We start from the raw sequence: 142,171 nt of genomic DNA on the forward strand, positions 1-142,171 counted from the left end.
GAATTTCCTCGACGTCAGATGTGGGGTCCTTCATGGGCGGCCAGCCACCTCAGCCACCCAATGGGGAACGCCGTCCGAAATCAGGGCTGACATGGTACCACGTAAGCACAGTCTTCAGTGTCAGAGTCTACGAGTCCTTTGGATCCTGCGGTCGCCAATTCATGTGCGCCTTACATAGTAGGGCCCACGGAGCCCCTGGCCAATCGGACATCTTGGAGGGCGGTGTCGGTGCGCCCACCTCTGCGCCTGATCTCATCTTTTAGCGGGTACGGCATTTAGTTTTTCTCTGGACGGTGCTGATCCACATAAGTGACATCACCGACCGTCGGCTCAAAGCCGCGGAGAGAGTGGTAGCCGTCGGATCGTGTAATGAAGTGAGAGAAAAGAATATTAGTGGAATAAAGAATAATATGGCTTATTATATCTGGATCAACCTTATAGAGTGGGGCTGGCTCACTGGGGCGGCATTAGCTTGGTGAATTGTGACGTGACATTAGTTCTTCTTGTGTTTAGTTGGACTAGGACAAATATGTGGGGACAGTGACCGTGGTTTGACCACCTTATTGAACAATGTCTAGGGTGTTCATTTTTTCGGGGGATTCTGGTAACAGGCAAAATATTGGCTTTTATGGTTAAACCTACTTCACTTTAGCTTAAGCAATAAAAAAGAATAGTCAGCATCTACCACTACAATCATTAACTTTACATTTCAACCGCCATAACCATCACTATTGCTAATACAATTGTCACCGCTATAACCACAAATGTTATTACTATCACCATCGTTGTCGTTATCATTAGCATAATTGTCACCACCGCCATCAGCATCACTGTCATCGCAACCACAATCACCACAACCACCGCCACACTCCACTATTGGCGCCATGACTATACCTTTATAATTGTTGCTGCCATCATGATTATCATGGCTGAACTCACTGCTCTTGCCACTGCTAGTGCCTCCGTCATTGCCACCACCTACGACTGAACCACCAATGTTACACTACTACCATCTTCACCACAACCATCGTCGCCACCACTAACATTACTCCAGTCGCCACCTTTTCCACTGTCACCATTGCTACCTCTGCACCAAAACCACCATACCCTATTATTAGCACCACCATTGGCGCTGCCACCAATGTTGTTGCCACTACGATCATTACTATGTCCATTTTATATCACTTTTACACTCAAATTTACCAAAAACTTTCACTTTGCTTTTCATACTCACAACATTTTTAAAAGTATAGTATATCAAATATTCAACTGTTTTATATTACAACTGATTATTCTTAATGTACATCAGAAACAATTTTTTACAAAAGCACAATAATCTCAAACTGGCCCTAACCATTCTGATACAATAAAATATAATATACAACAATTTATAATATGCAACCACTCTTTTAACTCTTAAAGTGACGGGTTCACCCTTTTCTTTTTAGATATGGAATGAAAACTACCTAAACAATATGCATAGAAAGCCTTACTTCCTACTGTTTCAGCCGACCTTCAAGCACCGGACAGATTATGAATTCTTTAATTTCATTAAAATATTTCAAAGCATTTTAAATCAAGATGTATAACGCAATGCTGCATGCCATGAGCAGAACCGCAAATTTCTTTCTGAATGAAGTGATCAAATTGAAAAATAATACCATTTATTTTTCTTGTATATAAAGATTATTTTCGTTGAAAAAATACAGCCAAGTTGCAGTCTCTTTTGCTTATCCAAGGGGGCGGCAATCGAAAGCAATAATATGCTTTTATTTGGTCGGTTTTGATGGAGATTGTTGTCTTGTAATTTTATGCTATTTTTCTCATAAATCTTTATTATGGCTTCGTTTAAAAATGTTTTTAAAAGATTGGAAACATTTTTTGTGAAAATATTTTTGGAATTAATTTTACTAAAAAAGGCAAGTGAATTCTATAAATGCACTTGAAGTGTAACATCTCACATCGACCAACGGAGAGGGGTTGATGTGTCTTATATGCACATGCCCACCTTCCTATAACACAAGGCCTTTTGGGGACTCATTGACTTTGGATTCCATTGGAACTCCGAACTTAAGCAAGTTCGTGCGAGGTCATTCCCAGGATGGATGACCCACTAGGAAATTCTCGTGTGAGTTCTCATACCGTGAGGGTGTGGTCGGGCCCAAAGCGGACAATATTATGGTACGGTAAAGCTGGTCTGGGATGTAACATGAAGTGCTTCCTGAAATAAGTACATAACTAATGTTTCCTTTAGAAAGCACTTTAAGTATTTTTGGAACCCAAAATTATTCTCTAAAAGCGGTTTCATCTCATTTTAAAATCATTTCTAAACGAACTTATTATATGAATACAAAGTTAGGTATACTCTTTGAATTTTGATCATTTTCATTTGACACAATTATTCTAGCTATTTGGACGGCGTATATGGTCCTAAATACCGATCATCTAGCTGGATGATGCGCCAACTTGGCACGCCAAGACTAAAAAATCCACGTAAGCATGGTACTCTTTCGGTCTACAGTCCAAAACTTGTGTTGGGACAATCAGATCACGGTATTCACAAGTTACGTTTCGTAAAATTTGTTTTCATTTGTTGGTGGAGAAAAGATGGAAAAGACACGAGGACAAACAAAGAACGTTGGATGAAAAGTGGTGGGAGGAACGTAAAAGAAATATGTGTAAACTTTCTTCGAATTCACTCATGACTTTAGTAAGATGATAAGTAATAAAATATTTATCAAAAGGGAGAGATATATAATGGAGGGTAACAAATGATATCATTGAATAATTTGGTCCTAATAGCACCAACCTTTCTAAACATAATTAGAGATGTGTTCGGAGACTCTCTCGAAAATATGATTATCTGTAAAATCTTTGTCACCTCATATTTTCAGGAGAATGTTATATAATCTTGGCTTAAGAACTGATGTTAAACTGTGAGCCGACAAATTTTTTTATAAAAAATGACATTTTTGAGAGAACCTCTTTGACATTTTCTCATATAAATTAACAACAAAATTAATATATTCCAATCGGATGTTGAGAATCAAGGAGATGTTTCCTGGGACACCTAAGCCGTGGGGCCCCTCCACGCTTGCCAACGTGGACCTTCATTTTATATTGTCTTGTAAATCCTCAGAGGATTTGGATCCTTGCCGGATCCCTTCGGGGATTCTAGGGATCAATACACATTGATTATTGATAAAAAAGCGTGCGGCCATAATTTTTTTATTTTTTATATTTTAAATGCAAAATGAGGTTATTTTATTTTTAAAAATATAAAAAACATTTAATTAGAGCCGTACGATTTTTTATCAACGGTTCACGTGCGTTAATCCCTAGGATCCCCATGAAAGGGATCCGGCAAGGATCCAGATCCATCCTCAGATGAGTGTTTAAGTTTAAATATCATAATCACGGTCGTTATCGTGGAGAGAATATTGTCCTTGGACTCATTAGAAAAGCAGCCAACCAGAAGCACTTGCTCCAAAATTGCTTTTTCATATTTTCTTTACACTAATTAGTTCAGTTTAAGGCGGTTTGAAAATTTACCCCTATACGTAGGAAAATTTTTAATTGTGACGGAAATACAGATGATACACTAGTGTTTTTATGTAAATAGTGAAAATTTTTAATTTTCAAGTTGTTAACCTTTTAACACACATATCCAACCATTTACATAATAATGATCACACTGAAAAATCTCTCCCATACGTAATCTTCCACATTGATGTCTGCAACTGTTTCTTCAAAAAATTGAAAGGTTAAATCTGCGCTTAAACCCCCACAGTGATCAGGCATTGCAAGACCTTTTCTGTTCATTGGACGTATCGGTCTAGCGGCGTTCAATTTTACTTTGTTAAAATAAGTTGCGAGTTTAAAATTTAAATATCATGAATGACACATAATGTAACTTAAAATGGAAATTCAAATAATTTTGGGATCAATAATCAACGGTAGTAATTATACTGAGTAAGATATCAGAGTAAGTTCACATATGAAATTCAAATGTTATACATACTTCAAGTCACTCGATATGCGTTTTTCACACATTTAACTCTCCATACAGAAAAGAGCTTCTAACAATGTCGAACCTCAACTTCCTCCAGTAACACAAACTATAAAAGTTCAATTCCTACAAAAGATTTTCTGCAAAGACAAATTGTAGTACGCAGATTGGGGAGCTGTAAAGGTGTAAACCCACATTATATATAGTGGTCAGACAAAAAGGAAACTGTCAAAAAGTCAAGCTGCTTCCGACTGTAGGTGGATTAAACATCATAATCAATATTAATAACCTAAACCACCACAAGGTGGCCTAGTGGTTGAGGTGAATTCTAGGTTAGTATTCTAGATAGCTTGCCTTATGTTGGATTTCTGACATTGATGAATCATACGACTGTGGCAAAAAAAATGCTAAAATGTCTCTGTGAGTCTTTTCGACCCCCAAAAAAAGTAAACTACCGTGACTTCGCAACTAGCTGGTCATTTTTACAATAAAAAATAAAAAATAAAAAATCTTAATAACCTAAGAATTATTGATCCTAATTGAATTTCCCCAGCTTCTATAAAGCTGCATTAGTGTTACTTACATGGCCATGTGGGAGATCAATCAATCAGTAGGACCATTGCCATAGTGGCCAACTCAGACCAATACAACACATTCATAATATATGAAGAAAAAAGTTGCAATTTTGTCACTTCTTTGGCTGCTTTTTCCAATATAACAATCAAGTGATTAGTACAGATATCTAATGATCAAACTTTCAACTTTAAATCCCACATCGACAGATTCAACTTTAAGCTGCAGACTTTTAAGCTTGCTTTTGAAGTACTCAGATTTTGTAAGTTTTGATCAGAACAAGGTTTCTTCATGCGACTCAGAATCCAGAATCTGAACACTGATGGCAACGGAAGCTGAGGTTCCGGAATCAGTATCCGCCACGGTACGGTTTCTTCATCACTCTCAATCAAATTGCTTACTGTTCTTTTTCTTCTTGTAAAATTATGATCGATCTTTGTACGTATGTAGGATATAACCTTATCTTATAAGATGGTTTTTAGTAGTTTAATCACGTAATCGAAAGATTGATCCGCTGTAATCTACGGTATTAAGTAAATAATAACTAGGCAAGATCATGTGTTACTAGTTTCAGCAGTTTGTTTTTTGAGCAAGAAATCCAGATAGCAACGTAGATACGAGAAAAATTCAACGTAAACTAGTATGGTCATGCTTAAAGCTTGTTTGGATTGATAATTAAAGATCAAACCGTATCGAATCTTAGAAATAGCTTATAAACTCGGATTTTCTCGTAGTATGTTTGATTTCATAGTATTAAATTCAGGATGGCCTGATGTAATGAAAGAAAAGAAACAGACAACTATGCTAAGTGAAGATATTTGTTCTGAAAGAACGCTCCGTTAATGTGTTGTGGAAGAATGAACTCTGAACGGTACATTCTGCGCGACGAAAAATAAAGAAAAAAAACATTGGTGTGTGTATAAAGAACAGAGAAATGAGGGGATTCTAGTTTCGAATTCCATGCTTAGATTGCTATTGTTCGTTGTACGACAGTTAAAATCTCTCCTTTCGCTGAGCAATGAATGATCTCTTGCAACAGCTTCTTCGTAAAATAAACACGAAAAGTATAGGAGTAATGAAAATTTTGAAGCTTTGCATGCAGTGTGACTATGTTTCTTTTGTTTTGCCTCCTACTCCTAGTTATGAAAATTTGAAAAATGTAATGTTTCCTTTGTAATGCAGACGGAAGGGGAAGGCGGACATCTGACAACGGGGAAGTTTGACATAACTGTCAACCAATTTTCCCCAGTACAATTGAAAAAATCGGAAGGCGAGGAGGATCAACGTCCTGAACCGGTGAAATGCTTTGTAGAGGGTGAAATTACGCACGTTGAAAGCAAGAACGGAATCTCAGAGTGCGGAAATCCTTTAGAAACACTCTTAGATTCAAAGGTTGACAAACAAGAGGAAGATGCTTGGAGAAAAGGTGGGGCACTGGATATAGGAGAGGCTTCAGTGGTGGTGGAGGAAGATAGTGAAGGATGTTCTGCTGTAGAGCACAGCAAAACGAGTTCAACAGATCACGAAGGAGAAAGCGAGACCAACTTATATGAGAACATTCAGCCTGTCATCTATGAGGTTGCTAGAACGAAGTTAAATTCTGAGGAGGACAAAGCAGCAACTTTGAGAGAAAGTTCAAAAACAATCACCACTGCTGAAGATGAGAGACAAGTTGTAGAACAAAGCTGCAAGGAAGAGGGGAAGGTAGAGGAAGCAAATACTAGTTATGACACCATTGGAGATGAAACTCCCGATGAACAGGTTAATAATATACTTGCTTGAACCCTTTTCATTTGAACTAGAAAGTGTGGAAATTTTTTGAGTTTCTTGGTTGCATAATTCAATTGAAAATATATCTCAAAACCTTTTTATCAAAAGACTCAGTTCGTGTTCTATTGATGTTGCAGAATCTCCCAGTGGCAAGTATCTTGATGCGAATTGTTACGGAGTCAGAGATTGCTGAAGTAGGTGAGAGCACCATATCGGAGCCAAATGAAATTGTTGAAACATCTGAAGAAGTTCTTAATGTTTCAACGGTGAAAGGTGACGAAGGTGATCAGGGAGATGGCACCAACGTAACTAAGGATGACAAAGATGTAGATACATTTAGCGCCAAAGTGGCTGAAGATGATGAGTATACTAGTGCAGTCACGATTAAAGAAACGAGCGCAAAAGTAACACCAAATGATGATGAAAGTTCACCACAGACATTGCAGAAATGTGATTCAGGAGAGGAGCTTCAACATTCGCGGGATGTGTTGCCTGAGGAAACTAAGACAGAAACATCCCGGGAAAATGCAGAAGAGAGTACCTGCAAAAAAGAGGAAACAACAATTCAGCACACGCAAGAATCCTTGGACGAAGAAAAGAAAGAAGCGACTGAAAACACAAGTAATTTAGAAGATGACAATGCAAGGGAGGAGGTAAGATTGGAATTAACGCTTTTCATGAGTTTTTATTTCTGGTTTATGATCTGCCATCTCAGTTTATGATGGTTTCGTCGCTAATGTAGGTGCTTGAGACTTCCGGTACAAAACAAGAAACTGGAGAACACTTTGTTGGGGAAATTCATACGGAATCCACTCAAGATTTCGTTGATAAAGAAACAAATGAAGAAACCTCCACAGAGTCTCAGGTTTACTTGAACACAAACATAAACCCTACCAAAAGTGCTATCCTATTTCTTCGTCTCCAAGTATATGACCTTTCGTTTTTTCTTTTTTTCAATTTTAGGCATGTGTTGAGGCAGCCGATTTGAGTACATATACAGAGGAAAAGAACTTAGAGGAACAAGCCATTCTGGAACTCTCTTCTCCGTTGGCAGTAGAAGAAACAGCTAAGGAAATCCCAAAGGAAGAAGAAACCGGTGTCTTGATTCTAAAAGAAGAGGTTAGCATGATATCAGAATTTTCGATTTTCACATTATAGTCTGTTGTATTACATATTCCAATCAAGAATTGGTAACCCCTGCAGAATAAGGAAGAAGATGCAGAATGTAACGAGCCCGCTGAGGTAGCGAGTTTGACACATGAAACACAATCTGAAACCACAGAGGACACAACAGAGCCAAATAAGGGACTCAGTGCTCCAATTTCAGAAGAAAGCAACAAAACATTTGTTGAAAATATTTCCACCCTCGCTGAGGTATCTGAGACGGAGACAGAGAAAAATATTCAGGAGAAAGATGGCCTGGCGGTTGGCAATTCTGACTCTGCATCGGGTGAAGTGAGTCATGTAACAGGTTTGAAGGAAGCTGAAACAGAAAAGGAGGAGCAGAAAGAAAACATCGATACTGCTCCAGAAGAGAAGGGTCAAGCAACCATCTTAAAAGATGAAACGGCCTTGGAAGTTGAAGATATTGGTGTACAAGCAGAGGAAAATTGTGAATCAAAAGAGAATTTGGAGGAGCATATTCCAACAGCAGCAGATGAGGGTGAAGCATTCTCGAAGGAAGCCGATGTGCAAGCAGAGAAAAATGAAAAATCCTTCGACGTGGAAGATACCAATGTGCAAGCAGAGAAAAATGTCGAATCAAATGAGAACTTGGAGGAGAATATTCCAAGAGCAGCAGATGAAGGTGAAACATTTTCGAAGGAAGCTGAAGCAGAAAGCAAGGATGAGATTAAAAATGACGATATTGCTCATCCAGATATTGATGGAGACGGAGATGAAATCGATAGTTCTGAAGAGAACTTGGATAAGCAGATTCCAGCAGGGGAATGTGAAACAAGCTTGAAAGCAGCCGAAGCAGAATATAAGGAGCAGGACCTTCATGCTGATATTGCTCCTGAAGAGAAGGGTCTAGCAACCATCTTAACGGATGAAACACCCAAGGACTGTGTCGAATCAAAAGAGAAAGTGGAGGAGCAGATTACAACAGCAGATGAAGGCGAAAAAAGTACTTATATTTCTCCTGAAGATAGTGAAGTACAAGAAGATGAAAATTTTATTACACTAGAGAATTTGGAGAAGCCGATTCGAACAACATCAGGTGAACGAGAAACAGGCTTGGGAGAAGCTGAAGCAGAAATTAAGGAGCAGGTCAAAAGTATTGATATTGTTCCTGAAGAGATGGCAACCATCTCAACAACTGAGACACCCTTGGACGTTGAAGATATCGGTGTACAAGCAGAGGAAACTCTCAAATCAAAAGAGAACGTGGAGGAGCATATTCCAACAGCAGCAGATGAAGGTGAAAAATTCTTGAAGGAAGCCGAAGCAGAAAACAAGGAGCAGATTGACGAGGAAACTTTGAATTCACAAGAATCCTCAGACAAAGAAAAAGAAGAAGTGACTGAAATTACAAACACAAAAGATGACACTGAAAGGGAGGAGGTAAGATCGGAATAAACTTTTTTATGAGTTTTTCTCTCTGGCTTATCATCTGTTTAGTTATTGACCGATATGCAGGATTCATAACGTATCACTGATAGATATGAATATGCGAAAATACGATGGTTTATTTTAATATGGTACAAACGATTTCTAAAATCTATTTTCTCCTTATATATTATGACGGTTTCATCTCTAATGTAGGTGCTTGAGACTACCAGCACGGAGCAAGAAACTGGAGAACATGTGGTACACGAAATTCATAGAGTCCCAGAACCTCCTCGAGATTCCATTGATAAAGAAACAAATGAAGACAACTCCGCGGAATATCAGGTTTACCTGGACACAAACATAAAGCCTACAAGTGCTGTCCTTTTTCTTCGTCTCCCAGTACATAACCTATGTTTTTTTTCCCTTCCAATGTTAGGCATGTACTGAGGTAGCTGATGTGAGTACAAGTGCAGAGGAAAAGAACTTAGAGGAACATGCCATTCGGGAACTCTCTTCTCCACTGGTAGTAGAAGAAGCAACTAAAGAAATCCCGGAAGTTGAAAGGCAGGACAAAAACATTGATACTGCACCTGAAGAAAAGGGTCAAGCAACCATCTCAGCAGATGAAATGGCCTCGGAAGTTGAGGATATTGATGTACAATTAAAGGAGAATCTTGAGTCAGAAGAGAACTTGGAGGAACAATTTCTGATAGCAGCAGATGAAGGTGAAATAATCTCCAAAGATGCCAAAGCAGAAAACCAGGAGCAGATAAAAAATGTTGAAGAGGTTAGCATGATATAAGAATTTTCGATTTTTTCATTATAGTCTATTGCATTACATATTCCAATCAAGAATTGATATCCCCTGCAGAAAAAGGAAGAAGATACAGAATGTAACGAGCCTTCTGAGGTAGCGAGTATGACACATGAAACACGATCTGAAACCACAGAGGACATAACAGAGCCAAATAAGGACCTCAATGCTCCAATTTCAGGAGAAAGCAACAAAACATTTGTTGAAAATATTTCCACTCTCGCTGAGGTATCTGAGACGGAGACTGAGAAAAATGGCCTGGCTGTCAGCAATTCTGACTCTGCGTCGGGTGAAGTGAGTCATGTAACAGGTTTGAAGGAAGCTGAAACAGAAAAGGAGGAGCAGAAAGAAAACATGGATACTGCTCCGGAAGAGAAGGGTCAAGCAACCATCGTAAAAGATGAAATGGCCTCGGAAGTTGAAGATATTGGTGTACAAGCAGAGGAAAATTGTGAATCAAAAGAGAAGTTGGAGGAGCATATTCCAACAGCAGCAGACAAGGTTGAAACATTCTCAAAGGAAGCCGAGGCAGAAAATGAGGAGCAGATAAACAATGGTGATGTTGCTGCTGAAGAGAAGGTTTCGGAAACCATCTTAACAAATGAAAGAACCTTCGACGTGGAAGATACCAATGTGCAAGCAGAGAAAAATGTCGAATCAAATGAGAACTTGGAGGAGACTATTCCAACAGCAGCGGATGAAGGCGAAACATCCCTGCAGGAAGCTGAAGCAGAAGGCAAGGATGAGATTAAAAGTACTGATATTGCTCATGCAGATACTGATGGACATGGAGATGAAATTGATAATTCTGAAGAGAACTTGGATAAGCAGATCCCAGCAGGCGAACGTGAAATAAGCTTGAAAGCAGCCGAAGCAGAATATAAGGAGCAGGTCAAACATGCTGATATTGTTCCTGAAGAGGAGGGTCTAGCAACCGTCTTAACAGACGAAACACCCTTAGATGTCGAGGATATTGAGGTAAAAACTGACTGTGTCGAATCAAAAGAGAATGTGGAGGAGCAGATTCCAACAACAGTAGATGAAGGCGGAAAAAGTACTTATATTTCTCCTGAAGATATTGAAGTACAAGCAGATGAAAATTTTATTACACTAGAGAATTTGGAGAAGCCAATTCTAACAACATCAGGTGAACGAGAAACAGGCTTGGGAGAAGCTGAAGCAGAAATTAAGGAGCAGGTCAAAAGTATTGATATTGTTCCTGAAGAGATGGCAACCATCTCAACAGCTGAGACACCCTCGGATGTTGAAGTTATCGGTGTACAAGCAGAGGAAAGCCTCAAATCAAAAGAGAACGTGGAGGAGCAGATTCCAACAGCAGCAGATGAAGATGAAAGATTCTTGAAGGAATCCAAAGCAGAAAACAAGGAGCTGATCGACGAGGAAAATTTGAATTCACAAGAACAAGTGACTGAAATTACAAACACAATAGAAGATGACACTGAAAGGGAGGAGGTAAGATCGGAATAAATTTTTTTATGAGTTTTTCTCTCTGGCTTACCATCTGACAAGTAGTCTCCCTACACGGTTTTGTTATTGATTAAGATGCAAGATTCATAACGTATCACAGATGCATATGAACATGCGAAGAAACTATGTTTTATTTTAAAATGGTAAGAACGATTTCTAAAATCTATTTTCTCCTTATATATTATGATGGTTTCATCTCTAATGTAGGTGCTTGAGACTACCAGTACGGAGCAAGAAACTGGAGAACATGTGGTACACGAAATTCATACTGTCCCAGAACCCCCTCGAGACTCCATTGATAAAGAAACAAATGAAGACAACTCCGCGGAATATCAGGTTTACCTGGACACAAACATAAGGCCTACAAAAGTGTGATCCTTTTTCTTCGTCTCCCAGTACATAACCTTTGTTTTTTTTTTCCCTTCCAATGTTAGGCATGTACTGAGGCAGCTGATTTGAGTACAAGTGCAGAGGAAAAGAACTTAGAGGAACATGCCATTCGGGAACTCTCTTCTCCACTGGTAGTAGAAGAAGCAACTAAAGAAATCCCGAAAGAAGAAGAAACCTACGCCACGCTTCTAGAAGAAGAGGTAATCTAGCATTCAATATCAAATTTTTAGATTAAAATACACTATAGTATTATCTTGCAAATTGAAATTTACAACTCATATCGACAACAGGAAAAGGAAGGGCATGCAACATGTAACAAGCCCAATGAGGAATATGAGGCAGAGATTGAGATTAATATTCAGGAGAAAGATGGCAACACAGTTAGCAATTCTGAATCTCTGTCTGGAGAACTGAGTCATGTAACAGCCTTGAAGGAATGTGAAACAGAGATCGAAAGGCAGGACAGGAACATTGATACTGCTCCTGAAGAGAAGGGTCAAGCAACCATCTCAGCAGATGAAACAGCCTCGGAAGTTGAGGATATTGATGTACAATTAAAGGAGAACCTTGAGTCGGAAGAGAACTTGGAGGAACAATTTCCAACAGCAGCAGATGAAGGTGAAATAATCTTGAAAGAAGCTGAAGCAAAAAACCAGGAGCAGATAAAAAATGTTGAAATTGCTCATGAAGATGTTGATGCACAAGCGGAGAAAACTGTCAACTCAGAAGAGAACATAGATAAGCAGATTCTGCCAATAGCACATGAAGGTGAAACAAGCTTGAAAGAAACCGCTGTCTTGATTCTAAAAGAAGAGGTTAGCATGATATCAGAATTTTCGATTTTTACATTATAGTCCATTGTATTACATATTCCAATCAAGAATTGATATCCCCCTGCAGAAAAAGGAAGAAGATACAGAATGTAATGAGCCTGCTGAGGTAGCGAGTATGACACATGAAACACGATCTGAAACCACAGAGGACATAACAGAGCCAAATAAGGACGTCAATGCTCCAATTTCAGGAGAAAGCAACAAAACATTTGTTGAAAATATTTCCACACTCGCTGAGGTATCTGAGACGGGGACTGAGAAAAATGTTCAGGAGAAAAATGGCCCGGCTGTCAGCAATTCTGACTCTGCGTCAGGTGAAGTGAGTCATGTAACAGGTTTGAAGGAAGCTGAAACAGAAAAGGAGGAGCAGAAAGAAAACATTGATACTGCTCCGGAAGAGAAGGTTCAAGCAACCGTCTTAAAAGATGAAATGGCCTCGGAAGTTGAAGATATTGGTGTACAAGCAGAGGAAAATTGTGAATCAAAAGAGAAGTTGGAGGAGCATATTCCAACAGCAGCAGACAAGGTTGAAACATTCTCAAAGGAAGCCGAGGCAGAAAATGAGGAGCAGATAAACAATGGTGATGTTGCTGCTGAAGAGAAGGTTTTGGAAACCATCTTAACAAATGAAAGAACCTTCGACGTGGAAGATACCAATGTGGAAGCAGAGAAAAATGTCGAATCAAATGAGAACTTGGAGGAGACTATTCCAACAGCAGCGGATGAAGGCGAAACATCCCTGCAGGAAGCTGAAGCAGAAAGCAAGGATGAGATTAAAAGTACTGAAGCAGAAAGCAAGGATGAGATTAAAAGTGCTGATATTGTTCCTGAGGAGAAGGGTCTAGCAACCGTCTTAACAGATGAAACACCCTTAGATGTCGAGGATATTGAGGTAAAAACTGAGGACTGTGTTGAATCAAAAGAGAATGTGGAGGAGCAGATTCCAACAACAGCAGATGAAGGCGAAAAAAGTACTTATATTTCTCCTGAAGATATTGAAGTACAAGCAGATGAATTTATTACACTAGAGAATTTGGAGAAGCCGATTCTAACATCAGGTGAACGAGAAACAGGCTTGGGAGAAGCTGAAGCAGAAATTAAGGAGCAGGTCAAAAGTATTGATATTGTTCCTGAAGAGATGGCAACCATCTCAACAGCTGAGACACCCTCGGATGTTGAAGTTATCGGTGTACAAGCAGAGGAAAGCCTCAAATCAAAAGAGAACATGGAGGAGCAGATTCCAACAGCACCAGATGAAGGTGGAAAATTCTTGAAGGAATCCAAAGCAGAAAACAAGGAGCTGATCGACGAGGAAAATTTGAATTCACAAGAATCTTCAGACAAAGGAAAACAAGAAGTGACTGAAACTACTAACACACTAGAAGATGACACAGCAAGGGAGGAGGTAAGATTGGAATAAACCTTTTCATGAATTTTTCTTTCGGTCTTATCATCCGACAAGTAGTTTCCTTAACGCGGTTTAGTTATTGACCGAAATGCAGGATTCATAACGTATCACTGATAGATATGAACATGCGAAAAAACAAAGTTTTATTTAAAATGGCACAAACGATTTGTAAAATCTATTCTCTCCTACATATTACGACGGTTTCATCTTTAATGTAGGTGCTTGAGACTACCTGCACGGAACAAGAAACTGGAGAACATGTGGTACACGAAATTCATACTGTCGTGGAAACCCCTCGAGATTCCTTTGATAAAGAAACAAATGAAGAGAACTCCGCGGGATATCAGGTTTACCTGGACACAAACATAAAGCCTACAAAAGAGTTATCCTTTTTCTTCGTCTCCCAGTGCATAACCTTTGTGTTTTTTTCCTTCCAATGTTAGGCATGTACTGATGCAGCTGATTTGAGTACAACTGCAGAGGAAAAGAACTTAGAGGAACATGACATTCAGGAACTCTCTCCGCTGGTGGTAGAAGAAGAAACTAATGAAATCCCGAAGGAAGAAGAAACCTACGCCACGCTTCTAGAAGAAGAGGTAATCTAGCATAGGATATCAAAATTTTAGATTATTACATTATAGTATTATCTTGCAAATTCAAATTTACAGTTCATATCCACAACAGAAAAAGGAAGGGCATGCAACATGTAACGAGCCGACTGAGAAATATGAGGCAGAGATTGAGAAAAATATTCAGGAGAAAGATGGCAACACAGTTAGCAATTCTGAATCTCTGTCTGGAGAACTGAGTCATGTAACAGCCTCGCATGAATCTGAAACAGAGATTGAAAGGCAGGACAAAAATATTGATACTGCTGCTGAAGAGAAGGGTCAAGCAACCATCTTGAAAGAAAACATTGATACTGCTCCGGAAGAGAAGGGTCAAGCAACCATCTTGAAAGGTAAAGCGGCCTCGGAAGTTGAAGATATTGGTGTACAAGCAGAGGAAAAATGTGAATCAAAAGAGAATTTGGAGGAGCATATTCCAACAGCAGCAGACAAGGTTGAAACATTCTCGAAGGAAGCTGAGGCAGAAAATGAGGAGCAGATAAACAATAGTGATGTTGCTGCTGAAGAGAAGGTTCTGGAAACCATCTTAACAAATGAAAAATCCTTCGACGTGGAAGATACCAATGTGCAAGCAGAGAAAAATGTCGAATCAAATGAGGACTTGGAGGAGAATGTTCCAACAGCAGCAGATGAAGGTGAAACATTCCCGAAGGAAGCTGAAGCAGAAAGCAAGGATGATATTAAAAATGCTGATATTCCTCATGCAGATATTGATGGACACGGAGATGAAATCGATAGTTCTGAAGAGAACTTGGATAAGCAGATTCCAGCAGGGGAATGTGAAACAAGCTTGAAAGCAGCCGAAGCAGAATATAAGGAGCAGGTCATACATGCTGATATTGCTCCTGAAGAGAAGGGTCTAGCAACCATCTTAACAGATGAAACACCCTTAGACGTCGAGGATATTGAGGTAAAAACTAAGGACTGTGCTGAATCAAAAGAGAATGTGGAGGAGCAGATTCCAACAACAGCAAATGAAGGTGAAAAAAGTACTTATATTTCTCATGAACATATTGAAGTACAAGCAGATGAAAATTTTATTACACTAGAGAATTTGGAGAACCCGATTCCAACAACATCAGGTGAACGAGAAACAGGCTTGGGAGAAGCTGAAGCAGAAATTAAGGAGCAGGTCAAAAGTATTGATATTGTTCCTGAAGAGATGGCAACCATCTCAACAACTGAGACACCCTTGGATGTTGAAGATATCGGTGTACAAGCAGAGGAAACTCTCAAATCAAAAGAGAACGTGGAGGAGCATATTCCAACAGCAGCAGATGAAGGTGAAAAAGTCTTGAAGGAAGCCGAAGCAGAAAACAAGGAGCAGATTGATGAGGAAACTTTGAATTCACAAGAATCCTCAGACAAAGAAAAAGAAGAAGTGACTGAAATTACAAACACAAAAGATGACACTGAAAGGGAGGAGGTAAGATTGGAATAAATTTTTTTATCAGTTTTTCTTTCTGGCTTATCATCTGGCTAGTAGTCTCACTATACGGTTTAGTTATTGACCCAAATGCAGGATTCATAGCGTCTCTCTGATAGCTATGAATATGCGAAAATAAGATGGTTTATTTGAATATGGTACAAACGATTTCTAAAATCTATTTTCTCCTTATATATTATGACTGTTTCATCTCTAATGTAGGTGCTTGAGACTACCAGTACGGAGCAAGAAACTGGAGAACATGTGGTACACGACATTCATACTGTCCCAGAACCCCCTCGAGATTCCATTGATAAAGAAACAAATGAAGACAACTCCGCGGAATATCAGGTTTACCTGGACACAAACATAAAGCCTACAAGTGCTATCCTTTTTCTTCGTCTCCCAGTACATAACCTATGTTTTTTTTCCCTTCTAATGTTAGGAATGTACTGAGGCAGCTGATTTGAGTACAAGTGCAGAGGAAAAGAACTTAGAGGAACATGCCATTCAGGAACTCTCTTCTCCGCTGGTAGTAGAAGAAGCAACTAACGAAATCCCAATGGAAGAAGAAACCTACACTACACTTCTAGAAGAAGAGGTAATCTAGCATTCGATATCAAATTTTAGATTAAAATACACCATAGTATTATCTTGCAAATTGAAATTTACAACTCATATTGACAACAGGAAAAGGAAGCGCATGCAACATGTAACGAGCCCAATGAGGAATATGAGGCAGAGATTGAGAAAAATATTCAGGAGAAAGATGGCAACACAGTTGGCAATTCTGAATCTCTGTCCGGAGAACTGAGTCATGTAACAGCTTTGAAGGAATCTGAAACAGAGATCGAAAAGCAGGACAAAAACATTGATACTGCTCCTGAAGAGAAGGGTCAAGCAACCATCTCAGCAGATGAAACGGCCTCGGAAGTTGAAGATATTGATGTACAATTAAAGGAGAATCTTGAGTCAGAAGAGAACTTGGAGGAACAATTTCCTATAGCAGCAGTTGAAGGTGAAATAATGTCGAAAGAAGCCGAAGCAGAAAACAAGGAGCAGATAAAAAATGTTGATATTGCTCATGAAGATGTTGATGCACAAGCAGAGAAAACTGTCAATTCAGAAGAGAACATAGATTATCAGATTCAGCCAATAGCACATGCAGGTGAAACAAGCTTGAAAGAAGCCGAAGCAGAAGATAAGGAACAGGTCACATATGCTGATATTGCTCCTGAAGAGAAGGGTCTAGCAACCATCTTAACAGATGAGACACCCTTGGAAGCAGAAGATATTGGTGTAAAAGCAGAGGAAAGTTTCGAATCAAAAGAGAAGTCTGAGGAGAAAAATCCAATCGCAGCTGATGAAGATGAAACATTCTTGAAGGAAGCCGAAGCAGATAACAAGGAGCAGATAAAATATAGTGATATTACTCCTGAAGACAAGGGTCTAGCAACCATCTTAACAGATGAAAAGGCTTTGAACATTGAAGATATTGGTTTACAAGCGGATGAAACTTTCAACACGAGCAAGAACTTGGAGAGTAAGATTCCATCAACAGCAGATGAACATGAAACAAGCTTGAAAGAAGCCGAAGCAATAAATACGGAGCAGTTCAAATATACTGATATTGTTCCTGAAGAGAAGGGTCTTGCAAACATTGTAATGGATGAAACATCTTTGGACGTGGAAGATATTGATGTAAAATCTGATGAAGTTTCCAAATCAAAAGAGAATGTGGAAGAGAAGATTCCAAGTGCATCACATGAGCGTGGAACATTCTTGAATGAAGCTGAAGCAGAAAGCAAGGAGCATATATACAATACCGATATTTCTCCTGAAGAGAAGAGTCTAGCAACCATCTCAACAGATGAGGCAACGTTGGACGTGGAAGATATTGGTGTACAAGCAGAGGGAAGTTTTGAATCAAAAGAGGACTTCAAGGAGAAAATCCCAACGGAGGATGAAATGTTCTTGAAGGAAGCCGAAGCAGAAACCAAGGAGCATATAAAATGCAGTGATATTGCCCCGGAAGAGAAGGGTCTAGAAAACATCTTAACAGATGAAACATCCTTGGACGCCAAAGATATTGAGGTACAAGCAGAGGAAAGTTTTGAATCAAATGAGAACCTGAAGGAGCAGATTCCAACAGCAGAAGGGGAAGGTGAAACACGTTTGAGGGAAGCCGAAGCAAAATCCGATGAACAGGTCAAAAATGATATTGCTTCTGAAGAGAAGGTTCTGGAAACCATCTCAAAAGATGAAACGGCCTTGGACATTGATGATGCTTATGTGCAACTGCAAGCAGAGGAAAATTCCAACACAAAAGAGTTCTCGGACGAGGAGAATCCAACAGCAGCAGCTGAAGGTGAAGAGAAGATAGCACATGGAAATGTAGTTTTGAATGACACCCCTGGAGTGCAAATTCTTGAAGAAGCAGAACCGAAAGTGGGAGTCGAAGAGGAGAGTTGCAAATCAGAAGCTCAACCTGAAAAGACTAGCACGATAGTTGAAGAGGTACGCAATATAAAATATGAATGAATGTATGCCTGTGACACAAACACACCGAATTATAGACAAACAGTCAATAACATATTTTCTCCATCTCTCCTTATTCTTTACGAAACTTCAATGTTTGCAGGTCTTTGATGAGTCAAAGATCACAGGCAGAGATTTCAACACAGAAGAAATTGTAGAAGGCAATGTCGCATGTTTTACACAAGAATCAATTGGAGAGGATACAGTTAACAAATCCCAAGAAATCGAAACTGAGAATAAAAATTTAAAGGAAGAGGGAAGCTGTATAGAGAGCTTAAAAGAAGGCAATGGTGATGATCTCTCACCGGAGCACATTCCAGAAGATGAAAGTGAAACGTTCAAAGATGACGAAAAGGATGCGGTGAAGTCCGGAGGAGAGGTCAGCTTATAAGGCACACTTTGTCTCTACGGGAATTCTCATTTTTTAATCTGTATGTCTATATGTATAATAAGGTTGTATTTTGTGCAGATTCTTAAAAGGTCACAAGCTGACGGAGTGGATGAGAGCATCACATGTGAGACTGAAAGGTCTGAAGAGATTGTTACTTCACCGGTGACATGTGAAGAAGGCGAGCAAGGAGAAAGTAGCAGTCCAGTTTCGAAGGAGGAGGGTAGCAATGAGGACACATTTTCTACCAAAGTGGCTGAAGTGGGCAATGGCGATAATGGTGCAGTCATGGTTATAGAAACAAGTGCAGGCGTAAATGGTGAAGAAGGTTTACCACAGGCCGTGCAGGAATATGAACCAGTCGAGGGGCATGAAAAGTTGCTCGACCTGATGCCTGAAGAAAGTAAGACAGAATCATCGAGCGAAAATGCTGAAGTAGTTACCTGCACAAAAGAGGAAATAAAAATTCAGAACATACAAGAATCCTTGGATGAAGAAAAGAAAGAAGAAGAGACAACACCCGTGAATGATACGAAGGAAAATGAAACTGAAGTAGAGGAGGTAAGATTAGCATAAACAATTTATGACATGTTATGTTTTGGAACTTATATCACGGTTTATAATCCTTTCATCTCTGATATAGGTGTTTGAGATTGCAAGTACGGAACAAGAAACGGGAGAACATGCAAGCCGGGAAATTCATCCAGATGCGGACAACACTCAAGAGTTCAATGATAAAGAAACAACTGAAGAAAATTTGAACGAATATCAGGTTTACTTGAACACAAAAAACAAGTGTACTGAATTACATGATCCATATATTTGGTCTTCTTCACTTACGAAACACTTTTTTTTTTACCATTTAGGTGTCATCTGAGGCAGCTGATTCGAGTACAGATATCGTTGGAAAGAACACAGATGAACAGGCCAGTCGAGAACTCTCTTCTTCGCTGATAGGAGAAGACACAAGTATTGAAAGCTCAAAGCAAGAAGAAAACTATGTTTTGAGTCTGAAAGAAGAGGTCAGCTTGCATACAATATAGAAATCAGTTCATTAGATTGTTCGATTATATCATAACTTTACAATTGTCGATTTACACATTTATACTAGGAAAACGAAGCGAATGTGGAATGTAAAGAGCCGGTTGAGGTAGCAAATACGGCACACGAAACAAAATTTGAAACGTTAGAGGACAGTATAGAGCCAAAGGAGGATCTGTATGCTCCTACTTCAGAGGAAGAAACCCACACAGACTTGAAGGGAGCCGAAGCAGAAACCAAAGAGCAGGTCAAAGATATTGAAATTGATCATGAAGAGAAGGGTCTAGCAACCATCTTAACAGATGGAGCCGCCTTGGAAAATGTTGACTCAGAAGAGTTTTCAGAGAACCAGATTCAAACAGTAGCAGATGAAGGCGAATACAACACTGAGCTGTCGGGAGATAAGGCCGCGGAGGAAAGCTTTCAAGTGCAAAGCCTTGAGGAAGCAGAACCAAAATTGAGAGTTGAAGATGAGAGTCGTGAATCAGAAGACCATCCCGAGAATAACAGCATGATAGTTGAAGAGGTATGCAAAATACAATATGATGACCATAATCATTGATCCATGCACAATCATATAGAAACGCTAATTTCGTATTTTCTAACTCGTCCTTTTCTTTGTGAAGCCTCAACTGCCAGAACAGGTCCTGGATAAGCCAAAGAGCACTGGCCGAGATTTCAGTGAAGGACAAACCACAGAAGGCAATGCTGCAATTTGTACACCAGAAAGAATTCAAGAAGAAACTGCTAAGAACTCTCAAGACAGTGACAAAGAGACAGAAAACTTAATGGAAGAGGGAAGTAGTATCGAGAGCGTGAAAGCATGCAATACTGATGACCCGTCACAAGAGTTTATCCTGGAAGATGGAAGCAAAAAGTTCGGTGATAACAAACAGGATACAGTGAAGTTCAAAGGAGAGGTCAGCTTATAAAGCTTACTTTGTCTCTAGGGAAATTATTGTTTGTCAATTTTGAATATAAACTTATTTTTTTGTACAGATACTTAAAGAGACAGAGATTGCTGGAGTAGGTGAGAGCACCACATATGAAACAAATCAGATCGCTGAATCATCTGAAGAAATTTCTGGTGCTGCACCAGTGAAGTATGAAGAAGGACAGCCGGGAGAAGGTAGCAGTCAAGATTCAGCAAAAGCTTCAAAGGATGAGGATGTTACTGAAGACGATGACAATAATGGTGCAGTCACAGTTACTGAATCAAGTGCAGAGGTTACATCAAAAGGGGAAGAAGAGTCAGCGCAGGCTTTGGAGAAATCTGAACCAGAAGAAGATAAGGTACGGGTCAAAATTAGTGATGTAGCAGATGCGAAAGAGGTTTGCGATTTGGAGGACAAAGCTTCTTTCGCCGAAAAGACATCAGGAGAGACAAGCTTGCAAACGGAAGGGCATGCGGAGGTTTCTGAATTGGCTCTGGAAAAGCTAGATGTTGAAGCTACTGAAGAAGAATTCAAAGAAAGTTCTGAAGTAGTTCCTGAATCTGATTCTAGGAGCATTGATGTAGTTTCGAAAGATGAGATTGTTACTAGTCAGACACTCGATGAAGGGATATCACAAGAGCAAGTTGAAATCCCATCTTCTACATTGCTTACTGAGGCAAAGGAGATCGAAGCTTCTCAACATGAGCATGAAACTCCAACCAAAGACAAGAATATAGAAGAAGAGCATGAAAAGGAAATGCCAGCTGATGAAAATGCAAGAGATTTATCTGCTGAGAGGTCAGAAGATGAGACACCCTTGCAAAAGGAAGAGTCCAAAGAGCTCAAAGCTTCTGAGTTGGCTCTGGAAAAGCTGGATGCCGGTGATACAGAAGAAGGAATCAAAGAAACTCTTAAGACAATCTCTAAATCCGATTCTCAAAGCATTGATGCAGTTTCAAAAGATGAAATTGTTGCTGACCAAACACACCTTGAGGCATCTTATGCTTTGCTTCCCATGGAAGAGGAGCTCAAAACTTATCAAGAAGATCGTGAAACTACAACCCAAGACAGATTTATAGAGGAAGAGTATGCCAAGAAAACAGAAGTGCCAGCTGATGAAAATGGGAGCGATTTGGTTGCTGCAACATTGGCAGAAGAGACACTGCTGAAGGAAGAGCCCGGGGAGCTCAAAGTTTCTGAATTGGCTCCAGAAAATCTGGATGCTGGTGAAACGAAAGAAGAAATAAAAAAATCTTTTGAAAAGGTGTCTAAATCTGATTCTCAAAGCACTGAAGTTGTTTCGGGAGATGAGACCACTGCTTACCAGACAGAGCTGGTGGGAGATAAGGCCGTGGAGGAAAGCTTTCAAGTGCAAAGCCTTGAGGAAGCAGAACCAAAATTGAGAGTTGAAGATGAGAGTCGCGAATCAGAAGACCATCCTGAAAATAACAACATGATAGTTGAAGAGGTATGCAATATACAATATACAATATGATGACCATAAGCATGTGACACCATGCACCGTTATATAGAAACTCTAATTTCGTATTCTCTAACTCTTCCTTTTCTTTGCGAAGCCTCAACTGCTACAACAGGTCCTGGATGAGCCAAAGAGCACTGACGGAGATTCCAGTGAAGGACAAACCACAAAACGCAGTGCTGCAATTTGTGCACCAGAAATAATTGAAGAAGGAACTGCTAAGCACTCTCAAGACTGTGACAAAGAGACAGAAAACTCACAGGAAGAGGTCAGCTTATAAAGCCTACTTTGTCTCTAGGGGAATTATTGTTTGCCTGTTTCGATTATAAACTTATTTTTTGTACAGATACTTAAAGAGCCAGAGATCGCTGGAGTAGGTGAGAGCACCACATATGAAACGAATCAGATCGCTGAAACACCTGAAGAATTTTTTGATGCTTCACCAGTGAAGTATGAAGAAGGACAGCCGGGAGAAGGTAGCAGTCAAGATTCAGCAAAAGCTTCAAAGGAGGAGGATGTTACTGAAGACGATGACAATAATGATGCAGTCACAGTTACTGAATCAAATGCAGAGGTAACATCAAAAGGGGAAGAAGATTCAGCACAGCCTTTGGAGAAATATGAACCTGAAGAAGAGAAGGTACCTGTCAAAATTAGTGACGTAGCAGATGCAAAAGAGGTTTGCGACGTGGAGGATAAATCTTCTTTTGCCGAAAAGACAACAGAAGAGACAAGCTTGCAAACAGAAGGGCATGCGGAGGTTTCTGAATTGGCTCCGGAAAAGCTAGATGTTGAAGCTACTGAAGAAGAATTCAAAGAAGGTTCTGAAATAGTTCGTGAATCTGATTCTAGGAGCATTGATGTAATTTTGAAAGATGAGATCGCTACTAGTCAGACACTCGACGAAGGGATATCACAAGAGCAAGTTGAAATCCCATCTTCTACATTGCTTACTGAGGCAAAGGAGATTGAAGCTTCTCAACATGAGCATGAAACTCCAACCAATGACAAGAATATAGAAGAAGAGCATGAACAGGAAATGCCAGCTGATGAAAACGCAGGAGATTTATCTGCTGTGAGGTCAGAAGACGAGACACCCTTGCCAAAGGAAGAGTCCGAAGAGCTCAAACCTTCTGCGTTGGCTCTGGAAAAGCTGGATGCAGGTGATACAGAAGAAGAAATCGAAGAAACTTTTAAGACAATCTCTAAATCCGATTCTCAAAGCACTGATGCAGTTCCAAAAGATGAAATTGTTGCTGATCAAACACACCTTGAGGCATCTTATGCTTTGCTTCCCAAGGAAGAGGAGCTCAAAACTTATCAAGACGATCATGAAACTACAACCCAAGACAAAGGTGTAGAGGAAGAGTATGCCAAGGAAACAGAAGTGCCAGCTGATGAAAGTGGGAGAGATTTGGTTGCACCAACGTTGGCAGAAGAGACACTGCTTCAAAAGGAAGAGCCCGAGGAGCTCAAAGTTTCTGATTTGGCTCCAGAAAATCTGGATGCTGGTGAAACAGAAGAAGAAATTAAAGAATCTTTTGAAAAGGTGTCTAAATCTGATTCTCAAAGCTCTGAAGTTGTTTCGGGAGATGAGACGACTGCTAATCAGACACTCCATGAAGGTATATCAAATGAGCAACTTCAATTACCATCCTCTACGTTGGTGCCCGAGGAAAAAGAGATAAAAATTTCTCAACGTGAGCATGAAACTACAACCCAAGACAAGAATAAAGAAGATGGGAGCACAGAGAAAAATGAAGTTCCAGCTGATGAAAACACTAGAGATTTATTTGTTGCTGCAACTTCTGAAGAAGAGACATGCTTGCAAAAGGAAGAGCCTAGAGAGTTTAAAGCTTGTGATTTGGCTCCGGAGAAGCTAGATGCTGATGAAACTGAAGAAATCAAAGAAACTTTGGAAACAATCTCTAAATCTGATTCTCAAAATATTGATACAGTTTCCAAAGATGATATTGTTGCTGATCAAACTCTCGATGGGGCATCTTATACTTCACTTCCCAAGGAAAAGGAGCATGAGGCAGGTGAAAGTGAGACGACTGCTTATTGGGCACTCCATGAAGGTGAATCCAACACTGAGCTGGCTGGAGTTAAGGCCGTGGAGGAAAGCTTTCAAGTGCAAAGCCTTGAGGAAGCGGAACCAAAATTGAGAGTTGAAGATGAGAGTCGCGAATCAGAAGACCATCCCGAGAATAACATGATAGTTGAAGAGGTATGCATTATACAACATGATGACCATAAGCATGTGACACCCATGCACAATTAATAGAAACGCTAATTTCGTATTCTCTAACTCTTCCGTTTCTTTCTGAAGCCTCAACTGCTAGAACATGTCCTGGATGAGCCAAAGAGCACTGACGGAGATTTCGGTGAAGGACAAACTACAGAAGGCAATGCCGCACTTTGTACACCAGATATAATTCTAGAAGAATCTCCTAAGAACTCTCAAAACATTGACAAAGAGGCAGAAAACTTACAGGAAGAGGTCAGCTTATATAGCTTAATTTGTCTCTAGGGAAGTTATTGTTTGTCTGTTTCGAATATAAACTTATTTTTTGTACAGATACTTGAAGAGCCGGAGATTGCTGGAGTAGGTAAGAGCACCACATATGAAACGAATCAGATTGCTGAAACATCTGAAGAAATTTTTGATGCTTCACCGGTGAAGTATGGAGAAGGTAGCAGTCAAGATTCAGCAAAAGCTTCAAAGGAGGAGGATGTTACTGAAGACGATGACAATAATGGTGCAGTCACAGTTACCGAATCAAGTGCAGAGGTAACATCAAAAGGAGAAGAAGATTTAGCACATGCTTTAGAGAAATATGAACCGGAAGAAGAGAAGGTACCAGTCAAAATTAGTGATGTAGCAGACACGAAAGAGGTTTGCGACTTGGAGGACAAAGCTTCTTTTGCTGAAAAGACAACAGAGGAGACAAGCTTGCAAACGGAAGGGCAAGCGGAGGTTTCTGAATTGGCTCCGGAAAAGCTAGCTGTTAATGCTACTGAAGAAGAATGCAAAGAAGGTTCTGAAATAGTTCCTGAATCTGATTCTCGGAGCATTGATGTAGTTTCGAAAGATGAGATTGTTACTAGCCTGACACTTGATGAAGGGATATCACAAGACCAAGTTAAAATCCCATCTTCTACATTGCTTGCTGAGGCAAAGGAAATCGAAGCTTCTCAACATGAGCATGAAACTCCAACCAAAGACAAGAATATAGAAGAAGAGCATGAAAAGGAAGTGCTAGCTGATGAAAACGCGGGAGATTTATATGCTGTGGGGTCAGAAGACAAGACACCTTTGCAAAAGGAAGAGTCTGAAGAGCTCAAAGCTTCTACGTTGGCTCTGGAAAAGCTGGATGCAGGTGATACAGAAGAAGAAATCAAAGAAACTTTTAAGACAATCTCTACATCCGATTCTCAAAGCACTGATGCAGTTCCGAAAGATGAAATTGTTGCTGATCAAACACATCTTGAGGCATCTTATGCTTCGCTTCCCAAGGAAGAGGAGCTCAAAACTTATCAAGACGATCGTGAAATTGCAACCCAAGAGAAAAGCATAGAGGAAGTGTATGCCAAGGAAACAGAAGTGCCAGCTGATGAAAATGCTAGAGATTTAGTTGCTGCAGCGTTGGCAGAAGAGACACTGCTACAAAAGGATGAGCCCGGGGAGCTCAAAGTTTCTGTATTGGCTCCAGAAAATCTGGATGCTCGTGAAACTGAAGAAATGAAGAAAACTCTTGATACAGTCTCTGAACCTGATTATCAAATCACTGCTGTTGTTACGAGTGATGAGGCCATTTCTGATCAGACACTCCACGAAGGAATATCAACAGAGAAACTTCAAATACCATCTTCTGTATTGCTTCCCGAGGAAAAGGAGATCAAAGCTTCAGAAGAGCATGGAACTACATTCTCTGACAAGAATATAGAAGAAAACGCGAGCAATTTGCAAATGCAAGATGATGAGAACACAAAAGCTACAAGCACGGCAAAAGAGACAAGCTTGACAAAGGAAGAGCCAAGGGAACTCAAAGCTTCTGATTTTGAGCTTCACCTTACTCAAGAAGTACCAAGGGAAAGTTCAAATGAAGAGGTAATATATACAATTGGACTCACTTGTCATGTATTTATCTTCCTGCAGTTATCTATATGTTGAAGCAGAAGTATTAACTAGGGGTAAATTAACAGATCACGGAGGATGAGAAACTTCCAGAAGAGTCGGAGCCAGATTCTGTCAGAGAAGAGAGCCATCATGAAAACAAAGCAAAAGCTGAAAAACAAGGAGAGCAGACCGATGAAACATCTACGATCAGAACAAATGAACATCAGAACGAGGTCAGTGAATAGAAAACAAACGTTCCTAATTATCGTTTTAACATAAAGTCTCATTACTTACAACTTTGAATCTTTAATCTATAATCCAGTTGTCTGAGGTAGATGAAAAGGGAATTCCCAGTGAGAAGTATGAAAGACAGCTCACATTTGAAGACCTAACTATCAAGGAGCATGACCCACGTTTTATCGAGGATAAGACAATACAAGACGGCTTTCCAGAAGACGAGAAGAGAGTTGAGGAGGCAGCTTTTGAATTTGGCCTTAAAAATCAAGATGATGAAATAAACTCCAAGAGCAGCATCACAGAAACCCAAATGGAGAAGGTCAGATTACATAAAACCCTACTCCTTTCTTGCCATGCAAGTCACTTATTACACACAAAAATTCTGCTTAATTATTTTTAAAGAAACAAATATCCCTCTATCTTTCGAACAGAAATTTTTATCTTCTTCCTAAAGATCCTTTTACATGGTTGACGAAAAAAAAAAAATCAACTTAGAAGCTTAACTATTTATCTCACAAGCAGGACTCAAAGAAGTCTCCAATTGCCGAAACTTCACAAGAGGTTGAAGCAAAGGATTCCAAGTCTACCAATGAAACATGCGTTGCTCCGGAAATCAAAGAAAGAATACAAATGGGTACGCACTCGCCTGAGGAGAAAGAAGCAACAACGACTTCCAAAGAACAGCAAATTGAGGAAGACGAAGAAGAAGAGCACGAAAGTTGTGAAGAGGTGAAAACGGATGAAGAGAAAGGCGAAAACGAACACAAAAATGGAGAGCCAGGATACGATTCCCCCATCATGGTAGAAGCCTCAAGGGATGCTGATGTCAATGTGAAGGTGGTTTCACATAAGAAGTCTAACAACATTCTTTCGGGTATCAAGCATTCGATTTCCAAGGTGAAGAAAGCCATCACTGGTAAGTCTTCTCATTCAAAGACAAAGTCAGAAAAATGAAACGAAACAAAATGCAAGAATCCAGATGGGTTCCAGCAGTTGAAGAATTGGGAGCTTTAACGAATGTTGTGGGTGTGCTAGCTTGTTCCAAGTTCCGATTGTTTTCGACGATATTGTAGAGGTTTGAGTGTGAAGTGTGTGATTGTGCAGCTTGAATAAGTTCATATTCATTGATTTGTAAAGAGCGAGCTAAATGTTTGCAGGACTGTAAATTTGTAGTTTGTGTACAGTATAGGGCGATTGTATATCACTTCGGTTTTTTTGAGTGAAAAGTGAAAATTTTCAATATTTAGTCACAATTTTCACGGTAGAACAAACAAATGGTAAGAATCATATTAAAAAGTCCTCTACTTGTCTACTCATGAACTGATATACTTTTAACTCAAAAGAGAAAACTTTTGCTTGTAAAATTATCTTTTCGAGTAATGCTAAGTAGAACAACTTTTTCAGTCTTCAGGATTTTCAAGGGCAGCGGGAGGCACACTGGACACCACGTGACATGTGGTGCTCTTCCAACCAATGAACCCTACATCCGGCTAAGCCGTTTCTAGGGTGGGTACACTGTTAAATAGAAAAGATAACTCTTCCAGAGATCCCCTGCATCTCTGAACTCCCTAATGTTGATGTCAACCCCCACGTCCCATTTCAAGAAATTTAACTCGATTCTTTTCCTTAAGTTCTTGCGAGATGCGCGCCCATGTGAGTTCACAACATTTGTAAACCATGTGATGCGTGAACTAGAGATTACAGAAGTCACTCAAGTCAACAACAAAATTAAACACAAAAATTTCCATGGCCGCATCAACACTCTCTTCAGATTTTTGTGCTCCGAAAACAGCATGTCAATAACAAAACCATACGACTCAGTTTTCTTGACTGCCTTAGCATTCCTTTTACTTTTGGGATTCTTTAAGTTTTCTCTTCCGTTCCCTGATGACATCGACGTGGTCCTTCTTTCGTTTTTTGCCTTTCTGTATTAACGAAGCACCCAAGAATCATTGATTTGAAACAAGGTACAACAAGCAATTTCTCATGTTTTCAGAAAATCCACGAAAATAGCAGGAAATTATCAATAAACTTACCTCCATAGCTTCAAGCACGCCCCTTTTCTTACGGGACATTAACATTTTAGACATATTGTCACGATCAGTATCAGGATCAAACTCTTCCACCTCCTCGGTGGTGTCCTTGGCAGAGTTCTGATTACCTACATTCGAGGTAGATGATGGATGTTGGATGCCCTGAAGCTCCATATTCAATTCGTCATGATACTGCTTCTCAAGAGCCATCATCTGTATCATATCAGAATTCAGTTAGCATCAATCAAGACCAAGCGATGAGGTCTCTATGCACATAATGAAATCTAATAGCAGAAAAATAACACATCTCAGCATCATTATTTAAAACCTGTTTACCTTCTTCTTTCTCTCCACGGCTTCTTTTGCTTTTGCTCGGTCAATGACACCTTCAGCCAGTAAATTCTGAGGATCTTCCAAATCTTCTTGTCCCACTCCTGGCAGGGGGAGGACTTCACCAGCAGACTTCCATTTTTTTATGGTCTCAGCATAATCCGGAACATAACCTTCTGCCTCATTGTCAACAAATGGTGACAAGTGTGGGGGAGGATCCCTGTTAAAGAGCACCCAAATTAACAATCGGAAACATTTAGTATCAAATTATGAGAAGAAAGGGTAAGTGAAGGTATTCATCCATGTAACCTAGTTGTGCACAAACAAACATATTAGCGGATGCAGTAGAACATACTAAATGAAATAATAACTAGTCATTTCATCAGGGTCCAAGGCAGAGAGGTTAACTAAACAAAACAGTAAAACACACGGACTTATATACGTGGAAGACAAAGAAAAATGACTCCTAATATTACCTTCCCACCAAATAACCCCCAGTAGGCAAAATGATCCGAGCATTTATACAGTCATAAACCCATTGTGGTTGAACGTATTCCCTGGCAAGGGTCTGACGACCATGCATTGGCCTGTCAACAATCTACAAATGAACAAACAGTGTTGTCAGCCTTATAATCAGTTCTTTTCGGTTTTTACTTTTTTTTTTTCTTGTGGGAAAAGGAAAGAGAGATACCACAGAACAGCCAAAGACTCAGCCATCAAAAACAAAATAAAAAAGGCAAGGGCATACCTGATGGGTAATACTGTCATCAGCTTCCTCAAATGGAGCCCCATCACCTTCCCAAGAAACAGTGCCACCAAAAGCAGGAATGACGAAAAGCAATGACTCTCTGTAAACCTGAATAAAGAAAAAAGATTAACATAATAAACTCAAACACGATTCTATTGCCGATCAACCATACGAACAAACGTTGCTTCATAATCCCATATCAATCATGATGTGATTTTGCACTTTGGTTATTTTTTAAAAGATAAAATTGAGTAACCTCCAACGGTAATTTATCCCAACCATAAACGGAAGCCCTTTAAAGTAAAGTTAAAGTCCACTACCGCAACTTTTTTTGAAAAAAAAGATCTACTAAGTTGAAATTTAAACTTTAGACTCACCTCACGGTTCAAGAAAAATTTCATATCCTTGAAGAGTTGCTTACACTCCTTTGTATCATTATCCTCTTCATCCTCGCTAGAAACATCTTTAACAAGGTGCATTAATGCACCTGGTTCATTTGAAGGCAGTTGATGTTGAAGTTGGGCAAGTCTTAGTTCAGACTCTTCAACCGAAGTCTCAATCTTCTTGTTCTCACCACTCCCAGATTCAGACAAACTAGAAGCTTGAGGATCCAATACAGCGGACCGAGAATTTGCATCGAGGTATCTTGCAAGTGCATAAAGTTCTGAAAAGTTGAGGAAATCCTTTAAAAGATATGCACAAAAGTACAATCACAGCTCAAGAGCGCTAAAAACTCTAAATGACAAGCAAGGAACTTGTAAAATATCATAAGCAACTAGTATAAATTCTTACCTGCTGCTAAAGCTTCCAATCGAGAATCAAGAATGGGTGGGTACTTCACATCTATGGAACGATATAAATGACAGTTCACAAAGGCAAGAAGAGCCTGCAACATAGGGAGAGCGAGAGTTTATTTCAAGTAATTGGTTCGCTGGAATGAACCAAATTTTACAGCACAGATATTGATAAAGAAAAAGTTGAAATACAAAAAAATATAACCTCATAGAATTCCAAAAAGTTAAGCATGATATTGAAGTCGATATCATCAGTCAAAACTTGCTGCAAAGGGTGAGGGGTCAACCATGTGACTTTTTGCCCCTTAACTTCGGCCTGCTTGGACAAACAATGGAAGAATTCATACCCAAAAAATACAAAATTCCCAGTTCAAGATTTGAATAAGCAGTGTACAGTACATAACCATACCTGATAATATATGCCTTTAACAGATACAAAGACTTTACGCAATTTATGAGACCGAGATATATAAGCTTGCCATTCATGACTCAACCTGGTATGAAAGCAATACCAATATTAAGGGAAGATTCCACAAAATGATGAACTGCTAGAAGTATCCAAGCATCATTTCATACTTCAGAACGCCTTTTGTTTGGAAACATTCAAATATCTACCTCCGACAGTTATGAATGCGTTTCACATCAATTCTATCCTCAATAGCAGGTAAGGCTGCAAAGAGGTGAACCATTGTGAGGCAGTCGTCTATATCTCTAAGTGCGTCAACAAATTTCGGATACCTGCAGTTCCAAACATACCAAAGAACAACGGTCAGAAGCTCTACACACAATAACAGACACGCAACAAACGTTTTAACAATAAGAAAAAATGAACAAACCTCTGCAAAATAATTCTATCTAATTTGTAAGTGGGTCTTCTCTCTTTCAGAAGAGCAGCGCGCTCCTTGTTCTTCTTCGCATCGGCTTTCTTTACTTTCCTTTCGTATGCCCTGATCTCTCTCAACCGCTCGAGTAGCGGTTCATGCTGAATGAAAGAAACATCCTTCAAGTGATAATAAGTATGGTGATTTCCTTTCACCTTTTTCTTCGGCTCCCGAGGGAAAACACCCTTTAGAATACACAATTTCCTACAATTCCAAAATCACGACCATGGATTAATTCATCACACAGCTTACTTTCCCTTCCCAACAAAACAGTAATGATAATTCAACCGATAAATCCGAATAATACATAAACCCTAAACCCTACATATTCATAAATTACATATATAATTTGAAAATACAGAAACTACAAGTTGAATACCAGAAGCAAACCTGAAGACGGGAAGGCTGACTTGAAGCTGCTTGACAGCTTGTGACCTGGTGACGTACCTCGCGGCATTTCCTTCCTTTTTCTTTCCCTGCAAATTACGAGGGAAAATCAACGGCAAAGTGTTAGAAAATGGTGAAATTAAATATTGGAAATTTTAATTTGATATATATATATATATAGGTGAGCTTATCGGAGACGGAGGAGGTGAATTCGAACTTACAGCAGGCCTGTAATGCTTATGCTTCACCGGGGCGGCAGGGTGCTTGACCATGGCGGCAGCGCGGTGAGGGCGGGACTTGGAGAGAGAGGAGAGAGGGAGGAAAGAGTGCGCGCGGAGGCTGAAGAGACTGTAACGTAAGGAGGTTTAGGTTAAGACTTAAGCCGAACCGACTTTCATACGGGTCGGGTTGGCGAGCTCGGGTTATCTAAGAAATTATTAATTTATAGTTTTGGGCCTGTTACAGGAAGAACTCACAAATCCATTTTGTATGGGCTTTTAATTGCAACAACAAAATTGACTTGGGCTTATTTCAGAGGTGTGCACATTAAATGGGTTTAAATGAATCGTTCTTTTAAATGATTAAAAACGATTTTAAATAAAATATTTTTAACATTAATTTTTAGTTGGAATGGAAATTAATTTTAGAAAAACACTCAAGTTATGTGTTTCTTATTGAAAGCATTTCAGGTATTTTTTTTATCTCTAAAAACACTTTCAATCATTTAAGAACACTTCCCAAACAAGTCCACAAAATGCCATTTAGTATTATGATTTAGTAGTATTCATTTTCACTTGTAAGTGAGAGTTAGGTTTGATTCGCGTCAAAGGTAAGCATGAACCATAATATTACTAGTCATTATGAAGTTTAGCCCACTCCCTACTATTTTAATGTAAATAATATCTTTTGTTAAAATAAAAAAAAATTTCAACGCTAAAATTGTAACCCAAAAGGTACATTTTCGCTTTATTCAGAGTCCATTTGCTAAAGAGGAAAAATGATAGAAAGCAAAATAGTCTTTACCAATAAGAAAATAAATAAAAAAGAAAAATAAATAAATCCTTGGCGCCAGCTGATATCCGCCAAACTTTCAGCAATTACATGAAATTCATTTTCCCGCCAAACTTCACTCGCGCCAAGTCCCAAAAGCACATAAACAAAAAGAAGAAGAAGAAGACAAGCCCTAATTCTTCATTTCTTTCCCGGTCGCCAGAGTTCCCTCCTCCGCAGCTCCGCCGTCTGCTGCAGTCTAACGATTCTTCAGTCGAATTTACGGTCTTAGGGTTTCGATGGAGATCTCAAAGCCCCAATCGTTCTTCCAAGACATCAGATTCAGAGAGCTCCACGGATTCAGAGGTTCTCTCTCTCTCTCTCTCTCTCTCTCTCTCTCTCTCTCTCTAAATCTACACTTTTAAGTAATCAATTTGTTAGGGCATCTCACGATTACCAAGAGCTGTGTTTTTGTTCCAGCTCGGAAGCGGCCGTACGTCAATGGACTAGCATCGGATTTCTACGAAATTGGCGCCATTGCTGCAGAGCACAACGGCCCTCCGATGGCAATCTCGTTCGGCAAGGTATACAATCTGTTCGTCTCATCGTTTCTGAATCACGAATCGTACTTTTTTTGACACCGAGAAATTGTGTTTTTCTTGACATACTTTTGCTTTCGGTTTCTGTGTAGACTTGGAAAAGCTCACACATCGTTGCCATGTCCGATGAGGATGGGTACTTGAGCCTGTTCGATACACGGCGCAAATTCTGTGCATCTGCATCTCACCAAGAAAATGCAGGTTGATCAATTGGAGATCGAGTCGATCGATTGATAAAGACTGCTGATTTTGATACTGTTTGTGTTGTATTGTGTGAGTAACTTGGTCTTTGGGTTATTGGTTTCAGATAAAACTAAGGTTTGCGATTGGGTTGCACATCATAACACTGTGTTCGATATCTGTTGGATTAAGGTATAATCCATAACTTGTTCCTCTAATTTAGAATTATTATCTCAACAACCTTCAATTATATAGAACTTCATTTATGCTGCACACAATAGTTGATTGAGTGGTGAAATGAGGAAGCTGGAATTCTGGTGGAGTAAAATTTTACATGTGAACTATTAGAAATTGGGAAGTGATATTGCTGTTAATATGTTGACTGAAAAACGAAGATGTTGCTGTTAATCAGTAACTAACAAAAGAGCAACCCCTTCTTTTGTAATTTTGGTGTTAATTTGGGAGACGGGTTAAACCGTTAAACAATCGGAGAACCAAATTTGAATTGCAAAACTTTCGTCTTTTTTAGTATTAACATGTTTTTTGCAATATAAATCTTTTTGCAGGATGATACTCAAATTATGACAGCTTCCGGCGATCAGACTGTAAGTGATTAAGTTCTAGTCCAGCCTGTTTACTTGTGTAGAGTACAATCCTAGCAATGGTTTCATTTTCGTTAACGGATAGGAAATGGGATTGAGGTAATTAGGAATAAATTCTAACTTCAATGTGCTATAAATAACAGATAACTTAGGAATACAAAGTTATGAAATATGGTATAGCTTATAAGGAAAGTTGCATTTAAGTATTTCTCGCTTCATATCACAGCTATTTCAGTTTCTTAAAGATTGTGTTTTTCGTTGGCCTTTTCTATTTTCTCCCAGATCAAGGTATGGGATATTCAGGAAAAGAAATGTACCGCTGTACTGATGGGGCACACAGGAAGTGTGAAATCTCTGTGTCCTCATCCAACTAATCCTGGTACGTTTATATTTTCATCTGTATGTGGGTTTTTGTACTTTTATTTGCTTGTGCTATTTTTTGTGTTATGACTAATGAGAAATACAACCAATTAAATACAACTAATTTGAACCATTGCTTCTTATCTGACAGAGGTTATAGTCTCTGGTTCGAGAGATGGCTCCTTTGCTCTTTGGGATATGAGATGTAATTCAAGCTCCAAAAATATGCAGGGGGAGGTTTCTATATGGTAAAGAAGTTCTCGTAAAGTATATTTTCATTATCGTGATCAATTTGATTTTATTTTCCAGTTCTAATTTATAACAATTTCTTGCAGCTCAACTGCAGTGGTTACAGGGGCTCATATTGTTCCACGGGCAAAGCGTGTAAGGCGTGGAAAGGTTTGTTTCTGATAATGGTTCTTTGTATTAAATTATCATGTACTCTTCATTCAGACTTAGGCTTTTCCAGGCTGTTTCCATGAGCATCACATCAGTTCTTTATCTTAAGGATGAGGTCTCCATTGCTACCGCCGGAGCTGTGGACAGGTATATTGGAATACTGGCAATGATACAGCGTAACGGAATGCCAAATTTCCTTGTCATAGTTATATCATACTAATGTGATCTTATGGTTCGTTTCAGCATTGTCAAGTTTTGGGATACCAGAAGTTTGAAAAATGTTGTCACACAGACATACCCTCAACCAGAGTCAACTGAGAAGGTATGTCCGGAACTGTGTGATAGATTTTTGATGTCCGCCTTGATGATATCAGGATCATTGCTGGTTTATTATATTATAAGGATTAAAAACCCCGAAAAAATAAAATAAAAACAGGCAATGGCTCACGACAGCTTAGCAGAAAGCCTGCAACAAGCGACTATGCTCTTACTCATACACTTCCTGAAATAAATTCAATATGTACTCAGTCAGTTGTTATGATAGTTGGACATTGGCAACCTCCAACTATATAGATATATATGACGATGTCGTGACAGCGAGAAATTCTTTTCACTTCAGGAAAGACGATTACACGGTATAACTAGCTTATCCCAAGATTTAAATGGAGTGTTTCTTTCAGCGTCATGCATGGACAACAGGTATCTTTGGCTCTTATCAGCACTTTTTTTTTTTTATGAACTGAATCGCCTGCTCAAAACACCATTATCGGAAATTTGGTGCCTTGAGATTTCAGCTCACATCCCCGTACGATCAACCATCAAATTAATAGCTACTAGCATAAGAAACCAGAATTGCTTTCAAGTCTTGGAGAGTTACCGTGCATCATATATATAATACGCGGACATCACATAATCTATCAAATTTTCAGCCTATAACGCTCATTTTTCCCTATGTTTTCTGTCAGCATATATTTGTATAACGTACTTCAGCTACAAAAGGGTCCTATGCAAGCGTTCACCGGATGCCGGATTGAAACATTTTTTGTTAAGGTAAACGTAGCTGTTTACAAGTGCAGTGCACTATCCAGTTTGTGCAATTTCCCACCTACTTACACGTCTTCGTTTCAATCATGTAATTGCAGTCAGTTATTAGCCCCGATGCTGCTCACATAGTCAGTGGCTCGAGCGATGGAAATGCCTATATTTGGCAGGTAACATTTGTTTTTTCAAAGCGCTATTGTTACTGGTCTTAGTCTTGGATCGAGAATGACACTATTGGCAATGCCAACCAGGTAAACAAGCCTCAGGAGGATCCCGTTGTATTGAAAGGCCATGACAGGGAAGTTACAGCAGTAGAGTGGTATGTTTTCTCTCCTACCCGAATGCTGCTGGTTTTCGATATTTCTTGACGAATGACTGAACCTTTTTTCGACTTTGAATAGGTCCCAGTTTGAGGTCGGGAAGATGGCGACGTCGTCAGATGATTTTACGGTATGCAAGACAGAGTCACAGTTCATATATAAGATTGTACATTCATCAATTCACACAATGCATTTGCCATTTTCTATAACGTTTTAGATTCAACTTTTCACCTGTATATTTCATCTCGATAGGTTCGCATTTGGAACTCTCAGAAAAGTTACTCCCCAAGCACAAGCTCACCATCTACCGTTCGAAGAAGAGTTATGGCAATCCCAAGCGCAGAGTGTAGAAAGCTTCTGATGAGTGAATCAACGATGCATACCTCAAAGGTTTCCGGAAATTTGTGTCCGTCAGATGAAGGATTAGACGAAACCAACTCACTAAATCCGATTAGTATGCCCAAAATGAGTACTCCCCCGTCACAGAAGAAACAATCCATGTCGGATCCTGACTTTAGCAAGACCTTCGAGAAGACCCCCGAAGCTGCATCTGAGAGCCCGTCTTCTGTTCTGAACCCTCCCTCCTCCCTAAAAAGGAAAACAATCCGTGATTACTTTGGAGTACCTCCCTTAAACTTGTAGGCTCTCTTTTTCCTTGGGCTTATTGTACAAAGTGCTGACATTCCCTCTGAGTCTACTGCTTCATAACTGGATGCATCAATCCTGCTTTCAGATTATTTCAACCGTAAGTGCAAAAAAAGAATTCCCGGACACTTTGTTTCCTCGAAATCTCATTCTTAGTTTCGAAGGTTGATTTTTTTCTGGTTTGATTTTGTGCAGGTTTCTATATGGAATGTAAAGCGCATACAGAAAGATTTTTACGGTGAAAATATCACTCTCATCGCATTGTATGTTTGTGCCATAAGTAACTGGGTGTGATTCCAAATACAGTTTTAGATGCTTACTTGGCAAATCTGATGAGTTCTTACGCATGGTCATCCATCCGAACTTCTACCCTCTAAAAGATTTTGTATGCTCTCAACTGCGTTGTAGACATCATCAGGGAAATCTCTCAATGCAACTTCCTTCCCCATGTCCACTATACGCCTAGTGATGTTCAGGATACGTTGCACACGATCCTGTAACAAATAATAACCAAATACGAGTGAATGCAATTTTGACAACAATTTCTACTCAAGTTAAAATATTTACTATTTACCTGATAGTATGATGTGTGTGATGTATATTGTGGGTCAAATGAGGAAGTACTTTGTGGTACCAGTCCACGTACCCCGAGACAACATCTGATGCAACGCTAACTGGGCTGCTTCGGTTATTTTGAATCTTTGATGCAAGACGTGATTCTGCCACCCATCCCACATCCCATCGATGTATTCATATAATACCTTGTTAACTGATGCATGAGTTGCTTTTGTGCTTCGAGGAAGGACACACGGTGCCTTTGGAATTGTCTGTACACGTCCAAACTGCCTAAGTACCCTCTCAGGGCAATACGGCTCAACAACTTCGAAGCATTTTAACATCCCAATAAAGCTTAATTGATATTGTTGCTTTGATCCTTAAATTAATTTGTACACCAAGTATGGCTTCTAACTCCCAGTTAGGAGTACTTGATATGCTCCTTTGATCCTTAGATTAATTTGTAGGCAAAGTATTGCTTCTAAATTTCCAAGTCCCTGCTACGCTTACTTGATATTGCTACTTTGGTCCTTAAATTAATTTGTACGCCAAGTATGGCTTCTAACTCCCAGCTAGGCTTACTTGATACTGCTCATTTGATCCTTAGATTAATTCGTAGGCAAAGTACGACTTCTAAATTCCTAGGTCCCAACTAAGCTTACTTGATACTGCTGCTTTGATCCTTAAATTAATTTGTACGCCAAGTACTGCTTCTAACTCTTAAGTAGACTTACTTGATATTGCTCATTTGATCCTTAGATTAATTTGTAGGCAAAGTATGACTTTTAAGTTCCCAGGTCCCATCTAGGTTTACTTGATACTATTGCTTTGATCCTTAAATTAATTTTTACGCCAAGTATGGCTTCTAACTCCCAGCTAGGCTTACTTGAGCACCAGGATCCTCGCCAGATCCATTCTCTAGGGATCCTAGGGATCCCACAATCTTATCTGTTCATCGTATATCGTGCAGTTTTTGTTAGGTACTATTTACATTTGAATTTTAAATTTTAAATTTTAAATGATTTCTAACTGCACGATATACGATGAACGGACAGGTTTGCGGGATCCCTATGAAATGGATCCGGCGAGGATACTAGTCCCTTACTTGATATTGCTCCTTTGATCCTTAGCTTAATTTGTAAGCAAAGTATGACTTCTAAATTCCCAGGTCCCAGCAAGGCTTACTTGATACTGTTGCTTTGATCCTTAAATTAATTTGTACGCAAAGTATGGCTTCTAACTCCCAGCTAGGCTTACTTGATACTGCTCATTTGATCCTTAGATTAATGTGGTATGAAAAATATGGTAAGTGTAACATTACTCAATTAATAAAAATGAATAAGTATCATAACATGTCAACATGCCATTATTAAAAAAATGGGTAAATTACACATAAATACCTCAACTATTGGTCGAATCTCAATGTCATACCTCGTGTTTAAAACATTGCAATGTCATACCTTATCTTACGATTTCGTTGCAATGTCAGACCTCTGTCTCAATTTCTATTAGTTTTACCGTCATCTACCTACGTGGACGTTGTGGGTCCCACACTAATTGGTCCACATGGATAAAAGTAAAAAATCCCATTTTTTGAAAAAAAAAAAAAGGTTATTCGGTTGTCGATAATTCCTCAACTATTGGGTAAACATAGATCCTAAAGGCTAAACGGGTGGGATTTGTAGGAATAAATGAAGGCTAAACCGGTGGGATTTGGTTAATTAAGAACATTTTTTTTTAAAAAAAAGGGATTTTTTACCCTTTGGAACAATTAGTGTGGGCCCGCAATGTTCGCATAGGCATATAACAGTAAAACTAACAGAAAGTGAGACGGAGGTCTAACATTGTAGCGTATTCGTAAGATAATGTATGATATTGCAATATTTTAAACATGATGTATGACATTGTAGTTCGACCAATAGTTAAGGTAATTTTGTATAATTTACCCTAAAAATAGTGGTAATAACGTATTTTTCTTTTCAAAGGACAAGGTTCATTATTATTTTTCCCTACTTTGATTAATATTGTCAAGTATATTTCTAAAGTAAGATTGCAACAACGAGACTTGACATTATAAAACAGGGACAGCTGATTAATTTGTTACCATGTCGATCTATAAGTGTACATCAATAAAATAAGGGATTGTTATTAGCATCCTAAATTATCATCTTCTCACAAATGTATTTTCTTTTTCTTCTAATTATAGAAAATTTTCTTCTTCCTTTGAAAACCACTTAGTATTATGGTCTAGTGGTATTCCTCTTCGCTTGTAAATGAGAGGTCTTAGGTTTGATTCTCACCAAATGTGAGTTGAGTTTAAACAATATTATTGTTAGTCTATTGTGAGGCTGAGCTCACACCCTCCCTTTCCCTTAGTGTAGATAATATCGTTTGTTTCCTTTAGTGTAGATAATATCGTTTGTTAAAAAAAAACATAATATGATATCTTACCGTTGACTATTAGTATATCTATACATATGTAGCGGCACCAATGCTATAGATCACCAATTCAAGCTGAACCATTTTCTGAAGGCTTCCCCATTTCAATTGTAAGTAGTTAATTCCTTATACTTGGTTCACTATTTCTTTCTTTGTTTTCACACACACATATATGATCGTGATCTAATAAAATCTGGTTTGGAAAAATTGATAGATTTAGAAGCATGGCAGCTGCGTCTAGTACTACAATTGTTCCTCAAATCCTCGACGGAGAAGACGATTATAAGGATTGGAGTGTCCGCGTCAAAACCTATCTGCTCTCTAAAGATCTTTGGGACGTTGTTGAAACAAGCGGTAGACCCAAGTTTAAGGCATGGAGGAAGAATAATGCCAAAGCTTTGCTTGCAATCCAACTTTCTTGCGGGCCGCGTACTTTTCCTATGATCCGTGACAAAACCACTGCCAAAGCTGCTTGGGATACTTTGGAAGCAAAGTTCAACCGAGAAGAAAACTCAGGTATCTATCATCAAAATCAAAGAATTAAATGTATATGAAAGGTTCTCTTGGTTTACTTGTGTGTAAGGAATGCATAATCACTCATTATTGATCAATTATCAAGGGTGGAACCATAATGAATAAATGGACGTGCTTTCAAGGTTTTATCTCAAACCCTTGATATCAAATTCAAAGGGTAGTGACCATCACCTCTTGATGTTCAGGTGACCAAAAGAACCAGACTCAACCTTTTATTAGTATCTTATGCAATATTATCTTTTATCTTTCTATTTAAAATTAAAATTAAATTTTTTTCCCTGTAATCCCTGTTTCACATTAAGGTTGTAATCTCAAAACCTTGATATCAAATCCAAAGATTAGAGTTTGTTGGGTGTGTTGGGTATCGAGTGATAAAAGTTGGGTGTGAAGAGATTGTTGTGTATAAATAGAAATTGGATTAAAGTCATAACATGCTATGTACTTAAGAATTAAGTTATTTCAAGTTACCCCACGAGAATTGAAAGAAAGTAGTTAATATATTATATAAAATGCCATGTTAATTACATACGTACCCTTACAGATGATATCCGGCGGCAGCAATATCAAACTTTCTTCGCTGCTGTAAGGAGGGGTGATTTGCGGACAACGAAGGAGATTTTTCGCCAACACACCGATGCAACAACACATATGGATTCATTGGGGACAGCTCTTCACAACGCAGTAATATTCGGACACGAGAAAATTGTGGAAGAGCTGGTAAAGTTGATGACGGACGAAGAATTGGCAATAAAAGATAGTGATGGTTGGACGGCTCTTGCTTATGCTGCTAGAGACAACCTCAAGATGGTTGAATGCATGGTTACGAAGAACGCGAAACTAGTTGGTATTGCCGAAGAGGGCCGCCAAATACTTCCGATTCTCATCGCTGCTATGTATGACCGATGGGATATAGTCCGGTACCTCTACTCTCACACAGAAGATCTAATGGCTGATAAAGGCACTGACGGCTCTCAACTTCTTGTCTTTTGTCTTTTTGCCAGACAATTAGGTAACCTAACTACTCTTAACCGAATCAAATTTTCTGCACTATGTGTGTGTATATATATAGAGGCCACTTTGCAAAAGGATTTCCATTTTTTTTAAATGGGGATTAGGTGTGGGGTCCACTCCACATCGAACTTCAACGATCTAAACCATTTATTTTATAAGTCTCGATTCATAGATCATCATTGCAAAAATTCAATTCAATCCGAAACTATTTGCCTATTTAATTATCAAGATAAAATTTCATTGTTTCTTATATAACAAGATATTCGTTAATTTCTTTGAACCCAATTAGATGTCTTAAATATATCTGATTTGACTAATATTTTGCAATGATGATCTGTGAGGTGCAACTTGAAAAATAGACGGTTCGGATCGCTAAAGTTCGATATGGTGTGGACCCCACAACTAATTCTCATTTTTATAAAAAAAAAATGGGGTTCCCAATCCTTAAAAGGCTTCATATATATATATATATATATAGGGAATTGTTATTAGTACTCCAAAAATCTCATTCTACACTCCAAACTTTCTATATTAGGAAAGAAAAATACATTTGTGAGGAGTGTAGAATGAGATTTTTGGAGTGTCAATAATACTTCCCTATATATATATATATATATATATATATATATATAGAGAGAGAGAGAGAGAGAGAGAGAGACAGACAGAGAGAGAGAGAGTAGTGCTATCAACACATCTATTTTTATTTCTACACCTCTCATGATTTTCGACGGTTAGATCGAATGAACTGAAGAAGATATGTGTGAGAGGTAAAAAATAGGTGTGTGAATAACACTTTCCTATATATCTATGTATATGGGTAATTCTCATTTTATTATCCTAAAGTATCATAGTTTTCAAACTTTCATACATCAAGTTTTTTTTTTCATTTCAGTGTTATACCTAAAGGATTATGGTACACTTTTGTTGATGCACAAAATCAGCGAAGACTTTGGTACAACAGAAAGTGTCAGGTTTTGTGACCTTCGCTTGGTTGCTTCGATCACTAGTGAGGATAAGTACGTAAATGAATAGAGACAGAGAAGCAAACACAGGATGTACGTGGTTCACCTAGATTGGCTACGTCCACGGAGTAGAGGAGTTCATATTAGTAGTGAAGGGCTTACACAAGTACAAAGGATCAAGCTCTCAATTTAGTGAGTTCTTGTGAATGATTTAACACAAAATGGCATTAGGCAATATTGTGGGGGAATGACCCCTATTTATAGAAAAACTTGTAGCTTTGTCACATTGACATGTGTCATGTTATGATTGGTTCTTGATGTTGACACGTGTTGCGCTCTGATTGGCTTCTAATCTTGACACGTGTCGAGTAGTGATTGGCCTCCTGGTCGGAGGGGAACTCTTCTGGGTCCTTGACAGTATAGCGTTGGCCGGTGCTCGGTAGTTTCGGGATTGGTCAAGTATGGTACGAACAGTGCTCCCCTAAGTTCCCGAGTGAGGGAAACTCCTCGGTTGGGGACTTGCAAGATCCAATCCCTTAAGTAATCACGAAACTTCTAAGTACCGAAGTGTGGTCTGATCTTCATCTGCCCTTCTCTGGAAGTACCTTTCCTCCATCCGGGAATGGTGTATTTAGCTGATGTTGACGCACAAGGTAATGTATCAATTTCACTTGAAGCTTAGTTGTAGTTTCGGGCTTAGTCAAGTGTGATACAAACCCTATAGTAGGAGTCCCCCAAGTCGCCGAGCTAGGAGATCTGCCGAAAGAGGTGACAGACAAGGTAAGCAGTCAAACTTCCAAGTAAGCAACCCAGGATCAGAGGTTTGACTTCGGCTTCCGGTTGATTGTTCTCATTCTCCTTGTCTCTCATTCAACTGCCAGGATAAGGAGAAGCAAATGGATAAGAGATGATATGAGATACTTTTGCTTTTGAAGAAGTAACTTTCCACAGGCTTATTCTTGAACTGTGCTGGAGGGTTTTCTGGTGCCCTTCAGAGTATAAGGCCGACTCAAAAATTTGAGGGTCAAAACAAGTCCATCAAATCTAGAGTACGTTCGACCTTGATGATATGGGATACTTTTGTTGTTGACGGAATAATGAATGTGGTATGGAAAGGTGTCGTGCTGTAGTGATCTGTTTCAGCTCACCGTTTAACCTTCTGCTTCAATCTTTTGCATGGCAGAAGTGGTGTGCAACCTTTGCATTTAAATGGTCCTTCAGAACATTCCTTCATAGTGACTCATCCACGCTTGGCAGCTTCAGTGTAAAGAGCCAATATCTGATCAACTGTCATGAGGTATTTGCCGGTGGAATTCGTGACCTTGACAGCAGTTGAGGATGAGTACTCGAGAGCAATGCTAAGTAAGCAACCAGGCAAAGGCTCCAGGCAGTCAGTTCCAAATTGGAGGTTTGATTTCAGGTTCCGACTGACTGCTCTCTTTCTCCTTGTCCTGCAGGTGTGGACAAGGACAAAGACAAAGACAGGGAGAAAGCATGATATGGGATACTCTTGCTTTCGACCCTGATGATATGAGATACTCTTGTTCTTGGTGTGGCTTATTTGCTGAGGTATTATCGGGGGGAAATAAAGCTGAGTATTTCGAGAGGTTATGTTGAGGGTGCCTTTTCGAATGCGAGAAAGGGTTGAGCATTTTTGCAGGTTTGCCTGTCCGTTGAGGAGGGAGGTCAATGTATATAGGGATTTCCCAATAACAAGTAGTAATGCTATTCCTTTACCCTTCTTGGTCACAGCAATGTAGTGGGAGCTGCCAGCTTCACGTGTTTTAATTTTGTCAGAGCACTTTGAAAAAGTGGTATGTGGTATCTGGAAAGCTGATATTACGTGTGAAGATTACAGACAAGCTTTATCTAAGGAAATCTGGCTCTCGAAGTTCTGAGAGTTGTGCCTCTTCGGTTTTCGAACAAGCAATCCCGTCGAGGATCTGACTCTCGAGATTCGGAAAGCGGTGCTACTCCGGTTTTTGAGAAAGTAATTATGTTGGGAGTCTTTTCTCGAATGTGAGTAAAGGTTGGACGTTCTTGCCAACCTGTCTTGCCGCAAAACACGGAGGTCGACACACATAGGGACTTTCCAGTTGTCAAGCAGTGGTGCTGTTCCTTTACCCTTATGGGTAATAGTAGGGTAGCTGGAACTTCGAAATTCTCGTGCCTAAACTTTGTCAGAGATCTTTGACAAAGTTATATGTGGTACCCGAGGAGTTGATGGTGCATATGGAGAGCGGTGATTGATCAGTAAGATTCACGTGCTTTCTACTTCACCAGAAATCTTCGACAGAGTGCCCGTAATTTCCGCAAAGCTGATTGTGCATGTGACAGGTGCTGACGAGGCTGAAAAAGCAGGTGCTTCTTCGATTTCTGAGATCGGCCCTCGTGGTCTCTGAGCAGCCCAGCTTTTGAGAAAGCAAACGCCTCTTCGATTTCTGAGATCGGCCCTCGTGGTCTCTGAGCAGTCCAGCTTTTGAGAAAGCAAACGCCTCTTCGATTTCTGAAGCTCCGTCGAGTGCAGATTTTTATAGAGGCTGGCATTAAGTTCCACAGCACACTTGAATCTCTACCAGTAGAAGCTCATTTCTTGCACTTCTAAGATCTTGATTTGTCTGACCTCTTCCCTCTTCAACACATTTGAAAATGTCTGGACCCTCCGACCGTCGTTTTGACTTGAACCTTGGAGAAGAGACAGCCACGCCTTCTCCAGACAACATATGGCGCCCATCCTTCATATCCCCTACTGGTCCTCTTACCGTTGGGGATTCTGTGATGAAGAATGATATGACCGCTGCAGTGGTGGCCAGGAACCTTCTCACTCCCAAAGATAACAGACTACTTTCCAAACGGTCTGATGAGTTGGCTGTTAAGGACTCTTTGGCTCTTAGTGTTCAGTGTGCAGGTTCTGTGTCTAATATGGCCCAACGCCTATTTGCTAGAACCCGCCAAGTTGAATCATTGGCTGCTGAAGTGATGAGTCTCAAACAGGAGATTAGAGGGCTCAAGCATGAGAATAAGCAGTTGCACCGGCTCGCCCATGACTATGCTACAAACATGAAGAGGAAGCTTGACCAGATGAAGGAATCTGATGGTAAGGTTTTACTTGATCATCAGCGGTTTGTGGGTTTGTTCCAAAGGCATTTATTGCCTTCGTCCTCTGAGGCTGTACCTGGTAATGAAGCTTCAAATGATGAACCTCCAATGCCTCCTCCTTCTGGGGTTTTGTCAAGTACTGAGGCTCCGGATAACCACCCTCCGGTGCTTTCTCTTTCTGGGGCTCTACCGACTGCTGAGACTTCCCCTAAGCAACCTTTGTGAAGGCTCCCTTTTGTTTGTTTATTTTGACTCATGTATATGTACATATTTGTGGCTTATCGAAAATATTAATAAATAAGCTTTGCTTCATTTCAACATATTGTGTTAAATACACCAAAGCCTTCTTCATAAAGTTCTTTGAATTTTTGCTTTTGTTGAAACCTGTATTGTTGAAGCTTTGTGAGTGAAGCATGTAGTTTGAGGTAGTGTTCCCTTAATTTCCCGAGTGAGGAAAACTTCTCGGTTGGAGACTTGAAAAATCCAAGTCACTGAGTGGTTGTGAGACTGCCGAGTATCAAGGTGCAGTAGCATATGGTGGGAGTCCCCCAAGTCTTCAGGCGAAGAGAGTTGCCGAATGAGGTGTCTCGCGTGTTACTAATTTGTCAAAGTAACGAATTCTTGTTTCGATGTCACACATTCGTATATGCTTTATCTAAAAATATTTCCAACTTTTGTGTGTTTGATGCTGCATGCTATTGACTAGACAAGATCAAGTGCAATTAGTAGCTTTTCTCTCTTTTTCATCTTTTCTTTGGTGGAATTGCTTTTCGTTTCCACTAATCAGCCTGAGTGGATGCAAGATAACACCTTTCTCTATAGCTCAGATTGCAAAGTCGTCTTCATGAAAGTTTTTCCTTATCTTGCGAACTACAACATATCCAAATTTGAGATCCATCGGAGTAGTACAACTTCAGAAATTCAAGTATGATGAGTAACTGTTCATCAATGTTCTGTTAATCCGTCAGACTTGTTGTGAGCTTCGAAACTCAATTTTCTCTTGTTCAGATCAACATACTTTCTTCATCGAAGTTGTTCCTTAACTTGTGAACTACAACATATCCAAATTTGAGGTCCCTCGGAGCAGTATAACTCCAGAAATCCAGGTATGATGAGTGACTGGTTATTATTTTTCTGTCAACCCGTCATATTTGTTGTGAGCTTCGAAACTACATTTTCTCTTGTTCATATCGGTATGCTTTCTTCATTGAAGTTGTTCCTCAGCTCGTGAACTACAACATATCCAAATTTGAGATCCCTCGGAGCAGTATAACTCCAGAAATCCAGGTATGATGAATGACTGGTTATTATTTTTCTGTCAACCCGTCAGATTTGTTGTGAGCTTCGAAACTCCATTTTCTCTTGTTCAGATCGGTATGCTTTCTTCATTGAAGTTGTTCCTCATCGACTCTTTCATAACATATCAAAAATTCAGGATGAACTAACGGTTAAATATTTCCAGATCTTCGAAACATCACAACAGCTTCGAAATCTGCAAGAAGCCGACTATCATGTTTGGAGCTTCAACACTTTAATTTCCGTCGCTCAAACAGAAATGGTTCCTTCTTGAAAGTTGTTCATATGCTCAAGAACTATAGGGTGTCCAAAATTCAGCTCCATTGGAGAAGAGCAGAGGTTGCAGAAATTTGATAGATGAAAGGAGGCGGAAGAGGGAGAGAGAGAAAAAGTCTCTTGGGTTGGATTTCTATTTTGGGGCAGATTCCAATTTTTGTAGCACCTTCATTATTGATGAATTGCTTGTACTTTTGTCCATTATGAAACTTGGGACTTTGGCTTGTTGTTGGATCTATTATAATATGTTTGGGAACATATATAAGTGAATAAATAAGAAGGAAAATTTTGGGCCCTTGTGGGTGTAAAACAAAAAATGTTTATGTTTACCCAAGTGTTTTTGTACAAGTTCAAGGGCATCTTGGGTTTTGTGAACAAAATTTGTTTATTTGGAGCAAGGTTTTGTGTTGAAGCTTTGTAGGTGAAGCTTTGGTGTTGAAGCTTTCTAGGTGAAGCTTTGATGGTGAAGCTTTGTAGATGAAGCTTTCTAGGTGAAGCTTTGATGGTGAAGCTTTGTAGATGAAGCTTTCTAGGTGAAGCTTTGATGGTGAAAGTATGTAGAGGGAGCTTTCTAGGTGAAGATTTTTTAGGTGAAGCTTTGTAGGTGAAACTTTTTTAAGTGAAGCTTTTCGGGTGAAGTTTTTTTTTTTGGGTGAAGCTTTGTGGGTGAAGCTTTTTAGGTGAAGCTTTGTGGGTGAAGCTTTGGAGGTGAAGCTTTTCGAGTGAAGCTTTTTGGGTGAAGCTTTTTAGGTGAAGCTTTGTGGGTGAAGCTTTGGAGGTGAAGCTTTTCGGGTGAAGCTTTTTGGATGAAGCTGTTTTTGTTTTTTTTTTTTTTTTTTTTTTTTTTTTTTTTTTTTTTTTTTTTTTTTTTTTTTTTGGCGCTTGACACGGTCTTCATTTGCTTGTTTTGTAGTGACTGTGGAAGACGGATTGCTTTCTGATTGAGAAGGGTTCCGGCATCGCTTGCTATGAATGTAAAAGAGTGAGGGCTGAGTTGGCTAAATTACCTCTTTATTGAATTCATTGCCAAATGGCCTTCATTACATAGGATGCCGAACGGCTATAGCTCAACACTTGTACATCGTGAGTCTATTTGTAGTAGTACTTCAAGTGATCAGCGTTCCATGGATGGCCAAGGGTCTTGCCATCGGAGCTTCTAAGTGTGTAAGAGCCAGGGCGACTGATGCCAATGACTTCATACGGTCCATCCCAGTTTGGACTAAGTGTGCCTTCACTCGGGACTCTGTCGCAGAGTAATCTTTTCTTTAAGACCCAGTCTCCTATTTTGAAAGAACGAGGCTTGACCCTAGAGTCATAATAGTTGGAGATGCGCTGCTTGTAGGCGACATTCCTCAAGTGAGCTTGGTTTCTGTGTTCCTCGACTAAATCCAAGTTGAGGGTGAGTTGTTTGTCATTTTCACTTTGAATGTAGTTCTGGACTCGGAATGTTGCTTGCTCGAGCTCAACAGGGACAACCGCCTATGTGCCAAAGGCAAGTGAGAATGGAGTTTCTCCTGTTGAAGTCCGATATGAAGTGCGATATGACCAAAGAACTTGGGGTATAAATTCTGGCCAACAGCCTTTAGCTTTGTCCAAGCTGGTTTTCAAAGTGCGCTTGATTATTTTGTTGATGGCCTCAACTTGTCCATTAGACTGGGGATGAGCTGGAGAGGCAAAGCATAAGTTGATGTTGAACTTAGAGCAGAACAACCTGAACTTCTTGTTGTCAAACTGTCGCCCATTGTCAGTGACTATCGCATTGGGAATGCCGAATCTACAAAGGATGTTCTTCCACACGAAGTCTTCTATCTTTGCCTCAGTAATGGTTGCCAAGGGTTCTACTTCGGCCCACTTTGTGAAGTAGTCCACTGCAACGACTGCGTAACAGACTTTGCCCTTCCCTGCCGGCATTGGGCCGATCAAATCAAGTCCCCACTGGGCCAAGGGCCAAGGGCTGATCATAGGAGTAAGAGGCTCTGGAGGGGAATGAGGAATAGTCGCATATCGTTGACATTTGTCACATGAGCGGGATACTTTGATGGCATCCTGGTGGAGTGTTGGCCAGTAATATCCTTGGCGAAAAGTCTTGTGTGCTAGGGACCGAGATCCAGCATGATCTCCACAGACTCCCTCATGTATTTCCCGAAGGACGATTTCCGCCTCGGCAGGCGTAAGACACCTTAAGTATGGCAGGCTAAAACCTCGCTTATAGAGTTGATCATTGATGATCAGGTAGCGGGTAGACTTGTATCGAATTTGCTTAGCCTGGACTTTATCATTTGGGAGGGTGCCATGAGCAAGGAAATTATAGATCGGGGTGATCCAACTATCCCCTTGTTGTAAGTTGCATACTTCTGCGGCCATGGTGCTTGGTGTTGCCAACAGTTCGACATGAATTTTTCTTCCAATCTTGTCCTCCACAGCTGAGGCGAGGCGAGCCAGGGCGTCTGCATGACTGTTTGCCGCTCGAGGAACTTGGGTGATCTGGTAGCGGAAGTGCTTGAGCAAAAGTTGTGTTTGCGCAAGATATGCTGCCATGGAGCTGTCCTTAGCATCAAAGTTGTTGGTAACCTGGTTGACCACTAATTGGGAGTCACTGAAAATATCAATTTGTTTAACCCCGAGGTGTTTGGCCAAACGTAATCCTGCTAGAAGGGCTTCATACTCGGCCTCATTGTTTGATGCCTTGAATTTGAAACGAAGAGCATACTCCATTGCTACTTTGTCGGGCGTAGTCAAGACTAGTCCCGCTCCACAGCCCTGTTGGTTGGATGAGCCATCAACATACAGACTCCATGCTGAGGTCGTTGATTCTACTTTCTGAGCTTCCGATGGTAATGAAGCTACTGCTTCAGGTGTAGAAGCAATGTCAACAGGATATGTGAAGTCGGCTATGAAATCTGCTACTGCTTGACCTTTTTCGGCTGGTTTTGGTTGGTAGGAGATGTCAAACTCACCCAATGCTATCGCCCATTTGATCATTCGTCCAGACGTGTCAGGACTCTGGAGTATCTGTCGAAGAGGGTGATTGGTAAGCACGATGATGGCGTGTGCTTGGAAATAAGGGCGAAGTTTCCGAGCAGACATGACCAATGCTAGAGCTAATTTCTCAATGTTGGAGTATCGTGTCTCCGCATCTTGTAGGGCCTTGCTAGCGTAGTAGACGGGCCGTTCGACACCACTGTCCATTCGAATAAGAACAGAACTGACTGCTGAAGCCGAAACCGATAGATAGATGATGAGAGTGTCACCAACTTCTGGTTTGGAGAGCAGAGGGGCTTTACTCATGTACTCTTTGATGTTCCTGAATGCCTTGGCACATTCCTCCGTCCATGTAATGTACTTCTTATTTCCCTTGAGTGCTTTGAAGAAAGGAGCACATCTGTCTGTGGCCTTAGAGATGAATCTGGTTAAGGCTGCCACCTTGCCAGTAAGGCTTTGGATGTCTTTTGAAGTTATTGGCTCTTTCATGTCGAGGATTGCTTTGATCTTTTCAGGGTTAGCTTCAATGCCTCGTTGGCTAATCATGAAGCCTAAGAATTTGCCAGAGCCCACGCCGAAGGCACATTTGTTGGGGTTCAACCTCATTCGATACCTCTTTAGAATGGTGAAAGTTTCAGATAGGTTGGTGATGTGTTGGTCAGCATGTTTGCTCTTGACTAGCATATCATCAACGTAAACTTCCATGCTCTTCCCAATCTGTTCGGCGAACATTGAATTGACCAGTCTTTGATAAGTTGCTCCTGCATTCTTTAGGCTGAAAGGCATGACCTTATAGCAATACAGTCCCCTGTCAGTAGTGAAAGCCGTATGTTCTTGGTCTGAGGGGTTCATGAGGATTTGGTTGTATCCTGAATAAGCGTCCATGAAGCTCAAGAGCTCACACCCTGCCGTAGAGTCTATAAGTCTATCAATGAGAGGAAGAGGGAAACTATCCTTCGGGCATCCTTTGTTTAGGTCGGTGTAGTCGACACACATTCTCCACAAGACCTTTTGAAGCAGGAGACTTTCCTTGGTCGGATTTTTCTTAACAAGGACAACATTTGCTACCCATGTTGGGTAATTGACTTCACGGACGAAGCCTATGTCCTTGTGTTTTTCAACTTCTGCTTTCATCGCCTCGTATCGCTCAACATCATAAGATCTTCGCCTCTGTTTTACTGGTTTGGTCTTGGGATCAATACTCAAGTGGTGACAGATGATATCGGGAGAGATGCCCGGCATATCTTTATATGACCAAGCGAAGACCTCGGCGTTCTCTTGCAAAAAGGAGATCAGCGACAACCGAAGGGGTGGTGACAAAGTAGTGCCAATCTTCACCATGCGGTCTGGATTGTCTTTGGAGATAGAGACATTCTCTAACTCTTCAGCGGGTTGTGCTTGCTGGGTGAAGGAGTCATCTCGAGGGTCGTCGGGTTGACTGTTGCTATCAGGAAGATCCAAGTTCGCTTCATCTAGGCTGGTCTTTACGACTTGGTTATGTATAGAGAGAGTCTCCTTGGGGACAGACAGGTGTTGTTGTTTGACTGAAGTGTTGTAACATGATCGTGCACTAAGCTGATCTCCTCTGATGTAGCCGTTGCCATGGGGGGTTGGAAATTTCATCAACAGCATATGCGTGGATACCATAGCCTTGAGATCATTGATGCCTGTGCGCCCAAAGATGACATTGTATGTCGTTGGGCAGTCAACCACTAGGAAGTTAGTGGTAATGGTAGCCGTGTAAGGGCCTGTACCAATAGTAAAGGGTAAATGTATGCTCCCTAAGGGTTGCACGATATCACCGGAGAAGCTTATCAGAGGAGAAATCGAGCGATCGAGCAAGTGTTCAGCTACACTGAGTGCCCTGAAAGCTTCGGCAAACATGATATTGACCGAAGCCCCTGTGTCTACGAGGATTCGTCGAACATCAAAGTTGGCTATGTGAGCCTCCACGATCAATGGGTCGTTATGAGGGTAGATGATGCCTCTTTCTTCCTCAGGGTAGAAACATATCGGATCCCAGTTAGGCTTTTGATACTTCCCTCCCCTGATGTCTTCCACGTGAAACACTTGGTGACCAGGCCTCAGAATTCGTTCACTGTTTTTCATGGCCCTATTGGAAGATTCAGATATGGGTGTGCCGCCGCTTATGGAATATATGACATTCACCTGGCGTTGGTTACGGTTATCCCTTTGAGGGTGAAGAAGGAATTGATCAATTTTTCCTTCTCGTGCCAAAGCTTCAATACGATCACGGAGGATGATACATTTCTCGCTATCATGGCCGTTATGCTCATGGTAGCAACAAAACATGCCCGCGTTATTCGGAGGCGTGTAATCTGGGTGCCTCGGCTTTGGCTTTGGTATCAGGTGAGCTATGCTGGGGTAAATGGCCGCGCATGTGGCATTCAAGGGCGTGTATGTCTCATACCTTGGGGTAGGGGGTATCTTGACGCGGGTTTGACCCACTGCATTGACTGCCTGGGGGCGAGCGTTATTGTGGCGATACCCTTGGTTATCGGGATAGTGTCCCTTACTCTTTTTACTGAAAGGAGAGTGGTGAGGATGGAAATCCTTCCTCTTGCCTTGAAATTGATATGTCTGTTGATTCGGTGAAGCATTATGCAAGGCATGGGGAGGTGCCACTGCTGTTTGGAAAGTCGAGGTCTTCTCATTTAGGTGAGTCTGGCTTCCACCTCCCACTTGTTGATAAAGGATGGTTGTAGGGGGTTTCTCCTGATATGTCTTTGCCTCGGCGGAGGCATGGTTATAAGCTTGCGCCATCACCTCAGAGTAAGTCTTCCAAGTATTGGCATTGATCATGTATTTAAAGAAACAATCACGTAGGCCTGCCGTGAAGGCTTTGAGGGCAGTCTTGTCGTCTGCCTCGGCACACCGGGAGTATTCATGGCTGAAGCGGCCAGCATACATACGTAATGACTCGTCTGGCTTCTGGCGGATAGTGTACAAGTCATCTGCAGAGTGCAAGCGATCGGTTTGGAAAATGTGTTGGGAAACAAATAGTTTCCTCAATTCCTCAAATGAGTCTACCGTCTCAGGTGTAAGACGACAATACCAATTTAGAGCTCCACTAGAGAGGGTGGAGGGGAAGAGAAGACATCGCTCTTCGTCGGTGTGCATCCGGTATGCCATGGTGGACTCGAAGAGGTTAAGGTGCTCAATCGGGTCCTCTTTTCCAGTATAAAGTTGCAAGCCAAGCTTTTGCTTTGTCTTTGCTTGAAGGGGGGTGTTGAGGATCCTCCTTGTAAGAGGGCCAGGCCTGGGTTGGTTCCAGTCAGGTATTTCAGCCTGACGTTCAGCCTTCAACTTGTTTACTTCCTCAAGAAGTTGTAGGACAAGGGGGTCCTGAGCGGAGTTATGTGTCACTGGAGCTTTCTTTCATAAATCTCCATCTCCTATTGGAATTAGGAAGGTTTGATCAAGGGCATGTGATTTTTCCCTGGACTCGCTGTACTGGCTTCCAGGGTATGTCTGTCGGAACACCTCTGAGTCCCCTGTACCCTCATGTTTCTCTAGGACTTGTTGCCCTTTCCCCAAATTGGTGGCCGGCTTGGGCCGTGGCAGGGGACCGAGTCTCTCAGAAATCCTTGGGTCATTAATCTTTGAGCTTATATGGATGGAATTCTCTCGACGTTGCTTCAGGAAATCCCGACAATCGCGAAAGACGGCTTTCGATCCTTCTGCCCCTTCAGCAAAGAGGTGTCTCCCTCCACTTCTCATGGTTCGGGTCGAAGCAACTGGGTTAAGAGAAGCCTCATGTTGATTATCAAGTCGAGGGGTAATCTGTTCCCTATCAGGGATATCTATGTCGAATGCATGTGACCCTCCATGTTGGAGGGCACCCAGTTGATGGTTGACTTCCACGGGGGCAACAAGCTCGCGTGTCTGAGCTTGCCTAGCTTCGTGGAGTGTCTCGAAGAGCTTCTCATATTGCTCCTGGAGGACCTCATTCCTCATTGCTATCTTGTTGTTCTGAGCTTCCAACTCATCGACTTTAGCTTGAAGAAGAACTCGTTTTCCTTCCTTCTTTCGTTGTTTCGCACTATGTGCAAGAGGGGTGTCATTCTGTGTGCTGTGGCTTCCTTCGCTTCCCATGTTGGAGAGGGATGCCTGATCAAAAGAAAGTGTACGAATGATAGAAACCAGCTTGACACAGCTGAAGAGAGTAGGAATAAGTGTCGTTTCCCACAGACGGCGCCAAATGTTGATGCACAAAATCAGCGAAGACTTTGGTACAACAGAAAGTGTCAGGTTTTGTGACCTTCGCTTGGTTGCTTCGATCACTAGTGAGGATAAGTACGTAAATGAATAGAGACAGAGAAGCAAACACAGGATGTACGTGGTTCACCCAGATTGGCTACGTCCACGGAGTAGAGGAGTTCTTATTAGTAGTGAAGGGCTTACACAAGTACAAAGGATCAAGCTCTCAATTTAGTGAGTTCTTGTGAATGATTTAACACAAAATGGCATTAGGCAATATTGTGGGGGAATGACCCCTATTTATAGAAAAACTTGTAGCTTTGTCACATTGACATGTGTCATGTTATGATTGGTTCTTGATGTTGACACGTGCTGCGCTCTGATTGGCTTCTAATCTTGACACGTGTCGAGTAGTGATTGGCCTCCTGGTCGGAGGGGAACTCTTCTGGGTCCTTGACAGTATAGCGTTGGCCGGTGCTCGGTAGTTTCGGGATTGGTCAAGTATGGTACGAACAACTTTCATACTTTTATTAAGTTTTTCGTCATGCCTAAGTTAACGCGTGACTTGGCGCCCATGTGTATAATGAATGGGCGCTACATGTCAATATGACCCCACGTGGGCGCCACGTCACGCATTAACGGAGGTTCTAATGGAAACCTAACAGAAGTATGAAAGTGTCCCATAAATCTCACTTTAGATGTGACATTGGAATGAAAAAAAAAAACTTGATGTATGAAATTTTAAAAATCATGATATTTCATAGTAGTAAAGTGAGAAAGCCTTATATATAATAATAATAATAATAATAATAATAATTGGTCTAAATACATACATACATACATACAGATATTGCATGGGAGTTACTTATGCATAGCCCAGGCATGGCATGTACTCGAGGCCACGGAATACACTCCCCTTTATCTGCAATTTCTAGTGTGCCATCTGCATTCCTTAGTGGGATGTCGCTCAATTTTTGGCAACGGTGGATCTATAAATGTTAGTAATATCTTCCCTTTTCTCTTACTAACATCAAATTTGTCAACACTATGTGTGGCATGTACAAATGTCACCTTCCACGAATTTCATAAGGTGGTTCAAATAAGATGGTCTCCTTAATTCCAAGAAACCATCTACAAGGAGTATTTTGAATGAGGAAGTCGTATTTCTTGGTAGGTATATACATAGAGCATGCTCGTTCCATCAAATAAGATGGTCTCCTTAATATTTTCCTATACAAATGGGTACTACCATAATTGGTCTTATGTCATAGACACTATATGCAAGGAGTATTTTGAATGAGGAAGCCGTATTTCTTGATAGGTATACACGTAAACTATGCTTGTTCCCTCTCCCTCGATGATTCCTTCGATGATTTTGCGATAGCTTTTCAAAATCAAGAAAATGAACAAGGCAATCAAAGGAATATCACAGGTATGATACATCTCAAAACTCTTAACTATGGTTTGATATGTTGAAGTCCTAGTCATATGTTTTGCTCTTTCTTTTCTTTCTTTTTTTTGGTTGATTTTTTTCATTTATCCATCTCCTTGTTTTTAGTAATTAGTTAGGTGATATATAGGTATCATATATGATGACATATAATTTTCTTTTAAATATTTTTCATTGAAAATGATTAGATTTTCATATGTAGATATTCAAATTAAAATTTTGAGTAAAGATGCATAAATAAAAAAAATAATTAAAATTGAAAATTAAGAAAACTAAACTAAATCTAATAACATCTTAATTTTTTTAAAGGAAAACTAATGAAAAGTGTTTGAAAACTTTGAGTTTTAACGATAAGGACAAAATAAAGGGTAAAGTGAATAGTACAATGATTGACTTTTTAGTTTAAAAATGTGGTTTTTCGTTAAAATAAACAGTACCGAGAGTTTTTTGTTAAAGTTCATTTTTTTTAATGAGGTTTTGTAAACAGAATATTTGATGATTTCTTGTTGTTAAAACAAATATGTATCGATTGATTAAAGAAATATAATTACATAGTCCATATACAAATGAATGTAACTTTTGAATTTTAGTAATTAATGTGATGAGATGATCAAATATTACTTTTGAACAAACAATATTATCTACATTAAGTGGGTGGGGGAGTAGACTAAGCCTTACACTAGGCCAGCCATAATAATGTGGTTCAAAATCGAACCTAAAACCTCTCACTTACAAGTGAAGAGGAATACCATTAGACCGTAGTACGTACTAAGAGGTCACTCAGTACTACATTCTAGTGACCTCTTCACTTGGAAGTGAGAGGTCTTAGATTCGAATCTCGTGAATGGCGAATTCGATACCAAATTAGGCTGCTTATTGTGTGGCTTAGCCAAACTCCATATCCCCTTAGTGTAAAAATATCGATGAACTCAAAAAAAAAAAAACCAAACATTTGTCACACAACGGAAGAAAATAATGAAATAAAAAACAAGTGAAGCATTCAACGCGCATAAATGCATTTAAAATATGTAATTCGTGAAAAAAACCTTTCACCCGTGCAGAGAGGCTAGCGGTTTCTCTTTTTTGTTCTCATGGGACGAGATATGAACCACCCACCCTGATTCCCTGAACAAGCTCTCTTTTTTTAGGTCAATAGTTAAATAGGTTTTTAAGGTGGGAAGGGAGCTTGATTTTCACTATTGCACTAGCCCTCCTCAACAAGCACTCAATTATGTACGACCCTTTTTTTAACTCATTTGGCATTCAAAAATGACTGGTTTTGACGGCTGCATGACCAACCTATAAATCATTATTTTACGTAAAGTGAACATGAAAAATATGTCAAATTTTTGGGACATGCTTGATAATTAAAAAGTCTTTCGTTTGTATACAATACATGGTATATATCTCTTAAAAATTATAATGAAAAGGTCTCTCGCATAATCTAATCAGTATATAAATAAGATTTGTATTTAATTTTTCTAATTTGCTTATGCCATTGCCATATATCATCTAATCAGCATATAAACAAATTCTGGAAGCAAAGTTTGATTTTAAATTTGTGTCGCAGTCTTCAATTTATTACAAGGACTTCCATCGAAGTTTTCAGAGTTTTTGGGTACGTGGACATTAATTATTAATTAATTTATTTATAAAAAATGATACACACAATTAACTTCTCACAGACCTTTGTTGAATCATGTCGGTTGATTTATCAAATTCAATTAGCTCCTATTTTTCATTTGTTGAAACTATCGATTTATTTATTTATTGATAAAATTGTGGTTGTGAACATTGTTTTGAATGTCAACCTAGGAATCAGCCGCATTCGTGAACTGAAATTGACCCATGTTCGATTAACTTCAATTTTGACCTTCATGTGTGACGGGATAGCACAATTAAATCATAAAGAAATGAGGAATGGCCTTGTGTACGAAGCAGTATACAGTGCAGTTCAAAATGGGACTGTTGAGATCGTTAGATCTCTATGTGAAGCCAGACCAGAATTATTGTTCAGAGGCTTAAAGGATGGAAAGAACATATTTCATTATGCTGTTGAATGCCGTCAAGAAAATGTTTATAGCCTTATATACGGGGTTCGTCAAAGAAATCTCATTACGACTTTGAGAGATCATTCCGACAACAGCATACTACATTATGCCGGGATGTTATCTCCATTGGCAAAGGAAAAGCTTGATGGTATTGCCGGTGCAGCCTTGCAAATGCAGAGAGAAAGGCAATGGTACAAGGTTAGAATTACTTTTTATTATTCTTGTACGCTTAATTACATTTATGACCCCTGAAGTTCAATCCGCATACTTAACCCCACAAAATTCAAATTGTGTCACTTAATACTCTGAAATTTAACTTCTTTCTTACTTTGTTCTATGCCGTTGCCGTCTAAGAGTAATATAAATTCTACGTCATTATATTCATGTATCAAATGAAGCATTTTTTTTTCTTTATAATTACTGAAAGAACACGATCACCTCATATCACTACGATGTATAAGTTTTTGTTCAATGAAATGTAGGAGGTAGAGAGTATTGCGGTTCCACTCTCGGGAGCCTCAACTTTAAACAAAGATGGTTTGACACCCGCTCAATTATTTACCGAGGAACACAAGGAACTGCTCGAGGGTGGAGAAAAGTGGATGAAAAGTGCAGCAAAATCTTATACAGTTGTCAATGCCCTCATTATTACAATCATGTTTGCTGCAGCATTCACAGTTCCTGGTGGAACCAACGAAGATACAGGGTTTCCCATATTCTTAAACGGAAAGGTATTTATGGTTTTTATAGGTTCGGATGCTATTTCGCTCTTTTCTTCCGCAACTTCAGCGTTAATATTTTTGGGCATCCTTACATCGCGTTATGCTGAAGATGATTTCCTCAAATCCCTACCTACAAAGATGATACTAGGCCTTTCCTCACTTTTGCTCTCCATCGCCACCATGATGGTTGCCTTTTCTTCTGCCCTATTCATCATGTTTCAGGACAAATCATTGTTTACTTATCCGTTCATTTTCCTTGGTACTATACCCGTCACTTTATTTATTTGGATGCAATTTCCTCTGCTAGTTAAGATTTTCAAATCTACTTATTGTGAACGAGTATTCCATAAGAAAATCAAACAGTGGATATAAATTCTTGATGGGGTATGCGATACATTAATTGTGTAATTGTAGTAATGTAATGTTATCACTTCTAAGAAAGCTTGTATGCATTGTACACACTACTAAGTGTTTGGTTCCTCTAATAAAAACCACAATGTTCAATTTTTTTTATTTGTTCTCCAGAAGATATATATAATTTAATTGAAAAACTTGAAGAAAGTTGAGATTCCATAAAACTCATTGGTAATATGGTATTGGATCATATATTTATGACGTGAGATTGAAGTTGGAAATGGAATGGAACTCTTGGATCAAATCACCATAGTAGACACACGCAATGTTAAATTATCTTTCAAAACTCGTTGATGTTGTACACGGCGTACAATCTATTCAGCGAGTTCACTGTTCCTCTATCCGATCGCTGCTTAGCCCAAACCGAAAAAGCGCAAGCTTGCAATTATATATGTAATGACATTATGTTCGAATCAAGGATTGTATATCCACTTAACTCTTTTTTACTTTCTGCATACCCCTTCCACTTAGCTTGTGTTTCCATTACTCATAAAAAAATCTAGTTTTTCATGATTCCCAAATATATTACGGAATGGCATCAAATTAAAAGAGGTCTTAGATTCGATTCTCGTCAAAGGTAAATTTGAACTACATTATTGCAAGTCCATTATGATACTTAACCCACTCTCCCAATCATTAATGTAGATAATAATGTTTGTTAAAGTGTTATTATTTTGCTTGTCAGTGTAGTCCACTTGGGCATGCACCTTAGCGGACCACGTTCCTTTTGACAAAATTCAAATACAATATTTAGATTGAAAACATGGAACAGGTAAGTGGCTAAAAATGCTGTCATGTACCCAAACTAAAAATACCTCATTGTTCCAAACTGCCGCAGCAACGTGACTCTTAAAAACTCTATAGCGATGATGTATCTGTCAGCCCTCCTGGAAAAGGCTCTGTCACTTCGGTATCGACCCCAAAATCTATATCGTCTGTAGCTAAGACGTTGGCCCCAACATTTGTATCGTCTGCAACTAAGACGATGGCCCCAACATTTGTATCGTCCATAGCTTGGATGTCGTCTACAACACCATCAACAGATGGTTTATCCTCTACAGAATCATCAAGCACCTCTGATTCATTAGAGGAGGCAGCCTTTCGCTTTCGCGCAGATGCAGGGTGGCATACCGAAACATTTTTCTCATTAGCATTACTTTTCTTAGATGATCTTGCAGCCTCCTCAATAGCAGGTAATGCTGCAAAGAGGTGAACCAATGTGAGGCAGTCGTCTATATCTCCAAGTGCATCAACGAATTTTGGATACCTGCAGTTCCAAACATACCAAACAACGGTCAGAAGCTCTACATACAGACAAGTAACTTTTTAACATTACGAAAAAGTTAACAAGCCTCTGCAAAATAATTCTATCTAATTTGTAAGTGGGTCATCTCTCTCTCAGAAGAGCAGCTCGCTCCTTGTTCTTCTTTGCATCGGCTTTCTTTACTTTCCCTTCGTATGCCCTGATCTCTCTCAACCGCTCGAGTAGCGGTTCATGCTGAATGAAAGAAACATCCTTCAAGTGATAATAAGTATGGTGATTTCCCTTCACCCTTTTCTTCGGCTCCCGAGGGAACACACCCTGTAGAATACACAATTTCCTATAATTTCCAAAATCATGAACATGAATTAATACATCACACAGCTTACTTTTCTTTCCCAACAAAACAGTAATTTTAATTCAACCGATGAATCCGAATAATACACAAACCCTAAATATTCATAAATCACATAAATAATTTAAAAATACAGAATTACAAGTTGAATACCAGAGACAAACCTGAAGACGGGAAGGCTGACTTGAAGCTGCTTGACATCTTGTGACCTGGTGACGTACCTCGCGGCATTTCCTTCCTTTTTCTTTCCGTCACGTCCCGTCCCGTTCCGTCCCGTCCCGTCCCGTTCCGTTCCGTTCCGTCTGCGTACCAAACGCACAGAAAATGGTTTTAGATTAAGATATTTTGAAATCAATTCTTAATTTCGGAAAAAAACATTTGAGTTATGTGCTTCTTGCATTTTAGGTGCTTTTTGTCTAAAAGTGCTTTTAATTATTTAAGAATGTTTCCCAAACAAATCCGCAATATGCCATTTAATATTATGAATTTGAATTATATTATTGCTAATTTATTGTAAGATTTGTTCATTCTCTTATCTCTTTAGTGTAAATAATATGGTTTGTTAAAAACAAATGACTCAATCGTTAAAATCATAATCCAAGAGTTACATTTTCGCTTTATTTGGAGTCCATTTACTAAAGAGGAAAAATAATAGAAAACAAAATAGTCTTTACCAAAAAGAAAAATTAATAAAAAAGAAAAATAAATAAATCCTTGGCGCCAGCTGATATCCGTCAAACTTTCAGCAATTACATGAAATTCATTTTCCCGCCAAACTTCACTCGCGCCAAGTCCCCAAAAGCACATGAACAAAAACAAGTAGAAGAAGAAGAAAAAAGCCCTAATGCTTCATTTCTTTCCCAGTCGCTAGAGTTTCTTCCTTCGCAGCTCCGCCGTCTGCTGCGTCTAACGATTCTTCAGTCGAATTTACGCTCCTAGGGCTTCGATGGTGATCTCAAAGCCCCAATCGTTCTTCCAAGACATCAGATCCAGAGAGCTCCACGGATTCCGAGTTTCTCTCTCTAAATCTACACTTTTTAGTAATCAATCTGTTAGGGCATCTCATGATTACTAAACGCTGGGGTTTTTTTTCCAGCTCGGAAGCGGCCGTACGTATCAGATTTCTACGAAATCGGCGCCATCGCTGCAGAGCACTACAGTCCTCCGATGGCAATCTCGTTCGGCAAGGTATAGAATCTGTTCGTCTCAGCGTTTCTGAATCGCGAATCGTACTTTATTTGATACCAAGAAATTGTGTTTTTCTTGACATACTTTTGCTTTCGGTTTCTGTGTAGTCTTGGAAAAGCTCACACATCATCGCCATGTCCGACGAGGACGGGTACTTGAGCCTGTTCGATACACGCCGCAAATTCTGTGCATCTGTATCTCACCAAGAAAATGCAGGTTGATTAATTGGAGATCGAATCGATCGATTGATATAGACTGCTGATTTTGATACTGTTTGTGTTGTATTGTGAGTAACTTGGTCTTTGGGTTATTGGTTTCAGATAAAACTAAGGTTTGTGATTGGGTTGCGCATCATAACACCGTGTTCGATATCTGTTGGATTAAGGTATGATCCCTAACCTTCTCCTCAAATTTAGAATTATTATCTCAACAACCTTCAATTATGTAGAGCTTCATGTATGCTGCACACACAATAGTTGATTGATTGGTGAAATGTGGAAGCTGGAATTCTTGTGGAGTAAAATTTTACATGTGAACTATTAGAAATTGGGAAGTGATATTGCTGTTAATATGTCGACTGAAAAACGAAGATGTTGCTGTTAATCAATAACTAACAAGAGAGCAATCCTTTCTTTTGATGTACTTTTGGTGTTGATTTGGGAGACGGAAACCGTTAAACAATTGGAGAACCAAATTTAAATTGCAAAGTTTTCGTCTTTTTAGTGTTAATGTGTTTTCTGCAATATAAATCTTTTTGCAGGATGATACTCAAATTATGACAGCTTCCGGCGATCAGACTGTAAGTGATTAAGTTCTAATCCAGCCTGTTTACTTGTGTAGATTACAATCCTAAGAATGGTTTCATTCTCCGCAACGAATAAGAAATGGGATTGGAGATAATTAGGACTAAACTCTAACTGCAATGTGCTATAAATAACAGATAACTTAGGAATACAAAGTTATGAAATATGGTATAGTTTATACGGAAAGTTGCATTTAAGTATTTCTCACGTCATATCACAGCTACTTCAGTTTATTAAGTGTTGTGTTTTTCCTTGGCCTTTCTATTTTCGCCCAGATCAAGGTGTGGGATATTCAGGAAAGGAAACGTACTGCTGTACTGATGGGGCACACAGGAAGTGTGAAATCTCTGTGTCCTCATCCAACTAATCCCGGTACGTTTATATTTTCATCTGTATGTGGATTTTTGTACTTTTGTTTGCTTGTGCTACTTTTTGTGTTATGACTAATGAGAAATACAACCAATTAAATACAACTAATTTGAACCATTGCTTCTTATCTGACCGAGGTTATTGTCTATGGTTCGAGAGATGGCTCCTTTTGCTCTTTGATATATGAGATGTAATTCAAGCTCCAAAAATATGCAGGGGTAGGTTTCTATACGGTAAACTTGTTCTCGTAAAGTATATTTTCATTGTCGTGATAAATTTGATTTTATTTTCCAATTCTAATTTATAATAATTTCTTGCAGGTCAACTGCAGTGGTTACAGGGGCTCATATTGTTCCACGGGCAAAGCGTGTAAGGCGCGGAAAGGTTTGTTTCTGATAATGGTTCTTTGTATTAAATTATTATGTACTCTTCATTCAGACAGCTTTTCCAGGCTGTTTCCATGAGCATCACATCAGTTCTTTATCTTAAAGATGAGTTCTCCATTGCTACCGCCGGAGCTGTGGACAGGTATATTGGAATACTGGCAATGATACAGCGTAACGGAATGCCAAATTTCCTTGTCAAAGGTATATCATACTAATGTGATCTTATGGTTCGTTTCAGCATTGTCAAGTTTTGGGATACCAGAAGTTTGAAAAATGTTGTCACACAGACATGCCCTCAACCGGAGTCAACTGAGAAGGTATGTCTGGAGCTTTGTGATAGACTTTTTATGTCCGCCTTGATGATATCAGGATCATTGCTGGTTTATTATGTTATAAGGATTAAAAAACCCAAAAAAAAAAAAAAAACAGGCAGAGGCTCATGACAGCTTTAGCAGAAAGCCTTCAATATGTACTCAGTCAGTTGTTATGATAGTTGGACATTGGCAACCTCCAACTATATAGATATATATATGACGATGTCGTGATAGCGAGCAATTCTTTTCACTTCAGGAAAGACGATTACACGGTATAACTAGCTTATCCCAAGATTTAAATGGAGTGTTGCTTTCAGCGTCATGCATGGACAACAGGTATCTTTGGCTCTTATTAGCACATCTTTTTCTTTTTGGTGAACTGAATCGCCTGCTCAAAACACCATTATCAGAAATTTGGTGCCTTCAGATTTCAGCTCATATCCCAGTATGATCAACCATCAAACTAATAGCTCCTAGCATAAGAAACCAGAATTGCTTTCAAGTCTTGGAGAGTTACCGTGCATCATATATATAATACGCGGACATCGTACAAACTATCAAATATTCAGCCTATAACGCTCATTTTTTCCTATGTTTTCTGTCGGCATATATTTGTATAACGTACTTCAACTACAAAAGGGTCCTGTTCAAGCGTTCACCGGATGCTGGATTGAAACATTTTTTGTTAAGGTAAACGTTGCTGTTTGTAAGTGCAGTGCACTAATCCAGTTTGTGCAATTTCCCACCTACTTACACGTCTTCGTTTCAATCATGTAATTGCAGTCAGTTATTAGCCCCGATGCTGCTCACATAGTCAGTGGCTCGAGCGATGGAAACGCCTATATTTGGCAGGTAACATTTGTTTTTTAAAGCGCTATTGTTACTGGTCTTGGATCGAGAATGACACTACTGGCAATGCCAACCAGGTAAACAAGCCTCGGGAAGATCCCGTTATATTGAAAGGCCATGACAGGGAAGTTACAGCAGTAGATTGGTATGTTTTCTCTCCTACCCGAATGCTGCTGGTTTTCGATATTTCTTGACAAATGACTGAACCTTTTTCCGACATCGAATAGGTCCCAGTTTGAGGTCGGGAAGATGGCGACGTCGTCAGATGATTTTACGGTATGCAAGACAAAGTCACAGTTCATATATAAGATTGTACATTTATCAATTTTCACAATGCATTTGCCATTTTCTATAACGTTTTAGATTCAAGTTTTCACTTGTATATTTCATCTCGACAGGTTCGCATTTGGAACTCTCAGAAAAGTTACTCCACAAGCACAAGCTCACCATCTACCGTTCGAAGAAGAGTTATGGCAATCCCAAGCGCAGAGTGTAGAAAGCTTCTGATGAGTGAATCAACGATGCATACCTCAAAGGTTTCCGGAAGTTTGTGTCCGTCAGATGAAGGATTAGACGAAACCAACTCACTAAATCCGGTTAGTACGCCCAGAATGAGTACTCCCCCGTCACAGAAGAAACAATCTATGTCGGATCCTGACTTTAGCAAGACCTTTGAGAAGACCCCCGAAGCTGCATCGGAGAGCCCGTCTTCTGTTCTGAACCCTCCCTCCTCCCTAAAAAGGAAAACAATCCGTGATTACTTTGGAGTACCTCCCTTAAACTTGTAGGCTCTCTTTTTCCTTGGGTTTATTGTACAAAGTGCTGACATTCCCTCTGAGTCTACTGCTTCATAAGCGGATGCATCAACCCTGCTTTCAGATTATTTCAACCGTAAGTGCAAAAAATATTTCCCGGACACTTTGTTTCCTTGAAATCTCATTCTTTGTTTCGAAGTTTGATATTTTTTTTCTGGTTTGATTTTGTGCAGGTTTCTATATGGAATGTAAAGTGCATGCAGAAAGATTTTTATGATGAAAATATCACTCTCGTTGCATTGTATTTTTGTGCCATAAGTAACTGGGTGTGATTCCAAATACAGTTTTAGATGCTTACTTAGCAAATCTGATGAGTTCTTACGCATAGTCATCCATCCGAACTTCTACCCTCTAAAAGATTTTGTATGCTCTCAACTGCGTTGTAGACATCATCAGGGAAATCTCTCAATGCAACTTCCTTCCCCATGTCCACTATACGCCTAGTGATGTTCAGGATACGTTGCACACGATCCTGTAACAAATAATAACCAAATACGAGTGAATGCAATTTTGACAACAATTTCTACTCAAATTAAAATATTTACTATTTACCTGATAGTATGACGTGTGCGAGGTATATTGTGGGTCAAATGAGGAAGTACTATGTGCTGGGTTGTGAACAAAAGGATGAGATACTTTGTGGTACCAGTCCAAGTACCCCGAGACAACATCTGATGCAATGCTAACTGGGCTGCTTCGGTTATTTTGATGCAAGACATGATTCTGCCACCCATCCCACATCCCATCAATGTATTCATATAATAACTTGTTAACTGATGCATGAGTTGCTCTTGTGCTTCGAGGAAGGACACACGGTGCCTTTGGAATTGTCTGGACACGTCCAAACTGCCTAAGTACCCTCTCAGGACAGTAAGGCTCAACAACGTCGAAGCATTTTAACATCCCAGTAAAGTATGTTATCTCATGAAACGGTTGTGCTTGTCTACGAGATTTGTAGGGTTCCCAGGTGACCTGAAAAAGATATATATACATGCATTAGACATAATGGTATCACTACAAATTATATTTGATCAATAACGCCTAATATGTCCGTACCTGGTTGGCTGTCAAAGAATCTAACTTTTTCCTCATCTTCTGCAAGTCATCTGTCGTGGTTCCACTAGACATTCGTGGCTTCCAACGACAAGCACGAGGGTCAATATCAGAGTAATTTTGGTCATAATTAGGGCTACAAATTAGATGCATGTGTTCGTACACCCATGCCTCTAACAAGGTCATATAGCCACTCATTTGCTTGACCTTAGATCTAGTTGATTGCCCTAACTGACGATATAACCAAGCTAGTGCACTAGCACCCCATGCATAACCTCTTACAGCATCAAGATCCCTAAGTAGTCTTAGATAAGTAACATGTACCCTAGTCCCGCTTTTGTCCACAAAAAGAGTACATCCCAACAAGTACAACAAGTAAGCCCTAGCTGCACACTTATTTGCTTCCATTGAGTCTGTATCACTCACACCTTCAAAATGTTTTCGTAACCAAGAAAGAGTCACATATTCTTCATTGAACTCGCTCAAAGCCTCGGTTGCCTCCTCGTCATTAACCCCTAATAACTCTACCAATAGTTCATGATTACTCATGACATCATCTGCTTGTAAAGAGATCGCCTTGCCCGTGATAGGAACCCCTAAAAAGGAAATTGAAATTAGTAAAATTTTAATCTGCGTAAAGATACAATTTTGATATTATGCAATCATAAAGTTTTTTTCCTTCTTTTCTTATACCTATGAGGTTTGAAACGTCGTCTAAAGTAATGGTCATCTCACCAAACGGTAGGTGAAAGGTATTAGTCTCCGGCTGCCAGCGCTCAACAAAAGCAGAGACCACTATCTTATCAACAATTCGATAAGTACACTCCAGCAGTGGTAACAAACATGACTCTGTAATGTACTTCCTAAAAGTGTTATTATTTTGCTTGTCCTGCCATTTCCATTCTTTCAGTGTATTCCACTTGGACATGCACCTTAGCGGACCACGTTCCTTTTGACAAAAATCAAATATGATATTTAGATTGAAAACATGGAACAGGTAAGTGGCTAAAACTGCTATTATTTACCCAAACAATACCTCATTATTCCAAACTGCCGCAGCAACATGACTCTTAAAACTCTTTAGCAATGATGTATCTGTTGGCCCTCCTGGAAAAGGCTCTGTCGCTTCGGCATCAACCCCAACATCTATATCGTCTGTAGCTGAGACGTTGGCCCCAACATTTGTATCGTCTGTAACTAAGACTATAGCCCCAACATTTGTATTGTCCGTAGCTTGGATGTTGTCTACAACACCATCCACAGATGGTTTATCCTCTACAGAATCATCAACCACCTCTGATTCATTAGAGGAGGCAGCCTTTCGCTTTAGCACAGATGCAGGGGGATGTACGGGAACATTTTTTTCATTAGCATTACTTTTCTTAGATGATCTTGCAGCCTCCTTAGTTTTTCTTGCCTTCTTCATAGCTAGAATTAATTAAGAAAAGTAAAGAGAAAATACAAGGAATCATTTTCTGGTGTTCTGATAACAAATAAAAGGTATAATATAACTGGAAACTTGAAAGGAACCTATTACACTTAATCATGCGTCGACGTAGAAATTTCGTCAGAAAGTGAAACGTTCATGTATGTATAAACAACAACAACAACCACCGAGCCTTATCCCACTAAGTTGGGTCAGCCGTATGAATCTTACAACGCCAATGCGCTCTGTCACACAGGTACATGCATAACACAATCAATTAGCAGACTGCTCTGCTTTGTAATTGCTAAATCGCTGCCCTTTCAAATGATTTCTCGTTTAAGAAAAGTAATTTAATTAGCCACTTGTGAGTTTAATTAGTAATACATTAATTTGGTAACCAATTTTCTACGGTTCCATAATTCAAAACTGTGAACTTTTTCAGAAACCTAAAAGCCCTAAATGGACAGAAACGGAGAAACCCAGAACCCCAAATTTGACAGAAACCCTAAACCTCCAAATTGACAGGAACCAACAAGTGCAGAGCAGAAGATGATGAACAAAGCAAACGAAGTAAAAATTGAAGAATCCAATCGACTTGTATGAAAGAAATTGAATGGAACAAATGGGTTTCGTACCTGATTCTTCTCCGGTAACGACGTTCCTGGCAAAAGACTTCCGCGCGCTGTGTTCTACTACTAGGTGAGGACCAAGACAATTTTTTGGAAGTAAAAGTAAACGTAAAATTAAGCGTGACGATAAAAATACAGAAAATGCTACCAAATTTTGAGACAATTTTTTGTATATCGAAAGATGTGGTGATTTACAAAATGCTTACCAAAATGCTACTTGATTTACAAAACATAATCTAAAAATTTAGTGTCTCCAACATCATAAAAAAAAAAAAAAACACAAGATCCTGGGAGGAAATGAATCTATTGTTTCGATATTTTTGGGAGGGTAGTGCCACTTGTGCAAATTATAAAAATATTTTTTTAGCTAAAATGGTTTCTGAAATTAGTATAATTCTGCATTTACTTCTTGAAATTTGAAAATAATACAAAAGATCTTGAGTTTATCAATTGTCAATTATTTTAATCATTCCGTGAAAAATCTCCTTAAGAAACAATGACAAAAATACCTTTATTTTTTGTCAAATCATTTCAATCAATTATTTATTAAATTGAGGTTTTATTTTTTTGTCATTTTGATTATTCTTTAATATAATTTTTTCATAGAAATACCAAAATAATTGATAGTGGACAAATTCAGGAATCATTTCTAACAATTTAAAATCTCAAGTACCAAAATGAGAAGTTATATTAATCTTAAAGACCAAAACGTTCCTTCAGTTTGAGGCTTTCCTGGAAGCACACTGACATATACTCGATTTCTTGGTCGTTAATCGGCATGACTGAGACACCCAAACTTCCAGAGGAAGCACAAGATGGCAAAGGCCCCACGCAAACCCCTAAAGGCACGACAGATCGAAATCCACACACCACTCAACCACCAGTTTAAAAGTAGGAAAGAGCTCTGATGCACTAGATCTAAGCACGAGCAGAGTGAACGGCAGGAAAGGAGCCAACGGGGAAGGCTAGATGAGGGAGGAGAGTGATAGGAAGGAGAGAAAGGAGAGCCATAATTTAAGGATTTAGTAGTGTTAAAAAGCCATAATTTCATGAATGTTAGTCAAGGTTATGCTGCACTCATCTACAAAGAAAGTCAACATGGTAAACTTTGGTGCACTAAGCAGACCTTTAAGGTCCCGTTTGGTATTGTTTTTTTCTACCAAAAACTAATTCATTTAAAGTTAACCAACAAAAAAGTGGTTAGTAAAACTAAAATATCTTACTTATTTTAAAAGCTATGACTTATTGACATCAGCTTTTGAAAGCTGCTTTCAGCCTTTAATGAGTATTTTCAATTCCTGTAATACCCTCATTAGTTATATAAATTGACATTATTTATCATTTTACACGCATTTTATCCCTTGTAAAACAAAATGACCGCCACAATCTTAACTACAAACACTAACCTTACACCACCATTGCCATTCCTACCTCAATCGCTTCCACCACCACCACCACCATAGTCACCAGCACACCCATAACTCCCGCAACAACCCTAACCACAACCACTACCGCCGTCGCCACCACCATTGTTACCTCTACACTCCCAACCACCACACACCACTACTAGCACTACCAACATAACCTTACCATTGTTACTACCATCATCCCCACTGCCACCACCACCACAATCGTCACCACCACCCGCATTGCCATATCCATTTTTATCATTATATACAATTATGTCACTTTTACAATTAAAATTTACCAAACGATTACATTATTTTTTCATACTCGTGACACTTGTAAAAATACAATTTATCAAACGTTCATTTGTTTTATTTTACATTCGGTTATTTTTAAAGTACAACGGAAGAAATTTTTTTTTAAAACATAACAACCCAAAACTAGCCATAAGATCGATCAATCAGTCCAAATACACAAACCATCATTAAGAACTTGAGAGCAATTCCTTAGTGCAACCTTGGGAATCCATTTGCCAATCTAGTGTGCTGGACAAAGAATGTTTTGCAATTTAGTTGGTGAAAACTTCTACATAGTAGGGCACACTGCCAATTTTTATTAGCATAGGCGCCGTAGCTAGGCTTCCTTGGTACTTTTGCTTTGATCCTTAAATTAATTTGTAGGCAAAGTGTCTTCTAATTCCTAGGTCTCAGGTAGGCTTATTTGATACTGTTACTCTGATCCTTAAATTAATTTGTAGGCAAACTATAGCTTCTAAACTTCCAAGTGTCGAAAGTTAAGATTCCATATATACTTTGGTTCACTATTTCTTTCTTTGTTTTCATATATGAACACATGATCATGATCTACCTAGCTATACTAAAATCTCCATTGGATAAATTGACAGATTGAGCATGGCAGTAGAATTGAGCAGATCAGAAAACTCAGGTATCTATCATCAAAATTAAAGTTTAAATGTATATGAAAGGTTCTCTTTCTTGTGTGTAAGGAATGTATGGTCACTCACTCTTGAATTAATACCAAGGGTGGAACTGTCAAGAATAAATGGAAGTGCTTTTAATCTCATACTTCGGTATCAAATTCAAGGGTTAGTGATCATGAACTTTTGATCATCAAATGACCAAGAGAACGAGACTCGATCTGTTTATCACTATCTTTGCTTATTTTCTTTTATATTCCTATTTAAATTTTTAATTTTTTCCCCATAATCCCGGTTTCTCAATAAACTTTTAATCTCAAAACCTTGATATCAGATTCAAGGATTAGAAATTGTTGGGTGTGTTGAGTGTCGAATGATAAAAGTTGGGTGTGAAAAGATTGTCGTGTATAAATAGAAACTAGAAAATGATTGAGGGTGGACAAACTCATGAACTAGTTTTATCGATTTTAGATCTCAAGAACTAAAGTTATGAGTTATGTCAATCTCATAGACTATTTTGACTAATAAGTATAAATTATGTTGTATAAAATGCCATAGTTAATTACATACGTACCCTTGACAGGTGAGATCCCGGAGCCACTACTACAATATTAGCTTTAGGTGTCGGACGATCCTGACGGTTAATAAGTCATTCTGACGGATAAAATATTTCCGACACATGATTTATTTACTGTCGGATTAAAGTTACTTTCTGTCGGATATATCCGACATAAATTCCTGGCGGATTTTTCCTGATGGATTTAACCGCCATAACCGATAGAAATTGATTATTTTATTATTTTAAAATGTTACATTGATTAAAAATAAATAAACAAATGGTGTAAATATTTTTTTTTCACTCACAATCCCATTACCTAATCTCTGAATGTTTTTTTTTTTTGCGATTTTTTACACATGCTATCTCGAAGTACATACAAACATATTTGACGATTGAATCGTTGAAACTAATTTCGTAAAATGCATATCCTATCAAACACTTAAGAGTTAATGTTATACTTCCATTCAGTATAAAAAATTATCCACTAGTGTAAATATTTTAAATTGAAGATTGAATTTGTTCAATGCATTCTTATAGGGTCGAGGAATGTAGCTGTAAAAAATCATCAAAATCGAAGCTAAAATAACCGTTAAATTGTGATTTTTTGTTTATAATCATTGAAATTTTTTTGTTTCGTTACCTAATCTCTGAATGTTTGTTTTTTACAATTTTTTACGTATGCAATCTCGGAGTGTGTAAAAATAAGTTTAATGGTTGGATCGTTGAAAAAAGTTGCATAGAATGCATGTTGCATCAAAATTGTAGATTAAACAAACACTAGTTAATATTATACTTCTATTAAGTATAAAATAAGATTTTGTGGTATCCACTAGTGTAAATATTTTAAATTGAAGATCAAATTTATTCATTACATTCTTATAGGGTCGATGAGTGTAGCTGTAAAACAATCATCAAAATCGGAGCTAAAATAACCGTTAAATTGTGATTTTTCTTTTATAACCGTCGAAAACTTTTGTTCCGTTACCTAATCTCTGAATGTTTGTTTTTTACGATTTTTTACGTATGCAATCTCGGAGTGTGTACAAATAAGTTTGACGGTTAGATCGTTGAAAAAAGTTTTGTAGAATGCATATTGCGTCAAAACGGTAGATTAAACAAACCCTTAAGAGTTAATAGTATACTTCTATTAAGTATAAAATAAGATTTTGTGTTATCCACTAGTGTAAATATTTTAAATTAAAGATCAAATTTATTCATTACATTCTTATAGGGTCGATGAGTGTAGATGTAAAAAATCATCAAAATCGGAGCTAAAATAATCGTTAAATTGTGAATTTTCTTTTATAACCATCGAAAACTTTTGTTCCGTTACCTAATCTCTGAATGTTTGTTTTTTACGATTTTTTACGTATAAAATCTCGGAGTGTGTACAAATAAGTTTGACGGTTGGATCGTTGAAAAAAGCTTCTTAGAATGCGTATCACATCAAAACAGTAGATTAAACAAACACTTAGAGTTAATATTATACTTCCATTAAAAATAAAACAAGATTTTGTGGTATCCACTAGTGTAAATATTTTAAATTAAAGATCAAATTTATTCATTACATTCTTATAGGGTCGAAAAGTGTAGCTGTAAAAAATCATCAAAATCGGAGCTAAAATAACCGTTAAATTGTGATTTTTCGTTTATAACCGTCGAAAACTTTTGTTCCGTTACGTAATCTCTGAATGTTTATTTTTTACAATTTTTTACGTATGTAATCTCGAAGTGTGTACAAATAAGTTTGACGGTTGGATCGTTGAAAAAAGTTTGGTAGAATGCATATTGTGTCAAAACGGTAGATTAAACAAACACTTAGAGTTAATATTATACTTCTATTAAGTATAAAATAAGATTTTGTGGTATCCACTAGTGTAAATATTTTAAATTAAAGATCAAATTTATTTATTACATTCTTATAGGGTCGAGGTGTGAAAATTTAAGTGTGAAAATTTATTTATTTTGCCTAAATTTTGAAGTGTGAAAAGTAATTTGTGCTAAATTTTTATTTATATTTTTCAAGTATTGATTAGACAATATTTAGTTTGTGTGATGACATTTTCATTGTACAATTATATTTTTGTTTCTTTATTGCATATTTTACATGGATTATTATCTATTAAACCAAACAATTATTTATTTTCAACAAAAAAAAAATTTTATTTAATTTTTAAAAACTTATTATATTTAAATACATATTATTTATTTATTTATTAAACCAAACAATTATTATTTTATTTTTTAAAATCGTAACAAAATTTTGGGGGGAATTTAAAATCGTAACAAAATTTTGGGAGGGAATTTTAAATTTTGGGTGGAAATTGTCGGTTATAACCGACAGGAATGAAAAGTTTCTGTCGGTCTATATTTAAAAAATATTTCTGTCAGTTTTAACCGACAGTAATGTTAATTTTCCAACATAAAACCCTCCAACTCTTCCTTGCGCCTGTGCCTTCTCCCTTCCCCCTTCCTTCCCCCTTTTCTCCTCTCCTCATTTCCTTGTCATTCTCTTCTCTCCTCATTTACTTCCAGTTCAACATCCACACCCACATCCAAAAGAGCTTTCTCCAAGACCCACTTGGAAATGCTTCTCCTATGAAGAGATTTCTGATGCCACAAATGCTTTTAGCTCAGGTAGGTTTTTGTTTGTTTTCCTTCAAAAACTGTTTGCTCCCTTGAATTTGTGGAGTTGCAGAAGCGAAAAACCAGACTGCTTTCAATGCTTGAAGAGGTAAATAATAGTAAACCCCATCTTTTATTTATTTTTTATTTTTTATAATTCCTCAATAGTATTAGAAGGCAAAGTTAAAAACTTTTTACTCGGGTTGTGCTTGATTAATCTTTTCAATTAATACCCAATTCAAAATTTTAGATTTTTATTGTTATCAAGGTTAAAATTTGAGACTCTCTGAAACCTATCTCTGGTTGCCACCGTGTACTCCGCCTTAGCGGCAAAGGCCATGTCGAGGCATTTCAGGAGCTTGAAAGATGGGATTGTGAGTCAGATTCAGGCCACAAGAAAGGCCATGGGAGAGAAGGACCCGGTGGCGCCTGGCACGACGAGAGGGGAGACTCCGAGGCTTCGGATTGTCGATCAAACACTTCGACAGCAGAGAGCATTTCAGCAGATGAACATGATGGAAAGCCATCCATGGAGACCCCAACGTGGCCTCCCTGAGAGATCAGTCTCCGTTCTACGAGCTTGGCTGGGACCAGGACTGCGAGGCTCCGGCCCGGGCCGAAAATGGTGCAGAAGACCGACATGTATGCCGGATCAGCGTTCGCGGTGTCGCCGGAGCCGAGCTCGCTCCCGTTGCCGTCGTTTTCGAGGAAGAAGCAGGTGTTGAAGGTCGTCGACGACGACTCAGCGACTCGAGACCTGAGGCGGTTGCTCCGACTCGATTGAAAATAGAAAACCTGGAAAATGCAGTGAATGCTGCAGAAAGTGGTTGTTTTATTTTTTTTTATTATTAATATATGTTCTGTCGGTTTTAACCGACAGACAGTATCTTATTATTTATTATAAATATATATCCTGTTGGTTATAGCCGACACAAATTCTGTCGGTTGTAACCGACAAAAATTCTCATATTTATTTATTATAAATATATATACTGTCGGTTACATCCGACACAATTAATGTCGGTTTTAACCGACACAATTACTGTCGGTTTTAGATAATTTTCTGTCGGAAAATTCATTTCTTGACGCAGTCAATTCTGTCGCTTATTATATCCGCCACTGCAACCATTTTCTGTCAGATTTTGCTTAAAATCCCTCAGTAATAACCTTTTCTTGTCGTTTTTATTTGTGCCAGTAATGGGTAGTTTTGTAGTAGTGAGCATGAGTATCGAGCTTTGTTCACTGCTGTAAGGAGGGGCAATTTGCATAAAACGTTGGAGTTTCTTACCCTACACCCCACTGCAAAAACAGCAGTGTTGCCATGGTCATGGGGGACACCTCTTCACAACGCAGTAGTATTCGGGCACGAGCAAATTGTGGAAGAGCTGGTGCAGTTGATGACGGAGGAAGAATTGGAGACAAGAAAGAGTTATAGTGGCGAAGGTTGGACGGCTCTTTGTCAAGCCGCTAGAGACAACCTCAAGATGGTTAAATGCATGGTTACGAAGAATAAGAAACTACTCGGTATTGCCGTAAAGTCCCTCCAACTGACTCCGATTCTCTTCGCTGCTCAGTATGGCCGATGGGATATAGTTCGGTACCTCTACTCTCTCACTCCATTCGAAGATCTAATGCCAGATAAAGGCCCTTACGGCTCTAAACTTCTTAGCTTTTGTCTTTATGCCAAACAATTTGGTAACGAAACTACTCTTAACCGAATCAAATTTTCTTGATTATATATATGGATAAATTAGGTTATCATCCATTATTTTTCTTTCTTATTAACTGCTCTAAATACATACGTATAGATTTTAGATGGGAGTTACTTCAGCGTTGCCCACGCTTGGCATGTACTCCAAACTCCGAAAGATCCCCTATATTGACATTTGCTGGGGTGCCCTCTGCATTCCCGAGTGGGACATCGCTCAAATTTTGGCAATGGTGGATCTATAATTGTTAGTAATATCTTTCCTTTTCTCTTACCACCATAATTAGATTTGTCAAAATTATATAGGTGGCATGTACAAATGTCACCTTCCACATAAAAGATTTCATAAGGTGATTCAAATAACATGGTTTCCCTAATAATTTTCAAATCTGTTATATCACTCGACAAAAGAAAATTGTTCTTATTTCAAAGACATTATCTACAAGGAGTATTATGAATGAGGAAGTCCTATTTCTTGGTAGGTATACACATTGATCTTGATCGTCACGTTAGTGATTTTCGTATAAATGTTCAAAATCAAGAAAATGAACAAGGTAATCAAAGGAATAGCACAGGTATGTTACATCTCAAAACTCTATGATTTGATATGTCGAAGTCCTTTTTATATGTTCTGCTCTTTTTATATGCTTTGCTCGCCATAAGAATTGCATTTTATTTTTCTTTGCTTATGCCATATATCATTTTTTTTAAACAAACGATATTATCTACACTAAAGGTGGCATCGTCTGTTTAAAAAATAAAAAAATAAAAAAAATTGGATGATATATAAACTAATTAGCATATAAAGAAATTTTAAATTTGTGTCGCAGTCTTGGGTATATTACAAGGACTTCCATCGAGGCTTTTAGAGTTTTTGGGTACGTGGACATTAATTAATTTATTTTTTTATAAACACAATTAACTTTTCACATACCTTTTGAATTATGTCTATTGATTTTGTTTGATTTATCAAATTCGATGATCATAATTTAAGAGAGTATGTGAAAAACTAAAAAATTGTATATGAAAATCAGCTCCCATTTTCAATTTGATTAAACTATCAATTTGTTTATTTGTAACATTATTTTGAATGTGAACTTAGGAATCAACCGCATTCGTGAACTAAAATTGATCCATGTTCGGTCACGTCAAATTATGGACTGCATGTTTGACGAGATAAAACATTTAAGTGATGAAGAAATGGCGGAATGTGGTCTACATGAAACAATACTCCAAGCTGTTGAAAATGGGATTGCTGAGCTCGTTATTCCTCTATGTAAAGCCGAACCAGATTTATTGTTCAGTACCAAGTCCGGAAAGAACATATTTCATTATGCTGTTGAATGCCGTCAAGAAAAAGTTTATGGCCTTATATACGGGGTTGGTAAAAGAACTATGCTTACGACTTGGATGGCAAATCACAACAACAGCTTGCTACATTTTGCGGGGATGTTATCTCCATTGGCAGTGGCAAAGCTTGATCGTATTCCAGGTGCAGCCTTGCAAATGCAGAGAGAAAGGCAATGGTACAAGGTTAGAATTATTTTATATTGTTCTTGTAGGCTTAATTACATCTACGACTCCTGAAATTCAATCCGAATACTGACACGATGAAATTCAAATAATACCCTGAAATTTAACTTCTTTCTCACTTGGTCCCATGCCAATGCCATCCAAGAATAATATAAATTCTACCTCATTATATGCTTAAGCTCACACTGTGTCGGGTAGTTGAACTTATAACATGACATGGGGAACTATCGTAAACTTGAAAAGCCAAAAAATATATATAAATAAAACCTAATATAAATGAATAGTTACAAAACAGATACTTCCAATGGCCAAATTTCAGTACGATGCACATATTCATGTATCAAATGAAGCATTTTTTTCCTTTTCTAATTACTGAAAGAACATGATCACCTCATATCACTGCGATGTATAAGTTTTTGTTGAATGAAATGCAGGAGGTAGAGAGTATTGTGATTCCAGTCTTGGGAACCTCACCTTTAAACGGTGATGGTTTCACAGCCCCTAAATTATTTACGGAGACCCACAAGGAATTGCATGCGAAAGGAGAAAAGTGGATGAAAGGAACAACAAGTTCTTATACAGTTGTTAGTACCCTGATTATTACAATCATGTTTGCTGCTGCATTTACAGTTCCTGGTGGAAACGACCAAGAAACAGGGTTTCCCATATTCTTAGACGGAAGGCTATTTATGGTTTTTATAGTTTCAGATGCAATTTCGCTCTTTTCTTCTGCAACGTCAGCATTGATGTTTTTGGGCATCCTTACATCGCGTTATGCTGAAGATGATTTCCTCGAATCCTTACCCACAAAGATGATAATAGGCCTTTCCACACTCTTCATCTCCATCGCCACCATGATGGTTGCCTTTTCTTCTGCCTTATTCATCATGCTTCAGGACAAACCATGGATTACTTATCCAATCATTTTCCTTGCTAGTGTTCCTGTCATTTTATTTATCTGGATGCAATTTCCCCTTCTCGTTGAGATTTTTGTGTCCACTTATGGTGGAGGAATATTCGATAGAAAAGTCAAACGTTGGATATAAACTCTTGATGGTGCATGCGATATATTTATATGTGCAACTTAGTAATGTAATGTTTGTCACTTGTGAGAAAGCTTGTATGTATTGTACACACTATGTAAGTGTTTGGTTCCTTTAATAAAAAACCCATTGTTCAATTTTTTTTTAATATATTTGTTCTCCATAAGATATTTGACTAGAAAACTTGAAGGAAGTTAAGATTCCAACATAAAACCAATTAGCACCATGGAAAGTAACCCAAGTACATTTAAGGTCCCTTCTTTCTCATATATGAAATTCATACTCTCAACAGAACTTAGAGCGGGAAAGATATGGTCTTGGATCATATATTTATGAACGTGATTGAAGCTGGAAATGTAATGGATGTCTTGGATCGAATCACCATGTCCATGTAGGTGGGGTTTACATGGAGGAACCAATAAATTTACATCGAATCAATTGGCCATGAGGTATATATTCCAAAGAAGGGACGTACGTACGGCCACCGCAAGAAGCAATATGCAATGCTCCTGCGTCCAAGTCTTGAGCTGCAAGAAAAAGTGATGTTGCCCTTGCCGTCCAGTGCAGAAATGTACTAATGCTATAGATTTAGGCCAATAGCCTTCACTGTCAAAACTATAAGAATCTCTAACCCGCCTTGTAAACTGAATTTCGTTCACGTTCGATAACAGCCGCCAGTTCTTAGAGGAGTTCGTCGACCACGTTCTACTCTCCCGCTCTGATTCTCCAGTCCACACTTTTCGACCCTCTTTAGTCTTTCCCACACCACAGTCCGTAATGCTGCCCACCGATTCCTGGGTTCAATTTGCCGTAACTCGCATTTGCGCTCGCGAAATCAAATTCGATTTCTTTGATCGTCCTAACGAGGCAGTCAGGTATTAAGATTTTCGGTTCTCCGTTCTGAGGAATGGGTGTGTTGAGAAATTCGGACTCATGCGGTGTGAAATTACGCTGCCAGCCCAATTTTCCGCTCTGCGTTTTTTGTCGATGAGGTCCTTATTCTCACTGAGGTGGATTTGATAGCGTGGACGATGGAGGATTTCAAATTGGGTTGCTCCAATTTGGAGCTTTTGGAGCTTCGAAGCTGCACTGAGCAGCTGAGCTTGATGATCGTTGGAAGATCTGTAGCAAAATCATGAAAAGGCTAGCCACTGAACCTGAGAGTTATGATTATGATCGGGAATCAATCGGACGGGTTTGGTTGATTCTACAAACGTTTCTTCCTTCAGTTTCAATGCCGGCTGGTTTGACAGGTTTGTGGTGAAGAATGGTTCGTCCCCGTATGTGATTCATGCTGATATTGAGCTCCGAAAGCAATGCCTTAAGGTAATTTCCTGATTTGTGTTCTAATGAAGTTAGGCAATAAAATCTTATTCAGACAATAATCCTAGACCCTAATAACTATACCAATAGTTCATGATTACTCATGACTTCATCTGCTTGTAAAGATATCGCCTTGCCTGTGACAGGAACCCCGAAAAAGAAAATTTGAAATCGATAAAATTTTAATCTACATAAAGATACGACTTTGATATATATGAAACCATACAGTTTTTCTTTTCTTCTCTTCTTATACCTATGAGGTTTGAAACGTCGTCTAAAGTAACGGTCATCTCACCAAACAGCGGGTGAAAGGTCTCCGGCTGCCCGCGCTCAACAAAAGCAGAGACCACTATCTTATCAAAAATTCGATAAGTACACTCCAGCAGTGGTAACAAACATGATTCTGTAATGTTCCTCCTATAAGTGTCATTATTTTGCTTGTCCTGCCATTTCCATTCTTTCAGTGTTTTCCACTTGGACATGCACCTTAGCGGACCACGTTCCTTTTGACAATAATCAATATACGATATTTAGATTGAAAACATTGAACAGGTAAGTGGCTAAAAAATGTTTACGTACCCAAACTAACAATACCTCATTATTCCAAACTGCAGCAGCAACGTGACTCATACAACTCTTCAGCAACGATGTATCTGTGCACCCTCCTGGAAAAGGCTGTGTCACTTTGGCATCGACCCCAACATCGTCTGTAGCTGAGACGCTTGCCCCAACATTTGTATCGTCTATAACTAAGATGATGGTCCCAACATTTGTATCGTCCACAGCTTGGATGTCGTCTACAACAACATCAACAGATGGTTTATCCTCTATGGAATCATCAACCACCTCTGATTCATTAGAGGAGGCAGCCTTTCGCTTTCGCGTAGATGCAGGGGGATGTACCGGAACATTTTTCTCATTAGCATTAATATTCTTAGATGATCTTGCAGCCTCCTTAGTTTTTCTTGCCTTCTTCATAGCTAGAATTAATTAAGAAAAGTAAAGAGAGAACAATTCCGGTTTCCTATTAGAGAAGCATTTTTGTGGAAGAACATACCAGGAATCATTTTCTGGTGTTCTGCTAACAAATAAAAGGTATAATATAACTGGAAACTGGAAAGGAACCTATTACACTTAATCATGTGTCGACGCAGAGATTTTGTCAGCAAGTAAAATGTTCATGTATGTATAAACAACAACAATAACCAAGCTTTATCTCACTAAGTGGAGTCGGGTGTATGAATCTTAGAAAGCTAGTGCACTCTGTCACACTGGCACAAGTATAACACAATCAATTAGCAGACTGCTCAGCTTTGTAATTGCTAAATTGTTGCCCTTTCAAATGATTTCTTGTTTAAGAAAAGCCAGTTAATTAGCCACTTGTGAATGTAATTAGTAATACATTAATTTGGTAACCAATTTTCTACGGTTCCCTTCCACAAGAATTTCAAAATTGTGTACTTGTTCTAACACAACCAGACAGCAGATGAAACTTTTGAACTTTTTCAGAAACCTAAAAGCCTCAAATGGACAGAAACAGAGAAACCCAGAACCCCAAATTTGACAGAAACCCTAAACTCCCAAATTGACAGAAAGCAACAAGAGCAGAGCAGTAGATGATAAACAAAGCAAACGAAGTAAAAACTGAAGAATCCAATCGACTGGTATGAAAGAAAATTGAAAAGAACAAATGCGTTTCGTACCTGATTCTCCTCCAGTAACGACGTTCCTGGCAATAGAATTCCGCGCGCTGTGTCCAAGACCAAGACACTACTTTTTGGACCAGATCAAAACTTTGCGTTTTGGCGTGGGGTAAAAGTAAATGTAAAAATATGCAAGTGTTTGACAAAAAAATACAGAAAATGTTAGCTAGACCAAAGTTTTTTACAATTTTTTTGTTGATAAAAATATGTGATGGTTGATGGTTTGGCACTTGTTTTAACGATTTGAAAATTAGTCCAATTATCAACCGCCACATTATATGGTCTAGAAAATATAATCTAAAAATTTAGTCTCTCCAGCATCACGAAAAAAAAAAAAAAAAAACACAGGATCCTCGGAGGAAATGAATCCCTTGTTTCGATGTTTTTGGAAGGGTAGGGTCACTTGAGCAAATTAAAAAAATGTTTTTTTACAGCCAAAATAGTCTCTCATATTAGCATAACTAACTTTGATCCATGAGATTTAAAATCAATAGAAGTGGTCCTGAGTTTGCCCACTGTCAATCATTTGGTCATTCAGTGAAAAATCTCCATTAAATAAGGCTAAATGATAAAAATACCCTCATTTTTTTTCAAATCATTTTGGCCCATTGTTTATTATTGAGTGTATTTTTGTCATTTGGGTAGACTTACTTGATATTGCTGCTTTGATCCTTAAATTAATTTGTACGCAATGCATGACTTCTAACTCCCAGCTAGGCTTACTTGACACTGCTCCTTTGATCCTTAGATTAATTTGTAGGCAAAGTATGACTTCTAAATTCCCAGGTCCTAGCTAAACTTACTTGATACTGTTGCTTTGATCCTTAAAGTAATTTGTACGCAAAGTATGGCTTCTAACCCCCAGCTAGGCTTACTTGATACTGCTCCTTTGATCCTTAGATTAATTTGTAGGCAAAGTATGACTTCTAAATTCCCATGTCCCAGCTAAGCTTACTTGATATTGTTGCTTTGATCCTTAAAGTAATTTGTACGCAAAGTATGACTTCTAAATTCCCATGTCCCAGCTAAGCTTACTTGATATTGTTGCTTTGATCCTTAAAGTAATTTGTACGCAAAGTATGGCTTCTAACCCCCAACTAGGCTTACTTGATACTGCTCCTTTGATCCTTAGATTAATTTGTAGGCAAAGTATGACTTCTAAATTCCCATGTCCCAGCTAAGCTTACTTGATATTGTTGCTTTGATCCTTAAAGTAATTTGTACGCAAAGTATGACTTCTAAATTCCCATGTCCCAGCTAAGCTTACTTGATGTTGTTGCTTTGATCCTTAAAGTAATTTGTACGCAAAGTATGGCTTCTAACCCCCAGCTAGGCTTACTTGATACTGCTCCTTTGATCCTTAGATTAATTTGTAGGCAAAGTATGACTTCTAAATTCCCAGGTCCCAGCTAAGCTTACTTGATATTGTTGCTTTGATTCTTAAATTAATTTGTAAGCCAAGTATGGCTTCTAACTCCCAGCTAGGCTTACTTGATATTGCTCATTTGATCCTTATATTAATTTGTAGGCAAAGTATGGCTTCTAAATTCCCAGGTCCCAACTAGGCTTACTTGATATTGTTGCTTTGATCCTTCAATTAATTTGTACACAAAGTATGGCTTCTAATTCCCATCTAGGCTTACTTGATATTGCTCCTTTGATCCTTAGATTAATGTGGTATGAGAAATATAGTAAGTGTAACATTACTCAATTAATAAAAATGAGTAACTATTATAACATGTCAACTTGCTATTATTAAAAAAAAGGGTAAAATGCAGTTTAAACCCCTGAACTATTATCCTAGTTGAAATGACCTCCTGGATTATTTTTTTGAATTAACCCCCTGAACTATTTAAAATTAGCCAATTAACCCCTTGCCGTTAGGTTCCGTCCACCACGTCAAAATCAAGGGCAAATTTGTCATTTCATTATCAATTCTTACTTATCAATTATAACTACCAATAAAATTATGACACATGAACACAAAATAATGTGTAAAACATATAGCATAATCAGAAAACATAAAAAGCCCGAAACATTTACATAAAGGACAATTTCACATTGTCATTACACATTATTTTGTGTCCATATGTCATAAATTTATTGGTGGTTATAGTTGACAAATAAGAATTGATGATGGAAAGATTAATTTGCCCTTGAATTTGACGAAATAGTGAATGTAATCTACCGTCAGGGGGTTAATTGACTAATTTCAAATAGCTCAGGGGGTTAATCACCAAAAAAATAATTTAGGAGGTCAATTTTAATTGGAGTAATACTTCAAGGGGTCGAATAGCAGTTTACCCTAAAAAAATGGTAATAACATATTTTTCTTTTCAAAAGACAAGGTTTATTTACTTATTTTTTACTACTTTGATTAATATTGTCAAGTATTTCTAAAGTAAGATTGTAACAACGAGATTTGACATTGTAAAACGGGGACAACTGATTAATTTGTTACCATGTTGATCCATAAGCGTACATGAGAACTGTTATTAGCACTTTAAAGTATCATCTCCTCACAATATTTTTTTTCTAATCAGAGAAAGTTTAGATTGCAAAATGAGACTTTTAGAGTGCCAATAACAATTCTTTAAAATAAAGGACAAATTCGTATTAAAAAGGAGAGAAAATTATCAGTTTATCAGCATAATATGATATCTTATACCGTTGACTATATAGTATATCTATATATGTAGCAGCATCAATACTATAGATCACCAATTCAAGCTGAACCATTTTCTGAAGGCTTCCCTATTTCAATTGTAAGTAGTTAATTCCTTATACTTGGTTCACTATTTCTTTTTTTCTTTTTTTTTCACACACACATATGATCGTGATCTAACTAATAAAATCTGGTTTGGAAAAATTGACAGATTTAGAAGCATGGCAGCTGCGTCTAGGACTACAATTGTTCCTCAAATCCTCAACGGAGAACACGATTATAAGGATTGGAGTGTCCGCGTCAAAACCTATCTGCTCAGTAAAGATCTTTGGGACGTTGTTGAAAGTGAACACCCTGAACAGGAAGGCGTTGGAGACTTTAAGTTTAAGGCTTGGAGGAAGAATAATGCCGGAGCTTTGCATGCAATCCAACTTTCTTGCGGGCCGCGTACTTTTCCTTCTATCCGTGACAAAACCACCGCCAAAGCTGCGTGGGATACTTTGGAAGCACTGTTCAACCGAGAAAAACGCAAGTTGTGAGTTGTTAATTTCTTGTACTTGCTTCACTATTTCTTTCTTTGTTTTCATATATAAACACATGATCATGATACCGATAATAAAATCTCCTTTGGATAAATTGGCAGACTGAACATACAAGACCGAGGTATCTATCATCAAAATCAAAGTATTAAATGTATATGAAAGGTTCTTTTGGTTTCCTCGTATGTAAGGAATGCATGATCACTCATTCTTAATCAATTATCAAGGATGGAACCCTGATGAATAAATGGACGTGTTTTCAAGGTTTTATCTCAAGATATCAAATTCAAGAGGTAGCGACCATCAACTTTTGATGATTAGTTGACCAAGAGAACGAGACTCGACTTGTTAATCACTATCTTGTGCATTATTTTCTTTTATCTTTCTATTTAAATTTTAAATTTAAATTTTTTTTCCCTATAATTCCTGTTTCACGTAAAGGTATTAATCTCAAACCCTTGTTATCAAATCCAAAGATTAGAGATTGTTGGGTGTGTTGGGTATGAGTGATAAAAGTTGGGTGTGAAGAGATTGTTGTGTATAAATAGAAACTAGATTAAAGTCATAACATGGTATGTACTTAAGAATTAAGTTATTTTAAGTTACTCCACGAGAATTGAAGAAGAAAGTAGTTAATATATTGTATAAAATGCCATTTTAATTACTGTACCCTTACAGATGAGATCCAGCGGCGGGAATATCAAGGTTTCTTCGCTGCTGTAAGGAGGGGTGATTGGCATGAAACGAAGTTGTTTCTTGACCAACACGCCGATGCAACAGGACGAAAGGATTCATTGGGGACAGCTCTTCACAACGCAGTAATATTCAAGCAGGAGCAAATTGTGGAAGAGCTGGTGAAGTTCATGAAGGAGGAAGAATTGGAGATACAATCTAGTGATGGTTGGACGGCTCTCGCTTATGCTGCTAGAGACAACCTCAATATGGTAAAATGCATTGTTACGCAGAACCAGAACCTGATTGGCATTGCCGGAGAGGGCAGCCAAATGACTCCGATTCTAATCGCTGCTATGCATGACCGATGGGATATAGTTCGGTACCTCTTCGATCTTACTCCACCCCTAGATCTACTGCCACATGAAGGCCCTTACGGCTCTCAACTTCTTGTCTTTTGTCTTTTTGCCAAACAATTTGGTAACTTAACTACTCTTAACCGAATCAATTTTTCTGCACTGTGTGTGTGTATGTCATATAGGGTAGTGCTATCAACTCACCCATTTTAATTTCTCACACAATCCTCTTAATTTTCGACCATTAGGTCGAATGAATTGAAAAATTAATAGCCCAAAATTAACAAAGATGTTTGAGAGGTAAAAGAATAGGTGTGTGAATTTCCTATATATGAGTAATTCTCATTTTACTACCATGAAGTATCGTCGTGGTTTTCAAACTTTCACACATCAAGTTTTCTTCATCTTAGTGTCATACCTAAAGTGAGGATTGTAGGACACTTTCATACTTCTATTAGACTTTTTGTCAGAACCTAAGTTACGTGGACAATGACTAAGCGCTACATGATGTGATGCCATATTTACATGTGGAGCACAATTAGTCCACCGGGCGCCACGTCACGTGTTAACTTAGATTCTGATGAAAAGCCTAACAGAAGAATGAAAGTGTTCCACAATCCTCATTTTAGGTATGACACTGGGATGAAAAAAACTTAATATATGAAAATTTAAAAACCACGACACTTCAAGGTAGTAGAATGAGAATTACCTTATATATACCTATATATGATAATTGGTCAAAATACATACGTACAGATTTTGCATGGATGTTGCTTCAGTGTATCCCAATGTTAGCATATACTCAAGGCCAAGGAAAATACTCCCCTTTGTCTGCAATTGCTAGTGTGCCCTCTGCATTTCTGAGTGGAACATCGCTCAAATTCTGGCAATCGTTGATCTATAAATGTTAGTAATATCTTCTCTTTTCTCTTACTACCATCAAATTTGGCAACATTATGTGTGTCATGTACAAATGTCACCTTTCACATAAACAGTTTCATAAGGTGGTTCAAATAAGGTGGTCTCCCTAATATTTTTCTTAAATGTTATTACAAATGGGTACTACCATAATTGGTCTTTATGTCCAAGACACTATCTACAAAGAAGTATTTTGAATGAGGAAGTCGTATTTTTTGGTAGGTATACACATAGAAGATGCAGGTCGTATCAGTGGTTTTTATATAAATGTTGGAAGTCAAGAAAATGAACAAGGCAATCAAGAGAATAGCACAGGTATGTTACATCTCAAAATTCTAACTTCGATTTGATATGTTGAAGACTTTTTCATATGTTTTGCTCTTTTTTTTTTTTGTCGACTTTTTTCAATTATCCATCTCCTTGTTTTTAGTAAGGGGTGTGATATCCATACACCCCATTTTACTTCTCACACACCTTTTTAATTTTCGATCGTCGAATCGAATGAATTGAAGAAGATCAATGAACATAAATTATCAAGAGGTGTGTGAGAAGTAAAATATGATGTGTGGATAACACACCCCTTTAATAATTAGTTAGGCGATATGTGTGGTTTGATAGAAATATGGAATCGACAATGACGTGCGGTCGGCCTACCCGAACATAATTAGAAACGATCCGGTATCTTTTTCTTGGAATCTTAAGGATCATGTGATCGGGACCGTCTATCGTACATCGTGCGCTCAGAAATCATTTTAAATTTTAAAATTTAAAATTAAATATAAATAATACCTAACAAAAACTGATTACACGATGTACGATGGACGATCCCGATCACAAAATCCCTCCAACGAGAATCCTTTTCCAACCAACACAGCCTATCTGATTTCAAACGTGAAAATCAAGAAAAGAATCTTTATATATGGAGAAAGCACGCCAAAATGGTGGCACATTCGAATATTCCTAAAATGCAATTACTTGATAGAAAAAAACTACAATTACCCAATTAAAATAAAGTCAAAACTGTAAAATGACACAATTCACAAAACTGGAGTTGCTTCTGCACTATTCACAATACTTAGGTGCTTACTGGTTAGTACCCAATTTACTCACCATATTATGTGGTCCAATAAGATTGTAACACCTGACTATTTAATTCTATCTCAAACTCTTTGTTATGTTAACAAACAAACACCCACCTTAGTTTCCCAAAAAAAAAAAAAAAAAAACGAACACCCACCTTCTCCTACCTTTACCCATGCCATGGCAAATCTGCAAACTCGAAGCCCTTGATCGAATCCCATCCCAACTCCTCCTCCTCCAACCTCCCTCCTCTGTCAAACCACCCTTGTCCCCTCCAACCTATCTTTTCCCTCGTTGCCTTCCTTTGCAAATCTGACGCCTTCCTCTGCAAATCCGACCAAACCAGCACCTGAACCTGGATTAAACATGATCTTCAATTAAATTTGGATACTGAGTCACAGAAGATAAGTCTAGAAAATACTAGGGCACTGAGATTTGCTGCATAGATAGGCAGGTGGTGATAAGGTCAGATTCAATTTGGGCTATAATCGATGGAAACGTTGGACGAAGGAGTGTGTGTGCTTGACGGAGGAGAAAGGGACTGGGGGCTGAGATCTATCGCGTTGGCAAGAAGGGAGGAAGAAGAAATGTTATGTTTGGTCACATGTTTAAAGGAATGGTTGTGTAAACAGAATGTCTGATGAATTCTTTTGTTTTTAATAAACGATATTATCTACATTAAAAGGGTAGGGAAGTGGACTAAACCTCACAATAGACTAGCAATAATGTGGTTCAAATTCGCTTTTGGCGAGAATCGAACATAGGACCTCTAACTTACAAGTGAAGGGGAATACCACTAGATCATAGTATTAAGTGGCTAATGAATTCTTATTGTTAAACATATATATATATATATCAGCATATATATATATATTTATAAATTTATGGAATATGAAATTTTTTTGAAATATGTTCAAGGATGATAGGTAGATTAAGTTTTATTTATTTTCGTATATACCTCCGTCATGGTTTAAATGTATTTCATCAACTTCTGATTCAGGTCTCATATATGATGACATATAAATTTTCTTTTACTATTTTTATTGAATAAAATTAGATTTTAATATGTAAATATTCAAATTGAAATATTGAGTAAAGATGCATAAATTAAAAAATTCAATTAATTGAAAAATAAAAAACTAGACTAAATCCAATAACAGCTAATTCTAGACTAATGGGTATTAAAAACGAATTCGAATCACATTATTACTAACCATTGTGAGGTTTAGCCCATTCTCCACTCATTTAATGTAGATAATATCGTTTGTTAAAAAAAAAAAATGCATCGATTGAATAAAGAATGTAATTACATAGTCCATATACAAATCAATGTAACTTTTGAATTTTTAGTAATTGATGCGACAAGATGATCACATACTTTTTGTTATAATTTATCTCATAACGAAAGAAAATAATGAAATAAAAAACAAATGAAAAAATAAACGTACATAAATGCATTTAGAATATATAATTCCCGTTATGATGAAAAAAAAAATGCATTTCACTCAGTGCAGGGAGGCTGGCAGTTTCTCTTATTTCGGGTCAATTGTTAAATAGGTTTCTAAGATGGGAAGGGGGCTTGATTTTCACGGAACCGGATCCCTTCTGACCCTTGTAAACCGAGCCTACTGAGTAAAAAATTTGGATCGTCGAAATTCAACGGCTACAATTATTATAACTTTTAAAAAAGCCTCTTGTTTATAGCCGTTAGATCAAATTTCAACGGTCCGGATCCTTTGCTCAGTAGACTTAGTTTTATTGGGTCTAGAGGAGTTCTGGTTTTGATTTTCACTATTGCACTAGCCCTCCTAAACAAGCTCTCAATTATGTTTGACCCGTTTCAATTATGTTTGACTTTTTTTTTTTTAACAAACAATATAATCTACACTAAAGGAGAGGGGATGAGCTTAACCTCACAATGAGCTAACAATAATGTGTTCTAAATTCGCATTTGACGAGAATCAAACTTAGGACATCTCACTTACAAATAAAGAAAAATACCAATATACTGTAGTATTAGGTGACATGTTTGACCCTTTCTTTTTTTAACTTACTATCGGCTAAAATAGGCTCACACTCTTTTTTTTTGGGTCAATAGTTAAATTAGGTTCTAAGGTGGGAAGGGAGCTTGATTTTCATTATTGCACTGGCCCTCCTCAGCAAGCTCTCAACTATGTATGAACCATTCTTTTTTTTGGATTTACTAGCGGCGAAAACTGACTGTTGTTTTGACAGTTGCATGAATAACATATAAATCATTACTCCACGTGAAGTGAAAACAAAAAACATAACAATTTTTTTGTTCTTGCATGAAAAGCAACTAACGCAATATATTTTTTGGGATGCGTAGAGCCCATGATTTAAAAAAGGTCTCTAGCATGCACGTATGCGTGCAAAGAGGCTAGCCTTATGCCATATATCATCTAATCAGCATATAAAGAAGTTTTGGCAGCAAAATCTGATTTTAAATTTGTGTCGCAGCCTTCGGTTTATTACAAGGACTTCCATCGAGACTTTCAGAGTTTTTTGGTATGTGGACATTAATTTATTTATTTTTTATGGAAAATGATATTCACAATTAATTTCTCACACACCTTAATTTATTTTATTGGATCATGTCTGTTGATTTATCAAATTTGATTGCTATAAATTAAAATTTTATTTTATTGGATCGTGTTGTTGATTTATCAAATTTGATTGTTATAAATTAAAAATTGTGTACGAAAAATCAGCTCCTATTTTTCATTTGTCAAAACTATCAGTTTATTTATTTATTTATTGGTAAAAATGTGGTTGTGAGTTGTAACATTGGTTTGAATGTCAACGTAGGAATCAACGGCATTCGTGAAGTGAAATTGATCCATGTTCGGTCACGTCAAATTTTGGACTGCATGTGTGACGACATAAAACAGTTGAATGATGAAGAAATGAGGGATGGCCTTGTGTATGAAGCAGTATACAGTGCTGTCCAAAATGGGATTGTTGAGGTCGTTATTCCTCTATGTAAAGCCAGACCAGAATTATTGTTCAGAGGCCTAGAGGACGGAAAGAACATATTTCATTATGCTGTTGAATGCCGTCAAGAAAATGTTTATAGCCTTATATACGGGGTTGGTCAAAGAAATCTCATTACGACTTTGAGAGATAATTCCGGCAACAGCATACTACATTATGCCGGGATGTTATCTCCATTGGCAAGCAGAAAGCTTGATCGTATTGCGGGTGCAGCCTTCCAAATGCAGAGAGAAAGGCAATGGTACAAGGTTAGAATTATCTTTTATTATTCTTCTACGCTTAATTACATTTATGACCCCTGAAACTCAATCTGCATACTTAACCCCACAAAATGCAAATTGTGTCACTTAATACCCTGAAATTTAACTTCTTCCTTGCCTTGTTCCATGCCATTGCCGTCTAAGAATAATATAAATTCTACATGCATCAAATGAAGCATTTTTTTTCCTTTATAATTACCGAAAGAACACGATCACCTCATATCACTACAATGTATAAGTTTTGTTCAATGAAATGCAGGAGGTAGAGAGTATTGTGGTTCCACTCTCGGGAGCCTCAACTTTAAACAAAGATGGTTTAACACCCCCACAATTATTTACCGAGGAACACAAGGAATTGCTCGAGGATGGAGAAAAATGGATGAGAAGTGCAGCAAAATCTTATACGGTTGTCAATGCCCTCATTATTACAATCATGTTTGCTGCAGTATATACTGTTCCTGGTGGAAACAACCAAATGACAGGGTTTCCCATATTCTTAAACGGAAAGGTATTTATGGTTTTTATAGGTTCGGATGCTATTTCGCTTTGTACTTCTGCAACTTCAGCGTTGATATTTTTGAGCATCCTTACATCGCGTTATGCTGAAGATGATTTCCTTAAATCCCTACCCACAAAGATGATACTAGGCCTTTCCGCACTCTTGATCTCCATCGCCTCCATGATGGTTGCCTTTTCATCTGCCCTATTCATCATGTTTCAGGATAAATTATGGTTTATTTATCCATTCATTTTCCTTGCTGCTATACCCGTCATTTTATTTATTGGGATGCAACTTCCTCTGCTCTTTATGATTTTCAAGTCTACTTATTGTGAACGAGTATTCGATAAGAAAATCAAACAGTGGATATAAATTCTTGACGGGGTATGCGATACATTAATTGTGTAATTGTAGTAATGTAATGTTCTCACTTCTAAGAAAGCTTGTATGCATTGTACACACTACTAAGTGTTTGGTTCCTATAATAAAAAGGCCATTGTTCAATTTTTTATTTATTTGTTCTCCAGAAGATATATATAATTTAATTGGAAAACTTGAAGAAAATTGAGCTTCCACCATAAAACTCATTGGTAATATGGTCTTGGATCATATATTTACGAATGTGAGATTGAAGTTGGAAATGGAATGGAAGTCTTGGATCGAATCACCATGGCAGTCAGGTATAACGAATGAGGGTTCTGATACAACATTCTTACACACGTACACTCCAGCAGCGGTAACAAACATGACTCTGTAATGTACTTCCTAAAAGTGTTATTATTTTGCTTGTCCTGCCATTTCCATTCTTCCACTGTATTCCATTTGGACATGCACCTTAACCGACCACGTTCCTTTCGACAAAATTCAAATACGATATTTGGATTGAAAACATGGAACAGGTAAGTGCCTAAAAACGCTGTCATGTACCCAGACTAAACATACCTCATTGTTCCAAACTGCCGCAGCAACGTGACTCTTAAAACTCTTTAGCAATGATGTATATGTCGGCCCTCCTGGAAAAGGCTCTGTCGCTTCGGCATCGACCCCAACATCGTCTGTAGCGGAGATGTTGGCCCCAACATTTGTATCGTCTGTAACTAAGACGGTGGCCCCAACATTTGTATCGTCCGTAGCTTGGATGTCGTCTACAACACCATCAACAGATGGTTTATCCTCTACAGAATCATCAACCACCTCTGATTCATTAGAGGAGGCAGCCTTTCGCCTTCACGCAGATGCAGGGGATGTACCAGAACATTTTTCTCATTAGCATTAATTTTCTTAGATGATCTTGCAGCCTCCATAGTTTTTCTTGCCTTCTTCATAGATAGAATTAATTAAGAAAAGTAAATTGAAAACAATGCCGGCTTCCTATTAGAGAAGCATTTTTGTGGAAGAACATACAAGGAATCATTTTCTGGTGTTCTGCTAACAAATAAAAGGTATAATGTAACTGGAAACTTGAAAGGAACCTATTACACTTAATCATGCGTCGACGTAGAAATTTTGTCAGCAAGTAAAATGTTCACGTATGTATAAACAACAACAATAACCAAGTTTTATCTCACTAAGTGGGATCGGGTGTATGAATCCTAGAACATCAGGAGCCCTGTCACACTGGTACAAGTATAACACAATCAATTAGCAGACTGCTCAACTTTGTAATTGCTAAATTGTTGCCCTTTCAAATGATTTCCTGTTAATTAGCCACTTGTGAATGTAATTAGTAATACATTAATTTGGTAACCTATTTTCTACGGTTCCATTTCCACAAGAATTTCAAAATTTTGAACTTGTTCTAACACAACCAGAAAGCAGATGAACATTTTGAACATTTTGAGAAACCTAAAAGCCCCAAATGGACAGAAACAGAGAAACCCAGAACCCCAAATTTGACAGAAACCCTAAACCCCCAAATTGACAGAAAGCAACAAGTGCAGAGCAGAAGATGATAAACAAAGCAAACGAAGTAAAATTTGAAGAATCTAATCGACTGGTATGAAAGAAAATTGAATAGAACAAATGGGTTTCGTACCTGATTCTCCTGCAGTAACGACGTTCCTGGCAATATAATTCCGCGCGTTGTGTTCAAGGTGAGGACCAAGACACAACTTTTTGGACCATATCAAAACTTTGCGTTTTGGCGTGGGGTAAAAGTAAATGTAAAAATATGCTAGTGTTTGAACAAAAAAAATACAGAAAATGCTAGAGTCTAAGGACTTGTTTGATATCATATTTGAAAGTTTTTATCATTTTTCAAAATATTTTTTAACAATTTTTCTTTAAAACTCAAAAACTTGTTTGATATGCGATTTAAAAAAATTAAATCTTACAACTTAAATTAGACAGTGAGATTCAAAAAAAGGAGGTCAAGGGAGAAAGAGGAGAGATGAGAAATAAGATATGCTTGGAGGAAAGAGAAAGAAGAGAGAGGAAAACGTGAGAGAAAAAACAAGAGAATAAAGAGAACGGATTGGAAGAGAGACGAAAAAAGTACCAAAAAAGAGGAGGGAGAGATAGAAAGAAGAAAAGAGAGAGATAGATTTAGAGTGAGACAGGAGGAGGGAGAGAAAAGAAATGAGTGAGTTTAAGTTTAAAAACTCTAAAAACTCACTTTTTGTTTTTCTAGAGAATATACTATATTTTTTAGTTCAGTTTTTAAAAATAATCATACCAAACAAGTTTTTAAGGTCTAAAACTTGAAAATTGTTTTTGAGTTTATAAAGTTGGATTCAAGTAGAGTACCAAACAGACCCTAAATTTTTAGACAATATTTTTGTTGATTAACAGATGTGGTGGTTGATGGTTTGACTCTTGTTTTAATGATTTAAAAAGGAGTTCAATTATCAACCGTTACATTATATGATCTAGAAAACATAACTAAATATTCACTCTCTAGCATCACCAAAAAAAAAAAAAAAAACACATGATCCTCGGAGGAAATGAATCCCTTGTTTTCGATGTTTTTGGAAGTTTAGTGCCACTTGAGCAAATTATAAAAAGTTTTTTTTAATCAAAATGGTCCCTCAGGTTAGCATAACTAACTTTGATTCATGAGATTTGAAATTAATAGAAGTGGTCATGAGTTTGTCCACCGTCAATCATTTTGGTCATTCCGTGAAAAATCTCCATTAAATAAGGATAAAATGACAGCAATACCCTCAATTTTTGTCAAATTATTTTGGCCCATTGTTTATTATTGAGTGTATTTTTGTCATTTTAGTAGACTTAGTTGATATTACTGCTTTGATCCTTAAATTAATTTGTACGCAAAATATGGCTTCTAACTCCCAGCTAGGCTTACTTCATACTGCTCATTTGATCCCTAGATCAATTTGTAGGCAAAGTATGGCTTCTAAATTCCCAGGTCCCAGCTAGGCTTTCTTGATATTGCTGCTTTGATCCTTAAATTAATTTGTACGCAAAGTATGGCTTTAACTCCCAGCTCGGCTTACTTGATACTGCTCGTTTGATTCCTAGATTAATTTGTAGGCAAAGTCTGGCTTCTAAATTACCATGTCCCAGCTAAGCTTACTTGATACTGCTACTTTGATCCTTAGATTAATTTTGTAGGCAAAGTATGGCTTCTAAATTTCCAGGTCCTCGCTAGGCTTACTTGATATTGTTGCTTTGATCCTTATATTAATTTGTACGCCAAGTATGGCTTCTAACTCCTAGCTAGGCTTTCTTGATACTGTTGCTTTGATCCGTAAATTAATTTGTATGCAAAGTATGGCTTCTAACTCCCAGCAAGCCTTACTTGATACTGCTAATTTGATCTTTAAATTAATGTTATATGAAAATAATGGTAAGTGTAACATTTCTCAATTAATAAAAATGAATAAGTATCATAACATGTCAACTTGCTATTATAAAAAAAATGGCAATAACATATTTTTCTTTGCAAAAGACAAGGTTTTTTTTTTTTTTTTTTTACTACTTTGATTAATATTGTCAAGTATTTCTAAATTTAGATTTGTTACCATGTCGATCCATAGCGTACATCAGTAAAATATGAGAACTGTTATTAGCATTATAAATTATCATCTTCTCACAAATGTATTTTTTTTCTTCTAATTATAGAAAGTTTTATTTTTCCTTTGAAAGCCACTTAGTACTATGGTCTAGTAGTATTCCTCTTCACTTGTAAGTGAGAGGTCTTAGGTTCGATTCTCACTAAATGCGAGTTTGAAAAATATTATTGCTAGCCCCTAAGCCCACCCCCTCTCCCTTAGTGTGAATATCGTTTTTAAAAAAAAAATATATAGAAAGTTTGGAATGCAAAATGAGATTTTTGGAGTGCCAATAACAATGCCCTAAAATAAAGGACAACTTCGTATTAAAAACATTTTAAAATCGCTAGGCGGCTAATCATTGTCCCGATTAATACCTATGCGTTTGAAAATTAAGAAAGGACTCTTAGACCGCCTAGGCACCCGCCTAGCCCTCCTAGACTTGCCTAGGTGTCGACTCAATCAGAGAAAAAATATATAACTTTCATTTTGCATTTTATTTTTTTTAATAAATTGTAAAAGACTTGTTAAATACTTAAATGAAATAAACACACATTATATGCTTGTTTCCTAAGTTTTCATCATAATGTATATGTCATTCAATTTTGTAGTTTATGATAAAATTATATATATTTTAAGCATAAACATATATTTATTTACACGAAATATAATAGATTTACTTAATTCTTCCTAATACGCCTAAGCGCTAGGCCTAGCCTGCCACCTGAATAGCACCTAACGTCTTTTAGAATTTTAATTAAAAAGGAGCAAATTATCAGTTTATCAGCATAATATGATATCTTACCATTGCCTGTTAGTATATCTATATATATGTAGCAGCACCAATGCTATAGATCACCAATTCAAGCTGAAGCATTTTCTGAAGGCTTCCCCATTTCAATTGTAAGTAGTTAATTCCTTATACTTGGTTCACTATTTCTTTCTTTGTTTTCGTATATAAACACTTGATCATGATCTACTTATAATAAAAACTCCTTTGGATAAATTGACAGATTGAGCATGGCAGCAGAGCTCATCCGAGTAGAAAACCCAGGTATATATCTATCATCAAAATCAAAGTATTAAATGTATATGAAAGGTTCTCATAGTTTTCTCGTGTGTAAGGAATGCATGATCACCTATTATTGATCAATTATTAAGGGTGGAACCATGATGAATAAATGGACGTGCTTTCAAGGTTTTATCTCAAACTTTGATATCAAATTCAAGGGGTAATGGCTGTCAACTCTTGATGATTAGTTGACCAAGGGAACGAGGCTCGACCTGTTTATCACTATCTTGTGCATTATTTTCTTTTATCTTTCTATTTAAAATTTAAATTTAAATTTTTTTCCCTATAATCCCTGTTTCATGTTAAGGTTTTAATCTCAAAACCTTGATATCTAATCCAAAGATTAGAGATTGCTGGGTGTGTTGGGTATGAGTGATAAAAGTCGTGTGTGAAGAGATTGTTGGGTATAAAAAGAAACTAGATTAAAGTCATAACATGCTATGTACTTAAGAATTAATTTATTTTAGGTTAATTACTCCACGAGAATTGAAGAAGAAAGTAGTTAATATATTGTATAAAATGCCATTTTAATGACATACGAGATAGAAAGAATACTTTATGTATATTTCATTTCTTAATCAGGAAGTAATACATGAGAGTTTATATACACTTTGCTAAATAAGCTTAGTTACTAATTACTTCAGATTTATCACTAACAGTGTGATTAACAACAAAACACATATGACTAATGTCCAGCTGTTACATAACAGAAAATATCTAAGAGTGAGGTGTCCCTTTATCCTCCCTCAAGCTAAACGGAGGAGACCCGAGAGAAAGCTTGGACTGTAACAACTGGAATCTGGATTTGGAAAGTGCCTTGGTATGAATATCAGCAATCTGATGATGAGTACTGACATGTTGCACTTTAACCAGATTGGCTAAAACAAGTTCTCTTATATAATGGTAATCAATCTCGACATGTTTCGTTCGAGCATGAAACACGGGATTGGATGCCAAAGAAATGGCAGAGACATTGTCACACCAAAGGTGGGGCACCTGTCGAAGTGGGAAATGGAGATCATGAAGAATTTTGCAGATCTATGTCAATTCTGCAGCTGTGTGAGCAAGAGAACGATATTCAGCTTCTGTGGACGATCGAGCAACTGTATGTTGCTTCTTTGCACTCCAGCTAATCAAGTTAGGACCAAAATACACACAATAACCACTGGTGGATCGTCTGTTAAAGGTGCAGCCAGCCCAATCAGCATCAGAAAATGCTGTAAGATGTAAGGAACCTTTCTTGAACCACAGACCTTGATGAGCTGAACCTTTGAGGAAACGTAAAATGCGTTTGACTGCTTGAAAATGTGATTCTCGGGGACACTGAAGGAATTGACAAACTTGGTCGACAGCAAACGAAATATCCGGTCGGGTCCAAGTGAGGTACTGTAAAGCACCCACAATTGATCTGTACTCGGATGAATTATCAAGTAAGGGACCGGTGTGATCCAACTTAGTTGTACCAAGGGGAGTGGAACATGGTTTGCAACCATCCATATGAGTTTTAACAAGCAGATCATGTGCATATTTCCCTTGAGATAGAAAGAGACCATCAGTAGTTCTTTGAACCTCGAGACCAAGGAAAAAATGAAGGGGACCCAAATCTTTAACAGGAAATTGATTGCTGAGCTGATGAATGAACTCATGACAAGCAGATGACTGTGGGCCAGTCACGAGGATGTCATCAACATACACTAGAACGATGATCAGAGAGGGTTTGTGTTGAACAAAGAGAGAGCAATCAGATTTAGAGTTTTCAAAGCCAAGAGAGATTAGAGTCTGAAAAAGTTTGTCATACCAGGCCCGAGGAGCCTGTTTCAAGCCATAAAGAGACTTGTTAAACTTGCAGACATAGGATGATTTGGTTGAATCAATAAAGCCAGGAGGTTGCTGCATGAAAACCTCTTCCTGAAGAGTGCCGTGAAGAAAGGCATTACTGATATCCAGTTGATTAAGAAACCAGTTGTGTTGGACATCAAGAGTTAGTAAAATGCGAATGGTGACGGGCTTTGCAACAGGATTGAATGTCTCCTGAAAGTCAACTCCTTCTTGCTGATGAAAGCCCTTAGCAACAAGGCGGGCTTTGTATCGATCAATGGAACCATCAGGTTTGCGCTTGATTCGAAAAACCCATTTACACCCGACAATATTTTGATGAGGAGAGGGAGGTACAAGAGTCCAAGTACCAGTAGTTTGTAAGGCTTGAAACTCTGCAGACATTGCTTTCGTCCAATGATCATGTTTGGAAGCCTGTAAGTAAGTGGTAGGAATAAAACTGCTTGAATCAAGTGGATGCTTGGTTGCAGCCAATACCTTGGGTTTAAAAATTCCAGCCTTTGACCGTGTCACCATTGGATGAGTATTAGTGGAGACAACAGGTAGTGGAGAAGCAGCAGAGAGCTGAGAAGTAACAGGTGTTGGAGAAGCAGCAAGTATCGGAGAATTAGCAGGTACTTGTGAGGAAGGTGAATGTGGAGATGAAGATGGAGGTACAGAGTGAGCAGGGCTATCCATGGATGAAGAAGCTTGCAGAGGAGAACTTGTTGTTGAAACTGGAAAAGGTAGTGTAAAAGTGGATGAAGCAGCAGAGGATGCAGATTCCAATGGTGCAGGACCCTTAGATTGTGGAGAATGCTGAAACGGGAAATGATCTTCATTGAAAAGAACATGTCGTGAGATGTACAAACGATGTGTTTGAACATCTAAGCTTAAATGACACAGAGAGAACTTTTCCCAGCAAGCTTAGATGATACATAAGGTTTGAGCCATGGATAACAGCTGCATCCAAAAGTCTTAAGCTTTGAATAATCAGGGACTGTGTTGAAGAGTAACTCCCAAGGAGATTTGTCCAAATTTGATAAAGGGAAATCGATTAATGAGATACAAGGCCGTAGAGAAAGCTTCAACCCAGTATCTGTGAGGAACATTGGAAGCTACTAAAAGAGTTCTTGCAGTTTCTGTGATATGGCGGTGTTTACGCTCAACACACCCATTTTGCTCAGGAGTGTGATGACAGCTGTATTGATGAGAAATACCATGCTGAACAAGAAAAGAATTGAATGCAGAACATGTAAATTCACCACCAGAATCTGATCGGAAAGTCTTGATTTTATTGCCAACCATATTTTCAACATATGCTTTGAAACTGACAAATACAGAGAAAACCTCAGATTTTGCTTTCAGAGGAAACAACCAAGTATATTTAGTGAACTCATCTACAAAGAGCACATAGTACTTGTAACCACTAACAGAAAGCACTGGAGCTGGCCCCCAAACATCACAGTGAATCAACTCAAGACTAGCAGATACAACACTAGTACTAGAAGAAAATGGTAACTTGTGATTTTTGCCTATAGCACAATCTGTGCAAAAGAAATTTATAGATTTGTCACCACTGGAAGGAAGGGAAGCTTTATTTAAAATCTTCCGAAACATTGCTGTAGAAGGATGCCCAAGCCTCCTATGCCATGTCTGGAGTGTAGCCTTAGTACTGAAAAATGCCGAGTGTGGAGAGGTGGAGGGAATGCCTTGGAGAGGGTAGAAACCATCTCTAATTGGTCCTTGAAAAAGCATCCTCCCCGTAGAGCGATCCTTGATTACAGAGCCATCAGAATCAAGAGTTAAAGCACACTTGTTATCTTTTAAAAACTGATAAGCAGAGAGAAGATTGAACTTCATCATGGGAACATGTAGAACATTATTCAAACGAAATGTAGCTGATGGTATTTTAAGCACAGAATGTCCAGAGTGATGAATAGACATACCTTGCCCATCACCAATATACACCTTCTCTTCTCCAGAATAGGGAATGTGGGAATGAATAGCGGAGATATCATTGGTGATATGGGATGTGGCTCCAGAGTCAATAAGCCAAGTAGGAGAGGTAGATTTAGATGTAGTGTGCACACACATAGCAGCTAACTTGGCAGGAGGTATTTTGCCAGCAAAAGCATGATTCATGCTTTCATAACAATCAAGTGCTTCATGCTCAAAGGAATGACAAATTTGACAAGGATTTTTACCACCAGAATAGGTATTATTACGAGAAAGGCCACCAGAATGAGAGCGATTACCAGAGTTATTGCGAAAAGATCCAGAGCCATTGCTAGGATGATTAGAATTGCCACGAAAGTTATTGAAAAACTTAGAAGAGTTACCACGATAGTTACGCTGAAAGGATCCTTCGCCACGATTATTCTGAAATCTGGGAGGAGTATTAAACTGCACTGCATAAGCTTGTGGAAAGGAAGGTGGTGTAGGAAGAAGAGGACCCTGAGATTGAGCAGCAAAGGCCTGAAAAGGTTATTGAGCGGAAGAGACAGAGCTTTTCTTTTTGCGATTCATGAATAATTCCTTGTTAATCAATAGACCATGAAGTTCATCCAGAGTAGTTGAGGAAATGCGTAACATAATAGAATCAATGAAAGATTCATATGCATCAGATAAGCCATTTAGAGTGACATCAACGAGATCATGATCAGAAACTGGTGAACCAGCCGCCATTAAAGCATCAGAAATACCTTTGATGCACTGCAGATATTCAGAGATCGAGAGATCACCTTGAGCAATAGTGTGTAAACGAGATCGGAGTTGATGAATGTGAGCCGCAGATACGCCCCCGAATCGATTCTCAAGATTAAGCCAGAGATCGCGGGATGAAGTCACACCAACAGTAAAGGGAATAATTTCTTCAGAGAGAGTAGAATTAAGCCAAATCAGTATGTTTTGATCTTTCTCATACCAGGCTTCATAGGCAGGATTAGGAGTGCCAGTAGAACGACCAATCGCATCAAGAACATAAGGCGGTGGACAAGGCTCGGAGCCATCAACGAAGCCAGTGAGTTTATAGCGCCGGAAGATCAGAGCAAAGAGAGCTTTCCAGACTAGGTAATTGTCACGTTTCAACTTCGTAGGTACCATACAGCTGATATTCTGAATCGTAATCGAAGAAATGGACGAATTTGAGAAATTAGGGTTCATCGCAGAGAAATTGGGGGCGACGAACTCAGACGATGCAAGATTCGGAGGAACAAGATCAGGAGAAGAAGTGGACGACGCCATGGTTGCAGAATCAAGAGAAAGCTTGAAGATCGACAGAGAGATCGTGAATCGCTCAGAAAAAAAATGAGAGGATCGAGAGGCGGTGAAGCAGAGAGGCGAGTGATACCAAGATAGAAAGAATACTTTCTGTATATTTCATTTCTTAATCAGGAAGTAATACATGAGAGTTTATATACACTTTGCTAAATAAGCTTAGTTACTAATTACTTCAGATTTATCACTAACAGTGTGATTAACAACAAAACACATATGACTAATGTCCAGCTGTTACATAACAGAAAATATCTAAGAGTGAGGTGTCCCTTTAATACGTACCCTTACAGATGACATCCAGCGGCGGGACTATCAAGCTTTCTTCGCTGCTGTAAGGAGGGGTGATTGGAATGAAACGAAGTTGTTTCTTGACCAACACGCCGATGCAACAGGACGAAAGGATTCAATGGGGACAGCTCTTCACAACGCAGTATTAATGGGGCACGAGCAAATTGTGGAAGAGCTGGTGAAGTTGATGACGGAGAAAGAATTGGAGATGCAATCTAGCGACGGTTGGACGGCTCTTGCTTATGCTGCTAGAGACAACCTCAAGATGGTTACATGCATGGTTACGAAGAACACGAAACTACTTGGTATTGCCGTAGAGGGCCGCCAAATGACTCCGATTCTCATCGCTGCTATGTATGATCGATGGGATATAGCTCGGTACCTCTACTCCCACCCTGATTTCCCATTGCAAGATCTAGTGGCATTTAAAGGCGCTTACGGCTCTCAGCTTCTTGCCTTTTGTCTTTTTGCCAAACAATTTGATAACCTAACTGCTCTTAACCGAATCAATTTTTCTGCACTCTGTGTGTGTGTGTGTGTGTGTGTGTGTGTGTGTGTGTGTGTGTGTGTGTGTGTGTGTGTGTGTGTGTGTGTGTGTGTGTGTGTGTGTGTGTATGTGTATATGTGTATATATGTATGTGTAGATATATGTGTGTGTGTGTGTGTGTGTAGGGTAGTGCTATCAACTCACCCATTTTAATTTCTCACGCAATCCTCTTAATTTTCGACCGTTAGGTTGAATGAATTGAAAAAAATTAATAGTCCAAATTAACAAAAATGTTTGAGAGGTAAAAGAATAGGTGTGTGAATTTCCTATATATGAGTAATTTTCATTTTACTACCATGAAGTATTATGATTTTCAAACTTTCACATATCAAGTTTTTTTCATCTCAGTGTCACACCTAAAGTGAGGATTGTGGGACACTTTCATACTTATGTTAGACTTTTTGTTAGAACCTAAGTAATGTGGACAATGACTAAGCTCTACGTGACGTGGTGCCATATTTATACGTGGAGCACAAGTAGTCCACCGGGTGCCACGTCATGTGTTAACTTAGATTCTAACGAAAAGCCTAACAGAAGAATGAAAGTGTCCCACAATCCTCATTTTAGGTATGATACTGGGATGAAAAAAACTTATTATGTGAAAATTTAAAAGCCACGACACTTCAAGGTGGTGAATGAGAATTACCCTATATATACATATATATATATATATATATATATACATATACATATATATATATATATATATATGATAATTGGTCAAAATACATACGTACAGATTTTGCATGGATGCTACTTCAGTGTATCCCAATGTTGGCATATACTCGAGGCCAAGGAAGATACTCCCCTGTGTCTGCAATTGCTAATGTGCCCTCTGCATTTCGGAGTGGAATGTCTCTCAAATTCTGGCAATCGTTGATCTATAAATGTTAGTAATATCTTCCTTTTTTTCTTACTACCATCAAATTTGGCAACATTATGTTTGTCATGTACAAATATCACCTTTCACATGAAGAGTTTCATAAGGTGGTTCAAATAAGGTAGTCTCCCTAATATATATGTGTGTGTGTGTATATATATATATATGTATATATATATTTTATAAATCTTATTACAAATGGGTACTACCATAATTGGTCTTTATGTCCAAGACACTATCTACAAAGAAGTATTTTGAACGAGGAAGTCGTATTTTTTGCTAGGTGTACACATAGAAGATGCTGATTCCATCAGTGGTTTTTATATAAATGTTAAAAGTCAAGAAAATGAACAATGCAATCAAGGGAATAGCACAGGTATGTTAGTATGTTACATCTCAAAACTCTAACTACGATTTGATATGTTCAAGACCTTTTCATATGTTTTGCTCTTTTTTTTTTTTGTCGACTTTTTTCAGATATCCTTCTCCTTGTTTTTAGTAATTAGTTAGGTGATATGTGTGGTTTGATACAAATATGGAATCGACAATGAAATGCGGTCGGCCTACCCGATCATAATAAGATGGTACAATAGACAACCAACACAGCTTATCCGAATTCAAACGTGAAAATCAAGAAAAAAAAATGTACCATCTTTATATATAGAGAAAGCATGCCAAAATGGTTGAACATTCGAATATTCCTAAAATGTCATTACTTGATGGAAAAGAACTACAATTACCCAATTAAAATAAAGTCAAAATTGTAAAATAACACAATTCACAAAATTGGAGTTGATTCATAATACTTGGATTCTGATTAGTCAGTATCTAATTTATTCATCATATTATGTGGTCCAATAAGATTATAACACCTGTCTATTTAATTCTTTCTCAAACTCTTTGCCATGTTAACAAACAAACACCCACCTTCTCCTTCCCTTACTCCTGCCATGGCAAGTCTGCAAATTTGAAGCTCTTGATCGGATCCCATCCCAACTCCTCCTCCTCCAACCTCCCTCCTCCGTTGAACCATCCTTACTGAATAGGCAGTACCCAAATACTGTCCATTGGATAGTCATCCTGGAATAGTGTACCGCATAGGTAGAAAAAGTAGCGTGTACATTTACTATCAATTTATCCTTATACTCTACACCAATGAGAAATATTGGAGAAGATAGTTGTGTAAACAGAATGTTTGATGAATTCTTGTTTTTTTTTTTTTTTTAACAAACGATATTATACACTAAAAAGGTGGGGGAGTGGACTAAGCCTCATAATCGAACTTAAGACCTCTCACTTACAAATGAAGAGGAATACCACTAAACCAGAGTACTAAGTGGCTGATGAATTCTTATTGTTAAACATATATCGCTCTTTTGAATGTGTTTTTAAAATGACTGAAAACACTTTTGGTAAAAATATTTTTGAAAAAAATCCTTAGTAAAAATGTTAATAAATTCTAGAAAAACACTTAAAGTGCTTTATGGAAAAATCACATAACTGGTGCTTCTAGTATAAAACACTTAAAGTGTTTTTGGAGCTCAAAAATATTTTCTCTAAATTTGTGTCACATGCGTCGGTTTATTACAAGGACTTCCATCGAGACTTTCAGAGTTTTTAGGTACGTGGACATTATTATTATTATTATTATTATTATGGATAATGATATTCACAATTAACTTCTCACACACCTTAATTTATTTTATTGGATCATGTCTGTTGATTTATCAAATTCGATTGCTATAAATTAAAAATTGTGTATGAAAAATCAGCTCCTATTTTTCATTTGTCAAAACTATCAATTTATTTATTTATTGGTAAAAATATGGTTGTGAGTTGTAACATTGGTTTGAATGTCAACGTAGGAATCAACCGCATTCGTGATCTGAAATTGATCCATTGTCGGTCACGCCAAATTTTGGACTTCATGTGTGACGAGATAAAACAGTTGACTGATGAAGAAATGAGGGATGGCCTTGTGTATGAAGCAGTATACAGTGCTGTCCAAAATGGGATTGTTGAGGTCGTTATTGATCTATGTGAAGCCAGACCAGAATTATTGTTCAGAGGCTTAGAGGACGGAAAGAACATATTTTAGTATGCTGTTGAATGCCGTCAAGAAAATGTTTATAGCCTTATATACGGGGTTGGTCAAAGAAATCTCATTACGACTTTGAGAGATAATTCTGACAACAGCATACTACATTATGCCGGGATGTTATCTCCATTGGCAAGCAAAAAGCTTGGTGGTATTGCAGGTGCAGCCTTGCAAATGCAGAGAGAAAGGCAGTGGTACAAGGTTAGAATTATTTTATATTATTCTTGTACGCTTAATTACATTTATGACCCCTGAAATTCAATCCGCATACTTAACCCCATGAAAATCAAATTGTGTCACTTAATGCCGTGAAATTTAACTTCTTACACGCTTTATTCCATGCGATTGCCGTCTAAGAATAATATAAATTCTACCTCATTATATTCATATATCAAGTCAAACATTTTTTTTTCCTTTCTAATTACTTTGAGAACACAATCACCTCATATCACTACGATGTATAAGTTTTTGTTCAATGAAATGCAGGAGGTAGAGAATATTGTGGGCCCACTCTCGGGAGCCTCATCTTTAAACAAAGATGGTTTGACACCCCCATAATTATTTACCGAGAAACACAAGGAATTGCTCAAGGATGGAGAAAAGTGGATGAAAGATACATCAACTTCTTATACAACTGTCAATGCCCTCATTATTACAATCATGTTTGCTGTAGCATTCACAGTTCCTGGTGGAAACCACCAAGAAACAGGGTTTCCCATATTTTTAAACAAAAAGCTATTTATGATTTTTATAGTTTCGGATTCTATTTCGCTATTTTCTTCCGCAACTTCAGCATTGATGTTTTTAAGCATCCATATATCGCGTTATGCTGAAGATGATTTCCCCAAATCCTTACCCACAAAGATGATAACTGGCATTTCCACACTCTTCATCTCCATTGTGGCCATGATGGTTGCCTTTTCTTTTGCCCTATTCATCATGCTTCCGGACAAATCATGGATTATTACTCCAATCATTGTCCTTTCTGGTGTTCCCATCATTTATTTTATTTGGATGCACCCTCCCCTTCTCGGAATTTTCGTATCTACTTATGGTGGAGGAATTTTCGATAGAAAAGTCAAACGCTGGATGTAAATTCTTGATGGTGTATGCGATATATTGTGTAACTGTAGCAATGTAATGATTGTCACCTCTAAGAAAGTTTGTATGCTTGGTACACACTATGTAAGTGTTTGATTCCTCTAATAAAAACCCCATTGTTCAAATGTTTTTTATTTGTTCTCTATAAGATCTAATTTGACTGGAGAATTATCTGTATATTAAATTGACGATCGTTTTATAACATTAAAAAAAAACTTGGGGTTAGAAATTTTATAAGTATGCCAATTTTTATCTAAATCATTTTACAAATAATTGAATTCTTAATTAAAATTTAGTTTAACGTGGAAACAGAAATTACAGTTCAACTGAAACAAAAATTACAGTTCAACTTACACCCCTATGAGAACGTTTATTGTTGTCAAACCCATTGTTTGTTTGATATATTAATCGACTACGATGGTCAATTCGATTTGTGTTGAGTTTGTCATGGTCAATTTAATTTAAGCTTCATATTATAAAAGGGATGTGCTATCCATACACCCGCTTTTATTTCTCACACGCCCTTTGTTAATTTCTGTCATTTGATTTTCTTCAATTCATCTGATCCGATGGTCGAAAATTACAAAGGTGTGTGAGAAGTAAAAAAGGGTGTGTGAATATCACACTCTTTGTAAAAAAAGATTTTTTTTTCTTCTTAAATAATCTTTTTTTTTTGTTTCTTTTTACTTAGGCCAACTCCAAACCTGGGCTAAAAGCCAAATTTTTAGCCCAAAATTCCCCCCAAACACCCCCCAACCCAAGCTAAAATATTGGGCTAAAAGGGGAATGCTAAAGTTGGGCCAAATTCCCCCCCCCCCAAACGCGTGGACTCGCCCCGTTTTGGGCCACTCTCGGCCCGCCGACTCGCGCACGCACCCCACGCGGGCAAGTTGCAACTGTAGCCCGACAGGAAGGGGGCCCAGCGTCAGGGCCTTGTCGGCCACTCACCCGAGCCCAACGACTCTTTTCAAAATCGGACCGCCAACATTTAAGGACCGTTGGATCACCAACGGTCCAGATTCAAATTTCATTTAAAAAAAATATGTTATTTTAAAATACATTGAATCCAACGGTTGAGATTGAATGTAATCAAATCTAACGGCCCAAATTAAAATCAAAAGGCTAAAATAATTAAATAAATTTATTTAACACAAAATTTACCCAAAAACTCTATAAATACCTATGAATTATGTGCTTTATTAATTAAGTTTATTAATTGTCGTTTGTATTAAGTTTATGTTGTTTATTATGTTGTTTATTATGTGGTTTATGTACTTTATTAAATTTATGTCTTATTAATTATTGTTTCTATTTAATCTAGATGTCTTCAATAATTATTGTACTTATAATTCAACCTCCATTCAATAAATTATCCAACGTAGTAGACAAATAACAACATAGTACACTTAAAATTATTACATAAATGCTCAACCAACATCATCAACGTTCACCTTCTCGGCGCCACACATGCTCAACCAAATCCTTGCGGAGTGTGTCATGAATTTGAGGAGCTTGAATTCTATTTAAACGTCTCATATACTCACCCAAGGTGACCCTATCATGTCGGGTCTCATATGTGGTTGGAGCGAGATATTCAACATCTCTTGCAATAGCTCTCGCATGTGTTGGTTGGTCATCATCCACATCTTCTCTGAATCTTCTTCAATTTCGATGTACTCATCTTCCACAATCATATTGTGCAAAATTATGCACGTCATCATGATTGAATGGAGGTCTTCGGGTTGCCAAAATCGTGCAGGCCCTCTAACAATGGCCCACCAAGCTTGTAAGATCCCGAACGCTCTCTCCATATCCTTCCTGTAAGACTCTTGCCTCTGGGAAAATAATTTCTTCTTTGCACTATCGGGATGAGAAAAACTTTTGACAAAGGTAGACCAACTAGGATAAATACCATCAGTTAGGTAGTAACCTAGCTCATACCTATTACCATTTACCTTGTATCGAAATTCTGGTGCCCATCCATTCACAACCTCATCGAACAAAGGAGAAGACCAAAGAGCGTTGATATCGTTGTTTGATCCGGGAGAGCCGAAGAATGCATGCCAAATCCATGTGTCGTAAGATACCACAGCCTCCAGCACAATGGTTGGCTTGTTATGACGGCCCTTGAATTGGCCAGCCCAACCAGTAGGACAATTCTTCCACTCCCAATGCATACAATCGAGACTTCCTATCATGCCAGGGGAGCCTCTTTTGTCTGCCTTGCGTAGAAGCCTTTTCAAGTCTTCACGAGTTGGCTTGCGGAGGTATGTGGCTCCATAGATGGCTTGAATTGCTTGACAGAAGCGCTTCAGGTTCTCAATAGCAGTACTCTCCGCAAGTCGGCAATATTCGTCAGTTGAGTCAGCAGAGCACCCATTAGCTAGCATTCGAAATGCAGATGTGAGCTTTTGATGAGGTGATAGACTTTGTCGGCCTACGTCATCTATCTTCCTTGCAAAGTAGTGGTCATGATTGACAACTGCATTCAAGATGCCTTAAAAAGCTCTCTCCTCATCCGAAACCGCCGCCGAAAATCATGAGCAGGAAATCTCGGCCGCTCAATGAAATAATCTTTCATCATTTGGTCATGACACTCTTCTCTATCACGCTGCTCGAATGAACGCCCCGTGATAGAACCACGATGGCTAGATTCGCCATGGTGCTCATATTGCATAAACGAGTTTTCAAGTTCAGCTTCGGCGTTGATTAGTTCTGAATCCTCAATGTCAAGCCTTGTTTGGTATTGTGCCATCTCCATTGCCCTACTACGCCTTCTTGTATCACCCATTGATGAGATATTGAGAATTTTTAGGAAACAAAAACTCTTTGAAAGTTGAAAGATTGGTGAATATAGAGGATGATTGAAGGTTGAAAGATTGTGTGATCAACTAATATTGGACCTGTGTTTATATAGAGGATGATTGATGAACGGTTGGTGAAAGTTGAAAGTTTGGTGTTGAACGGTTGGTGAAAGATGAACGGTTGGTGAAAGTTGAAAGGTTGGTGAAAGTAGCTTGCTTTGTGAAAAATTTAATGATTTTTCAATATTTATCAGAATTTAAATTTTTTTAGATTAAAATGTTCATAAAATTAATTTACAATAGTCTACATATTTATTTTTATTTTTTTAAATTGATTTAAGAAAAAAATTAGCCTAAGTTCATTCTTTAATAATTCTGAGCTAAAATTTTAGACCAGAAGGGTTGGAGCAGAAAAGATATTTCTGGGCTAAAAGCCAAATTTTCCGGACTAAAAAATTTGGCTTTTAGCCCAAAGGTTGAAGATGGTCTTATGGTGCCAAGTTGGGGTCAGAAGAAATGTGGACTCCATATTTGCTATGTCAACAGTTAATTGTATCTCTTTATTCCAAACTGCCGCAGCAACGTGACTCTTAAAACTCTTTAGCAATTGATGTTTCTGTCGGCCCTCATGGAAAAGGCTCTGTCACTTCGGCATCGACCCCAACATCTATATTGTGAGACGTTGGCTTCAAAATTTGTATCGTCTGTAACCAAGGCGATGGCCCCAACACTAGTATCGTCCGTAGCTTGGATGTCGTCTAGAACACCATCAACAGATGGTTTATCCTCCATGGAACCATCAACCACCTCTGATTCATAAGGGGAGGCAGCCTTTCGCTTCCGCGCAGATGCAGGGGGACGTACCGGAACATTTTTCTCATCAGCATTACTTTTCTTAGATGATCTTGCAGCCTCCTTAGTTTTTCTTGCCTTCTTCATAGCTAGAATTAACAAAGACAGAGAAAACAATTTCGGCTTCGTATTAGAGAAGCATTTTTGTGGAATAAAATGCAAGGAATCATTTTGTGGTGTTCTGCTAACAAATAAAAGGAATAGTATAACTGGAAACTTGAATGGAATCTATTACACTTAATCATGTGTCAACGTAGAAATGTTGTCAAAAAGGAAATGTTCATGTATGTATAAATAACAACAACAAACAAATCTTATCCCACTAAAAGGAATAGTATAACTGGAAACTTGAATGGAATCTATTACACTTAATCATGCATCGACGTAGAAATGTTGTCAAAAAGGAAATGTTCATGTATGTATAAATAACAACAACAAACAAGTCTTATCCCACTAAGTTGGGGCGACTGTATGAATTTTAGAACATCACGATGCTCTGTCACACTGGTACAACACAATCAATTAAGAGACTGCTCAGCTTTGTAATTGCTAAATTGTTGCCTTTTCAAATGATTTCTTGTTTAGGAAAAGCCAGTTAATCAGCCACTTGTGAGTTTAATTAGTAATTCATTAATTTCCACAATAATTTAATGGGTTCCTTTCATTTCCACAACAATTTCAAAATTTTGAACCTTTTTCTAACACAACCAGAACAACAGATGAAAATTCTGAACTTTTTCAGAATCCTAAAAGCCCTAAATTGACAGAAACTGAGAAACCCAGAAACCCTAAACCCCATATTGACAGAAACCAACAGTGCAGAGCAGAAATACCCAATCATTTTGGTCTTGAGTTTGTTTACCGTCAATCATTTTGATCATTCTGTGAAAAATCTCCATTAAATAAGGATAAAATGACAAAAATACCCAATTTTTTGGTCAAATCATTTTAACTTATTGTTTATTATTGAGCATAACTCCGCCTATGTCTTACATGGCCGGTCCCAAGCCCGGATAAAGGAGGAGGGGGAGGGCGTCAGGTAGTCGACAGCCGGCACTCCATGATCACGTCGAATCCTTATGAAAATGAATCCAGAACAAAATCGAGCTAAAGCTAGGGCGTCACCCGTAAGTGGCGCGCTGTGTGGCCTGAGCACAGTGATAAGTGAGCAAGGGTCGCTGTATCTCCATCGGCACCCGGATGCAGTGTTAAATGAGCAAGGGGGCCATAGAAACTTCTTTTCGAACGACTCCACTCAAAGTTGTTTGGGAGCATATGCTCCTATCAACTTTACCCGGGACACACAAAAGAAGTACTTTGATCCTATTAGACGGGGGAGGGTGAAGAAGCTAGGACAGAAGGGTAGAGTTCAAGAGAGCAAAATGCGTTTAGGAACGTGGAATATAGGAACCTTAACGGGAAAATCTATGGAAGTAGTGGAAGTTATGGTGAGGAGAAGGATAAATATTATGTGCCTACAAGAAACTAAGTGGGTTGGTAGTAAGGCAAAGGATCTAGAAAACTCAGGGTTTAAACTTTGGTATTCGGGCACAAATAGAACGAGAAACGGTGTTGGCATCATCGTGGACAAGACCTTGGTACAAGATGTTGTAGATGTCAAGAGGGTAGGAGATAGAATCATGGCAATCAAGATTGTAATAGGACAAGAACTTATCAATGTGATTAGTGCGTACGCACCTCAAGTAGGGTTGGATACGAGTTCGAAGGAGAAATTTTGGGAAGATCTTGGAGACTTGGTGCAAGGAATTGCTCAAACGGAGAAGTTATTTATAGGAGGAGATTTAAATGGACACGTGGGCAGGGAGACGGGCAACTATGGAGGTTTTCATGGTGGCCATGGTTTTGGGGAGAGAAACGAGGATGGGGAAGCTATCTTGGATTTTGCAATGGCATATGATCTCTTCTTAGCCAACACCTTCTTTAAGAAGAGAGAAGAACATGTGATCACCTACAAGAGTGGGTCGTCAAAAACACAAATAGATTTTCTTCTAATGAGGAAAGGGGATCGTATAACTTGTAAGGATTGCAAAGTTATACCAGGAGAGAGCGTGGCTAATCAACATCGCTTGTTGGTGATGGATGTACATATCAAAAGAGTAAGACAAAAGAACAAGACTTGGAAGTGCCCAAGGACTAGATGGTGGAATCTAAAAGAAGAAAAACAAGTCATTTTCAAAGAGAAGGTAATCACCCAATGTGTGTGGGATAGAGAGGGGGAAGCTAGCCAAATGTGGGATTCCATGGCTAGTTGTATCCGAAAAGTAGCAAAAGAGGTATTAGGAGAGTCCAAGGGCTTTGCCCCACACCAAAAGGAATCTTGGTGGTGGAATGAGGAGGTACAAACAAAGGTGAAGGCTAAGAAGGAATGTTGTAAAGCCTTATACAAGGAGAGGACCGATGAAAATGGTGAAAAGTATAGAAAAGCGAAGCAAGAGGCGAAAAAAGCTGTCAGAGAAGCTAAGTTAGCGGCTTACGACGATATGTATAAACGACTAGATACCAAAGAAGGAGAGTTGGATATCTATAAACTATCTAGAGCAAGGGAAAAGAAGACAAGGGACCTAAACCAAGTGAGGTGCATCAAGGATGAGGATGGAAAGGTTCTTGCTACAGAGAACGCGGTTAAAGACAGATGGAGAGGTTATTTTCATAACCTTTTCAATGAAGGACATGAAATGAGTGATTCTTTAGGGGAGTTGAGTAACTCAGAAGAGTGTAGAAACTACTCTTTTTATCGTCGAATCCGGAAGGAAGAAGTGGTTGTAGCTTTGAAGAAGATGAAGCATAAAAAAGCAATAGGCCCAGACAATATACCAATCGAAGTGTGGAAACTTTTGGGAGAGACAGGTATAACATGGCTCACTGACCTTTTCAATAGGATTTTGAAAACGAAGAAGATGCCAAATGAGTGGCGAACGAGCACTTTGGTGCCTATCTACAAGAACAAGGGCGACGTACAAAATTGCATGAACTATAGGGGTATTAAGCTAATGAGTCATACAATGAAGCTCTGGGAGAGAGTCATTGAGCATAGATTGAGGCAAGAGACACGGGTTTCGGACAACCAATTCGGGTTCATGCCAGGGCGCTCAACCATGGAGGCAATCTATCTCTTACGAAGATTGATGGAAAGATATAGAGATGGGAAAAAGGATTTACACATGGTCTTTATAGATTTGGAAAAAGCGTATGATAGGGTCCCAAGAGACATCCTTTGGAGGATTTTAGAGAAGAAAGGAGTACGAGTAGCATATATCCAAGCTATAAAGGATATGTATGAAGGAGCAAAGACTGCCGTAAGAACTCATGAAGGACAAACCGAAAGCTTTCCCATAACTGTAGGATTACATCAAGGCTCATCCTTAAGTCCTTACCTTTTTGCGTTGGTAATGGATGAGTTAACAGGACATATTCAAGATGATATTCCTTGGTGTATGCTTTTCGCAGACGATATAGTGTTGATAGATGAAACTCAGGAAGGGGTAAATGCAAAGCTTAACCTTTGGAGAGAAGTGTTGGAATCTAAAGGTCTTCGCCTAAGCCGATCAAAGACAGAATATATGGAGTGCAAGTTCAGTGCAAATGGAGGCCAAAACGAGTTAGGGGTGAGGATCGGAGATCAAGAAATACCAAAAAGCGACCGTTTTCGTTACCTAGGATCTATCTTGCAAAAGAACGGAGAATTAGATGGAGATCTCAACCATAGAATACAAGCTGGATGGATGAAGTGGAAGAGTGCATCCGGCGTGTTGTGTGACCGCCGTATGCCATTGAAGCTCAAGGGAAAATTTTATAGGACGGCAATAAGGCCGGCGATGCTGTATGGCACAGAATGTTGGGCGGTGAAACATCAACACGTACACAAAATGGGTGTAGCGGAGATGAGGATGCTTCGTTGGATGTGTGGGCACACGAGAAAGGATAAGATTAGGAATGAGGATATCCGGGGTAAAGTAGGAGTAGTCGAAATTGAAGGAAAGATGAGAGAAAATCGGTTACGGTGGTTTGGACATGTGCAAAGAAGGCCTACTGACGCTCCGATTAGAAGATGCGACTATGGGACAGAGGTTCAGGGCCGAAGGGGTAGAGGAAGACCTAGGAAAACTTTGGAAGAGACTCTAAGAAAAGACTTAGAGTACTTGGATCTAACGAAGGACATGACACAGGATCGAGCACAATGGCGTTCTAAGATTCATATAGCCGATCCCACTCAGTGACTTGGATTTTCCAAGTCTCCAACCGAGAAGTTTTCCTCACTCGGGAAATTAAGGGAACACTACCCCAACCTACATGCTCCACTCAGAAAGCTTCAACATACAAGCTTCAACAAAAGAAAATTCAAAGAACTTAGCGAAGAAGGCTTTGGTGTATTTAACACAATACGTTGAAATGAAGGAAAGCTTATTTATTGATATCCCCGATCAGCTACAAATATGTACATATACATGAGTCAAAATAAACACACAAGACGGAGCCTTCACAAAGGTTGCTTAGGAGAAGTCTCAGCAGTCGGTAGAGCCCCAGAAAGAGAAGGCACCGGAGGGGGATCATTTGGAGCCTCAGTACTGGACAAAACCCTAGAAGGAGGAGGCATCAGAGGTTGATCATTCGGAGCTTCATTACGCGGTACAGCCCCAGAAGACGAAGGCAATAAATGCCTTTGGAACAAACCCACAAATCTCTGATGATCAAGTAAAACCTGACCATCAGTTTCCTTCATCTGGTCAAGCTTCCTCTTCATGTTTGTAGCATAGTCATGTGCGAGCCGGTGCAACTGTTTATTCTCATGCTTGAGCCCTCTAATCTCCTGTTTGAGACTCATCACTTCAGCCGCCAAGGATTCAACTTGGCGGGTTCGAGCAAATAGGCGTTGGGCCATATTAGACACAGAACCTGCACACTGAACACTGAGAGCCAGCGAATCCTTAACAGCTAACTCATCAGACCGTTTGGAAAGTAGTCTGTTATCTTTGGGAGTGAGAAGGTTCCTGGCCACCACCGCAGCGGTCATATCATTCTTCATCACGGAATCCCCAACGGTAAGAGGACCAGTAGGGGAGACGAAGGATGGGCGCCATATGTTGTCTGGAGAAGGCGGGGCTGCCTCTTCAACAAGGTTCAAGTCAAAACGACGGTCGGAGGGGCCAGACATTTTCAAAGGTGTTGAAGAGAGAAGAGGTCGGACAAATCAAGATCTTAGAAGTGCAAGAATGAAGCTTCTACTGGTGGAGATTCAAGTGTGCTTTGGAACTTAATGTCAGCCTTTATAAAAATCTGCACTCGACGGAGCTTCAGAAATCGAAGAGGCGCCTGCTCAGAAATCGAAGAGGCGTTTGCTTTCTCAAAAGCTGGGCTGCTTAGAGATCACGAGGGTTGATCTCAGAAATCGAAGAGGCGTTTGCTTTCTCAAAAGTTGGGCTGCTCAAAGACCACGAAGGCCGATCTCAGAAATCGAAGAGGCGCTCGCTTTCTCAAAAGCTGGGCTCCCCAGAGACCACGAGGGCCGATCTCAGAAATCGAAGAGGCACCTACTTTTCCAGCCTTGTCAGCACCCGTCACACGCACACTCAGCTTTGCAGAAATTATGGGCATTCTGTCGAAGACTTCTGGGGAAGTAGAAAACACATGAATCTTACTGTTCAATCACCCACTTCCCACACGCAACAATAGCTCATGGGTACCACAGATAACTTTGCCAAAGTTCTCTGCCAAAGTTGAGCACGTGAAGCTTGCAGCTCCCACTACATCGCTCTGACCAAGAAGGGTAAAAGAATAGCAAAGAAACAGCATTAACAAAGTTTAGACCCATAAATTTTGAAGGTCTAGCTACCATATTATTACCCACAAGGGTAAAGGAACAGTACCACTGCTGGATAATTGGAAAGTCCCTGTGTGTCAACCTCTGTGCTTCGTGGCAAGGTAGACTAGCAAACATGCCCAACCTTTACTCACATTCGAGAAAACACTCCCAATAAGATTGCTTGCTCCAAAATCGAAGAGGCACCGTCCTCCGAATCTCGAGAGCCAGACTCCCAACATGACTACTTTCTTAAAAATCGAAGAGAGGGTAAAGGAACAGTACCATTGCTGGATAATTGGAAAGTCTCTGTGTGTCAACCTTTGTGCTTCGTGGCAAGGTAGACTAGCAAACATGCCCAACCTTTACTCACATTCGAGAAAACACTCCCAACAAGATTGCTTGCTCCAAAATCGAAGAGGCACCGCCCTTCGAATCCCGAGAGCCAGACTCCCAACGTGATTACTTTCTCAAAAATCGAAGAGACACTGCTCCCCGAATCTTCGAGAGCCAGACCCCCAGCATGATTGCTTTCTCAAAAATCGATGAGGCATCGTTCTCCGAATCAATCGAAGAGGCGCTCGCTTTCTCAAAAGCTGGGCTGCTCAGAGACCACGAGGGCCGATCTCAGAAATCGAAGAGGCACCTACTTTTCTAGCCTTGTCAGCACCTGTCACACGCACACTCAGCTTTGCAGAAATTATGGGCATTCTGTCGAAGACTTCTGGTGAAGTAGAAAGCACATGAATCTTACTGTTCAATCACCCACTTCCCACACGCAACAATAGCTCATGGGTACCACAGATAACTTTGCCAAAGTTCTCTGCCAAAGTTGAGCACGTGAAGCTTGCAGCTCCCACTACATCGCTCTGACCAAGAAAGGTAAAAGAATAGCAAAGAAACAGCACTAACAAAGTTTAGACACATAAATGTTGAAGGTCTAGCTACCATATTATTACCCACAAGGGTAAAGGAACAGTACCACTGCTGGATAATTGGAAAGTCCTTGTGTGTCAACCTCTGTGCTTCGTGGCAAGGTAGACTAGCAAACATGCCCAACCTTTACTCACTTTCGAGAAAACACTCCCAACAAGATTGCTTGCTCCAAAATCGAAGAGGCACCGTCCTCCGAATCTCGAGAGCCAGACTCCCAACATGACTACTTTCTCAAAAGCGAAGAGAGGGTAAAGGAACAGTACCATTGCAACTGGCAGCTCCCACTACCGTGCTATGACCAAGCAGGGTAAAGGAATAGCATTACTACTTGTTGTTAGGGAGACTCCTATATATGTCGACCTCCATCCCCAACGGACAGGCAGACCTGCAAAAATGCTCAACCCTTCATCATATCTGAGAGGGCACTCCCAACGAAGCCTTTCGAAATATTCAGCTTTCTTTCCCCCCGATAATACCTCTGCAAACAAGCTATACTAGAGCAAGAATATCTCATATCATCAGGGTTAAAAGCAAGAGTATCTCATATCATGCTTTTTCCCTGTCTTTTCCTTTGGCCTTGTTTTTACCTGCAAGACAAGGAGAAAGAGAGCAATCAGTCAGCACTTGGAATCAAGCTTCCAGCCAGGAACTGACTGCCTGGAACCCCTTACCTGATTACTTACCTGGCATTGCTCTCGAGTACTCATCTTCAACATCTTATGTTTCCAGGGAAGATTCTGCATCTGCTTGAGGAACAGATAGGGCAAGTGCGAAGGATACAAGGAAGCATGTGGAGACAAGCGTAACAGCACACGTGCCGATACACCCATTACTCTGTCAAAAGCAAAAGTATCCCATATCAGTAGGGTGGAACGTACTCTAGATTTGATGGACTTGTTTTGACCCTCAAATTCTTCAGTCGGCCTTATACTCTGGAGGAAACCAGAAAACCCTCCAGCTCAGTTCAAGAATAAGCCTGTGGAAAGTTACTTCTTCAAAAGCAAAAGTATCTCATATCATCTCTTCTCATTTTTCTTCTCTTTATCCTTCATGCTGCTGCAAGATGGGGAGAAGGTGAACAATCAGTCGGAGCTCTGATTGCTTACCTTGTCTGTCACCTCTTTCAGCAGACCCCCTAGCTCGGCGACTTGGGGGACTCCTACTGCATGGTTTGTATCGCGCTTGACCAAGCCTGAGACTACAAGTAAGCTTCAAGTGAAATTGATACATTACCTTGTGCATCTCCACCAGTTAAAGATACCACCCCTGGATGGAGGAAGAGTACTTTCAGAGAAGATGCCACATCTACCTATGAGACAGATAAGGCAAGTCAAGACGACACCACACTCCGATACTTAGAAGTTTCGTGATTACGAGATCATTCTCCCACAATATTTCCTAATGTCATTTGTACAAAATCATTCACTTGTACTCACTAAAGGAGAGCTTGAACCTATGTACTTGTGTAAACCCTTCACAATTAATGAGAACTCTTCTATTCTGTGGACGTAGCCAATCTGGGTGAACCACGTACATCTTGTGTTTGCTTTCCTATCTCTATCCATTTATATACTTATCCACACTAATGACCGGAGCAATCTAGCGAAGATCACAAAAAGCGATCGTTTTCGCTACCTAGGATCTATCTTGCAAGAGAACGGAGAATTAGATGGAGATCTCAACCATAGAATACGAGCTGGATGGATGAAGTGTAAGAGTGCATCCGGCGTGTTGTGTGACCGTCGTAGGCCACTGAAGCTCAAGGGAAAATTTTATAGGACGGCAATAAGGCCAGCGATATTGTATGGCACAGAATGTTGGGCGGTGAAGCATCAACACGTACACAAAATGGGTGTAGCGGAGATGAGGATGCTTCGTGGGATGTGTGGGCACACGAGAAAGGATAAGATTGGGAATGAGGATATCCGAGGTAAAGTAGGAGTAGCCGAAATTGTAGGAAAGATGAGAGAAAATCGGCTCCGATGATTTGGACATGTGCAAAGAAGGCCGACTGACGCTCCGGTTCGAAGATGTGACTACGGGACAGAGGTTCAGGGCCAAAGGGGTAGAGGAAGACCTAGGAAAACTTTGGAAGAGACTCTAAGAAAAGACTTAGAGTACTTGGATCTAACGGAGGACATGACACAAAACCGAGCGCAATGGCGTTCTAGGATTCATATAGCCGACCCCACTTAGTGGGAAAAGGCTTTGTTGTTGTTGTTGTTGTTGTTTATTATTGAGCATATTTTTGTCGTTTTGGTAGGCTTACTTGATATTGCTGCCTTTGATCCTTAAATTAATTTGTAGGCAAAGTATGGCTTCTAAACTCCCAGCTAGGCTTGCTTGATACTGCTTCTTTGATCCTTAAATTAATTTGTAGGCAAGGTATGGCTTCTAAACTCCCAGCTAGGCTTACCTGATATTGCTGCTTTGATCCTTGAATTAATTTGTAGACAAAGTATGGCTTCTAAATTCCCAGGTCCCAGCTAGGCTTACTTGATATTGTTGTTTTGGACAAATTTTTCAATGTGATCGGAACACGGGTGGTACTAATTGGTGGAAATTTTTATTTTTTAAGTTCTTAACTTTTTAACACACATATCCCACTATTTGTATAGCTCGTACACGTGGTGTACCATCATGTGTTTCAGTCACACTGAAAAATTTCTCGTTGTTTTGATCCTTAAATTAATTTGTACTCAAAGTATGGCTTCTAAACGCCCAAGTGTCAAAAGTTAAGATTCCATATATACTTGGTTCACTATTTCTTTCTTCGTTTTCACACACACATATATGATCGTGATCTAACTAATAAAATCTGGTTTGGAAAAATTGACAGATTTAGAAGCATGGCAGCTACGTCTAGTACTGCAATTGTTCCTCAAATCCTCGACGGAGAACACGATTATAAGGATTGGAGTATCCGCGTCAAAACCTATCTGCTCTCAAAACCTTGATATCAAATCCAAAGATTAGAGATTGTTGGGTGTGTTGGGTATCGAGTGATAAAATTTGGGTGTGGAGAGATTGTGTGTATAAATAGAAGCTAGATTAAAGTCATAACATGCTATGTACTCAAGAAGTAAGTTATTTTAAGTTACTCCAGGAGAATTGAAGAAGAAAGTAGTTAATATATTGTATAAAATGCCATTTTAATTACATACGTACCCTTACAGATGATATCCGGCGGCGGGATTATCAAGCTTTCTTCGCTGCTGTAAGGAGGGGTGATTGGCATGAAACGAAGAAGTTTCTTGACTAACACGCCGATGCAACCAGACGAAAGGATTCATTGGGGACAGCTCTTCACAACGCAGTAATATTCGGGCAGGAGCAAAATGTGGAAGAGCTGGTGAATTTGTTGACGGTGGAAGATTTGGAGAGAAAATCTAGCGATGGTTGGACGGCTCTTGCTTATGCTGCTACAGACAACCTCAAGATGGTAAAATGCATGGTTACGAAGAACCAGAACCTGATTGGCATTGCCGAAGGGGGCTGCGAAATGACTCCGATTCTAATCGCTGCAATGCATGACCGATGGGATATAGTTCGGTACCTCGTCGATTTCACTCCATCCCGATATTTAATTAATAATTTAATCATCTATAACCACATAATTTGATTTAATTTGTTCCCTAGCATTACTCTTTTCTTAAATCATATACCATAATGGTATGTTTTCATTCACAAAATCTGTTTTTAAATATCTACAATGAATGTTTTGAATGAGGAAATCTTATTTCTTGGTAGGTATACGCATAGAGCTTGGTTATTCCGTTAATGATTTCCGCATAAATGTTCAAAATCAAGAAAATGAACAGGGTAATCAAAGGAATAACACAGGTATGTTACACCCCAAAACTCTAACTACGATTTGATATGTTGAACTCCTTTTCATATGTTAAGCTCTTTTTTTTTTTTTTTTTGGAATTGTTTCAATTATCCATCTCCTTGTTTTTTTTAATAATTAGTTAGGTGATGTGGTTGATGGAATGGAATACAATGAAATACTGTCGGCCTATCCGAACATTACAAGATACAATAGACAACTAACACGGCCTAATCCGAATTCAAACGTGAAAATCAAAAAACAGAAGTATTATCTATATACCTATGCCACTAGCTATGCCTTGCTTGGTCCCTTGGCACGATGGAGATTCTATACGTAGTGCGTCATGAGCACCGGGCCAAGGGGCGGTTGAGCAACTCAAGCGAACCACTTTACCTTACTACAATATAGGAAAACGAAAGTATCATCTATTATCTATATATATATAAAGGGATCACACCAAAATAGTGAAACATTTGAATATCTCTAAAATGTCATCAAATTAATAATTGACGACTAGTTTACCCAATCAAAATAGGGTCAAAATTATAAAATGACACAATTCACATAACCGGAGTTGCTCATGTACATATTTAATGTTTGTGCACATCTTATATTGACAGTTTTCAACCGTTAGATGAAGCACTCCCACACTTAGAGATTGATCGTAAAAAAACGTGGCCCCCTCGATCAGACCTCCCGCAAATAGTGTACCATGTAGCTAGACATGTGTACTTCAACTTAATTCTAGTTTACTATTTAATTAATCAATCATTTTTTATTTTTAAAATTGACATGTGTACTTCAACTTAACTTTAGTTTACTATTTAATTAATCAGATCCTCTTTGTGAGGATTCGGGGGATCCTCGAACCTAGTGTGTCTATCGTTCATCATGTGGTCAGAAATCATTTTAAATAATTGTATTTAAAATTAAATATAAACAATACCTTAAGAAAACTGATCGCACAATTACCGATGGATGCACCGGATTCGAGGATTCCCGGATCCTACAAAGAGGATCCGGACGGGATCCTCTTCCTAATTAATCAATCATTTTTAAAATTTTAAAATGATTTAAAACTAAAGGAGAAAAAAAAAACTTTTAAAAAAATCAACAGTCATCATCGTATGCAAATCATGAAATTAACCATATAGATTTGGATTAGATTGAGTTTGTTAAATTTGGATCAGATTGAGTTTGTTGAAAAACAGTTAGAGTTAGAGTTTGTTGAAAGGGTAAAAGTGTAAATCTGCTCATTATAGTTTCTATATAAGCCTTGTTTAGAGACTTAGAGCAGTATCATGTAATCATAAAGCTTTCTACTATTTCATTGAAAACAGAAACGTCTATCTCTCTCTTTCTTACTACTTGTTCTTCATTTTCTTTAGTCTCAAGATCTCATTGATTCTTTAGAGTTAATATGGTATCATCGCCGGCATTGGCTCACTGCCGTTGTCGATCCTAGGTCTTCCGCTGCTGCAATTCGCAATCGAAGAGTCGCTAAGGATTTCGCCTTGAGTAAAGTTCTGGAGATTTGGGGTGTTCTTCATCACAAGCGTCAATTCAGGTGATATTGTGTTTGTTTTTCTACTGGGTAATTGAGTTTCAGTCCTGATTAGCTGTTCAAAGATTTCCGAATATTGTGTGTTTGATTTCGAATTCTTGTGTTTGCTTACTACGGGAGTTTCAGTCTCTCTTGATTCATAAGAAAGTTTCAGTCTTTCTTGATTACTACGGGAGTTTCATTCTCTCTTGATTTCTAAGAAAGTTTCAGTCTTTCTTGATTACTGCGGGAGTTTCAGTCTCTCATTTTCTTTCTTTCTGTAGAACAGTTGGGTGTGTTTGTCGTTTCTTGAACGGTTCTGTTTTGTTGCATTGAGAAGTCATGACTAATTCTAGTGTGAAAGTTGAAAATCTGCTGGGCATGATTACTATCAAGTTGAAGGAAGGTAATTTTGCAAAGTGGGCATTTCAGTTTAAGTCTGTGTTGAAAGGGTATAAATTGTTTGGGCATTTTGATGGGACTTATGTGGGTCCACCCAAATTTGTCATTCATCCTGAGAGAGGTGTTACTTCTGCACTTACTGATGCGTATGTTGACTGGGAATCCACAGATATGGCATTGTTGAGTCTTTTATTAGCTACTTTGTCTGATGAGGCTATTGAATATGTTCTTGGGTGTGTAACTGCGTGTGAGGCTTGGTCAAATCTTGTGGATCGATTTGCTTCAGTGTCTAAATCTCGAGTTAATCATCTAAAGACTGAATTGCATACAATTCAGAAAGGCGGCGATTCGATTGATAGATATCTGTTAAGGTTGAAAAATATAAGGGAACAGCTAACTGCTGCTGGAGAACTCATTTCTGATAATGATGTGATAATTGCTGGGTTAGCTGGGTTACCAAAAGAATTTCCCTTCATTCGAACAGTCATATTAGCCAGAGAGTCTTCTATTTCTTTGAAAGAATTTAGGGCTTTGTTGCTTGGGGCAGAAAAAGAGATTGAAGGTGAATCCAGTGGTGTGTCTAATAATCTTTCTGCATTATATGTTTAAGGGTCTCAATCTACTCCGGGTGATTCATCAGCTTCGGGTTCTAATCCTGCAGGGCATAGTCATTTACCAGCAACAACTGGAGGTGTTCTTACCTCTTGTCCATACCCTTATTCTGCGGATCCTTATATGCACCAATATTCATCTCCATTTGTCCTCCCACAGCAATATCCACAGCCATTAATCCCTCAACAGTTTCCTCCTCCAGTTCATTCTTCTATTCCTTATGGTTTTGGTTATATGGGTAATGCTCCAAGTTCTGGTCCCAAACCTCCATTTATGCAGAAGCCGAATTATAAGGGTAATTCTGGTTATAAATCTAACACTGGTTTTAAAGGTAAGGGTTACAATACCAGTTCTTCTTCTGGATATTCTTCTGGTACTACCAGACAATATGGTTCGAGTGGGTAGCATGGGAATACTGAGAACAGGTCTACTACAGTGATTGAATGTCAGATTTGTAACAAAAGAGGACATACTGCGGTTAATTGTTTTCACAGAAATGGTCAGGGTCCAAGTACTGGGTTTCACATGGAGTGTCAGATTTGTGGGAGACGTGGTCACTCGGCACTTGACTGTTATCACATGGGGAACTATGTTTTCCAAGGTCAACAACCCTCTTCCACTTTAACAACAATGGCAGCACAGCAAACTGAACAAACTGTTCCTCAAGATGCTTGGATTATGGATACTGGTGCATCTCACCATATCACTGCTGATGTCAACACACTTAGTCAAGTCACACCATTCCAAGGTTCTGATACAATTACAATTGGCAATGGGACAGGTTTATCTATTGCAAATACTGGTGCAACTACAATTAAAACCAACTCTCATAATCTTGTTCTTAACAATGTTTTACATGTGCCAAAAATAGCTCGAAGTTTGCTCTCTGTTCAACAATTATGTGCTGACAATCATAGTTGGTTTATCTGTGATGAGACTCAATTTTTTGTGCAGGACAAGAAGACAAGGGCCATCCTGTACAGAGGAAAGAGTAGAGCCGGCCAATTGTTTCAAATTCCTGTTGTCAAGCATTCAAGAGGAGCACAATCTGTGGTTAAGGAACCTTCTATTTTTCTTGGGCAATTAGTCAAATCCACCCTGTGGCATCAACGGTTTGGTCATCCGACTAATGAAATAATGTCTATCATGTTAAGACAGTCAAACATACCAGTCGATTTAGATGCAAGTCATAGTATATGTACTCATTGTATTCAAGGAAAGATGTGTAGACTTCCTTTTTCTCCTAGCAGTGATCGGTATTGTTTTCCATTTGAAAATGTGCATTCAGATGTATGGGGTCCTGCTCCAGTCAAAACAGTAGAGGGGTATAGATACTATGTAACTTTTGTTGATCAATATACCAAATATACTTGGATTTTTCCAATGTATAACAAATCAGATGTGTATAGCATTTTTCTGAAATTTTTTAATCTTGTTCATACACAGTTTGGTGTTGTCATTAAGTGTCTACAAACTGATGGGGGGGAGAGTACACAGGTCATTCTTTTAAAGCCTTTCTTGATGCAAAAGGTGTTGAACACTTGATTTCCTGTCCATACACTCCTCAACAGAATGGAGTTGTTGAAAGAAAACATAGACATATAGTAGAAACTGCCATAACTCTTCTTGTTCAGGCTGCATTGCCGATTGAGTTTTGGTACTATGCTTGTGCACATGCTGTATTCTTGATTAATAGAATGCCATGTAAAGGGTTGTCTATGGAGTCACCTTATACGAAATTGTTTGCCAAGATTCCAGAGTTAAAAAGTTTGAAAGTGTTTGGGTCAGCAGTATACCCTTGGTTAAAACCTTACTCTGTTCACAAGTTACAACCTCGATCTGCCCAATGTGTGTTCTTAGGATATTCTATCGGCTATAAAGGTGTGATTTGTTATCATGTTCAGACTAAGAAATGTTTCATCTCCAGACATGTTGTTTTTGATGAAAGTGTCTTTCCTTATGCATTGTTAAAATCCTCAGTTCAAGAAGATGTTCCAGTTCATTTTCGGTTTAGCAGTGTAGTGGTCCCAATTCCAGTGGTCCAAAGATCTTCAGATCATGGGAATTCAGGTTCTCAACATGGTCAGGAAGCATCTTCTTCATCTTCTACTGCAATTCATCATGATATACACACATCCATTACTTCTTCAAACACAGGTAGTTCTACCACACGGGGATTTGAAACACAGGCATCTCCACAAACTTTTTCCTCATCTCCACATGCAGGTCCTTTGCTTCCTGTCCTTGATCCTGCTCAGCTTCAGGTAATTCTTTCTTTGCCTTCATCACATACACACTCTCAATCACCGTCCCAGGACAATGTTATTCAAACTAGACTTAAGACTGGTGCTATTGTGCGGAGAGATTACACTTCATTTCTGGCTTCATTACCTCAACTAGACTCTCTTCAGTTTCTGGATAGTGATACTGGGGAGTCCAATTGCTCTTTATCATGTGGTTTTTCATTCTTGGCTGACATACATGAAGTAGAGGAACCAAAGACTTTTAAAGCTGCATCAACAGTTCCTCAATGGCAAAAGGCTATGCAGGAGGAGTATGATGCCCTCAAGTCTCAGGGTACATGGAACCTTGTTCTCCCTCCAAGTGATAGAACAGTGATAGGGTGTAAGTGGGTCTATAAGGTAAAAAGGAATCCTTATGGGACAGTGTCAAGATACAAAGCTAGATTGGTGGCTCAAGGTTTTAGTCAAGAGCACGGGGTAGATTATTCAGAAACCTTTAGCCCTGTGGTTCGACATTCAACTGTACGACTCATCTTGGCATTGGCAGCACAATTTCACTAGAGTTTAAGACAGTTAGATATTAAAAATGCTTTTTTACATGGCGAACTTGAAGAAGAAGTGTATATGAAACAACCCCAAGGGTTTGTGGATCCAAACCATCCTAATCATGTGTGCAGATTAGTAAAGTCTTTATATGGCTTGAAACAAGCTCCAAGAGCTTGGAATTCCAAGTTTACTAGTTTTTTACCTGCTCTCGGGTTTAAAACTTCGATGTCTGATACAAGTTTGTTTGTGAAAGCTGATGGGAGTGATGTTATTTTGCTTATGTTATATGTTGATGACATCATTCTGACCGGATCCAATCCTGTGAAGATTCAAGCTGTGATTACCAATCTTGCAGATGTGTTTGATTTAAAAGATATGGGTCAGTTGACATATTTTCTGGGTCTTCAAATTCACTATAATGCAGATGGTTCTTTGTTTGTGAATCAATCAAAGTATACGAAGGAATTAGTGAAAAAGGCTGGAATGGAGCATTGTAAGCCAACCTCAACACCTTCAAAACCACATTCTCAATTACTTACAACGGAGGGAATCCAATTGTCTGATCCTACACACTATAGAAGCCTGGTTGGAGCCCTGCAATATCTTACTTTTACTAGGCCTGATATAGCACACTCTGTCAATGTTGTATGCCAATATATGACCAATCCTACTGAGTTACATATGCATTTGGTCAAACGAATCATACGGTATCTGCAGGGTACAGCAACCTGTGGTATCCGATACACTCACTCTTCTGATTTTCAGATAAATGCATACTCTGATTCTGACTGGGCAGCAGATATTAATACAAGACGGTCCATTACAGGCTATGTGGTTTACTTAGGTTCTAATCCGGTTTCATGGCAGTCAAAGAAACAGGCAACGGTCTCTCGAAGTTCTACAGAGGCAGAGTACAAAGCCTTGGCCCATTGTGCTGCTGATGTATTCTGGATTCGTTCTGTTCTTAAGGATGTCCATCAAGTTCTTACACTACCTCCTACTCTACATTGTGATAATCTTTCTGCTCTAGCTTTATGTTCTAATCCTGTGTTTCATTCGAAGATTAAACATCTTGATACGGACTATCACTTTGTCCGAGAGAAAGTTCAAAAAAGAGATCTTGCTGTTCAGTCATATCCACAAATGAGCAGGTTGCCGATGTGTTCACTAAAGGTTTGCATAGTCCAGTGTTCATTCACCACTGTGTCAATCTTCATGTTGGAGTGCCTGAGGATAATCCACAATGTTCTCAAACATTGCAAGTGCCGACAGTAGCAGATCAAGATCCTATCCATATCAACTCCTCCTCATTGTCATGATCATCTATTTCTTTAGTGCTGCAAACACAATTCGGGAGATCCCCATTCTGTTTGAGGGGGGAGTATTAACCATATAGATTTGGATTAGATTGAGTTTGTTAAATTTGGATCAGATTGAGTTTGTTGAAAAACAGTTAGAGTTAGAGTTTGTTGAAAGGGTAAAAGTGTAAATCTGCTCATTATAGTTTCTATATAAGCCTTGTTTAGAGACTTAGAGCAGTATCATGTAATCATAAAGCTTTCTACTATTTCATTGAAAACAGAAACGTCTATCTCTCTCTTTCTTACTACTTGTTCTTCATTTTCTTTAGTCTCAAGATCTCATTGATTCTTTAGAGTTAATACGCTCTGCACAGATTTGTCAAAATTGATGCCAGGTTTGAAGGAGGCCCCTAAATTTTTTTTTCTCGATTTTTCTTTCCAATTGCCTCCCAGACCCTGCGTAAAGCGGGAGCCTTGTGCACTGGGTACGACCTTTTTTTTTTTTTTTCTTCCCAATTGCCGCTCGGATTTTGCTCTTTTTTTATTTTTTTTTATTCTGTAGTTTCCAAATTTGAATTTTCCAGAAATTTAATTTAATTGTTCTGAAATCCGATTACAAAAATCAAAATTTGATTGTACTGTTATGAGATGATTCAACGGTTCATTGACAACATCATCGCCGTCACCAAAGAGTGAGATTCTTCCTTCCCTTTTAACCAATCGATTCGAATTCGAATTGCTTTTGAATTTCGAATTTGGTTTTTTTGGAATCGTTTTTGAAATTGGGTTTTGGTTTCATGGCTGCAAGGGCAGCCGTCGTAGTGGTCATCGGCTGTTGTTACAGTGGAACAAGAAAAATGGCAGATTCGCCATGGCAACCGAAGAAAGAAGATTGGCTGGGTGTCTTTGAAGACATACTGAAAGTGGTGGCGCGGGTGGGCGGATCTGTGGGGTTAGGCTGGGTGGGAACTTTACACGCTATACGAGTGTTTTTTTTTTTTTTTTTTCCAACGCTATACGAGTGTTTGGTTCCTATGATAAAAACCCCATTGCTCAATCTTTTGTTTTTTTATTTTCGTGTCTACTTCTGCTGATTGTTACAGGGGTTTAGCTAGACTGGGAAATGACTGGATCCTCACTTATAGATAGGTTTAGTTTGTCATTGTATTGGTCATGGATGGTTATTCTTCCAAATACAGGGGAACTGAATAGTATAGAAACACAACAGCCTTCTTTGTGGAAAGCTTTTGCCAGTCATAGATAGGCTAAACTCCGCTGTTTTCAGACTTGTTGATAAATATGGTAGTTATTGAACCGTTTTGGCGTTTTTTCTATGGGTATACTATCCACACATCCTTTTTTACTTCTCACACATCCTCTTAATTTCAGGCTATCAGATTAAATGAATTGAAGAATATCAAATGACAGAAATTAATAAAGGGTGTTGAGAAGTAAAAAATGGTGTGTGGATAGAACATCACTTCTTATAACATTCGCCATTGTTTGCTGTGCATATATTTTGGCCAAGGTTTCTGACATCAACGGACACTTTCCCCAGACGTGTTATCTTCCGCAATAAAACACGTTAGTGTTGGGGGCGGAGGTTACCCAAGATGTTCTCGCTGCCATGCTCGCAACTTTCACCCAAGCTCGTTGATGTTGTACACAGCGTACAATCTGATCAGCAGCTTCACTGTTCCTCTATCCGATCGCCCAAACCAAAATTCAGTTTCCACAATTCGTGGAAATTCAAAATCCAACCAAAAGGAAAGAGCTTTTTTCTTAGCTTTTGTAATCCAGCCATTTGGATCCTCTGCAATACATTACACAGGTTAATCCATAATGTTTTCCACGCAATATATTACATTTTTCTCGACTTATTTTCATGTTTTATGAACGGATTTGGATCCTCTGCAAGCTTGATTACAATACAAAAAGTATGACAAATAGGTAACTGAAACACGAATTGAATTCATTTTCTATGTAACGGAAATGGATATGAAGACTTTCAATATAATTATAATGTTTAGTTGCAGGCATTCTATAATTACTAACAAATCAAATACTCACATCTGCCAAGTCCTTCATCCTCTGTGTTGGATCAAAAACGCTTCAGACAAATGCTCCTAAGTCCACTTGGGAATCCTCGTACTTTGTGATGAAGGGGTGTGAAAGTATCTGCAGAAGAAGAATACTAGTTAAACAATGTTGATGTCAAGCTACCATCTCCCAGTTTGAAATCTGTGGCTAATACGATCATCTGCATCCTTTTGCAGGCAGGCTTCAATAAACGAGCAGAATTCTGATGAAAATTTGTGTTTTGAAGGTGTAGGTGATGGATCACGCAAGATCTGCCATAGACCGCAGAACCTCAGTTGCAAAACAACGTTGGATGTAGGCATTGGTAAGGGTATGAATGCAGCATAAGATTGACAGGTATTTACCTGCAGCATAAGATTGACGGGCCCTTCATTAGCTGTATATGAAAATTCTCTAGTACCACACTCAAAGAGAGCAAGACCAAGGCTCCAAATATGACCTGGATAAGAATAATTCTCGTTTCGAATTCGCTCAGGCGACATGTAAGTGACCGTCCCAACAAATGTCGCAAACTCGTAATTACATTGCTAGATTTGTTAATATCAAAAGACCACTTTTAATATCTATGCGTCAAATGTAACGCGAAAGGAGACGCTGCCAGTAGTGGAAATGAATGCACTGAAGAAATCAGTGATGAATCATGACGATTAAACCAAAGTACAAAGATGCAACAAGTATCACGAACCGCATCAGTATCCGCCAATGATCCTCCATCGATATACTCTAAAGCTATGCTTATTTGACCAGAATCCGGTGTATAGAATGCGCCATGAAATTCTACAAGGCCTTAGTAACAAGGTGGTTCGCAGTGTCAGTATCTCAGTAAGCAGCTGTTGCCTTTTCTCCTATCATGCAACAAACAACGCTCTGTTTCAATTCCCACACTCAAAATTTATGGGGTTTTTTCCGCAGCATTTCCTTTCCGGTCACTAATCACTAGCATAAAGTTCCTAAATTTGGAATTTACACGGGAAATCAATATAATTACTACTAATCAATACTATGATCCCATTTCACAGCAAAAAAAAAAAAAGACGTAACATAAACAGAATTATCCGAAAAGGCGACATATGATACCTTTTCGAAAATGTTGATCTTCTTTAGCGCTAGAATCCGATAAGTGGGAATGTGGATAGCTCTGTGCACAACGCTGCTGGCGCCGCTGCCAATTGCCCAAACACCCTCATATCCTCAGTGGCACACCGGTAGGTCTACTCGGCGCTGTCATCCACCGCCAAGGTCGTGCATTTCTGCAATCCGAGCTCGTTGATGTTGTACACGCCTGTCCGATAGCTTCAACCCAAAACCCAGAAATCAAATTTCCACAATTTCCAGAAACCCAAAGTTCAAAATTTGATTATTCGGATTGCAAAAAAAGCCAAAAGTGCTTACTGTGTAGGAATCGCAAGGGTCGAGCTCCAAGGAAGAGCCGCCGGCGGAGAAGCCCTTTTTGCAATCGGACAAAGTGTGAGCTTTTTTGTAAGTTCTTCTATTCCAGCCATTTGGGGATGATGAATTGATCGAATTTTGGTTCGACTTGATTTGTATTTGGTGATTTGAATTGAGATGTTGCTCATCCTCATCATATTCTTTTAAAAGGATTGTTTTTTTTTAATTATATTTCGAATGTATGGGACAAATGTTTTATTCCAAGTGATATTTTTGTTGAAAATATTGATTAGATGCATGCTACTTTTTAAACAATAAATCATCTAAGATAAATATTAGTATATCAAATTTTATCATCATAATTTATTAAATAAAATAAACTAAATAAGAAAAAATACTTATCTTTTATAGGGTAGAAACCGATCTTTGTTGATGTTTTGATTAGAACAAGATTTTAGGTTGAGGTGTATAATCGCGGTCCTTAAGAGTAGATTTTGCCGCTCAAAGACAATGTCCCGGTGTAGCAAGGTATAGCGTCATACTCTTCAAAATACAACAACCTATGATCCTTGTATGCGTACACTCGCAATACTTGAATCGAGTGAACAATTCGATTATTTCCTTTGGTGTGGAGGGAGTGAAAAATATAATAAAGCTTCCAAGAATAATGGATCAAAAGGATAGAAGAAGAAAGAAGAGGAGATGATTGTAATCTTCATTCTTGTCAATAGAGACTAACAAGTATATATATATAAAGGGGTAAATTATATAAAACTACATCAACTATTAGGTTAGTCATAGTTTCATACTCTATCTTTAAAAAATGTCAATGTTATACCTCATCTTACGAATTTCTTACAATTTCATACATTCCGTCAGTTTGTCTGTCAATTCTTCTGTTACATAGTAACATGGCTTAAAAAATGAATAAAGTATTAAAAACTAAAAAAATAAAATCATTTAATATATATTTTTTTACATGGGGACCCACCCCTTATCCCCCTCACCCTTTCTTCCCCATCCCGTCTTCCCCAAACCCAAAACTAGATCCACCCATTTCTCCATCATCATCATCATCGCCGTCACCTAAACCACCACGAATTGCCGCCGCGCCGTCATCAAGTCATCCGCAAGCTCCGAAATCGACATGGTGAAAAACAAGTAAGACATATACATGATGAAGCAGAAGAATGTCGTGATCTTGTGGGACCTGGACAATAAACCCCCTTGCGAGCCACCGTACCAGGCAGCGATGGCGCTAAAACAGCTAGCCCAGCGTGTTCGTGGCTAGAATTTCCGCTGGGGATGTTCTCTAGCCGACAAGCACACAGCTCCCCGAGAGGTTGGCACCGGTTGATGCTTTCTGTCGGGCTTCTGCTTTACTGGCGGGCTTATCGGGCAAGGCTGAAAGAGAAAGACAAAGTTAACTTTGAGAGGTGCCTTTGTGGGGTCTTAGGTGTAGGCCTTGAGGCTCACAATCAAGATTAACTTTTAAGTGTTCAGGCGTGCCACTGCCATCTTCAGCATGGCAGATGTAAAACGGATGTTGAGTTTCATTTGTATATATGCCCGAGAGACCGTGTTAATTATGACAGGTGCCTTTGTGGGGCCTTAGGTGTAGGCCTTGAGGCTTCCAGTCAATAACTAATCCAGTACTCGAACATTTATTGTTTCTTCCATTGTTGCACACAGTATTATGACTGTTATACTTCTGATCATCGTGCCCAAAGAGCAGAAAGAACCCAAATAGGTGCCTTTGTGGGGCCTTAGATGTAGGCCTTGAGGCTTCCTATCAGAATTAATTTCGTACTTAAATGTTCTAGCCCGAAGGGCAGAATGAATCTAAATAGGTGCCTCTGTGGGGCCTTAGATGTAGGCCTTGAGGCTTCCTATTAGAATTCATTCTATACTCAAACGTTATATGATAATCATAATATAATAGAGACAAAACTAAGGAATAAGTCGATTACTTGCGCCCCAAGTAACTTCGGACTTCTTGTTTATCAAAGACTGTCGTGGATGGGTTAAGTCCACATAAGGTTCTTTTTTATGCCTTGAGGCCAAGGACTTTTAAATGATCAAAACTCACATGCCCGAAAGCTTAGAACTTAGATCTGGTTTGAACTGTGAAGACATATTCAAATCGGATTCAAGAACTGAAAGTATCTTTTAATTGTCATCTTACTAGAAATAACTTGAATACAACTGGAAGTATACAACATACTGCTAGTTTAATGAATGAAAAGACAGAAACAAAGAGGGTCGGGCAAGGTTTAACCTTGTCGGGCAAAGCTGATCGTTTTGCAGGTTCCTATCTTTGTGGTTTATCAAGGGATCTGAAAGCTTAGAAAGAGGGGTAAGGAGATGAGTTTACAGAGAGAAATCGATACTACAACAAGTTTTTTAGACGAGGTAACAGAGCTATTACAAAAGGTTTAGGTGAAAGTTGATCCCGAGAGGGATGAAAGCTTGGGCTGACTATAACTTCGTTTGAAGGAAAATCTGGCTTTGAGCAGAGTTTGTGCTTGTATTTGTTTGTTTGATTAAGTGTCCTTATCTCTGATTTCTCTTTCTTCTTTTATAGACACTTTGGTTTGGCCTCCTGTAGCAGTAATCCTGCCCGAATGCATCTTGAAGGGTAATGACTCATCAGCTATTTACATGTACTGCCATTGTAAAGTGTTTTTGGGCTAATGAGTTGGCTGGTCTATACCACTTGGTTTCAAAGTAGGTGAGCAAGTGGTTCACATGGTCTGCACCAAGTCGGAAAGGGATTTTTTCTGCTTTCTAGGCTTCGGCCGGGCTTCGGCCATCTCTCATTCGAGGCTTCCCTTTGGGCCAGCTCCTTCTTTGAGCCCAAAGTTCAAGTTTTAATCCAAACAGTGCCCCCTTTAATTGATATTCAGCCTGGAATTCCAGGCGCTAATATCAATTGAATAGCTCTCTATTAATATCCACGTCTTTCTCTCTCGGGATTTGCACACTTTTCAAAGGCAATCACCACTTTCCTTCAGTCACTTCACTCACTCACGAATCCCCTGCATTCTTAGCACGAAATTCTTCTGCAATCGAAAATTCCCTAACTTCCCATACGTTTTCTTTTCTACATTTTTCAAACTTTTTGTTACTCTTAGCCCGACTCCTTTTACCCTTGTTGTCTTTCTTGCCGTTCCTCTTCCAAATTTCATCGAATGGCTTCAGGATCCAGCCAAATCCAACTATCCTATGAATCTGGCGAAGGCATCGCCACTCTGCGCCGCTTACTCAACGGACTGCATCGTCCTCGGGCAGGTTTGCATTATGAGCTTTTCTTTAAAGTACATGGGGTACAATCGTTGGGTCCCGCATAGATTTCTCGGGTCCCTGCAGTGATAGAGGACAATATGCCCAAGGATAACTGGTTTTCCCCAAATCCCTTTTTGGCTAAGTCGGGCATTTCTTCATCTAAGTGGTCGTCATATCGCCGAGGCTTTCCTTTGATGAACGATCCGGCTTGGGCTTAATGGGTTGATGAACTAGAGCCAATTTTTAAGAAGAAATGGATGAATAATGGTATTTATGAATTGATAATGCTCTCGAAAACCACCATTATCCCCAAGCCCGAACTGCTTGCTTCTTCTCTTCTTTTTTGGAATTCGGGCACAAACACTTTTGACTTCCGTATGGGTCCCATGTCTCCGACTGTTCTTGATATGGCCCAGGTCTTCGGGCTAAGGCCATCGGGCAGGATAGTGGATGTCACTCAAGACTGGGCTCCTCCTTCAATTGCTGAAAGCTCAGGTTCATCTGCCTCTTTCCTTTCTTTGGAATATAATTCCACAACCTTTAAGAGTTACGGGACCTCTTTCAAGGGATTCATCCCTTTTGTAAAGGAAAATTTTGGAGCAGGTTCTTCTCGTGTTGATAAAAATCAAGAGCACATGTATTTCCTTTTATACTGGCTCAACAAACATGTCTTCCCCAATAAGTCTAAAGGAGTGAAGGTTGAATGGATCCCTTTGGTGGAAGCTCTTCATAACTTTGATGATGTAGCTACAGGTCCATTCCTTTTTTCTCACATTTACCATCTCATTTTTGAAATAACTCAAGTTGAGCCATTTGAGACTAACCTGAATGGACCCATATGGATGATACAAACATGGCTTCAATGGTACTTCCCAAAGTTTCGGGCTGCTAACTTAGAGTTCCCAGAAGGTGTGGCCCCTGCCCGAATCCTAGCTGAAGCCGTTCCTACCGATCACTCCACATTTGCTTACTTTTACTTCTTCAAGGTTTGTAGGACTCGGTCATATTTGGAATGGGGCGCGTCAGTTTTGAGGAGATATCCTTGGTTCTCTGATCAAGCCTTCCAAAATGCTCCCGGGGAAGATGCCAGCTCCTTTTGCAGGGAGAAATTTATCAGTTGTATTCAACCGAGAGACATGGCTTGGGGAGTTCGGGGCAACCGATATGACCGAGGGTTGGAGGTGTATCACCCTAACTTTTGCAGCAGGCAGTTAGGCTTTAGGCAAGCCATTCCCATCCCATTCTTCGATTCTGTTCATTGTGGTACTTCCTTTCGATTATCATCTCCTTCCGAGGCAACCTTCCGAGCTGCCTGACGCAGTCTTGAAGTCATGAGTCAGGCTGCCCGAAAGTCCATCATTCTTAATTTTGAATGCACTTCAGTCTTCTCCTCTTGGTGGGAAGACAAATGGACCAAGAAATATGGAGAAGACTTGAGAGAGACTCATGATCGCCTCTTTAGTCAGCTTTTTCTCAAATCATATCCTAGTTCGGGCGAACTTGGAAATTGGAATGAGATGATCCAAGAGAAGAATCGGTCACTCCTGATAAGTATTTCTTCTTCTTGACTCTGATTTCCCTTATGAAGTCCTCTAAACCTTACTTTGCTTGACTCTGCAGCCCAAGTGGATGTTGAATCGGCATCCATTGAGTCCGAGGATGACTCAGTTGACGCAACAATTCTTCATGGAGCTGCGGCGGAGGCTGAAAGACGAGAAGCTAGAGAAGATGAGGATGTTTCGGAGGATTCAGGGGCTGAAAAAGAAGCGCCCGAAGCCATCACCCAAGTGTCTAAGCGAAGGAAAGCAGTTGTAATTGAGACCTCAGATTTTGATCATGCATCCCTACCCAAGACTAAACGACCAATTCCTACTAGAAAAAGTAAAAGAACCAGAACTGTCCAAACTTTTAAGTTTTCAGCCTCACCTGCTCCAGTTCCTGAAGCGGGCAGAAAAAAGCAAAAATCTTCAAGTGAGTTGTGTTCTTTTCTGTCAGATTGCCACCCTTCTTCTTTATCTATTTACCCTTGTTTTTCTTGAAAACAAGACCTCAAGCATCAAAGAAACCAACCATTGCTTCTAAGGAGGAGCCATTGGGAGCTGAAATGCACAAAAAGGCTGAAGAATTGCGCAATATCACCCTCAAATAACTTGAGGTATAGCTTATGTTTATGTCTGCATAGTCTTTCCTGTTTCCACAAAACCCTAAGCATGATTACTTGAGTCAGGTTGCAAGAGCAGAAAAGCTCCGTCCGCCCGAGGTCTCTTCACCATTTGCCCGAGAAACAAGCCTCTATCCTTCCCGGGTTAATCCTTCAGAGGTACATTTCCTTCCCTTTTGAACCTTGGGTAACTTTACAATCTCTGGGGCTAATGCTTGAACCTTTCTCTTCTTCTGACTTCATCCAAGTCGAGGTATCGGCCTCCTTGCCTGGTCAAGGTTCTCCCTTGATTTCTCCTTCTGTTCTGGAGGCAACTCCATCTTCTCAATTTGATCCATCCACGGGAGTAATGTTGCACTTTGTGGATGAGGACCGTAATTTGGTGAGTAATTGTCCTTACATTGATTTCCCATACATTGTTTCGATATTAACTTCTGTTTACCTCTTTTCAGCCTTCTTCAATACAACATCCATCAGTGATAACATGTGACGAACCCATAGTTCCTGAGATTCCTGTGATTTCAGAAGCAACTATTTTACAGGTGTTTGCTCGCCCGATAGTTACCCTCGATGAACCTCATTCATCTCCTCAGGGTCAAACTTAGGTATGGAGGTATTTTCTTCCTGTTTCCTCCTTACAATCTGCTTATTAACAATTGTTGTTATTCCTGGATACTTCTAGGGCATTGGCTAAGGTTCCGGCGCAGCTTTTCCTTCTTCTGTTAGTGGTACAGAGTCTTCTCCTCAACTAGGAATTGGTACTACCCCAACAGTAGGTACTATTTCATTAGAGGAAACTGGAGTGCAAAATCCTCCTCCTGCTTCTCCATTTTCAAAAACTGCTAAGTTGCCCGAGCTTTTTGAAGAATTCGGGCAACTTGAGACAAAGTTGAAATCTTCAAAGCATTCTTCATCTTCCGGCTTTCTAGAGCAGCAACGAGTTTTCCAAGAATGGGTAAGGAAAGACTTCTCAGTTTCATTCAGCCTTAAGGCTCTTTGTGACCTAGAAAAGGTTATGAGTGAGCTTTACAAAGCCGGTCAACTGTTGAAAACCCAGCATGATTCATTTCTTTCTTTCTTTGAGAATTTGAGGGTTCTCCGAGATCAACACAAGATAGCTGAAAGACAGGCCAATCGTGTAAGATGTTTCCAGGAGAAAGAATCAAGTACTTCTGCTCAGGTAGAAAGGTTGATGAATGACGGTTCACTAACAAAAGAAAGAATTTGAGTGGTGACTTCTGAAATCCAGAAGCTAAAGGAACAACTGGTTGTTCTTAAAGCTGAGCAAGCAACTCTTCTTAATACCCTCGAAAACCAAATTGAAGAAGTAAAGATGTCAAACTCGGAGTTAGAACATACTAGGTCACAACTTGCAAATAGCCATACTGTTTTGGCTGAACCTAGTAGGATTTTTGCAATCATGCAGACATATCATTCTCGAATAATCACCCTGAGTGAAGATGTAAAATTATTAGACTAGGATTACTTGTAACCCCTCTTTTAGCATAATGAACATGTATTTTGTCTTTTGCTTGCTTTGCCTCCGGCTCTTGTCTGAACTTATTTCGGGCAACTCTTTGCCCCCTTGTTTATTTTCTCATTTTCTCTACTTCCTTTACTGATACCAATTTTGGGGCCTGATCCTGATCCCTTGATCCCCCTTATGGTACCTTTATCTAAACAGGGGTGTTGGGACAACCTGGGATTTTATCTCATTCCTCTGTTGTAACAACTGATGATCCTGGCTTCTCTGCCCAAATCAAGTTGATCATATTGATAGGAGCCTCCGGGAAAGGGTTCGTATCAACCATCATACTAGCTTGGGGCTTGTCAAGTAACAGTTTTCCCTTTACTATAAGGTCTTGTATCCAGTCTCTGAACTGAACACAATTGGTTATAGAATGGTTGAAGGTATAGTGTAGCTTACAATACTTCTTTCCCCTCAGCTCTTCTGGCTTGGGCATCTTTTTAGTACTGTCGGGCACAATTACTTTTGCCCGCACCAGCTCTTCATAAATCTAAGGTGCTTTAGCCAGATCAAACGAATAACTCTGGTACTTGGGAGGCTTCATAGGGACGAAGCCTCCATCGTTCATCACAATTTTCTGGTCCTTGATGGGTTGAACTAATCTTTTCACCATCAATGGTTTGAAAGGCGTGGTCATCTCAGCAGCACACACCTCAACTTCCTCTCTATCATGGCCATCTTCATGCTCTGGTCCAATTTCTCCTACCTCCACACGATGAATTGCAGCTTTATTTTTGTAGAAGGGATGAGCTTTGGAAGTATGCTTCATTTTTTGCTCTTCTAGCAACAGCTTTTCATACTTTGTAGCAGCAATTACCAATTCCTGTAGCTCGTTAAATTGTGCATCATAAAATCTTTTCCTCAACGGTAATCTCAAAACCCTTTGAGCAATTGATATGAGCTGAGCTTGGTTAACAGGAAATTGGCATCTCATCCTTATCTCCCTGAACCTCATCATGAAATCCTCTATGGACTCATGATCGTATTGTTTTACTTCAACAAGATCATTGATGGTCAATTCTGGCTCTATTATGTAAAATTGTTCATGGAATGCCATCTCCATTTGCCCCCAGTTGGCAATAGAGTTGGGGGGGGTAATAGAGAGTACCACTGAGATGCTAACCCCGCCAATGAATTCCTAAACAACCTTAACTTGTAGTTTGGGTTGTCTTCATATGCCACACAATGATTGGAGAATTTGAAAATGTGGTCTCTGGAGGATACGCTGCTATCTTCACCTGTAAACGTTGGGAATGCCAACATCTTGAAATTGAGGGGAAATGGATTTTGTTCATCAACATACTCAGGATAAGGCTTTTGATAAGTAACCCTGAATACTGGGCGAGCCCGTGGTTGAGCATTTTGAGCCACCGTCCTTTTTAATTCAGCCAACTCCTCCCTTAGTTGTTGAGTAGCTGCATTATTATTCTGGAAGAGAAAGGCAGACTCATTCTTCAGGCTTCGGTCATTGCCCGCGCCTGCTTCTTTCTTTGACTCGGGCTTCCTCCAGTGGGCTCCTCCTCCCTTACTGGCCAACGGAGGTGGCCTATAAGGAAGAAGATTATCTGAAGTTATAGAGCTTTCCTTTCCGTTGGACTCTCATGTTGTTATAGGCATCACATACTTCGTTCTTTCTTGCTCGCTCTGCCTCCTATTATTAAATGATAATAATGGGAAGCTAGGAAACTCTTTCTCCAGAACGGGTTTTATCACCGGTTGACTTCCTTCAAGAACTACCTTCTCCTTTCCCTTGCCATTTTCTTCTTCTAATAGTGGAAATAGGGGAATAACTGGTTCATTTCTGATGGTAACATGACTCATCCCACTTCCCTGAGCACCTTTTGGAGTAGAAAACTCCAGATCTAACCTTCTCTGTAGATTCCCTGTTAAGGTACACGGTCTACTTACTTCCACTTTAGTTTCCAAAGAGATTTTTTCTATGCTATTTAATACTTGTATCATTGTAGCCTGTAATTCTTCATTAGTTCCTATTCCTTCTGATTTCCCGGAGGAAGATGGGCTTTCCAGGACCACCTGTCCTGATGGGGAAGAAGGATTTCCTGCTTGATCTGCCATTTATAGCAAAGGTTGAGGAGAACAGTCCTTCGTATTCTTCTTGCAAAGTTTATGGCTTCTCTTCTTGGACATGCGAGATCAAAATAATTGATCCCAACGGGCGTGCCAAAACTATGTTCGTGGCTAGAATTTCCGCTGGGGATGTTCCCTAGCCGACAAGCACACAGCTCCCCGAGAGGTTGGCGTCGGTTGATGCTTTCTGTCGGGCTTCTGCTTTACTAGCGGGCTTATCGGGTAAGGCTGAAAGAGAATGATAGAGTTAACTTTGAGATGTGCCTTTGTGGGGCCTTAGGTGTAGGCCTTGAGGCTCACAATTAAGATTAACTTTTAAGTGTTCAAGCGTGCCACTGCCATCTTCAGCATGGCAGATGTAAAACGGATGTTGAGTTTCATTTGTATATATGCCCGAGAGACCGTGTTAATTATGACAGGTGCCTTTATGGGGCCTTAGGTGTAGGCCTTGAGGCTTCCAGTCAATAACTAATCCAGTACTCGAACATATATTGTTTCTTCCATTGTTGCACACAGTATTATGACTGTTATACTTCTGATCATCGTGCCTGAAGAGCAGAAAGAAACCAAATAGGTGCCTTTGTGAGGCCTTAGATGTAGGCCTTGAGGCTTCCTATCAGAATTAATTCCGTACTCAAACATTCTAGCCCGAAGAGCAGAATGAATCCAAATAGGTGCCTTTGTGGGGCCTTAGATGTAGGCCTTGAGGCTTCCTATTAGAATTCATTCTATACTCAAACGTTTTATGATAATCATAATATAATAGAGACAAAACTAAGGAATAAGTCGATTACTTGCGCCCCAAGTAACTTCGGACTTCTTGTTTATCAAAGACTGTCGTGGATGGGTTAAGTCCACATAAGGTTCTTTTTTATGCCTTGAGGCCAAGGACTTTTAAATGATTAAAACTCACATGCCCGAAAGCTTAGAACTTAGATCTGATTTGAACTGTGAAGACATATTCAAATCGGATTCAAGAACTGAAAGTATCTTTTAATCGTCATCTTACTAGAAATAACTTGAATACAATTGGAAGTATACAACATACTGCTAGTTTAATGAATGAAAAGACAGAAACAAAGAGGGTCAGGCAAGGTTTAACCTTGTTGGGCAAAGCTGATCGTCTTGCAGATTCCTATCTTTGTGGTTTATCAAGGGATCTGAAAGCTTAGAAAGAGGGGTAAGAAGATGAGTTTACAGAGAGAAATCGATACTACAGCAAGTTTTTTAGACGAGGTAGCAAAGCTATTACAAAAGGTTTAGGTGAAAGTTGATCCCGAGAGGGATGAAAGCTTGGGCTGACTACAGCTTCGTTTGAAGGCAAATTTGGCTTTGAGCAGAATTTGTGCTTGTATTTGTTTGTTTGATTGAGTGTCCTTATCTTTGATTTCTCTTTCTTCTTTTATAGACACTTTGGCTTGGCCTCCTGTAGCAGTAATCCTGCCCGAATGTATCTTGAAGGGTAGTGACTCATCAGCTATTTACTTGTACTGCCACTGTAAAGTGCTTTTGGGCCGATGAGTTGGCTGGTCTATACCACTTGGTTTCAAAGTAGGTGAGCAAGTGGTTCACATGGCCTGCACCAAGTCGGAAATGGCATTTTTTCTGCTTTCTGGGCTTCGGCCATCTCTCCTTCGAGACCTCCCTTTGGGCCAGCTCCTTCTTTGAGCCCAAAGTTCAAGTTTTAATCCAAACACAGCGCTTCAGCGAGGTTTTGAGTTTTGGGTTTAGGGAAGACGGGAGGGGAAAGAAAGGGTGATGGTGGATATGGTTTTGGGGTACAACGTCGGTTTTGAGCAAAAAGGTAAATCAATTGCGGCGGAAGCAGAAGACGAAGAAGGCTGAGAACGAGGGTTTCGTGGCGGAGAAGAGAAGGGAGACCCAGTTCGAAGTAGGAAAGTACGCATTAGGGAGAAGATCGTGCAATACGAATCCCGATCTTGGTCGGATGTCATTGGACGAGCCTCGAGCTTCTTGGGACAAGTATTTGGGTCTGAGAGCCCCCCACCTGAGGCTGACCCCGATGGTTTCGGTTGTGGAAGAAAGTTGGGAGAGGAGTTCAGGTAGCTCAGCTCAGACCAAAGACAATTACAATTCGCAGCGGTGGCGAAGCTTCAAACGGCTGAGTTTCGATCAATCCACAATGGCAGAAGTTGATGCTGAAGTTGGGATCAAATACGAGAGTCTCCTTTGCCACTTCATAGTTGTTCTATGGGGCCTAGCTGCTGATTACAGAGAAAGAATTGATGAGTTTGATGGGTTCGAATTCGAAGTTGAAGTCTGTTGAAGATGATGAGCGTGCGGATGAGGGCGATGGCATTGGGATTGGCTCTGAACCTGTTTACAAAAATGCAGCTTTGGAATCAACCAATGGGGTTGATGTTGATCATCA

General features: G+C 39.0%; 9 protein-coding genes, 3 long non-coding RNA genes and 3 pseudogenes across 77 annotated transcripts in view; 8 read left to right on the forward strand and 7 right to left on the reverse strand.

Annotated features, from left to right (window-relative positions):
- Positions 1-4,685: 4,685 nt before the first annotated feature.
- LOC126611391 (uncharacterized) lies at positions 4,686-27,881 on the forward strand. Of its 42 annotated transcripts, XM_050279628.1 has the most exons (34): positions 4,696-4,946; positions 5,765-6,343; positions 6,490-7,005; positions 7,095-7,217; positions 7,316-7,471; positions 7,556-8,917; positions 9,119-9,247; positions 9,342-9,692; positions 9,777-11,192; positions 11,415-11,543; positions 11,642-11,797; positions 11,888-12,412; positions 12,498-13,322; positions 13,539-13,835; positions 14,057-14,185; positions 14,282-14,434; positions 14,523-15,893; positions 16,116-16,244; positions 16,339-16,494; positions 16,584-18,410; positions 18,535-18,810; positions 18,901-19,380; positions 19,463-19,591; positions 19,686-19,841; positions 19,931-20,386; positions 20,487-20,780; positions 20,860-22,263; positions 22,373-22,543; positions 22,622-24,505; positions 24,608-24,778; positions 24,857-26,389; positions 26,485-26,631; positions 26,721-26,954; positions 27,158-27,881. In XM_050279628.1, the coding sequence occupies exons 1-34, from the start codon at positions 4,905-4,907 to the stop codon at positions 27,587-27,589; spliced, it is 18,138 nt and encodes a 6,045-aa protein (XP_050135585.1). In that variant the 5' UTR covers positions 4,696-4,904; the 3' UTR covers positions 27,590-27,881. The 42 variants fall into 42 exon arrangements, with proteins under 42 accessions (XP_050135627.1, XP_050135626.1, XP_050135625.1 ...); XM_050279627.1 differs by having other exon boundaries at positions 4,695-4,946; positions 12,498-13,835; XM_050279652.1 differs by lacking the exon at positions 24,608-24,778 and having other exon boundaries at positions 4,689-4,946; positions 12,498-13,835; positions 22,622-23,438; positions 25,659-26,389.
- Positions 27,882-28,232: 351 nt separating this feature from the next.
- Positions 28,233-32,177, reverse strand: LOC126611395 (pescadillo homolog). The gene is made up of 13 exons (XM_050279672.1): positions 32,030-32,177; positions 31,812-31,897; positions 31,377-31,625; positions 31,156-31,278; positions 30,950-31,034; positions 30,746-30,856; positions 30,539-30,632; positions 30,124-30,410; positions 29,747-29,854; positions 29,475-29,596; positions 29,005-29,218; positions 28,672-28,881; positions 28,233-28,560 (listed from the first exon to the last, which is right to left on the reverse strand). The coding sequence occupies exons 1-13, from the start codon at positions 32,078-32,080 to the stop codon at positions 28,483-28,485; spliced, it is 1,818 nt and encodes a 605-aa protein (XP_050135629.1). The 5' UTR covers positions 32,081-32,177; the 3' UTR covers positions 28,233-28,482.
- Positions 32,178-32,934: 757 nt separating this feature from the next.
- Positions 32,935-65,621, forward strand: LOC126610492 (uncharacterized). 3 transcript variants are annotated; one of them, XR_007618524.1, is made up of 17 exons: positions 32,935-33,164; positions 33,279-33,382; positions 33,490-33,598; positions 33,705-33,769; positions 34,144-34,182; positions 34,462-34,558; positions 34,691-34,787; positions 34,875-34,938; positions 35,009-35,085; positions 35,182-35,260; positions 35,558-35,637; positions 35,904-35,988; positions 36,081-36,149; positions 36,231-36,298; positions 36,381-36,429; positions 36,552-37,108; positions 65,436-65,621. XR_007618524.1 is itself a non-coding variant. In XM_050278590.1 (16 exons), exons 1-16 carry the CDS (start codon positions 33,098-33,100, stop codon positions 36,939-36,941), a joined length of 1,539 nt encoding a protein of 512 aa, XP_050134547.1. In that variant the 5' UTR covers positions 32,935-33,097; the 3' UTR covers positions 36,942-37,272. The 3 variants fall into 3 exon arrangements, 1 of the variants encoding a protein (XP_050134547.1); XR_007618523.1 differs by lacking the exon at positions 65,436-65,621 and adding an exon at positions 37,140-37,272 and having other exon boundaries at positions 36,552-37,044; XM_050278590.1 differs by lacking the exon at positions 65,436-65,621 and having other exon boundaries at positions 36,552-37,272.
- On the reverse strand, positions 37,175-37,981 carry LOC126610498 (serine/threonine-protein phosphatase 7 long form homolog; annotated as a pseudogene).
- On the forward strand, positions 39,906-78,268 carry LOC126610483 (ankyrin repeat-containing protein NPR4-like). 4 transcript variants are annotated; one of them, XM_050278566.1, is made up of 8 exons: positions 39,906-40,048; positions 40,153-40,454; positions 41,014-41,481; positions 55,167-55,316; positions 55,641-55,751; positions 76,471-76,518; positions 76,743-77,173; positions 77,608-78,268. In XM_050278566.1, exons 2-8 carry the CDS (start codon positions 40,163-40,165, stop codon positions 78,217-78,219), a joined length of 2,112 nt encoding a protein of 703 aa, XP_050134523.1. In that variant the 5' UTR covers positions 39,906-40,048; positions 40,153-40,162; the 3' UTR covers positions 78,220-78,268. The 4 variants fall into 4 exon arrangements, with proteins under 4 accessions (XP_050134523.1, XP_050134522.1, XP_050134521.1 ...); XM_050278565.1 differs by lacking the exons at positions 76,471-76,518; positions 76,743-77,173 and adding exons at positions 57,340-57,387; positions 57,585-58,018 and having other exon boundaries at positions 77,608-78,256; XM_050278564.1 differs by lacking the exons at positions 76,471-76,518; positions 76,743-77,173; positions 77,608-78,268 and adding exons at positions 57,340-57,387; positions 57,585-58,018; positions 58,303-59,046.
- On the reverse strand, positions 60,410-60,826 carry LOC126610510 (uncharacterized). The gene is made up of 2 exons (XR_007618553.1): positions 60,737-60,826; positions 60,410-60,557 (listed from the first exon to the last, which is right to left on the reverse strand). It is a non-coding gene; the product is annotated as an uncharacterized LOC126610510 (long non-coding RNA).
- LOC126610506 (uncharacterized) lies at positions 61,396-65,621 on the forward strand (annotated as a pseudogene).
- Positions 65,505-93,388, reverse strand: LOC126610490 (protein MAIN-LIKE 1-like). Of its 10 annotated transcripts, none has more exons than XM_050278584.1 (7): positions 93,282-93,388; positions 80,386-80,519; positions 67,386-67,643; positions 67,043-67,298; positions 66,353-66,945; positions 65,849-66,268; positions 65,505-65,768 (listed from the first exon to the last, which is right to left on the reverse strand). In XM_050278584.1, the coding sequence occupies exons 2-7, from the start codon at positions 80,515-80,517 to the stop codon at positions 65,625-65,627; spliced, it is 1,803 nt and encodes a 600-aa protein (XP_050134541.1). In that variant the 5' UTR covers positions 80,518-80,519; positions 93,282-93,388; the 3' UTR covers positions 65,505-65,624. The 10 variants fall into 10 exon arrangements, with proteins under 10 accessions (XP_050134541.1, XP_050134537.1, XP_050134539.1 ...); XM_050278580.1 differs by lacking the exon at positions 80,386-80,519 and adding an exon at positions 81,243-81,309 and having other exon boundaries at positions 67,386-67,777; positions 93,354-93,363; XM_050278582.1 differs by lacking the exon at positions 93,282-93,388 and adding an exon at positions 81,243-81,309.
- On the forward strand, positions 73,693-75,027 carry LOC126610518 (uncharacterized). The gene is made up of 2 exons (XR_007618561.1): positions 73,693-74,041; positions 74,201-75,027. It is a non-coding gene; the product is annotated as an uncharacterized LOC126610518 (long non-coding RNA).
- Positions 83,940-91,757, forward strand: LOC126610482 (uncharacterized). Its single transcript, XM_050278563.1, has 9 exons — positions 83,940-84,007; positions 84,119-84,442; positions 84,551-84,570; positions 85,125-85,598; positions 86,231-86,380; positions 86,615-86,707; positions 89,954-90,001; positions 90,302-90,735; positions 91,007-91,757. The coding sequence occupies exons 2-9, from the start codon at positions 84,129-84,131 to the stop codon at positions 91,616-91,618; spliced, it is 2,145 nt and encodes a 714-aa protein (XP_050134520.1). The 5' UTR covers positions 83,940-84,007; positions 84,119-84,128; the 3' UTR covers positions 91,619-91,757.
- LOC126610499 (uncharacterized) lies at positions 91,834-110,113 on the reverse strand. Its single transcript, XM_050278593.1, has 3 exons — positions 109,951-110,113; positions 92,189-92,440; positions 91,834-92,080 (listed from the first exon to the last, which is right to left on the reverse strand). Exons 1-3 carry the CDS (start codon positions 110,080-110,082, stop codon positions 92,024-92,026), a joined length of 441 nt encoding a protein of 146 aa, XP_050134550.1. The 5' UTR covers positions 110,083-110,113; the 3' UTR covers positions 91,834-92,023.
- LOC126610505 (uncharacterized) lies at positions 96,073-106,464 on the forward strand (annotated as a pseudogene).
- Positions 110,114-126,152: 16,039 nt separating the features above from the next.
- On the forward strand, positions 126,153-127,202 carry LOC126610410 (uncharacterized mitochondrial protein AtMg00810-like). Its single transcript, XM_050278462.1, has one exon. The coding sequence runs from the start codon at positions 126,153-126,155 to the stop codon at positions 127,200-127,202; it is 1,050 nt and encodes a 349-aa protein (XP_050134419.1).
- A 1,470-nt stretch (positions 127,203-128,672) lies between these two features.
- Positions 128,673-142,171, reverse strand: part of LOC126610501 (mitogen-activated protein kinase kinase 3-like) — a 165,945-nt gene continuing 152,446 nt past the window's right edge. The window contains exons 1-5 of one of the 11 annotated variants that reach the window (XR_007618525.1): positions 130,721-131,249; positions 130,406-130,621; positions 130,014-130,278; positions 129,299-129,672; positions 128,673-129,041 (exon numbers count right to left, since the gene is read on the reverse strand). The gene's annotated coding sequence lies outside the window, so the exon portion shown is untranslated. The other 10 variants (XR_007618530.1, XR_007618526.1, XR_007618527.1 and 7 more) reach the window with 10 other exon arrangements.
- LOC126610516 (uncharacterized) overlaps positions 131,752-142,171 on the reverse strand; it is a 13,092-nt gene continuing 2,672 nt past the window's right edge. Inside the window, exon 4 of the long non-coding RNA XR_007618559.1 lies at positions 131,752-132,121. This is a non-coding gene — a long non-coding RNA (uncharacterized LOC126610516). The remainder of the gene's footprint in view (positions 132,122-142,171) is intronic.

This window comes from Malus sylvestris, chromosome 17 (genome assembly GCF_916048215.2).
Source record: "Malus sylvestris chromosome 17, drMalSylv7.2, whole genome shotgun sequence".
NCBI lineage: Eukaryota > Viridiplantae > Streptophyta > Magnoliopsida > Rosales > Rosaceae > Malus > Malus sylvestris.

Coding starts and splice junctions, on each gene's coding strand:
- LOC126611391 (XM_050279627.1), top strand. CDS start 4,905: ATGGCAACGGAAGCTGAGGTTCCGGAATCAGTATCCGCCACG. Junction 7,006..7,094: donor ATGACAATGCAAGGGAGGAG/GTAAGATTGGAA, acceptor TCGCTAATGTAG/GTGCTTGAGACTTCCGGTAC. Junction 9,693..9,776: donor AGATAAAAAATGTTGAAGAG/GTTAGCATGATA, acceptor TATCCCCTGCAG/AAAAAGGAAGAAGATACAGA.
- LOC126611395 (XM_050279672.1), bottom strand. CDS start 32,080: ATGGTCAAGCACCCTGCCGCCCCGGTGAAGCATAAGCATTACAGGCCT. Junction 29,219..29,474: donor GGGGGTTATTTGGTGGGAAG/GTAATATTAGGA, acceptor GCTCTTTAACAG/GGATCCTCCCCCACACTTGT. Junction 28,882..29,004: donor CCGTGGAGAGAAAGAAGAAG/GTAAACAGGTTT, acceptor GATATGATACAG/ATGATGGCTCTTGAGAAGCA.
- LOC126610492 (XM_050278590.1), top strand. CDS start 33,098: ATGGAGATCTCAAAGCCCCAATCGTTCTTCCAAGACATCAGATTCAGA. Junction 35,261..35,557: donor AACCAGAGTCAACTGAGAAG/GTATGTCCGGAA, acceptor TTTTCACTTCAG/GAAAGACGATTACACGGTAT. Junction 36,430..36,551: donor CGTCGTCAGATGATTTTACG/GTATGCAAGACA, acceptor TCATCTCGATAG/GTTCGCATTTGGAACTCTCA.
- LOC126610483 (XM_050278565.1), top strand. CDS start 40,163: ATGGCAGCTGCGTCTAGTACTACAATTGTTCCTCAAATCCTCGACGGA. Junction 40,455..41,013: donor CAACCGAGAAGAAAACTCAG/GTATCTATCATC, acceptor GTACCCTTACAG/ATGATATCCGGCGGCAGCAA. Junction 55,317..55,640: donor GCAACGGTGGATCTATAAAT/GTTAGTAATATC, acceptor ATTTCTTGATAG/GTATACACGTAAACTATGCT.
- LOC126610490 (XM_050278581.1), bottom strand. CDS start 67,775: ATGAAGAAGGCAAGAAAAACTAAGGAGGCTGCAAGATCATCTAAGAAA. Junction 66,946..67,042: donor CGACGTTTCAAACCTCATAG/GTATAAGAAAAG, acceptor TTTCCTTTTTAG/GGGTTCCTATCACGGGCAAG. Junction 65,769..65,848: donor CGCACACGTCATACTATCAG/GTAAATAGTAAA, acceptor TATTTGTTACAG/GATCGTGTGCAACGTATCCT.
- LOC126610482 (XM_050278563.1), top strand. CDS start 84,129: ATGGCAGCTGCGTCTAGGACTACAATTGTTCCTCAAATCCTCAACGGA. Junction 84,571..85,124: donor ACTGAACATACAAGACCGAG/GTATCTATCATC, acceptor GTACCCTTACAG/ATGAGATCCAGCGGCGGGAA. Junction 86,381..86,614: donor GCAATCGTTGATCTATAAAT/GTTAGTAATATC, acceptor ATTTTTTGGTAG/GTATACACATAGAAGATGCA.
- LOC126610499 (XM_050278593.1), bottom strand. CDS start 110,082: ATGAAGAAGGCAAGAAAAACTAAGGAGGCTGCAAGATCATCTAAGAAA. Junction 92,441..109,950: donor CCTCCCCTTATGAATCAGAG/GTGGTTGATGGT, acceptor AATGAATCAGAG/GTGGTTGATGATTCTGTAGA. Junction 92,081..92,188: donor CGGCAGTTTGGAACAATGAG/GTATGTTTAGTC, acceptor TGGTCGGTTAAG/GTGCATGTCCAAATGGAATA.
- LOC126610410 (XM_050278462.1), top strand. CDS start 126,153: ATGTCTGATACAAGTTTGTTTGTGAAAGCTGATGGGAGTGATGTTATT.